The sequence below is a fragment of the Oncorhynchus nerka genome, linkage group LG20 (genome assembly GCF_034236695.1).
Source record: "Oncorhynchus nerka isolate Pitt River linkage group LG20, Oner_Uvic_2.0, whole genome shotgun sequence".
Taxonomy (NCBI): Eukaryota; Metazoa; Chordata; class Actinopteri; order Salmoniformes; family Salmonidae; genus Oncorhynchus; species Oncorhynchus nerka.
This window is the reverse complement of record NC_088415.1, coordinates 25,151,786-25,292,799: the sequence shown is the minus strand read 5'-3', so window position 1 is coordinate 25,292,799 and position 141,014 is coordinate 25,151,786. Positions and strand designations below refer to the sequence as shown.

At 43.3% G+C, this 141,014-nt stretch overlaps 5 protein-coding genes across 6 annotated transcripts; 3 read left to right on the top strand and 2 right to left on the bottom strand.

Annotated features, from left to right (window-relative positions):
* Positions 1–8,349: 8,349 nt before the first annotated feature.
* Positions 8,350–19,475, top strand: LOC115101868 (death-inducer obliterator 1-like). Its single transcript, XM_029621336.2, has 3 exons — positions 8,350–8,453; positions 18,655–18,716; positions 18,859–19,475. The coding sequence occupies exons 2-3, from the start codon at positions 18,662–18,664 to the stop codon at positions 19,473–19,475; spliced, it is 672 nt and encodes a 223-aa protein (XP_029477196.2). The 5' UTR covers positions 8,350–8,453; positions 18,655–18,661.
* Positions 19,476–19,501: 26 nt separating this feature from the next.
* Positions 19,502–49,092, top strand: LOC115102120 (death-inducer obliterator 1-like). The gene is given in 16 exon segments (XM_029621716.2): positions 19,502–19,877; positions 20,071–20,296; positions 20,470–20,709; positions 20,932–21,118; positions 36,320–36,543; positions 36,546–36,817; positions 37,127–37,286; positions 37,499–37,615; positions 37,848–37,952; positions 38,152–38,305; positions 38,549–38,779; positions 38,782–39,295; positions 40,076–40,229; positions 40,401–40,490; positions 40,595–40,790; positions 40,926–49,092. Coding segments are annotated over 16 exon segments (10,797 nt in total). The 5' UTR covers positions 19,502–19,680; the 3' UTR covers positions 48,656–49,092.
* A 4,027-nt stretch (positions 49,093–53,119) lies between these two features.
* Positions 53,120–56,955, top strand: LOC115102124 (transcription factor-like 5 protein). The gene is given in 7 exon segments (XM_029621723.2): positions 53,120–53,635; positions 53,637–53,999; positions 54,147–54,297; positions 54,406–54,568; positions 54,730–54,919; positions 55,628–55,769; positions 55,906–56,955. Coding segments are annotated over 7 exon segments (1,470 nt in total). The 5' UTR covers positions 53,120–53,300; the 3' UTR covers positions 56,032–56,955.
* A 171-nt stretch (positions 56,956–57,126) lies between these two features.
* On the bottom strand, positions 57,127–81,704 carry LOC115102121 (collagen alpha-3(IX) chain-like). Its single transcript, XM_029621720.2, has 32 exons — positions 81,399–81,704; positions 80,101–80,169; positions 78,568–78,603; positions 78,394–78,465; positions 77,913–77,966; positions 75,673–75,708; positions 75,308–75,331; positions 75,086–75,139; positions 74,391–74,444; positions 74,093–74,134; positions 73,888–73,944; positions 73,579–73,632; positions 73,422–73,475; positions 73,178–73,231; positions 72,982–73,035; positions 72,775–72,828; positions 72,519–72,572; positions 72,388–72,441; positions 71,535–71,588; positions 70,902–70,946; positions 67,474–67,527; positions 67,283–67,336; positions 66,412–66,465; positions 66,247–66,318; positions 63,420–63,455; positions 63,057–63,101; positions 62,906–62,938; positions 59,142–59,288; positions 58,969–59,023; positions 58,670–58,852; positions 58,358–58,435; positions 57,127–58,181 (listed from the first exon to the last, which is right to left on the bottom strand). Exons 1-32 carry the CDS (start codon positions 81,462–81,464, stop codon positions 57,997–57,999), a joined length of 2,037 nt encoding a protein of 678 aa, XP_029477580.1. The 5' UTR covers positions 81,465–81,704; the 3' UTR covers positions 57,127–57,996.
* Positions 81,705–84,162: 2,458 nt separating this feature from the next.
* Positions 84,163–124,222, bottom strand: LOC115102122 (opioid growth factor receptor-like). 2 transcript variants are annotated; one of them, XM_029621722.2, is made up of 7 exons: positions 123,871–123,952; positions 116,230–116,298; positions 115,940–116,018; positions 101,605–101,683; positions 85,907–85,973; positions 85,528–85,676; positions 84,163–85,326 (listed from the first exon to the last, which is right to left on the bottom strand). In XM_029621722.2, the coding sequence occupies exons 2-7, from the start codon at positions 116,254–116,256 to the stop codon at positions 84,216–84,218; spliced, it is 1,512 nt and encodes a 503-aa protein (XP_029477582.1). In that variant the 5' UTR covers positions 116,257–116,298; positions 123,871–123,952; the 3' UTR covers positions 84,163–84,215. The 2 variants fall into 2 exon arrangements, with proteins under 2 accessions (XP_029477582.1, XP_029477581.1); XM_029621721.2 differs by having other exon boundaries at positions 84,164–85,326; positions 123,866–124,222.
* Between the last annotated feature and the right edge of the window lie 16,792 nt (positions 124,223–141,014).

Below are 141,014 nucleotides of genomic sequence, written 5' to 3'. Positions count from 1 at the left end.
ATCATGCAGTCAGTTTAGCAGTTACACCGGCAGGCCCGGTAGCAATACATTTATAAAAGCTTACCTTGACTTGAAATAATTCCAGTGTTGGATAGCCATAGCCAGCTAGCTAACATAGCATCCCTCTGTTTGAGCCAGGTGTTTGAGTAGGCTAAACTAGCTAGCTGCATTTTTAAATAAAATAATTGGTTAAAAACTGTTAAACTATTGTCTTTCTCTTTGTCAACTACTCACCACATTGTATGCACTGCAGTGCTAGCTAGCTGTAGCTTCTGCTTTCAGTACTACATTCATTCTCTGATTCTTTGATTGCATGGACAATATGTCAGTACATGCTGCAAGAGCTCTGATTGGTTGGAGGACGTCCTCCGGAAGTTGTCATAATTACTGTTTAAGTCTATGGAAGGGTGTGAGAACCATGTGCGTCGTAGGTTTTGTATTGTCAATGTACCCAGAGGAGGACGGAAACTAGATGTCCTCTGGCTACACCATGGCCATTACCCTACAGGGTGCTGTTGAGGCTACTCTAGACAATATTTTTTCAACGGACTGTCTTATCTGTTGATTAAATTAAACTTGATTAATATAATGAGTAATCCAGGAATGTCACGAGTTAATTGACACATGAAAACTTTTGAAAATAGCAACTCTATAGAGCACAATGACTACAATGAATGGCTAAATTACTTCCGGACACGCAGAGCTCCTCCTCCTCCTCACTGCTCTATGGCGTTGACCATGGTATCACAGACCCTATAATGGCAGATACAAAGATGAGTCCTAGCTCTATGCCACAAATAGAACAATAAGACAGATATTTCACTGGATGTATAAATATGAAGCATCTGCTTGACGTTTCCATTCACTACCAAATATGGTAGTGAGAGTAAGCTCAGGGGCCTGCAGTGGGAGAAGATGGAAGGAGATCGATTTTCTTCTACATTCTGCACATTTTCTCATCGATGAAACATTTGATCTCAATACAGTTTTCTGATCCCAAAACTAGAATATGTTATGATCAGAGTGGACTAAGTTTTGTAGCCTTTAGCCTTTGCCAAATTTAAAAAAAATTGCGTTGTTTAGAAGGAGTGAAAAGGCGAATTGAGTTATTGCACACGCGCACTTCACAGAGTAGGCGTTCCCTAACGAAAATATGCGGATATATGCTAGCACGGGCCGATCTCGCTATCTCTTTGCTTGGTTCTTCCCACCTCCTTGCTTGTTCTGGCCACTATGACTCATCTGTTCCCATTGGAAACGACAGGCTATGGTCTATCTTGGTATAGTTTAAAAAGTCTTTGTCCATGCCTTTCACACACCATTGACCTCGCGAGCATTGTGCGTACTTCTCGCGCGACTTCTTTCCATCTCAAGAGCTGGGGCTTGATTGAGCGCTCATGAAGAGAGGAAGAGGCGAAACAAGAGGGATAACTGCCCAAAAGCTGTCTTCTCCAGCAGGTAGCGTTTTTTCCGCTCACCAAGCGAAGACTTTTTGTATGGAGGTCAATGAGACAGTGTCGAATTTGGTTAACAAAAAATGTAATGGCTTATTTGCTAGGTGTGGATTATTTGATCGAGTAGAAGTTTCGTAATGATTAGGTTGTTACGAGTGTACTGATAGGACACATGACATACCGGCAACTTTGAGAAAAAACACTTAATATCGGTGTTGTGCCTGGTCGTCACTAGTTACCACAGCCACAAAGTAACAAACCCTGTAGAAGTCTACAACGTATCTTCTTAAAATGTGATTTTAAACCTAACCCAAACCGTAACCACACTGCTAACCTTATTCCTAACCCAGACCTTAAATGAAACCAAAAGGCACATTTTTGTTATGATGAATGTTGATTTTTTTTCTCACTTTGTGGCTGTGGTAACTAGTGGAAACCATTATGCCTGTCTGTTCTCTCATTGGCTAGAATGGTCTGACAGACTTGCCTCTTCCCGTCTACCTTGTATTTTTGAATAAATGTATTTTCATTGATAATAACAACTCGTTCATAACCAAGTAGGAAGATGGTATTTACCACATATGACAGGAAACAATTCAGTTGTTCAACTGGTAAATTACTCATTTTTTGTGAGAAAATAAAATGATGCATAGCTCGAACATTGTACAAAACAATATACAAATATCAAACATAACAAAATACCCCCCAAAATACAATAAATCCAGAGAGACACAAAAAAATTACATTTGGATAAATTTTGACATTTTCAGATATAGTAAGTTCCTAATTTTGTCAGAAAGCCGTTTTCATTTCAAGTTAAAGCATACTGTTCGCTAGCTAGCTAACGTTAGCTGGCTGTCTCGCTAGTTAACGTTACGTGTATGATCTGTGTAGTAATATTATTTGTATCTCAGTCATTTGCATTGCTAGTTATAGCCTAATGTTAGCTAGCTTGCTAACATTGAACCTGGTTGGCTAGCTAACCTGAAGATTCATGCAGGGTAGTAACATTATGAGTTGGGATTAAATAAAATCACATTTTATTTGTCACATACACGTGTTTAGCAGATGATATTGCGGGTGTAGCGAAATGCTTGTGTGAAGTTGTGGCGGCAGGGTAGCCTAGTGGTTAGAGCATTGGACTAGTAACCGAAAGGTTGTCATTGAAAATAAGAATTTGTTCTTAACTGACTTGCCTAGTAAAATAAAGGTTAAACAAATAAAATAAAGTTCCTTGAGGGCCGTCATAGTATCGGCTTGAGGGGGGATATACACAGCTGTGACAATAACCGAAGAGAATTCTCTTGGGAGATAATACGGTCGGCATTTGATTGTAAGGTATTCTAGTTCGGGTGGAGTTGAGTTGAGGAGTTGAGTTTCTGTATGTTATTACAATTACACCATGAGTCGTTAATCATGAAACATACACCCCCCTCCGCCCTTCTTCTTCCCGGAGAGATGTTTATTCCTGTCGACACAAAAGACTGAGAATCCAGATGGCTGGTCCGACTCTGACAGTATATGCCGGGAGAGCCATGTTTCCATGAAACTGAGTATGTTTACAATCCCTGATGTCTCTCTGGTAATACTGGTGAGTTACCGCCGTTCTGATACCCAATAGTTCTTCCCGGCTGTATGTAATAACACATAACATTTTGTGGGCTAACAATGTGGTTCAAATTAGGTTATAACGTTAGGCCAACGAGACAGTGTCCAGGTTCTAAAATTCTCTGGTAGAATGCCTTGCTTTTATTTTGTCACAACAGTCACAACCGTAAGCTATTTTCTGTAATTGCCTCGCCATTAACTTGTAAATAATGATCTTGTTGTGAGTTTATTTTTCTGTAATAAAGAAGACAAATGAGCTGAAGTGAAGACGTTGTCAACTATATAATATTGTCATTATTTGAACTGGCTAGCCAGCTAACTTAACATTAGCTAGCTGGCTAACAAGCTAGAAACGAACTGAAACATTGTTTAGAAAGTTGCTTTTAGTTACCTGGTTTGCTAGATTGACATAAACTACAATAATTTTTAAATGGGTGAGTTTATTGGTGTTGAAATACACTAGTTATTGCTATTTTGGACCACCAGTGCTGCCGATGTCATGCTGGCAATAGTTTTTGTGATTATACTTTTTCATAACGACAACGACAACTTTGATGTCTGACGACAATAGAATGTTTATGATGTCACTGCGACAACTGTCGATAGACGTAGTATAAACCAGCCTTTAGACTTGAAAGCTTTGGTTGTTTAGTACATGTGAATCCTTAAAGAGATGGGTGGGGATAAGGCTTAAGAGGGTGTAAAAGATGCTGAATGGGTGTAGACAAAGAATAGCTCTTCAGTAGGTTTACCAAAACATTTAAGGGTCATTTTCTCAAAAGTTATTAAACTTTCAAAGCAGAATTACTTTCCCATTGTTGTGGTGTATGATATACCATTTTCTAGCTCTGTTGTGTCTCTAATTTTATCCAATGTAAAAAACACTGTTTCAAATGTTGCTGCATAAGACCAAATCGGTCGGTCACAAATACTATAGACACTTCTTTGATAATTAGCCTTTTCTTTATTTTAGAGATGTTATGTTATTGTATTGAAACATTTTTCCCCCCCCATGAAATTAATTTTATGGATGAAATTTTTTCCCAATAAAATAAACAAATTCACCATTTATTGGCAGCCACTACCAAAGATGTTATTGCTTATAGGTTTACCCATCTTATCACTAATATATATTTTCCTATCAGTCCAAAATATTTCACTATGCAAACAATCACAAAAGCTGCATTCATTTTCAACATTAATTACATATTTAGAAATAAGACTATTACAAGGATAACATCTGTGAAGGATCTTCAAAGAGACCTTTCTTACTTTATTAGTAAACAAATATTTATGTTAATTAGTCCACCCATGCTGTCATTTCACATAAAATGACGATGCCCATTGGAAACTTGCAGCAGGGGTAAACTTCCTGTTTGTAATGTCTCTGACTAAATTGTTCTTAAATTTCTAATATATTGATGCCATTCATTTCTACACAACTTAGTACATATAATGAAAAGCTTGATCGATCCTTCAGTAAAGTAAAGATTCCATTGGGAATCTAATAGCCAATAGCTTTCTTTAAAATGTCATATGCCTTACACAACATAACAAAGCTATATTTGGCTAATAATTCATTGTACATATTAAGATTACCATTATCATTTATAAGTTGACTAACCAAAGATGTAATTGGAAAACTAAAAATGGAAAAATAAGGTTTTATTTCTATATCACCGTTGTTCCAAATAAAACATTTATATGGAGAGAAGTTGTGCTTGTACAGTGCCTTGCGAAAGTATTCGCCCCCCTTGAACTTTGTGACCTTTTGCCACATTTCAGGCTTCAAACATAAAGATATAAAACTGTATTTTTTTGTGAAGAATCAACAACAAGTGGGACACAATCATGAAGTGGAACGACATTTATTGGATATTTCAAACTTTTTTAACAAATCAAAAACTGAAAAATTGGGCGTGCAAAATTATGGTACACGTAAACTTGGGAATCTCTAAAGATGTAAAAAGAGAAGAAGTTTGAATAAACCCTCTGCCTTTAACAGGAGAACTCTACCCTGAAGAGATACATCTCTTGCCAACCATGAATAAAATGTATTTTCTATATATTTAATTAAGGAATTGACATTAATATCTTTAATTTCATTTGTATTTCGGGTAATTTTGAGTAGGTTACAACATCGTTGACAGAAATTTCAGGACTCACTGTGTCTTTAAGTGCTAAAAGTGCTTTAAGTGGTAAAATTTCACATTTTGCAATATTCAAAACCAAACATGACACTTGAGAGAATTGCTCTACTGTATGTAGGGTTACTGGAACCTGATTTTCATTTCTCAAAAACAGGGCTGTATCGTCAGCTAACTGGGAAATCTTCACCTCCTTATCACATACAATTGAAGTCCGAAGTTTACATACACCTTAGCCAAATACTTTTAAACTCAGTTTTTCACAATTCCTGACATTTAATCCAAGTAAAAATTCCCTGTCTATGGGAAATTAAGGATCACTACTTTATTTTAAGAATGTGACATGTCAGAATAATAGTAGAGAGAATGATTTATTTCAGCTTTTATTTCTTTCATCACATTCCCACTGGGTCAGAAGTTTACATACACTCCATTAGTATTTGGTAGCATTGCCTTTAAATTGTTTAACTTTGGTCAAACGTTTTGGGTAGCCTTCCACAAGCTTCCCACAATAAGTTGGGTGAATGTTGGCCCATTCCTCCTGACAGAGCTGGTGTAACTGAGTCAGGTTTGTAGACCTCCTTGCTTGCACACACTTTTTCAGTTCTGCCCACACATTTTCTATAGGGTTGAGGTCAGGGCTTTGTGATGGCCACTCCAATACCTTGATTTTGTTGTCTTTAAGCCATTTTGCCACAACTTTGGAAGTATGCTTGGGGTCATTGTCCATTTGGAAGACCCATTTGCGACCAAGCGTTAACTTCCTGACTGATGTCTTGAGATGTTGCTTCAATATATCCACATCATTTTCCTGCCTCATGATGTCATTTATTTTGTGTAGTGCACCAGTCCTTCCTTCAGCAAAGCACCCCCACAACATGATGCTGCCACCCCCGTGCTTCACGGTTTGGATGGTGTTCTTCGGCTTGCAAGCCTCCCCCTTTTTCCTCCAAATGTAACGATGGTCATTATGGCCAAACAGTTCTAGTTTTGTTTCATCAGACCAGAGGACATTTCTCCGAAACGTATGATCTTTGTCCCCATATGCAGTTGCAAACCGTAGTCTGGCTTTTTTAATGACGGTTTTGGAGCAGTGGCTTCTTCCTTGCTGAGCGGCCATTCAGGTTATGTCGATACAGGACTCCCTTTACTGTGGATATAGATATATTTGTACCCGTTTCCTCCAGCATCTTCACAAGGTCCTATGCTGTTGTTCTGGGATTGATTTGCACTTTTCACCCCCACCTACATATACAAATTACCTCAACTAACCTGTACCCCCGCACACTGACTCGGTACCGGTGCCCCTTGTATATAGCCTCGTTATTATTGTTATTCTTATTGTGCTACTTAAAAATAAAAATAAATTAACTTTTTTTTGTCTACTTGGTAAATATTTTCTTATCTATTCTTGAACTACACTGTTGTTTTAAGGACTCGTAAGTAAACATTTCATGGTAAAGTCTACACTTGTTGTATTCGGGACATGTGACAATTAAAGTTTAATTTGATTTGATTTGAATTCACCCCCCCTGAGACAATACATGCTAGAAACACCTTTGGCAGCTATAAAAGCTTTGTCTTTTGGGGTAAGTCCAAGAGCTTTGCACATCTGGATTGTACAATATTTGACCATTATTCTTTTTTAAATTGTTCAAGCTCTGTCATGTTGTTTGTTGATCATTGCTAGAAAGCAATTTTCAAGTCTTGCTATAGATTTTCAAGCCGTGTCAAAACTGCAACTAGGCCACTAAAGAACATTCAAAGTCATCTTGTGATGTAGGTCATTGTCCTGCTGAAAGGTGAATTTGTCTCCCAGTGTCTGTTGGCAAGAAGATTAAAACAGTTTTTCCTGTAGTATTTTGTCTGTGCTGTCTGCTTCTTTTTATCCTAAAAAACTCCCTAGTCCTTGCCGATGACAAGCATACCCATAACATGATGCAGCCACTAGCATGCCTGAAAATATGAAGAGTGGTACTCAGTGATGTTGTCACACCTGCTTCCACTCCCCCTTTCTTGTGTTCGAGGCTGTCAGGCTGCCCTTTATTACGCATATTTGCACCAGGGACAAGGCTTTTAATCTTCTTCCCATTAAGCTTTTCCATTTTCAGAATCTTCTCTTGATGAGCCTGGCTACAAAGCAAAAAATATTAACAATCTACCATTTCCAATGAACCGAGCTAATTTGACTTCATCTACCTCTTTCTCTGCGGCATTAGTTGGTCAGATTTGGTGTAAATGAGGCCCTGTTGTCTCATCAAACACTATCACCACTTTCCACTGCAACACATTATTACTTTTGCTTCATTGGCCCTCTTTATGCTTTCTCTACTAGATGCTCTACGGCTTTCTGTATAATGATCTCTCTTCTTTCTATGTCTTTCCACAATCATTCCGGTCCTTGACCCTCATCCTCCCGCTCTATACCATCAGAACTAACATCCATATTGTTGGCATTCCAGCACAACTGTTGCTTCACCAACTGTTTCTCAATTTCCTCCACTTCGTCCGCACTACTCTCCCCCATTTCTGAAACATTAAATGTCTTCAATATGCAAAAATAGCACAAAAAATGCCTCAATCTCTTTTCCTCCAGGCCTTTCAGCCATAAGCCAAATCATCTTCCTTGCGGATCTTTCCTGACAGTTTACACATTCAGATCGAAATCATTGTTAATTAGTATCATTACCTTTTTCGAGTTCCTTTGTCCATGACAGAAAATGATTTCACCACCCCAGTCTTTTTTTCATGCAACTTCATCTTTAGATGTAGAGTGAGTTTCCTGTAACAGTAGATGTACATTCCTTCTCCACTTTAAACTGATTGCCTTTTCTTATAATCTGCTAAGAAATTACACTTATAATTGGCTATACTTATTTCACCCCTAGCTGTACTTTTAGTTTATGGTTGACACAGCGTATTTGCCATTAGCCAATCATGTTTCTCATGGATTTCAAAGCATGTGAATGCATTCAACTTGTATTTACAACTGGTTATTCATCACCTTCCCACTTGGTTATGAACGCAGCATAAATTTCGATTTGGATGACCGTTCAAAAAAAATTTACAAGTCGTTGCTCGTTTTTTTCCGGGGTCCCAGTTGTCTTGAACGCACTGAGGTCGTAGGTCGGAGATTTCGTAGTTCCAAGTTGTCGTGAACGCAACAACACAGTGGAGGAGAAGACAAAATGGAAGGCTGTGTAGACGTTTTCCTACGACAGAACACAACTGGATAACCAGTAAGGTAGCTAGCTATTGTTTAAAAAAAAATATCGTAAGATTTATTAATACAATTATATTTTACAACAACAGTTAGACGCAAGCTAGCCAAATTAAATTACATTAAAACATTGTCACGCGGTAAGGCTCCTTGACCCTGTAAATAGCATAGGCCAGTTAACTAGCTAACGCCAGGTAGGCTTGCTAGCTAGTATGTTATTTTAATTTAATTTTGTATCAATAATGTTTGGTAGTTATACTGCTAGATATAATACCACTACACACGCCGCTTGGCTAGCAAGCTAGGTTGCTAACGTTAGTGCAAACATTCCACGAGCTGAAGTTAACTAACGTTAGCTTGTTAGCTAGCTTGCTAGGTGGGGGGAGGGTGTCTAGTCTAGTTTTTTAAAACGGCATACTTGTGTTTTAGTCACTAGATAAAGCGTTAGCTAGCTACATGCCTACATTGATGGTTTCATTCAGTGGCAGTAATGTAATATTTCAGTGGTGGACTTCATTAATCTTCATTTTTGCGGTGTCAGTGTTACAACTCAACTAAAATTAACTGTATGTCTAATTTACAAGCCTCTGTAGTAAACAGCAAGTCCTGCTTGAAATTCACATTTTCTACGGGATGAATGAGGGAGGAATACTTGATCAGAAATGGTCGTTGTTTGATGTTATGGACATGGGGGGGATGCACGGTTTTTGAACACCCAAGTGATGTCTCTTTCTAGTCATGACATAATGCTCATAGTCTTGTCTACGAGCTAGATGCATCTTTTTTTATGCTTGTCTGATTCTGAATTCAAACTTGGCTTGTGTATAACTCTGGTACAGGGCGGGCGTTAGTGCGGCCCAGCCAGTGAACTAGAATGATTAATTATATTTCTATGGGCTCAGGTAGGCCCAGTGTTAGCAAGCGTCATGTAGTGAGCTACTGTCCGTTATTTACATCAGGTGATGTGATTTCACAGGCGGGTTATTTAAAGATGGTAGCTATTTATTTATTTTATTTTTTAATTTAAGGACCCCTTTAGATATATTCAGTAGCAGTCAAAAGTTTGGACACAGCTACTCAAATGTTTTACTTAATGGTTTACTGTTTCCTACATTGGTGAATAATAGTGAACACATCAAAACTATGAAATAACACAATGCAATGATGTAGTAATGAAAAAAGTAGCCACCCGTTGCCTTGATGCCAGCTTTGCGCAGTCTTGGCATTCTCTCAACCAGCTTCACCTGGAATGCGTTTCCAACAGTCTTAAAGGAGTTCCCATATATGCTGAGCACTTGTTGACTGCTTTTCTTTCACTCTGGTCCAAACCATCTCAATTGGTTTGAGGTCAGGTGGTTGAGGAGGCCAGGTCAACTCCATCACTCTCCTTGGTGAAATAGCCCTTAAACAGCCTGGAGGTGTGTTGGGTCATTGTCCTGTTGAAAAACAAATGACAGTCCCACTAAGTGCAAACCAGATGGGATGGTGTATTGCTGCAGAATGCTGTGGTAGCCATGCTGATTAAGTGTGCCATGAATTCTAAATAAATCACTGAGTGTCACCAGCAAAGCACCATCACACACCCCCCTCCATGCTTCACAGTGGAAACGACACAAGCAGAGATCATCCGTTCACCTATTCTGCATCCACCTATTCTGGAACCAAAAATCTCAAATTTGGACTCATAAGACCAAAGGACAGATTTCCACTTGGGATGCACAATATATCGGTGAACACATCAGAATCACACGATATTAGCTAAAAATGTCAACATCGGTATTGGCCGATGTGCAAAATCGATGTCAAGCTGACGTGCATACCTATATAACGAAGGTACATGACGTAATGACGCCAAGTAAAATTTTGCGCTGTAAGTGCAACACAGCATTCCTAAACTAGCCCACAATGTCTGCTGTGTGGATCGAGCAGTCAACAAGTCAAGCAGTCATTTGAGTAACAAGAGTAACAACATTTCAGCGAGACAACTCAAAGGCGAAATCCATTAAAGCCAAGATAATGGCATTCATTGCCCTTGAAAATCAACCGTTTTCTGTTGTGGGTGATGTTGGTTTTCGCAGACTGGTCGAGCACCGGTTAACACTACCAAGTGCGCTATTTTTCAGATGTTTCCCTACCGGAGTTACACAGTAATAGCGTCACTGCTATTAGCTTCATGACATACATACTATGGAACTCCGTATGGGTCTTTGCGTGTCAAAAAATATACAGTAGCACTGTCAAAAGTTGTACAACAAAGTCAGCAAACACCGGCCATGAACGATGTGTTTACAATACCGCATTGGTAATACAGCATCATTTGTTCGACCACGACTTCTGAGGTAGCTAGCTTTAGCTTGGTACCTAGCACCAATACAACCAGCCTGAAATCAATGACCAGTAGAAACTGCAGTCATTTTCATTATTCTTAGCAATGATTAAGGAATCCTTGTAAGTATTAGCTAGGTTGCCACTTGTTGTTTGCCTATTGAAATTGAACTTCAGTTCATAAAAATAAATAGCTAGCTGTTTACAGCTTACAGACGCTAGGCAATTAAGGTCACAGTAATGAAAACTTAGGACACTAAAGAGGCCTTTCTACTGACTCTGAAAAACACCAAAAGAAAGATGTTCAACTGTTCAACTGCGTGAACGTGCCTGAGGCATGAGAACTGCAGATGTGGCCAGGGCAATAAATTGCAATGTCCGTACTGTGAGACGCCTTAGATAGGGATACAGGGAGACAGGATGGACAGCTGATCGCCCTTGCAGTGGCAGACCACGTGTAACAACACCTGCAGAGGATTGGTACATCCGAACATCACACTTGCGGGACAGGTACAGGATGGCAACAACAACTGCCCGAGTTACACCAGATTAACTGTATGTCTAATTTACAAGCCTCTGTAGTAAACAGCAAGTCCTGCTTGAAATTCACATTTTCTACGGGATGAATGAGTGAGGAATACTTGATCAGAAATGGTCATTGTTTGATGTTATGGACATGGGGGGATGCACGTTTTTGAACACCCAAGTGATGTCTCTTTCTAGTCATGGCATGACATAATGCTCATAGTCTTGTCTACGAGCTAGATGCATATTTTTTTTAATGCTTGTCTGATTCTGAATTCAAACTTGGCTTGTGTATAACTGGTACAGGGCATTAGTGCGGCCCAGCCAGTGAACTAGAATGATTAATTATATTTCTATGGGCTCAGGTAGGCCCAGTGTTAGCAAGCGTCATGTAGTGAGCTACTGTCCGTTATTTACATCAGGTGATGTGATTTCACAGGCGGTTATTTAAAGATGGTAGCTATTTATTTATTTGATTTTTTAATTTAAAGACCCCTTTAGATATATTCAGTACCTGTCAAAAGTTTGGACACAGCTACTCAAAGGTTTTACTTAATGGTTTACTGTTTCCTACATTGGTGAATAATAGTGAACACATCAAAACTATGAAATAACACAATGCAATGATGTAGTAACGAAAAAAGTAGCCACCCTTTGCCTTGATGCCAGCTTTGCGCAGTCTTGGCATTCTCTCAACCAGCTTCACCTGGAATGCGTTTCCAACAGTCCGTATGGGTCTTTGTGTGTCAACAAATATACAGTAGCACTGTCAAAAGCTGTACAACAAAGTCAGCAAACACCGGCCATGAACGATGTGTTTACAATACCGCGTTGGTAATAAAGCATCATTTGTTCGACCGCGACTTCTGAGGTAGCTAGCTTTAGCTTGGTACCTAGCACCAATACAACCAGCCTGAAAACAATGACCAGTAGAAACTTCAGTCATTTTCATTATTCTTAGCAATGATTAAGGAATCCTTGTAAGTATTAGCTAGGTTGCCACTTGTTGTTTGCCTATTGAAATTGAACTTCAGTTCATAAAAATAAATAGCTAGCTGTTTACAGCTTACATATGGTAGGCAATTAAGGTCACAGTAATGAAAACTTAGGACACTAAAGAGGCCTTTCCACTGACTCTGAAAAACACCAAAAGAAAGATGTTCAACTGCGTGAACGTGCCTGAGGCATGAGAACTGCAGATGTGGCCAGGGCAATAAATTGCAATGTCCGTACTGTGAGACTCCTTAGATAGGGATACAGGGAGACAGGATGGACAGCTGATCGCCCTCGCAGTGGCAGACCACGTGTAACAACACCTGCAGAGGATCGGTACATCCGAACATCACACTTGCGGGACAGGTACAGGATGGCAACTGCCCGAGTTACATCAGGAACACACAATCCCTCTATTAGTGCTTAGACTGTCCGCTATAGGCCTAGAGAGGCTGGACTGAGGGCTTGTAGGCCTGTGGTAAGGCAGGTCCTCACCAGACATCACCAGAAACAACGTCGCCTATGGGCACAAACAAACCGTCGCTGGACCAGACAGGACTGGCAAAAAGTGCTCTTCATTGATGGGTAGCAGTTTTGTCTCACCCGGGGTGATGGTCGGATTCGTGTTTATCGTCGGAGGAATGAGCGTTACACCGAGGCCTGTACTCTGGAGCGGGATCGTTTTGGAGGTGGAGGGTCCGTCATGGTCTGGGGTGGTGTGTCACAGCATCATCGGACTGAGCTTGTAGTCATTGCAGGAAATCTCAACGCTGTGCGTTACAGGGAAGACCACCACCTCCCTCATGTGGTACCCTTCCTGCAGGCTATTTCCAGCAAGACAGGAATGCCAGTGTTCTGCCATGGCCAGCGAAGAGTCCGGATCTCAATACCATTGAGCACGTCTTTGACCTGTTGGATCGCAGGGTGAGGGCTAGGGCCATTCACCCCTGAAATGTCCGGGAGCTTGCAGGTACCTTGGTGGACGAGTGGGGTAACCTCTCACAACAAGAACTGGTAAATCTGGTACAGTCCATGAGGAGGAGATTCACTGCAGTACTTAATGCAGCTGGTGGCCACACCAGATACTGGCTTTGTTCAGGGACACATTGTTCCATTTCTGTTAGTCACATGTCTGTGAAACTTGTTCAGTTTATGTCTCCGATGTTTAATTTTATGTTCATACAAATATTTACACTTGATTTTTGCTGAAAATAAACACAGTTGACAGCGAGAGGACAATTTATTTTGGCTGAGTTTAGTAATCTAGCGAACTATAGCTACTGAAACAGATTGTCGTTTTGCTATGTTTTTGGGGAAGAACATTGATTGTGTCCATGGGCTAGCAATTTACAAAACAATCCACAAGGAGATTGCATGGCAGGCTGACCACCTGTTACGCGTGTGCAGCATCAGAAGGACCTTGTGGCTGCAAGGAGCCAAGGTAAGTTGCTAGCTAGCATTAAACTTAACTTATTGAAAACAATCAATCTTCACAGAATCACGAGTTAACTACACATGGTTGATATATTACTAGGTTAACTAGCTTGTCCTGCGTTGCATATAATCAAAGCAGTGCCTGTTAATTTACCATCGAATCACAGCCTACTTCAACTTCGCCTAACTGGTGATGATTTAACAAAAGCACATTCGCGAAAAAAGCACAATTGTTGCACAAATGTACCTAACCATGAACACCAATGCCCTTCTTAAAATCAATACACAGATTTATATATTTTTAAACCTGCATATTTAGTTAAAATAAATCCATGGTAGCAGGCAGTATTATCTAGGAAATTTGTGTCACTTCTCTTGCGTTCAGTGCAAGCAGAGTCAGGGTATATGCAGCAGTTTGGGCCGCCTGGCTCTTTGCAAACTGTGAAGACCATTTCTTCCTAACAAAGACCGTAATTAATTTGCCAGAATTTTACATAATTATGACATAACATTGAAGGTTGTGTAATGTAACAGCAATATCTAGACTTAGGGTTGCCACCCGTTCGATAAATTTCGAAACAGTTCCGTATTTCACTGAAAGAATAAACATTATTACTTTTTTAATTATAGTTTCCGGATTTTACCATATTAATGACCAAAGGCTCGAATTTCTGTTTATTTATTATATTATAATTAAGTCTATGATTTGATATTTGATAAAGCACTGAGCGGTGGTAGGCAGCAGGCTCGTAAGCATTCAAACTGCACTTTACCGCAGCTCTTAGCAATGCTTGAAGCACAGCACTGTTTATGACTTCAAGCCTATCAACTCCCGAGGCTGGCAATACTAAAGTGCCTAAAACAACATCCAATAGTCAAAGTTATAGGAAATAGAAATGGTGTAGAGAGAAATAGTCGACACGTCCTATATTAACTACAGCCTAAAACTTCTTGCTGGGAATATTGAAGATTCATGTTAAATTGAACCACCAGCTTCAATATATTCTCATGTTCTGAGCAAGAAACTTAAACGTTAGCTTTTTACATGGCACATATTGCACTTTTACTTTCTTCTCAACACTGTTTTTGCATTATTTAAACCAAATTGAACATGTTTCATTATTTATTTGAGACAATTGATTTTAGTTATGTATTATGTTAAGTTAAAATAAGTATTCATTCAGTATTGTTGTAATTGTCATTATTACAAATATATTTAAAAAAAGAAAAGAGCACTTTTTTGGTCCTCCAATTATCGGAATCGACGTTGAAAAATCATAATCGGTCGACCTCTAACTAGAATGCTTAACGTTTTTAAAATCGGTTATCTGTATTGTTTTTGTTTTTTTGGCAAGGGAAATATCAGGTATCAGACAAAATTGTCATATCGGTGCATCACTAATTTCCACAACTGATTGTCTCAAATGTATTAAGATGTAAAGAAATTCCACAAAGACATTTTCAACAAGGCACACCTGTTAATTGAAATGCATTCCAAGTGACTACCTCATGAAGGTGGTTGAGAGAATGCCAAGAGTGTACAAAGCTGGAATCAAGGCAAAGGTTGGCTACTTTGAAGAGTCTAAAATCAAAAATATATTTTTGATTTGTTTAACACATTTTTGGTTACTACATGATTCCATATGTGTTATTTCATAGTTTTGATGTCTTCACTATTATTCTACAATGTACAAAATAGTAAAAACTCCTGTGGTGGGCCGGGCGCAGTGCGCGCTAACCAAGGTTGCCAGGTGCACGATGTTTCCTCCGACACATTGGTGCAGCTGTCTTCCGGTTGGATGCGCGCTGTGTTAAGAAGCAGTGCGGCTTGTTTGGGTTGTGTATCGGAGGACGCATGACTTTCAACCTTCGTCTCTCCCGAGCCCGTACGGGAATTGTAGCGGTGAGACAAAATAGTAGCTACTAAAACAATTGGATACCACGAAAAAGGGGTCAAATTCAAAAAATCAAATAAAAAATATTGAGTTTGGCCTTTACTAATATAGCCCATAGAAAAGCATTGAATAACACATTCAGCAATGGCAAAACAGGCAGTCCTAAAAATAAATCGTAAGGCATTCGTGGTTTCTTTGCAGCAATTCGACCATGAAGGCCTGATTCACGCAGTCTCCTATGAACAGTTTATGTTGAGATGTGTCTGTTACTTTGCCATGGGTGGCTAATTCGGGGCTCCCGAGTGACGAAGCGGTCGAAGGCACTGCATCTCAGTCCAAGAGGCGTCACTACAGTCCCTTGTTCGAATCCAGGCTGTATCACATGCGGCCATGATTGGGAGTCCCATATGGCGGCACACAATTGGCCCAGTGTTGCCCAGGTTTTGCCAGGACGGGCCATCATTATAAATAAGAATTTGTTAACAGACTTGCCTAGTTAAATAAAAGTACAACACATTTTTTACATTAAAAAAAATGTCTTTCTTACAGTTGAAGTCAGAGGTTTACATACACCTTAGCCAAATACATTTAATTTTGACACCTATGTAGTAGGTTACAACATCGTTTACAGAAATTCCAGGACTCACTGTGTTTTTAAGTGCTAAATATTGGTAAAATTTCACATTTTGCAATATTCAAAACCAAACATGACACTTGAGAGAATTGCTCTACTGTATGTAGGGTTACTGGAACCTGATTTTAATTTCTCAAAAACAGGGTTGTATCGTCAGCTAACTGGGAAATCTTCACCTCCTTATCACATACAGTTGAAGTCGGAAGTTTACATACACCTTAGCCAAATACATTTAAACGCAGTTTTTCACAATTCCTGACATTTAATCCTAGTAAATATTCCCTGTCTTAGGTCAGTTAGGATCACGACTTAATTTTAAGAATGTGAAATGTCAAAATAATAGTAGAGTGATTTATTTCAGCTTTTATTTATTTCATCACATTCCCAGTGGGTCAGAAGTTTTCATACACTCAATTAGTATTTGGTAGCATTGCCTTTAAATTGTTTAACTTGGGTCAAATGTTGCGGGTAGCCTTCCACAGGCTTCCTACAATAAATTGGGTGAATTTTTGCCCATTCCTCCTGATAGAGCTGGTGCAACTGAGTCAGGTTTGTAGGCTTCCTTGCTTGCACACGCCTTTTCAGTTCTGCCCACACAAATGTTCTATAGGATTGGGGTCAGGGCTTTGTGATGGCCACTCCAATACCTTGACTTTGTTGTCCTTAAGCCAATTTGCCACAACTTTGGAAGTATGTTCATTTGGAAGACCCATTTGTGACCAAGCTTTAACTTCCTGACTGATGTCTTGAGATGTTGCTTCAAAATATCCACATACTTTTCCTGCCTCATGATGCTGCCACCCCTGTGCTTCACGGTTGGGATGGTGTTCTTCGGCTTGCAAGCATCCCCCCTTTTCCTCCAAATATATGGCCAAACAGTTCTATTTTTGTTTCATCAGACCAGAAGACATTTCTCCAAAAAGCATGATCTTTGTCCCCATGTGTAGTTGCAAACTGTATTCTGGCGGTTTTGGCTTCTTCCTTGCTTTCAGGTTATGTCGATGTAGGACTCGTTTTACTGTGGACATCGATACTTTTGTACCTGTTTCCTCCAGCATCTTCACAAGGTCCTTTGCTGCTGTTCTGGGATTGATTTGCACTTTTCGCACCAAAGTTCGTTCATCTTTAGGAGACAGAACGTGTCTCCTTCCTGAGCGTTATGACTGCTGCGTGGTCCCATGGTGTTTATACTTGCATACTACTGTTTGTACAGATGAACGTGGTACCTTCAGGCGTTTGGACATTGCGTTTGGAAATTGCTTATAACCAGACTTGGAGGTCTACAATTCTTTTTTCTGAGGTCTTGGCTGATTTCTTTTGATTTTCCCATGACGTTGAGCAGAGAGGCACTGAGTTTGAAGGTAGGCCTTGAAATACATCTACAGGTACACCTCCAATTGACACAAATTATTTCAATTAGGCTATTAGAACCTTCAAAAGCCATGACATAATTTTCTGGATTTGTCCAAGCTGTTTAAAGGCACAGTCAACTTAGTGTATGTACATTTCTGACCCACTGAAATTGTGATAACAGTTAATTATTTGTGAACTAATCTGTAAGCAATTGTTGGAAAAATTCCTTGTCATGCACAAAGTAGATGTCCTATCCGACTTGCCAAAACTATAGTTTGTTAACAAGAAATTTGTGCAGTGGTTGAAAATCGAGTTTTAATGACTCCAACCTAAGTGTATGTAAACTTCCGACTACAACTGTATATCTAGGAGATAGATATAAGAAAGCTAAGGAAAATATTTACTTTTTGTGGGTGGGGCACTCTAACTACCTTTTTATACTTCCATTAATTGTTTTAAAACTGGTACTGGTTACAGTCAGATGAGTCCTGTGACAATTGTAGGTGTTGTAAAGCAAAATGATGAACATCGTGTTCGTTGGAATCTCCCCTTTCCACAGTGGGATTCCGTTAGTTTGTATCCTATACGGTACGGACGCTACAAACATGTTGGCACATCAATTACTGACTTCAGATGAGTCCCGTGATGTTTATAGAGCAAAACGGAGAACACCATCGTGAGAATCTATTTTTCATATTAGTTTGTTGGCCAAACCGTTCTGACGCTACAGACGTTTTTGTGAGAAGACCTATTTTCAGGATGTCTCATGGTCTGACAAACACCACTGTAGCTTGCCCACCTTCCACCGCAGATGCGGAAGGGCGACATCGGTGGATGTGTTGGATTGAGACGCAGCCCATGCAAGACTGATATGTCTAGCTTAAACTGACAGATTTTGATTGGGATGTTTTGTTACCTATACTGACGCACCCATGTGTCAATGGACTTAACGATTAATGCAAAGTGATGGACTGCTCTTCAAGTCTCTCGAAGTGTAAATGTGCTTCATTTCAATCAACAGCATTTCTGGTAGATTGGTTAACATTTGTATTTATTAATTTGACAGGTCTACCATGGAGGGCTTTATGGATATCAATGAGATCCATGACATCACTGGCACTGATACAGGTATTACCTTAACTATTTTCCTTCCCCTTTTAGTCTTAATGTAATGGACTGTGCGTTAGCTGTCCAAATAATGTGATTGGATGGAGATGATGATACATTTTCTGTCATTGTTTTTCTATCCTTGCTGTTCTCCTTGGTGTAGAGGAGCACAGAATAGATGCAGAGCAGGTGGAGGGGGCCGAGAGGAGTGCTAGGCCGACCATCAGCGAGTTCAAAAAGACCTGGGGCTTCAGGCGGACCACGGTTGCCAGAAGAGAGTTTGTGGGATTGGATGAGATTGAAGATCCAGAATCTCCACCCCTACCCACACGTCGGGGCAGAGGCCGCCCAGCCAAGACCTATTCAAGACGTGGGCGAGGGGGGAGAAGAAGCGTCCCAGCCGACCTGGAGTACTCTGTAACGGCCTCCCCAATTCCAATGGACACAGAGCCTTCCTCAGATACCCAAGAGCCCTGCCCAGGTGGCAGCCTAGATCCCACCTCTTGGCAGGACTTTGGATCTGCATTTGGCACTGCTTTTTCTCTACTTGGGGAGAAGGAGGAGGACTACATGCCCATGACTGCTCCTGCCCAAACTATGGCTGCCCCTGCCCCTAGCTATGGGGCTAGTAGGGTCGTGGAAGTTGCCTCCAGTATTGAGGAGGACAGTGATGAGCTGACCCTGAAGCAGCTCCAGGAGCGGCTGAGCACTAGGGGGCGAGGGAGTCCAGGGGGAGGGGGTCAGAGGGAGGGGGAGGGGAAGAGGGAGAGGGAGAGGTAGAGGACGTGGTAGAGGTAGGGGGCGTGGGAGGGGGAGGGGTGTAGAGCCAGAGTCGAGCACTGCGGATGAAGAGGAGGTTATTTTTGTAAATGAGTTGGAACCGCAACAGGTGCATCAGCCTCAGGAGGAAAGGGAGAGGAGTCCTGAGAAGGTTGTGGTAGAGTCTCAAAGCCCTTCTCCTTCTCAACAGTCGAGCTCAGACTCTATGCCTCCTCTTGAGTCTGATCCAGAAACAACAGAAGAAAAGGCTAGCCAAAATGATAATGTAACAGAGGCAAAGGACGAGGTGGAAGAGGAGGAGAGGATCGAGGAAGAAAAGTCGGAGTATTCTAGCATATCGGATAGTGAGGGCTACAACCCCCATGCGCTTTACTGCATCTGTCGACAGAGGCACAACAAAAGGTATGTGTGTAGCATTGTCCTGGATGGTATTCATCTGTGAAAACAAGCAAGCCGTATGTTTTTGGTTTAGCAACTCTACGTCTCGGCTCTTTCCATCTGCCACACGTCTATTTCTAAATTGTCTGTGGTTGTTGATTTTAGTTGTTGTTCTTTAGCTGACATTTTCTTATTGCTCTTCTGATTCCTTATCCAGGTTCATGATCTCCTGCGACAATTGTCTGGAGTGGTTCCATGGCGACTGCGTTGGCGTCAGCGAGATTCAAGGCCGAAAGCTTGAGAGGAGTGGACGAGACTGGATCTGCGCCACCTGCACCAACAAGAGCCAGAGCCAGCCAGACCCCCAGCAGAGCTCCCCTGACTGCCTGACACTGCCCTACTCGGGGGAGGAGGAGATTGTACATGAGGAGCAGGCCAGCGAGGTGAGAACAATAACAAAAAAACATTAATTCCTTTGCTAGCAAGCAAGGAAATAAATTGTAGTTTGTGGTGTTATATGGCTTTCCTTGCTTTGTACGGCACAAACTTGACTACATTTTAACCATGGTGTTTATTTGCATGTTTGAGATGTGTGCTGACGTGAGTCTGGTCCTAGGAGGCTGTGGTGCAGGAGGTGACAGAGATGGTTGCTGAGGCTGAGATGGAGTTGGACGGTTCCCTACCCCAGTGCATCGGCTCAGGGTGCAGTAAGCACGCCCTGCCCGACTCCGTTTACTGCGGCACAGACTGCATCCTGCGGCACGCGGCTGCCACTATGAAGACGCTCTCCAACTCCAAAGAGACTAAAACCAAGCAACGCCCACAGAGGAGAGCAGCAGCCAAACTCGGCCCTAAGGTAACCCGTGGTTCAAAATAGGTTGTTTTGGTTAAGAGACTGCCTAAGATTTTTTTTCTTCTTCTGCATGTTGTCCTTGTTTTGTTTTGGTGAAGAATGTATGTTGAGATTGTTACCTTTTGAAATGGATAAAGCTGACACCTGACACAATCACTCACATAGTATGAGTACATTTAACCCCAAATAAGCTGATGTCGACCTCTCTGAATATTTTGACCTCAGGGTCAGAGGTCAGCTAGGATGCCCCAGGGGTTGTTGGCAGAGCGGCCCGAAGAGGAGGGTGAGGAAGAGGAGGCTGAAGAAGTTGAGGACAAGGAAGCTGACACATCTACATCTACCTTATCCTGTGACCCTAGTCTCACTGCAGTACAGGCCACATCCATAGAATCACCTATGTTTTACAAGTCGAGTATGTATCACTCACAGCACATGCATATCCAACACATACAGAATACTTTCACTCAGTTGGCATTCATCAGACACTAGCTATAATGTTACCTATACCATCCACAATCTGTAGGTGTAGGGAGACAAGGTTATTTGCAGGGGTCATCAGCAATGGGTAAGTGTACACATTTTGGCAACTTTATAAAATGTTTTCCTTCAACTAGTTGAACAGGAAACGTTGAAAAAGAATAGAAACCAAACCAATTAACAATCCAAATGAAATGTCCTCAGTTCCCAAATGGTAGAACGTTTATTATAGTCTGGTTGAGACGCTTCTACTTCAATACCACCATCTTTCTACAGTCAATATTTTAATAGTTGCCAATGTTTTGATTTGACAAATATTGAAACCGGTACGTTAGTTCACTGACAGCCTTACATGGCAACAACATAACTACAAGGTACAGGCTGAAATTAGGTGAGTCTGTCTTAAAAAAAATGTTTTCTTTGTTAGGAAATACAGTGGAAGTATGTTTTAAAAAAGAAAATAGGGTACACAAGTTGTTCAGATAAAAAAATCACTGTTTGATGGAAAGCGCAAAAAAAATTGGTTTTAGTTCTCAGAAGAAAAAAAACATGAAACAAAATGAATGCTCGGTCACTATGGTCCAAAAACAAGGTCTCTCCGGTCATCCAGTAGTGCCTGGTATAGGAAATAGTTTAGTTCAACAATGGATGAAAAACCGGTGACATAGCAATAGCACATTTTCTTCCTCTCAAAGATGGCAACCGAATGCAAGCTACAGACCAGTTGAGCTTTTGGAGGAACTGGTTTCAATTCTTTGCAATGGTGTTTGAACTGTGACTCGGGGTGGAAAACTGAAGAGAATCATCCAGTCTTATAAGATTTATAGAGCAATGTTCACCAGTTAATAGCAAAGGCCAAGGTTTGCTTTGGGTAGTGTAAACCCTTGGCTAAAGTTCAAGCTTCCACTTCTCAACAATCACTGATTTTGGCTAGACACATCTGTACCATTTGCACATTGCAATGGTCTCTGTTTTTCCTACTCTCTTCTTCTGCGCTGTTCACAATATTGCTTTCACGTAACATGTGTTTTGATATCAGTGCTCATGGAGGAGGGGACGAGCGCCACGTTGCCAACTTGAAACTTTTTTTATAATGAAGAATTTAGAATTTGTATCTTAAACAAGGTGCAGTGTCATACCATACTTGCACACACGGGACACCAAAACACACACATCCATATTGTACATTCAGACTTGGATCAGTGCTCATGGAGGAGAGGGGACTATTGAGATGCATCCCTTGTCCTTAGTCTTACTAGATTGCACTCATCCTCTTGAGCTCCATTGCTTTAGCTATAAACCACTTCTACAGGGCTGTGCTGTTTTAAAGGCCCAATGCAGCTGTTTTTATATCAATATCAAATCATTTCTGGTTAACAATTAAGTACCTTACTGTAATGGGTTCCCATTTAAAATGGTCGAAAATATAAACGCAACATGCGACAATTTACAGTTCATATAAGGAAATCAGTCAATTGAAATACATTAATCAGGTCCGAATCTGGATTTCACATGACTGGGAATATGCATATGTTGGTCAGAGATGACTTTTTTTTAAAAAGGTAGTGGCGTGCTTCAGAACCATTCGGTATCTGGTGTGACCCCCCATTTGCCTCCTGCAGCACGACACATCTCTTTCGCACAGAGTTAATCGGGCTGTTGATTGTGTCCTTTGGAATGTTGTCTCACTTCTGGATATTGGCAGGAACTGGAACACGCTGTCATACACGTCAATCCAGAGCATCCCAAGCATTATCAATGGGTGACATGTCTGGTGAGTATGCAGGCCATGGAAGAACTGGGACATTTTCAGCTCCCAGAAATTGTGTACAGAGCCTTACGTTATGGGGCCATGCATTATCATGCTGAAACATAAAGGTGATGACATCAATGGGCCCTCAGGATCTCGTCACGGTATCTCTGTGCATTCAAACTGCCATAGATAAAACGCAATTGTGTTCGTTGTACGTAGTTTCTGCCTGCCGCCCATACCATAACCCCACCGCCACCTTGGGGGACTCTGTTCACAACGTTGACATCAGCAAACCGCTCACCCACACGACGCCATACATGTAGTCTGCGGTTGTGAGGTCGGTTGGACGTACTGCCAAATTCTCTAAAACGACATTGGAGGCAGCTTATGGTAGACAAATGAATATTCAATTATCTTGCAACAGCTATGGTGGACGTTCCTGCAGTCCGCCTGCAAATTGCACACATGAGACCTCTTTGGTGTTGTGACTGCACATTTTAGAGTGGCCTTTTACTGTCCCCAGCAGGGTACACCTGTGTAATGATGTTTCATCAGCTTCTTGATATGCCACACCTGTCAGGTGGACGCACTATCTTGACAAAGGAGAAATGCTCACTAACAGGGATGTAAACAAATTAGTAAACAAACTTTGAGAGAAATAAGCATTTTCTGTGTATGGAAAATTTGTAGGATATTTTATTTCAGTTCATAAAACATGGGACCAACACTTTACATATTGTACTTACATTTTAGTTTAGTGTAGTTTTTTTACACAACTTTCTCCAGCAATAATTTTACTAGGACGGTCTGGGAGTGGTCTGAGTGAGGAAGAGGAAAATAGAAAACGAGCTGTAGAGGTTTAGAACTCTCTTTATTGGTCTATTAACTAATTAACTGCATGGCGATGTCACTTTGGAAAGCCGAAACTCCCACCCATCCAAATCTGCTGATTTAGAAGGTCCTGTGTAGATTGTATTTTCAAAAATTAACTATCACGAAATAACACTGATACATTTGTATCACACTTTCACAGTATTAGTGACGTGTCATCAGCTGTTATACAAAATAATACCAGACACAGGAAAACTTAATTTTGACTGCACTGGGCCTTTAAAACAATGCATCAGCTATTCATCAAAGGAAAGCAGGATCATATTCACCTGAGCCCCAGACACTGCACTATCTATCCAGACATGGGATTTGTTTTCAGAAGAATCTATTCATAAACACTACATTTGTATCTTCGGATTTATGCATGTTTTTTAAAGAAAGCTACCATAGTTGACAATATTTGCTACAAGTTGTCAAGAAGTGCTTGACAGTAACCTGGCCTAGACCCCAAAGTCTAAGCAGAACCCCAGTGGCAAGAAAAAGAAGCCTTGAGATGAACCAGACTGAGGGGAGGCCCATCCTCATCTGGCTGTACCAGGTAGAAGTTACATACAAATACAATGTATGTTCAAAGAATACGAGCAAAGACAGACCGTTTTCTGTATCTGCAAGGCACACACAGTTATTTCTGTTTTGGCCAGATAGTTGTCCATAAAATGGATATAGACTTTGACACAGCATGATGGGACAGACCAATATGTGGAGGCACCAACAGGTAGGGTGAAGCAGAAAGGGAGGGAATGTGGCAGTAGGGCAGCATCTGGACATGTTGGTGGAAAGCTGTCTATAATGGTAGTAATTGAGTACAGCAAAGGCAGTCCCAGCCAGTACCTTTTCCCATACCAGACCATCCACAACTGTTCACTGCTGTTTAATGTGAACCTGTGATTTCACTTGGATAAGTATAACAGGGTCTAGATTGATTCATACTTGAGCAAAGTTTTTCCCTCAAAGTGAGTTTGAACTTTCCAGTCTGCTAAAGAAATGTAGATTTTGGACATTGGTTATTGTCACTCGTGTCCAGAGGCAGGACTGGGTCCTCTGCCTTGCCCTCTAGTAATGCTGCCCCTTTATCCAAGCCACTTGGTATTCAAGAGTACCGATGTTCAGCAGTTAGGGTGCCAGTGTCAATCAGTCCTATTCTCCACTATTTTTTGACTTACCAGAGACCTTGCAGCAACTGACGGGTTACAGGTTGGTAGAGGGGAGAACAGGAGGAAAGTGGTGGTTGCAGTGGAATTTGATCCCATGCTGTTCTGGGGGACTGCTGTTCCATGCCACCAGCAGTTGGAACTTAAACTATTGTCAATTGCAGTGTCATACACATACACACACACACACACATAAGCAAATGATGCACTAGTCAATCTTTGGCTCACTTTTAGGCTTATGTCTGGCCACACAAATCCTTACTGGACTGATGCTGGCTATACACTACACCTCTGACATTTCTACAGCTCTCACACACAAACCCCAACATGCACACAGACACGGGATACCAACAAACACAGACATATTTTACACTCAGACCAGAGGGAGAGAGGATTCTATGCAAATAGGGACGGGGAGATTTGGAGAGCGGAGCAGTTTTTCAGCTGGAGCATGGAGCTGCTGAGAGGATGTTCAGATGCCATGCAGGATTTCTCCCAAGGATCCTGACAAACAATGAATGCCAGATTCATAGATCCATTTCAATGAAGAAGACTGAAGTACACCGCTGGCCAATGCCACTGACATAATCAATACTGCAATGCCTGGCAGATCAGCAGGAGTTGTGAAATTATCCTTCCAATAATTTGGAACATAACCTGAATTATCCTATTAGGATTTGAAATCACTCACAAAATGATACACTTGCTCCTTTGCTCTACAGTTGGGTTACAGTTTTTGTATTTTGAGTTTATTCAATAACCTGCATCAGTGAACACCTGTTTGAATCCTGCACGTGAATGGGATTCAGTGAAATGCCATAGAAGTGTGCAAGGAGTACAGCAGTTTATTTAGTTATTGCACACATGGAACAATGACTAAGGCTGTGTTATGTTCTTCAAACAACCTAATTCTTCTTCTTTTTCACTAATTGGTATTTTGGCCAATCAGATCAGCTCTGAAAGAATATCAGAATAGTTACACATTTTAGTATCCTGGTCAAATATACAAGCATTATTCTGTACCATAGAAGGATCTTCCACAAAACAGACATGCATTTTATGTACATCCTATTATTATTTCTGGTTCTGTTTTTATTTTTGACAATTAAAAATCCTGAACACATCTGACACTAGAGGATTGCAACCTCAACGCTAATACGTTTAGTGTGACCATGTGTCTTACATCAGTTCTCACCATTCACATGGAAACATTTGACGTAGATGACCAGCTGAATTTGTTTTATATCGATCTGATATGTTTCAGATTCACATACAAGTATTCACACCCTCTGGTATTTTGCAGAAAGTGGACTGGGTCTATCGCACTGCCCGAGATGAGTGACTATCACTACTATGGTCTGAGACACCTAGGCCAAATACTGTTTTTAGTCACAACCAAGATTTAGGCGGCAGTCAAATGACCTCTACCTCCAGTTTTTACAGATTTGAATTAACTATAGCAAGGCTAGGTGGAGACATCATCATTGCTTATTTTGCCCGTGTTACTCTACTTTCATGGGGGACATCCAGGTGGTGCATCTTTTCATTCCAGCCCAGCACTAACATACCTGTGCAGCATCATGGTCCCCATGATTAAGGAAAACTGTTATTCCTTTATTTTTGCAGATCTGAAGGAACTGGATAGGTGTAAGCAATATGTGTCTTCATCTCTGCTATCTGTTCAACAGTTATCTTCCGTTTTGGCTTTTCGTCTTGAGCCCCCAATTGTTAAACACAAGCACCCTCTACTGGCCAGATATTATAATAGTTTTTAAAAAGTGCAATTATTCAGTGTGACGTTCTCCTGAGAATGTATCATATTCCCGTACCCCTGAGAAAGTGTCATAATAAATCCCCAATAGTAATAGCACAGAGTGTCTAAACCCAGAAGTGAAAAATCGCGAGACTTCCGGGAACACTTGCGAAACAGACTAGTCCGGGGATTTAGAAGTCAATGAGAAACATTCTTCCTTTGTTGTTCATTTTCTCAATCTGAAGGCACAACCTAGATTAGAGCCAATGTCTTAAGTAGTTGAACATATTATTACTCCAACCTCGTGAAAGTGACACGTTTTCGTCAAAAACAACTTTATATTAAGGAGTGCCATTGATTTGACATCCTGCACATGTGCAGTTCAGCGCGAGACGAACGTTTGGCCCATGACGTGTTTATATGTATGAGCTGTGCTTGCCAACGTCGACATAACATCGCCTACAAGTGTGATCGGGGATTTCTATTTGGAGATGAAGTTTTAGCCGATCTTCATACTCTACTCTTTGATAATATTTTAACGATATATCATTTTACATTTGTTCATGTTTGGATAGCATTCTATTGTAGAAACGACTATATCAAAATACTGTAAGCATTCTGGGTAAGATGTTATACAGTTGTTCAACTACACACATTTAATGCCCTGATCATAATTTGTTTATTTGCTCATGATGTTCTTTATATCCAAGTCACTTGATTGCTGCAAGGGTGCCATTCCATTTACTTGCTAATGTGAATTGTTAAGACTCAAGCATAGAGCTTCATCTGATTGTTGCTTTTACAATGTAAAACAGATGCCTTACCGAAGGATGTACTACTCCAAAGTGCACACTAGACACACTTAAACCTCAATCTCACAAATGATCATATGACAGCAGTCCGATAAAGTACATAAATAGTCATCTGTAGTTTCTCCAATAGATCAACTTTTTGTATATAGTGTTGGTTGGGTTGGATGTGATCTTATAGTAGGATCAGAACAGGATCTGTGTAGAATCATTTAATCAAGCAAGTTTTGTAATATTGCTAGATGCAACCACTGAATGGAGATTCAGTAGGAAAGTGTGGATTTAGCCATATGTTCTGTGTTTATGGATCGAGTCCATTAACACCTTTGCCATAATGTTCCAGGACCTTGTTTCCCAGAGCATTCGTAGCATCAAGATCATATCTTTTAGTAGCCAAGGTCTTTCCCAGAGCCTTCATTAGTATTGTTGCTCTTAAAAACCTTTGCACATCTACGGAGTGATCCTGACCACTCATAGAGCAGCCAAAGTGCATCTTTAGGCTTCTTTTCTGCCTTACCTCACAAGATAATCCTTCTAAAACAATGTAAGTGTTTTTGTGTGAATGGGCATGATCGTACAACGTAAAAAAATTCAATTGGGTAATGTATAGGATATAATGTAATATTTGAAATATGTATTTAACATTTTGTCAGGTTTGGTTTTATTTGATACAAAGCTGAATCTTATCGGTACAAATTGGAAACACCTGGAAGTCTGTAAATGACAAGCCGTTGTCAGGTCATTGGAACAACAATAATACAGCATGGCTGCTATTCAGCGGATTGTTTATCCAACATAACCGGCGGCTCCGTCTGCGCAGTCGGTTGGTGTATATAAATCTGCATGTCCGTTGCAGCCCCATCATTGGGAGTCTATCAGGCTCCCACAAGAGGTACTCAGACTGCTCTACCTTGTGTATAAATCAGCTGACCAACCAGCTGAGGCATAGCAGGGGAAGTAGTAGGGATGCTAATGGTGCTGTCGTAGCCCCCCCCCCCCCCGGCGAAATAATAACAGCATCGCCACCCCCAAACGTCTTCCTGAGGTGCAGCTTCTAACAGCCTTGTGCTTTTACTCAGTGTGGTGTTTCCTCCAGGGCTTTGGGGATGGACACAGAATATATATTTTTATGAAAAAACAAAATGTGTGTAGTAGAGGGTTAGTCACTGTATAAATTTGTGTGTTAAAAGGAAACGATCTGATACAGATATATTGTGGTGTGCCGTGTCCTAAAGCACTATAGGAAAGAAGATGACCGTGGTTCAAATCTTTAAATGTATGAACATTACATGACAAATGGTTAGTTTATTTTCATACATAAAACCTAGTCTTCGAAATGTATAGGCCTTGCCTACTTTTCACATGAAATGTGGGCTATTAGTAGTGTTTGCTTATGATTCCAGCGCCATCGATTTCAGCACCAGGGAACTGGACAGCTCCCCCAACGGGATCATGTTGAAAAACTGAACCCGGCCCCAATGATTACAGGCTCTTACAGGTTCACACCACCTGCTTATTTACGGAAACACTCTTGAAACGTTGGCTCGTAAATAACGATGCATTTAGTATGATCATGTAATGCTTAAGTTACAACGCAACTGGGAAACGAGGCCCAGACCTCTTGGCAGATGTCATTGTGCGCTCACATACAGGGAGGCTCTCCCTCTCTCCAGGAGTGTCCTGCACACACACACCCCAATGCAAACGGGGAAACACTTCTTCAGAGGCCCAGAGTAACAAAGAACAAATGTAATTTCAATGCTTCCATCAATAGCGCTGGAAGCTGGAACAGCTAACGCAACACTTGAACCAGCAGAGGACAATTCAATTGCGCTACTGCCTGTGCCATAAAGTTCCAGACCTCATGGCAAGAGCCGTAGTATACTTTCCGAAGGCAGATCTCAATAAAATGGATGATATAGGGGGCTACGGAGCTGAAGAAAAGAGAAATGAAAGTACCGTATGTTCCTCCATGACAGGGATCTACCATGCCAGTCCTTCGAGGGCTGAAGTTCTACTAGTTTTCATGTCTCCCTGGCACTTCACTGATCAGTCTGAATCATTGATTACCCATTGACCACCTGATAATCCAGGTTTTTGGCTTGTTATGAAAACGCAAAGACAAACCAGCGTATACGGCATCCATCAATTATTAGTGTTGTGTACCTCTCCACTATAAGGAACAAATCTGCCATGCCCAGTGTCGGGTCTAATAGACTGGACATAACATAGTAAACGTAAATCCGGGACAGTTTGATATGTTACGTTTGGTATGGTTACATACAGTGCTCGACTTGGACAGAAATAAGTGCCTGTACTCATTTTGGGTGCTGGTACTGTTTTATATTTAGGAGCAGGAGCTCCACAGTACTTTTGAGCTAATATTCTACAAGCGGAACAGGAGCTCAATCAGTAGAACGTTTGAGGTGCCGGTACTTGTCTCATGTGAGCTCCTGCCCAAGTCAAGCACTGGTTACATAAGAGAGGAAGTCACTTAAGGCAAAAACTAAAGGAGAATGTCTGGAACTCTTGGAGGGATGCGAAACCATTCTGGGTTGAGATCTGGTGACAAACACACACACCCTTTAAACCCCCCTATGCTCTTTTGAGACCCCTCTTTCAAAGTCACTGAGATCTCTTCTAGCCATGGTATCCAATAATGGGCAACTGGGCATTTTTATACACGACCTAGGGTTTCCATTAGCCGGCTTTTGGTCAATATATATATTTTTTAAAGCGAATAAATTAAAATTTGCACCGGCCAATTGTCCAGGAGAAGAGAAAATCCCATTGCGAAATAATTAATCGATGTAAATACGTTTGACTGGTCATGGTTATCGGTCAATAGGTTAATTTCCATAGTTTAGTGGAATTAAATTGGTGCATGTATGTTTTATTAGTGATTTAGGCTCTTATTTATCACAGATACAGAGTCTTTGAGTATAAAATCTGTCAGACAGCGTGAGTTGCATCTCAAACAGCAAATTCATAGGCAATGGAAGGCAGGCTTCATCAGCGCATCACACACCACTTCGCAATGAGCTGGAGGCAGTATGCATTTTCAAAATAGATACGTCATTGTTTGAAATCTGAATGTTTTACTACATATTATGATGCGTGTCTTACATTGCTTCAAAGTAGGCCTTGCCAAAATCTTTCTTTCGTTGTCCACTAGCCAAAGGCCCAATCCTAGTCATATTAACCCATGGTAATTGTTGCATATTAGATCTCCCCACTTTCGAAATTTCAAATGGATATTTTAATCTCTGTCACATGAAACCACTCACATGTGCGGTGCACTTTTGACAACAGTGTTTTCTCGCTATTTGCAATATGGAAAATACATTCACACACAGCCTGCTGCATTGCTGCGCTCTAAACATTCTGATCTGTTACATCAGACTTATTGCTTTTTAACGTTTTGTTTATTTTACATAGCCTAGGCATACTGGTTGTATGAATTTGGGATCTGTCGTCCCACAACTGTCCCAGCGTCTGTTTGGAATAGGCTATTTCTTTCTCAACAAGCTGACCAATAGAAAAGGTAAACGTTTCTACTATGGGGGATAGTAGATTGCCATAGGCTAGTGATTTTGCTGTTCGTTACCTGTCTTGCTGGCTGAGGAAAAGTACATTTTGGACAGTTATTCTAACATCTTCAAAGTGTGCATCAGAATTTGGTAAGAAGAACCACACATCGTTGTATCCTCAACTTGCATGTTCTGTTAATATGAATGACCATAATCTAAATGTGATTACTGTCATTCTGAGCACCATGAGTAGACGCCCTAATCAGGTTACGCGCCCAATGCATATCCGGTAAATTTCCTAATGGAAACCCTTACATGACCCTAAGCATGATGGGATGTTAATTACTTAACTAACTCAGGAACCACACCTATAGAAGAACCTGGTTTCAATATAAACTATATATAAAAAAGTATGTGGACACCTCTTCAAATTAGTGGATTTTGCTATTTCAGCCACACCGTTGCTGGCAGGTATATAAAATTGAGCACACAGCCATGCAATCTCCATAGACAAACATTGTCAGTAGAATGGCCTTACTGAAGAGCTTAGTGACTTTCAACCTGGCACCGTTATAGGATGCCACCTTTCCAATAAGTCAGTTCGTCCTGCTAGAGCTTCCCCTGTCAACTGTAAGTGAAATTATTGTGAAGTGGAAATGTCTAGGAGCAGCAACAGTTCAGCCGTGAAGTGGTAGGCCACACACGCTTACAGAACAGGAGTGCTGAAGCGCATAGCAAGTAAAAGGTTGTCTGTCCTCCGTTGCAACACTCACTGCTGAGTTCCAAACTGTCTCTGGAAGCAACATCACCCCCACAACTGTTCGTTCGGAGTTTCTTGATATGGGTTTTCATGGCTGAGCAACAAGCCTAAGATCACCATGCGCAATGCCAAGCGTCGGCTGGAGTGGTGTAAAGCTCGCCGCAGTGGAAACACATTCTCTGGAGTGATGGATCAATCTTCACCATATGGCAGTCTGACGGACGAATCTGGGTTTGGCGGATGCCAGGAGAACGGTACCTGCCCGAATGCATAGTGCCAACTGTAAAGTTTGGTGGAGGAGGAATAATGGTCTTGGGCAGTTTGTCATGGTTTGGGCTAGGCCCCTTAGTTCCAGTGAAGGTAAATCTTAATGCTAAAGCATACAATGACATTCTAGATGATTCTGTGCTTCCAACCTTGCGGCAACCGTTTGGGTAAGGCCCTTTCCTGTTTCAGCATGACATTGCCCCCGTGCACAAAGCGAGGTTCATGCAGAAGTGGTTTGTCAAGATTGGTGTGGAAGAACATGACTGGCCTGCACAGAGGCCTGACCTCAACCCCATCGAACACCTTTGGGATGAATTGGAACGCTGACTGCGAGCCAGGTCTAATCGCCCAACATCAGTGCCCGACCTCACTAATGCTCTTGTGGTTGAATGGAACCAAGTCCCTGCAGCAATATTCTAACATCTAGTGGAAAGCCTTCCTCGAAGAGTAGAGGCTGTTATAGCAGCAAAGGGGAGACAAACTCCATATTAATGGCCATAATTTTGGAATGAGATGTTCGACGAGCAGGTGTCCACATACCTTTGGTCATGTAGTGTACTCTGTATTGTGTTTCCTTTATTTTGGCTTTATCCTTTATTTAATTTACTCAAGTGTAAACTTGAGTTTGACCTACTTCAGCTTCACAACATTACAGAGCATTAGATGTAAATGTGGACAACACATCTGACACCTTTGCATATCAACATACTGAGACATTACACACTTTTTATTATGCGTTAGCATATTTTACTATGGAGTGGAGACATTTTTTGTTTAGTTCAGAGCAGTGGAGCCTGGTGTCACTGGTTGATAGATGTTAAGCACTTTAAAGCGCGACTGTCTTTAAAAGGCAACAAGTCCCTTTGAAAACGGCCTATGTGGCATCGATTCGAGTTAAACATTTATTCTAGTGTCCAAATTGACTACAAAGTGTAAATTGGATAATTTTGGTCATAAAGTCAGACTCGTCTAAAACGGAGTTTGGAACAGCCGTGCTTCTCAATGGGTAAATGAAGGTTGGGTTTTGATGTCCGTTTGCCCACTAACATGGGGTGAACTGCTGCTGTGATTGCTCTCTATCCGATAGCACAGACAGTGAGACAGACCTGCCCAACAGCTCAGACTTTGTTAACATAAGGCAAGTCATCACGCATATTTGAACTTGAGAAATACTGCACCAAGCACCTTAGTGCAATTTTACATCTAACTATCTCAGATTCATTTTGGGGATTTTGAGGAAGTGAAATAAGCTTCTGCGTCTGCAGTGTCTCGTGGGGGACAAACATAATTTACCAAAAACGGAATCTGTCAGGAAACACACTTCCAAGACTGAAATCTAGTTTTTTTTCTAATGAGTAACCAAAAAACACACGTGCCAATCGGCGTGTTCATTGACTCTTTAATGATGAACAAGCTTTTTCATAAGCCAGTAGTCATTTCATATTTGCAAGGGCATCATTTGGAGGAATTTACTTTGCATGAAACATTAACTTATAGGTATGGGGAGGGGCATTTTAAAGGTCCTGGACTGGTTTTCCCAAAAGCATCGTAGCACTAAGATGATCTTAATTCCATTTAAACTATACTGAACAAAAGTATAAACACAATTTGTAAATTGTTGGAGTGGAAATAAAAGATCCCAGAAATGTTCCATACGCACAAAAAGCTTGTTTCTCAATTTTGTGCAGAAATATGTTTACATCCCTGTTAGTGATAATTTCTCCTTTGCCAAGATAATCCATCCGCCTGACAGGTGTGGCGTATCAAGAAGCTGATTAAACAGCATGATCATTACACAGGTGCATCTTGTGCTGGGGACAATTAAAGGCCACTCTAAAATTTGCAGTTGTGTCACACAAAACAATGCCACAGCTGTCTTGTTTTGAGGGAGCGTGCAATTAGCATGATGACTGCAGGAATGTCCACCAGAGCTGTTGCCAGAGAATTTAATGATCATTTCTCTAGAATAAGTTGCCTCCAAAATTGTTTTAGATAATTTGGCAGTGCATCCAACTGGCCTCACAACCGCAGACCACGTGTAACCACGCCAGCCCAGGACCTCCACATCCGGCTTCTTCACCTGCGGGTTCGTGCCATCCCAGGCCCACCCATGGCTGCGCCCCTGCCCAGTCATGTGAAATCCATAGATTGGGTCCTAATTTATTTATTTCAATTGACTGATTTCCTTCTATGAACTGTAACTCAGTAAAATCTTTGAAATTGTTCCATGTTGCGTTTGTTTGTTCAGTATAAATGGACAAAAGATGACAGTGCAACGATGCTTTTGGGAAACCCAGCCCTGGTTATGTATCCGTGTGGTTAAATGCTAAAATGAACATTAACCTTTTTATGATGGTATAAAGGTCAGCCATTTTGATCAGGGAGATGGTCATCCATGCTTTGCCAGTGCTGTGATTTGATATTGTGTAAAATAATGAATTTGAAGAATATATGTTTGTTAGCAAGCTAACCAGCTAGTTTTAAAGGAATGATTCCATTATGATTCCATTCAAATTAGCTGCCAATATGCCAACATTCCATTCAAACAATGCAACTCGGACAAGTTATAAATGCAACAAGTACTGATTGTATCATATCACTCAGCTTTCCAAGAACACAAAAATTGAGACATTTATGATCTGTTTACATATTTTTTAGAGGCTATTTATATGGAAAAAATGTGTATTAAACCTGTATAAACTGTAGGCCTATTTATAATTATATTATAGTATTTTAGGTTCAATTTTATTACACAATTTCTGATATCACATGCCTTACTTTAATTTTCCTGCATAAGTAAAATCAGGATTATGCCTCTACTGCCATTTGTTTTATTTAGACTGGTTTAGAATTCTCCCTGACCAATATGGCTGCCGTTTTGAACCTATTTTGGAACTTTGAGGGTTAATTAATTTAATTAAGGATATCTATGGGTTTCCTACTCTTTTTTTAAATGTGTATTTTTAGATAATTTGAGTCATAAATCACAGTACTACCCTGCTGTCATTGCACAGAAGAACAGAGGGGCCCTGGCTCCCCCAATATAGGTCTTCTTTACCACCTTTCTAGCGTGGAATGACATTGGTTCCATCTTGTCGGCCTCTTTTAGTCAGGTAGTTTTGACAGTTATTTTGATGTACTTCTATTACATTGCAGTACAAGTTAGATTTTCATTTATATGTTTAATGTTTTAGCACAGGAAATTTTAGTCCCACTACCAGTCAGTTTACATGACGTTTGATCTATCACTCAACTGCTTTAACACCTAGGGTCAAAAATGGATACATGAATACAAGTGTATTATTGATATATCTTTATTGTCCATTAAACAACAAAGATGATTATATTTTGCTGTCACAATACCAGCACCCAACTGCCTAAGACACACACACAGACGAGAGGCTGAACCCGTCACAGGGTCAGCTGCAGAGCATTGCCTGTGGAGAGGGTGTGATGCCAGCAACCCCCTAGTTATTTGATGAAAATGTATTTGCATTGTAGTTGTTTCAAATCGTATTTCAGTGGGCTATGAACAGTCCGTTCTTACTTTTTTTTTAGCATACATTTTTTCGTGGGAATATATCCTGCCCGTTGCCTTACTGTTCTCAATCAAAAAACTTCAATTTAGCTGACAAGGAAGAAGAAAATTCACAATTTTCCTACCTGGGATTTTAGTAGCTGTAAAAGTAATGGCACAACATCACAAAGGGGGACACTTGTATAGTAATGAATTGAGGAACAATTAAAGCCACACTGTACATACCATCAATGAGTGGGCCCCCAACAAAAACAAACAATAGTGCAAATACATCCCATCACATTTTCCAATGCAGATAAAGTTTTGTAGTGGTCAAGGAATAACATTCCATGAGCTCAACATGGCCTTTTATAACATTATTTGAAGCTGTACATCATTTGGCTACAGAGTCAAAGGTAATTGTTTTTGGTAATTATTAGGTCGAACAAAGCTAATCTCATCACACTGTACATCTCAGCCTAAGAAAGACCATTTTGAAGCTGATTCATTGGTAGTGGTTAATCACATGGGTGCACTGTTCATACTTAATTAACTGGTAATAACACACACATATGTTAACATATTGACCTCATGGCTTATTACACTGACTTCCTATAAGTTTTGTTGATTATATTCATAGCTACCAGATGCTATATTGATTTATCAGCACTGATTCAGTTCCCCTGTTATTCTATTTTTTAACAGCTGGAAAGGCCAGTGAGCAGGTAGAGCTTGAGATTGAGCCCATTTCTCCTCAGACACATTCTCCAGATAACTCTCCCTCAGACATCATCACTGAATCCTCCCCTCCTCTGGAAAGTGCTCCAGGTAAAACCAAGAGACCAGCAAACAGCTGCAGTGTCTCCAGGAAACCCTCTGTCGATACATCCCCTGTCAAACAACCCAATCCCCCAAATCCAGCCACTCTCCGACCCCTGAGGCCCCAAGCACCTCAGCCTCCAGACACCACGAAACAGGGGCCCTGAGGATCGGCAAGACGTCCTTCACCATCCCCAAGAAGCAGCCTCAACCCCTCGTGACTCCCACTCTACCCTCACCTCCACCCCCCACCCCAATGAATGAAACTAGGATCCTGCCCGTGTCCCCAGCCCCTATCGCCCCTTCCTCCAGACCCCCTCAGCCAGCCAACAACCAGGTCAGGCAGAGCATCCAACGCTCTCTCACCAACATCATGTTCAAGAGGTGAATATAAAGAAAGAGATGACAAAATATACATGGTGGTTAGAAAAGTACACTCACACTCTCACACACACACACACACACACACACTGGATCACATTGATTGACAAAGAAATGATGGCTTAGTCTGAGAAGACACCCTATTCCCTATATAGTGCACTAGGTTTGACCAGAGCCCATAGTTCTCATCAAAGGTAGTCCACTATATAGGGCTAGCGTGCCATTTCGGACACACACATTGATTGAGCTCTCTTTTGAATGTAGGGCAAAATTTTTATTAAAAGATGACTAATTGCATTTTGATTTTATAAGGGTGTGCGACTGTGACGATTTGGAGAGGTCTGAGAGTGAAGTGGCGAAGCTGGTCACCAGCATCGAGACGGAGATGTTTAACATATTTAACAATACAGATAGCAAGTACATGAACAAGTACCGAACCATCATGTTCAACCTTAAAGACCCCAAAAATAAGGTTGGTCTATAGACAGCAAAAAAAATCACATATGCCTTGTCATACAAAATAAATCCACATATATAATTCTCTGCTATACAGCATTTCATTCAAAAAGTTATGAAAACAAATATTCAATGTAACAAATGTGCCCCCGTCTGACAAACTAGACTTGTAGTTCACCATGTGGTAGTACGCTTCATTGATTGTCTCTTATTTGGGTGGGTCTCCAGGGTTTGTTCTACAGCGTCATCCGTGGTGAGGTCAGTCCCTTCAGACTGGCCAGGATGAGCCAGCGGGACATGCAGGCTACAAAGGTCTCAGAGCCGAACAAAAAAGACACTCCAGAGGTACAGTATAATATAGCCTATGCAGAAACTTAATCTAAGCCAAAAACCTATAATAATAATAATAATAATAATAAACTAAAGAAGACCATTCGAGTTTTAATGTTGTGCACGATACTAAAATACAAAAAATGACAAATAATAACATACAAAATTCACCATAATTCTTCACTGAGAACTATTTATTATCCAAAACTTTACCAGTTGATTGAGATGTTGTCTGTGTGTCTTGCAGGTCCGGGAGTCTGGTCCCAAAGCCACATGTGTGCTGCCAAATCCAGCGCCTGAGCCAGTGAAGGTTGATCTACCTAGTCTTCCTTTTAGGCCAAGTAGACACATGGTATGTACAACATGTATTATATAACACGTATTGTCTACTCATACTAATGCAGTAAAATATCTAGGAAATTATATCGCCCTCAATATGTGATCAGTTCATCTTCAAATATAGCATACCTTTTAGATGAGCATGTCAGTATCTGAGTGTGCATCTGTGTGTAACGTTTTAATAAATGTGTGACATGATCCTCTTTTCTCAGGAACAGAAGAGCACTCTCCCTGCTGCCCCTAAGGCCAGACCTAACCAGTCGAGCCAAAACAGCTCAGTCCCAGACATCCTCAGCTGCATGCTGAAAGACACAACTGCCGAGCACAGAGCTCACCTGTTTGACCTCAAGTGCAAGATCTGCACAGGTAAATAAAAAAATATGAAGTAAAATGACAGTGTACACACTACAACAACATCCAACGAACACCATAATATCATGTTGGCCTTCTGCACTGTATCAAACTATTTTAGTGAAGGGCAACAGTGTTGATATAAACCACAATCACTCCCAACGTCAAGTGAATGATTTCTGAACTTCTATGGTGTTGAGTGTACTGATGCTGCTAACCAGTGTTTTGTGTGGATTGGTATCTGTTTCTGCCCTTCAGGTCAGATAACAGTTGAGGGTGAGGAGGAGCCTGTACCCAAGAAGTCTAAACTCTCTGGGTCATCGTCATCCTCCACAAATCCAGACGAATGGAAAGACAGGCCGTCTCGGCCACCCTGGATGTATGCCAGAACAGATCCCAGAACAGAGGAGAGAGGATGGAGAACTCCAGCAGGAGATGAATCACCCTCCTTGCACCCCCCGACTCCCCCACCATGGGTTCCCCTGCCTCCCCCCTAATGGAGGATGACTCTGTCTTAACCATCATGGAATCCCCCGCTTCACCCACAATGGAATCTCCCGCTTCTCCACCAATGGAATCTCCTGCCTCCCCCATTTTGGAATCCCCTGCCTCCCCTGTCATGGATTCTCCCGCCTCCCCCATTCTGGAAACCCGCAAAGCCAAGACACCGTCCAGAATGTATACCCCAGTCATGATTCCGGCTGTTTCTACGGTAACCATTACAAGGCGTGATCCTCGCACTGCTGGCAACCGTTCTGCTGTTATGTCTGGTGACCCCCACACCGCTGGCAACCGCACTCCTGCCATGGCAACTGTCGCCATGTCTAAAGTCCCACAAGTCTCTTATGTCCCAGCGAAACAGAGTGTTACTCTGAGCAAGACATTCATGCCCTTGCCACCACCCCCATCCCTTCCACCAATGCCAGCATTACCCAAATCTATCCTGATGAAGCCATCCTCCTCATCGTTCTATGGTTCCTCAGGATCCTCTTCATCCTCTTCAAGGTATCTCCTTTCAGCTTGCCACCATCACTACAAGTGATCCTTGATAAGAATGTGTTTTATGATAATTAGTTGTGGTGGTTAATTTCTTTACTATCAAATTAGGTGAGACAAACTTATCACACAAGTCAGAGTTATACTTAAATTAAATCTTTATTCACTTATTAATAAGGGAGCAGGTCAATACAACACACACATATAAAGTGAATCGGTTGAGTGCTCTGCGATAATGATGGCTGGTCGATGAATCACCCTCAGATGATTAATTGAGAGTTCCGACACAAAGGATACAAATAACTTTTATAGCAAAGATCCACCCCTTTTAGTCCACATGACAAACAACAGATGTGTGGAATGGGTCACAAGGTTAAGATTTGTATGAAAGATCTGCTCATCTGATCTTCTCATTGTGTAGAAACCATGGTCTGGCCCCGAGCCATCTTTCCCTGGTACCAACAGAAACATTAACCCATGCTATGGAGTGTGGTCTTGTTAGGTTTATCACCCAAAGCATCGTAAATCTTCTGTCAGTATTAAGCCCCCCAGAGGCCCACTTTCAGTTCACACAGATGCAATAGTTATAAGAACCCTCTTCTGTTGCATAAAACAACCATTTGATGCAATGACAGTATTATAACATAATCTTGTAATTTCCCTCACATAGTGCATGTTCATTTCAGTCAGAATATAACTATTGTTTCTTCCTCTGTGCATGAGTTATATTTGATTTACAGCTGAGTGAATGGGCAGTAATGGACTCTAATTGTGATGATGTGTTTGCAGGGCTGTGAACTCCCACTCCCCTCAAGATGGGGAGACAACCCAGTTCCTGGCCAAGCAGGAAGTAGTGTGGAAGGGCTTCCTCAACATGATCAGCGTGGCCAAGTTCGTCACCAAGGGCTATCTGGTCTCCGGGCCTTCTGAATATCTCAAAGAGGTAATGAATATAACATATAACTTTGCTACCATGACCGCAAGAAAAAAAATAGGAGAGCATTGTCAGATGTCTTTAGATTTGTTTATTTGTGAACATTTAAGTCAATACCTTTCATAAACAACTTAGCAGTTTGGTCTATATGGATATTAACAAAACATTTATTTTGTTTAGGATCTGCCTGATACAATACAGCTTGGTGGAAGAATCATGCCTCAAACTGTGTGGGATTACATCGGGAGAGTGAAGACCTCCGTTACAAAGGCAAGCCCTCCCTATGTCATTATGAAAGAAACTATACAATTTAGATAGAAACACATACACAGACCCTGTCTCAATGATAAGAGATTATTATTATTGGTCCACAGGAGCTGTGTGTGATCCGGTTCCACCCAGCGACAGAGGAGGAGGAAGTGGCCTATGTGTCTCTGTTCTCCTACTTCAGCAGCAGACGGCGCTTCGGGGTGGTGGCCAACAACAGCCGCAGCATTAAAGACATCTACCTCATCCCACTCAGTGCGAAGGAGTCCATTCCTTCCAAACTCCAACCCTTCGAAGGATCAGGTAAGAAAAGGCCAACATGTATGTAGAAGGCTACACAGATGCCACACTGACATTTGAATGCTGGTATATATTTTTTGATGCTATTTTTTTTTTATCATTCAAAACTAATCTCCCTACTCCCTGTTTATTTAACAGGCTTTGAGAAGAATCGCCCCAATCTTCTTTTGGGGCTGGTTATTTGCCAGAAACCCAAACGTGCGGGAAGCTTGCCACAAGAGGTTGAAGAGAAGAGAGCCAAGATCCACATATCCAAAGACTCCAGAGATACTGGCCTCCCGAGACCCCCTACGCTGTATGGGTCTGACCCTAGGACGGAGGAATTCCTGCCCTACGACCCAGCGATGCCCATCATGTCCACCCCTCCTGGTTCCCCTCCTTCCACTGGATCCCCATCAGACTCCTCCTCCTCTGGCTCACTGACTATTCCATCACTTCTGTCCTCCATCAGAGCTGCTCTCCCTGCTTCTGCCCCACCCCCCATCACTAGCACATCCACCACTCCCCTGCAGACCATCCTGAAGTCACTGTTTGGGAAGGACTCTCATGCAGTCCCAGCAGTTGCAGCAGGGCCCATTCCAACCACTTTGCCCCCTCCCCCAATGGTAGATCCGATAGTACAGCAGTACGGACAGAAATCCAAAGTCAAAGAGATTGAGGAGGAGGAAAATGAATATGATCGACCATATGACCCGGAGGAGGAGTATGATCCAGCAATGGGCTATGGAAGGGTTGCCCCAATTAATATAGATAAAATGTTTGAGGCGAATGCTGCCACTCAGGCCACGTGTGCAGATGACGACGACGTGGCTTACGACCCTGAGGATGAGACTATCTTTGAGGATATGCACAATGATGGGGTCGGTGTAGGGAAAGTCCCAGCTCCAACTTCAGCTCCAGCTCCTACCCCAGTCCCAGCTCCAGTACAAGACCCATTCCCAGATCCCAGTCCAGCTCCAGCCCCTCTGAGCCGCCCCATTACTGGTGCTGTGATTGTGTCAGCCGCTACTCTGACTGAACAACAGCGAATGCTTGAGGATCTCAACAGGCAGATTGAGGAGCAGAAACGGCAGCTGAAGGAGCAGGAGGAGGCACTGCGTCAGCAGAGAGAGGCAGTGGGCATGTTCATGGCCCATTTCTCTGTTTCCGATGCCTTGATGTCTCCCCCTACTAAATCTGGGCTGTCTCACTTACAAACACAGCAGAGTGAAGGAGAGCAGTCTGAGGCAAATCCTTCAGTCAATCAAAGAGCTTTGAAAGGTATTTTGAAAACGGAGGAAACAGAAGTACCAATAAAACAGGAGATTAAGAGAGAGACCAAGACTGTACCTCTTTCAGTGTCAAGAAATGTGGAAATGCCCAATGCATCACCAAAGCGGGTTAAAGAGATTAAAAAGGAAAGTATTCAGGCAACAGACAATTCAGATCCTGAAGCTGGTGAGATCCAGGACTCTGATGTAGCTTACGACCCAGAGGATGACACTATCTTTGATGAGCTGAAAGACACAAATGGAGAAGAAAAGGCGAAAACCTCAACTCGATCAGATTCAGCAAGGCGTTCTGAGCGTTCTCGTGACTCCTCAGTGTCTAGCTCGTGTCGTGGTGCATCGCGCAATGACACTCCTGATAGGAGGCGTAAGCGTAGCAGCCAACCAGATACTCACTCACCGAAAAGACGGGACCGTAAAGTCAGGGACCGCCAAGAAAGCCCTCCTCGTAGATCTGGCCGCCGGTCCCCTGGACACTCTGATAGGCGAAGGGAAAGACACAGACGGGGTGAGAGGAGCCGACCATATCACAGAGGTCGTCACCACTCTGAGCGCCCAGGACGCCATATCCCTCATAAAGAGCGTATTTCTCGACGCAGCTCTGGTAGCCATAGAAGATCCCCATCTTCACCAAGACAAAAACAAGATTCTGGCTCTAGGGGACTCTCAAAGGGTCAAAGGGAGACTTCTCCTCCAGTGTGGGATGACTCAAAGGGCCCAGAGGCTCCTGAAGACATGGGTCCTACAAGTTCAACTCCAGCACTGGTCATGGAGGCTAATGACTCACCTCAGCCCCCTCTTGAAAGACAGGACATTGATGATCCACTGGGTGATCGTTGTGATTCTGGAGGTCCACCACACGGAGAGATTGAGGACACAGGACATCAAATGCCCCATGAGAATCCCACTCCCCAGAAGCCTGCGGATCAACAACCTTCTCAAAGCTTGCTGGGATCACCATCAAAAGGGCCCAACAACGAGCAAGGCCCCAACATCCAGCTTCAAGACAATAGGGATAGGCCCTCTCAACTGGAACTACTAGAGCAATGCAGTGTACAGAGCCCATCAGACATTATGAGAGAAAAACAGTTTTCCTCACAAGGTCCTCCCCACATGGCCTCTCCAAATAACCAGGGTGAGCGGTCCAGCAGTTTAGAAAGGAGAGATCCTGATATGAGGGAGGGAAGGAGAAACCAAGGGCCTGATATGATGGGACCTGGGCCAAACATGAGGGGTGAAAGGAGAGGGTCGCAAATGAGGCATCCAAGTCCAAATATCAGAGGTCCAGATCCAGACATGAGGGGTGAAAGGAGCGGGCCACAAATGATGCATCCAAGTCCAAATATCAGAGGTCCAGAACCAGATATGAGAAGTCCAGATATGAGAGAGGACCACTTCTCACCAACAACTTACTTTGGAGGAAAGAGATCACCATCGCCCCATTTTAATAGTCCAAGGATCCCCTCATCTGTTCCGAGAGGAAATTTAAAGGATCAACGGGGAGCACCTTGTCCTGGTTTCCGCCCCAGGGGTCCTCGTACCTCAAGGTGGATGCCACCACGGTCCCGGTTTGATGGTCCACATAATCCGCTAGTAGTAAGACCCCTAGAGCTGCTCGGAAAACAAAGAGGCACCAACCAGAATCATGACAATGGAGGTGAGCCTATTCAACCAGAAATAAAGGAGCAACACATTGCACAGAGCCCATCAGACATTATGAGAGAGAACCAGTTTTCCTCACAAGGTCGTCCCCACATGGCCTCTCCAAGCAACCACGGTGAGCGGTCCAGCAGTTTAGAGAGGAGAGATCCCGATATGAGGGAGGGACGAAGACACCAAGGCCCAGACATCAGAAGTCCAGATATGATAGAACCTGGGCCAGACATGAAGGGGCCAGTGCCAGACATGTGGGATGATAGAAGGGGTCCAGGGCCAGACATGAGGGGTGATAGGAGAGGGCCAGACATGTGGGATGCTAGAAGGGGTCCAGGGCCAGACATGAGGGCTGATAGGAGAGGGCCAGACATGTGGGATGATAGAAGGGGTCCAGGGCCAGACATGCAAGGTTCAGGGCCAGAGATGGGGGGTCCAGGGCCAATCATGCGAGGTCTAGGGCCAGACATGCAAGATCCAGGGCCAGACATGAGGGGTGATAGGAGAGGGCCAGAGCCCGACATGAGGGGTGATAGGAGAGGGCCAGAGCCCGACATGAGGGGTGATAGGAGAGGGCCAGAGCCCGACATGAGGGGTGGGCCAGACATATGGGATGATGGAAGAGGTCCAGGACCAGACATGACAGCTCCTGAAATGCCAGACCCAGATCCAGATATGAGAAGTCCAGACATGAGAATGGACCACTTCACACCAACAGCTAACTTTGGAGGAGAGAGACCAACATCGACTCATTTCAGCAGTCCAAGGATGATCTCACCTGTTCAAAGAGGATATTTTGAGGATCAAAGGGGAGTACATCGTCCTGGTTTCCGCCCCAGGGGTCCTCGTCCTTCGAGGTTCAACCAGCCCAGAGGCTCATATCCAGGGCACTTCCCAGGGGGGCAACCACGGTTCCGTTTCGATGGTCGACAGGGAGCGGTAAGACCTGCTCATGCCTCGCTGGTAACACCAAGGGAGCACAGTATACAGAGCCCATCAGAAATTCTGATAGAAACCCAGATACCCTCACAAGGTCCTCCCCACATGGCCTCTCCAAACAACAAGGGGGAGCGGTCCAGCAGTTTAGAGAGGAGAGATCCAGATATTGGGGAGGAAAGGAGAAACCCAGGGTCAGACAGCAGAGGTCCAGATATGATGGGACCAGGGCCTGACTTGAGGGCTGATAGGAGAGGACCAGGGCCAGACATGAGAGGTGATAGGAGAGGACCAGGGCCAGACATGAGGGGTGATAGGAGAGGGCCAGGGCCAGACATGAGGGATGATAGGAGAGGGTCAGAAATCAGAGGTCCAGAGATGATGGGACCAGGGCCAGACACGAGGGGTGATAGAAGGCCAGGGCCAGACATGAGGGGTGATAGGAGAGGGCCAGATATGAGAGATTCAGGGCCAAACATCAGAGGGCCAGGTCTAGTGCCAGACACAAGGGGTGATAGGAGAGGGCCAGGGCCAGACATGAGGGGTGAAAGGAGAGGTCCAGGGCCAGACATGAGGGGTGATGGGAGAGGTCCAGTGCCAGACATGAGGGGTGATGGGAGAGGTCCAGGGCCAGACATGAGGGGTGATGGGAGAGGGCCAGGGCCTGATATGAGGGGTGAAGGGAGAGGGTCAGGGCCAGACATGAGGGGTGATGGGAGAGGTCCAGGGCCGGACATGAGGGGTGATGGGAGAGGGCCAGGGCCAGACATGAGGGTTGATGGGAGAGGGCCAGGGCCAGACATGAGGGGTGATGGGAGAGGGCCAGGGCCAGACATGAGGGGTGATGGGATAGGGCCAGATATGAGGGGTCCAGGGCCAGACACAAGGGGTGATAGGAGAGGTCCAGGGCCAGACATGAGAGGTCCAGGGCCAGACATGAGGGTTCTAGGGCCAGACATGAGAGATCCAGGGCCAAACATCAGAGGGCCAGACACAAGGGGTGAGAGAAGAGGTCCAGGGCTAGACATGAGGGGTGATAGGGGAGGTCCAGGGCCAGACATGAGGGGTGATAGGAGAGGGCAAGGGTCAAACATGAGGGGTGATAGGAGAGGGCCAGACATGAGAGATCCAGGGCCAGACATGAGAGGGCCAGGTCTAGGGCGAGACACAAGGGGTGACAGGAGATGGCCAGGGCAGGACTTGAGGGGTCCTGGGCCAGAAATCAGAGGGCCAGGTCTAGGGCCAGACACAAGAGGTGATAGGAGAGGGCCAGACATCAGAGGCCCAAGGACAGATATGAGGGGTGATAGAAGAGATCCAGGGCCAGACATGAGAGATCCAGGGCCAGACATGAGAGATCCAGGGCCAGACATGAGAGATCCAGGGCCAGACCTGCAGGGTCCAGGGCCAGACCTGCAGGGTCCAGGGCCAGACATGAGAGATCCAGGACCAGACATGCAGGGTCCAGGGCCAGACATGCAGGGTCCAGGGCCAGACATGAGAGATCCAGGACCAGACATGCAGGGTCCAGGGCCAGACATGAGAGATCCAGGGCCAGACATGAGAACTCCAGAGCCAGACATGAGAGGGCCAGACTCAAGGGGTTATAGGAGAGGGCCAGGGCCAGACATGCGGGGTCCAGGGCCAGACATTTGGGGTGATAGGAGAGGGCCAGACATGAGGGTTGATAGGAGAGGACCAGGGCTAGGCATGAGGGGTCCAGAGCCAGATATCAAAGGACCAGGGCTAGGGCCAGACACAAGGGGTGACAGAAGAGGGCCAGGGATAGACATGAGGGGTAATCGGAGAGGGCCAGGGACAGACATGAGAGTGCCAGGGCCAGACACAAGGGGAGATAGGAGAGGGCCAGGTTCAGAGATGAGGGGTCCAGGACCAGACATGAGAGATCAAGAGCCAGACATCAGAGAGCCAGGTCTAGGGCCAGACACAAGGGGTGATAGGAGAGGGACAGGTCCAGACATGAGAGGGACATGGCCCGAAACAAGAGGTGATAGGAGAGGGCCAGGGAGAGACTTGAGGGGTCTAGGGCCAGACATGAGAAGGTCAGGGCCAGACACAAGGAGTGATAGGAGAGGGCCAGGGCCAGACATGAGGGGTCCAGGACCAGACACAATAGATCAAGAGCCAGACATCAGAGAACCAGGTCTAGGGCCAGACACAAGGGGTGATAGGAGAGGGCAAGGGACAGACTTGAGGAGTCTAGAGCCAGACATGAGAGGGCCAGGCACAAGGGGTGATAGGAGAGGGCCAGAGCCAGACATTTGGGGTCCAGGACCAGACACGAGAGATCAAGAGCCAGACACAAGGGGTGATAGGAGAGGGACAGGTCCAGACATGAGAGATACAGGGCCAGACATGGGATGGCCAGACACAAGGAGTGGTAGGAGAGGGCCAAACATGAGAGATCCAGGGCCAGACAAGAGGGTGGTAAGGAGAGGGTCAGGGCCAGAAATGGAAGTTCCAGGGCCTGAAACAAGGGGTGATAGGAGAGCACCAGGGACAGACATGAGGGGTCCAGGACCAGACACGAGAGAGCAAGAGCCCAACATCAGAGGGCAGGGTCTAGGGCCAGACACAAGGGGTGATAGGAGAGGGCCAGATATGAGGGGTGATAGGAGAGGGCCAGACATGTGGGATGATAGGAGAGGGTCTTCACCAAACATGAGGGGTCCAGGGCCAGACATGAGCGGTGCAGGACCAGACATGTGGGATGAGAGTAGAGGGCCAGATATGAGAGGTCCAGACAAGAGGGGTGATAGGAGAGGGCTGGGGTCAGACATGAGAGGGCCAGGGCCAGATATGAGGGGTGATAGGAGATGGTCAGGGCCAGACATGAGCGGTGCAGGATCAGACATGTGGGATGAGAGTACAGGGCCAGATATGAGAGGTCCAGGGCCAGACACAAGGGGTGATGGGAGATGGCCAGGGCCAGACTCAAGGGGTGATGGGAGATGGTCAGGGCCAGACATGAGAGGTCCAGGGCCAGACATTAGGGGGAATAGGAGAGGGTCAGATATTAGTCTTGATAGGAGAGGCCCAGGGCCAGACATGTTGGGTGAAAGGAGAGGGCCAAACATGAGAGATCCCGGGCCTGACACGGGTCCAGGGCTAGACATGGGTCAAGAAATGCGAGCCCCAGATCCAGACATGAGAAGTCCAGATATAAGAGGAGATCACTTCACAACAACAAATCATTTTGGAGGATCAAGGGGTGTACAAAGTCCTGGTTTCCATGGCCCCAGGGGTCCTCGTCCCTCGAGGTTCAACCAGCCCAGAGGCTCATCTCGAGGGTATTTCCCAGACAATGGGGGGCAGCCACGGTTTGACGGTCCACGGCTAGTGGTAAGACCGTTGAGGCCTAAAGGAGGTTTACTCCCCACTCCCCCGGAGGGTCTCATGAGTTTGCCGAACAACAGCCCAGATGCTTTTAGAGAAGACCAGTGGCGGAACAGTCACTCGCCTGATACGAGGAGAACAAGCCTACCCATAGAAGACTGTGAAATTAGAAACTATGGAGACAGAGAAAACAACTCTGAAGAACGTGGCCGTGGTGTTAACCCCCGAGATAGGGTTAACTTCCAGGGCACAGCGCCCTGCTTGTCCCAGGGGAGGCAGTTGCCTGAGGACAATGGGAGAGAGCGCGGTGGCAGTCATGGAAGACAGGGGGACAGGGGGACAGGTAGGCTTGTGAGTAGGGAGAGAGAAAGGGTTAGAGGGAGCGAAGTAGACCGGCCCAGAGAGGAGGTAGATGAAAAGCAAAAGACACCCACAGAAAAGGACAGAGACATTGGCAGAGCCACAAGCAGAGAAGGAGAGGCAAACAGAGGTGTTAGTCTGCACAACCGTTCACTCTCAAAAGACCATGACCGAGACATTTTAAAGGATGGAAGTGGAAAGAAAGAAGAACAAATGGAGGGAAAGGGTAAAACGGTTGAATTAACAGAAACGCCCCAGGTAGACACGCCCCAGGACAGCAAAGGGCCTGTTTGACTGGAGACTACTGTTAACAGAAATGCATGGACTAAGTTTGAAGTTGGTTCAGTTCATAATGTACTACGTAGTCATTTTCACTACATCATAAAACACCCTTAACTTTTTGAATGTCATGACTGAACGTACCTTGTTTCATTCAATTTAGTTTTAAAATTGTACAAATTATGTGCTTTTCAGAATTTCCAGATTACAACTAATGTCAAGTCAAACATAATAGATATGTACATTGTGTTTATGGATATTTTTTTGGTCTTTTTTTTTTTTTATAAGTCCAAACCTATTGAGCCATACTGCTGTCATCTATTCACTGATTAGAAAAAGCCTTCATGTTGGATCATCTCATGATAATTATGTTTTAGAATAAACCTTCTTTTTTTTTTTTACTCTGTTTTAATTTGTTGAACCGAGGCCAATAAAAACAGTAAAGGAATGATCATACTTGCATTTAATTTGAACCACAATCAATTATCAGCTTTGTCTGATAGACATTTTGCCTAATAATTTAAGTATGCATATGTTTGAGTTTTGCTTGCAATGCAAATTGATTGAATATTAGAATTATTGTGTAGCCTATGCATAATCAAAAGGTCCTGCCATATTATCTTTGGTCAAGCCTTGGGGCATTATTAACCTAAACTCAGGCCCACAGTGAAAGCATTTTCTCAGTTATGAGTTTATCCAACTCTTGCTCCTGTGGTTGATGCTTTGGAGTCTTTGCGCGTCATTTAAAAATGACATGAAATTACACATACATGATCCCCAATAACTACGGTAAACTAAACAATCAATCAAATGTATATTTATAAAGCCCTTTTTACATCAGCCGATGTCACAAAGTGCTGTACAAAAACCTAGCCTAAAACCCCAAACAGCAAGAAATGCAGGTGTTGAAGCACGGTGGCTAGGAAAAACTCCCTAGAATGGCCGGAACCTAGGAAGAAACCTAGAGAGGAACCAGACTGAGGGGTGGCCAGTCCTCTTCTGTGCCCGGTGGAGATTATAACAGAACATGGCCAAGATGTTCAAACATTCATAGATGACCAGCAGGGTCAAATAATAATCAGAGTGGTCATCACAAAGGAGTCATCAAGCCAGGTAGTCCTGAGGCATGGTCCTAGGGCTCAGGTCCTGAGAGAGAAAGAAGGAGGAGAAAGAGAGAATTAGAGGGAGCATACTTAAATTCACTCAGGACACAGGATAAGACAGGAGAAATACTCCAGATAAAACAGACTGACCCTAGCCCCCTGACACAAACTATTGCAGCATAAATACTGGAGGCTGAGACAGGAGGGGTCGGGAGACACTGTGGCCCTGACCGACAATACCACCGGACAGGGCCAAACAGGCAGGATATAACCCCACCCACTTTGCCAAAGCACAGCCCCCACACCACGAGAGGGATATCTTCAACCACCAACCTACTACCCTGAGACAAGGCCGAGTATAGCCCACGACTACATGGCTATCATCTGCTGCTACATACAGTGCCTTCGGAAAGTATTCAGACCCCTTGACTTTTTCCACATTTTGTTACGTTACAGCCATATTGTAAAATGCATTAAAAAAAAAAAATACTCAGCAATCTACACATAATACCCCATAATGACAAAGTGAAAAAAGTTTTTGCAGGAATGTATTAAAAAGAAAACAGATACCTTATTTACATAAGTATTCAGACACTTTGCTATGAGACTTGAAATTGAGCTCAGGTGCATCCTGTTTCCATTGATCATCCTTGAGATGTTTCTACAACTTGATTAGAGTCCACCTGTGGTAAATTCAACTGATTGGACATGATTTGGAAAGGCACACACCTGTCTATATAAGGTCCCACAGTTGACAGTGCATGTCAGAAAAAACCAAGCCATGATGCCGAAGAAATTGTCCGTAGAGTTCCGAGACAGGATTGTGTCGAGGCACAGATCTGGGGAAGGGTACCAAAAAATTCTGCAGCATTGAACGTCCCCAAGAACACAGTGGCCTCTATTACTAAATGGAAGAAGTTTGAAACCACCAAGACTTCCTAGAGCTGGCCAAACTGAGCAATTGAGAGTGAAGGGCCTTGGTCAGGGAGGTGATCAAGAACCTGATCACTCTGACAGAGCTCTAGTGTTCCTCTGTGGAGATGGGACAACCATCTCTGTCTGCAGCACTCCACTAATCAGGTCTTTATGGTAGAGTGGCCAGATGGAAGCCACTCCTTAGTAAAAGGAACATGACAGCCCGCTTGGAGTTCGCCAAAAATGTACTTAAAGACTCAGACCATGAGAAACAATCTCTGGTCTAATGAAACCAAGATTTAACTCTTTGGCCTAATGGCCAAGCGTTACGTCTGAAAGAAACCTGGCACCATCCCTAAGGTGAAGCATGGTGATGATGGCATCATGCTATGGGGATGTTTTTCAGCCACAGGGACTGGACGACTAGTCAAGATTGAGGCAAAGATGAACGAACAGAGATCATTGATGAAAACCTGCTCCAGAGCGCTCAGGACCTCAGACTGGGGTGAAAGTTCACCTCCCAACAGGACAACAACCCTAAGCACACAGCCAAGACAACGCAGGAGGGGCTTTGGGACAAGTCTCAGAATGTCCTTCAGTGGCCCAGCCAGAGCCTGTACTTAGACCCGATCGAATATCTCTAGAGACCTGAAAATAGCTGTGCAGCAATGCTCCTCATCCAACATGACAGCTTGAGGATCTGCAGAGAAGATTGGGAGAAACTCCTCAAGTAAAGATGTGCCAAGCTTGTAGCATCATACCCAAGAAGATGCAATGCTCTAATCACTGCCAAAGGTGCTTCAACACGGTACTGAGTAAAGGGTCTGAATACTTGTGTAAATGTGCTATTTCTGTTTTTAATTCATTAGCAAAAATGTCTTAACCTGTTTTTGCTTTGTCATTATGGGGTATTGTGTGTGGATTTATGAGGAAGGAAAAACATATCAATTTTAGAATAAGGATATAACATAACAAACTGTGGAAAAGGTCAAGGGGTCTGAACTATTTTTGAAGGCACTGTACAGGCACTGTACATGTATCACTCAGGGTCCATACAGGGTCCATCTATCTGCCCAACCAACAGGCGTACTACACGTGTTAAAAGTATACAGTCATAGAGCTCGCCAGCTTGTCGACCTAAAACCTGAAATTAGTTACCTTTTGTTCGTTCAGCCATTCCTATGGGGGAAATTAATGGAGAAATCTAATTGAGTTTTGGGATAAACGCTGAAAACAAGGTTCACACAGGCGTAGATCTTTTGCGTTTTGTTCTTTGGGATAATATCAGTCAGTTAACATGACCTTTATGAATTATGAATTCTATATACTTTTTTTGATTGCATAAATGTTCCAAAATCCATTGTTAGCTGATGAAGATTCTCATAGAACAAAACATATAAGATCTCCTACGCCTGTGTGAACCATGTTTTCAGAATTTTTTTTGCTTTATTTTGTTAATTTAACATTTATTTAACTAGGCAAGTCAGTTAAGAACAAACCAAACCCTTAACCGGATGACGCTGGGCCAATTGTGTGCCGCCCTGTGGGACCCCCAATCACGGCCGGTTGTGATATAGCCTGGAATCAAACCAGGGTCTGTAGTGACGCCTCTAGCACTGAAATGCAGTGTCTTATTAGACTGCTTCGCCACTTATTTTTGTTCAGTATAATTAACATCGTTGAATGTTTGATTTACTAGCATTTAATGATGGGAGCAGTCAAGCAAGTTACCAAATCTCAAAAAATATTTTAGAACAACTTTCATGGACACTGACAGCAGAGGCTGTTTTTGAGCCAATGAAAATGCCTGACGTCAGTTGCCACCCAAGTTATTTTCTAATCACGTTCGCTCTCTTGTCTGTCTGTCAAAGTCGGTTGGTAAAATTCTAAACACGAGCCTGTTTTTAGACGACGATTTTGATAAATGAATTAACTTATAATTGAAGACTATTTTAAATACAAATATATCCATCTATTCAGGTAGTTATCAAATGTTTAATTGAGACAATTGTAAGGGTGGTGACTTTTCAGTCAGTGAATTATTGGAAAAGTTTCTGGCTACAGTAACTAACTTTAACTAGCTAACATCTGCTAGCTAACATTACCGCATATTTGTACGTTTACTATTTTTAAGTTGACCAAATGGTACAATTTCAAAAAGCTATTTAGTTGGATAGCTAGCTATATTCCACATTTCAGTAAGAATAAGTGTAGCTCGTTAACTGTATTTTTATTTAACTAGCCAAGTCGGTTAATAAGAACAAATTCTTATTTACAAAGACGGCCTAGGAACAGTGGGTTAGGTTAATTGCCTTGTTCAACAGATTTTTTACTTGCCTAGCTCGGGGATTCGATCTAGCAGCCTTTCGGTTTCTGGCCCAACGCTCTAACCACTAGGCTGCCTGCAGTGTGAAGTGAGTTGGCATATAGTAGCTGGAGTGTAACGTTAGCGCAGTTTAGATTAAGACGCGCGAGCTGGATTGATCAGAGCGGGAAAAGTATCTTGCTAGTTAGCCAGAGATCAGCCCATTGATTTAGCTAAGGTTATAGACCCCGGTAACAGACAGATAGATATCTATGTTGAACATGAAAGTAGTGTTCTTGTTCTAAACTGACATTAAGCATATGTTTCTCTCAACAGGATGTCGATGTCTGTGGCATGTAAAACCATTAATGTGTCACCTGCTTGTAAAACCATTCATGTGTCACCTGCATTGGGGCAGTACAACCCAGATTCTGTCGAGGTGATCATGAGCCAAAACGGGTGTGTTCCAAATGATCAAAGCCAGATTTTGGGCACTGAGCTCAACCTGATGGAGATGACAGAAGTGGAGTACACCCACCTTCAACACATAATCCAGTCACACATGGAGGCACAAGCGGCTGGTCCAGAGGGATCAGGAGATGCCCGGTTCAACACTACCGTATTCACTGTGGAAAACTCTGCACCCCAACCTACATACCCAGCCAAGTCTCCCGAACACTCCACCTGATGCTATGTCAACTTCAACTGATGAGCAGCAGTACATTCTCGGCGGCTTGAACCAGGGTGGACAGGTTGACATCAAGGAAATTAAAATGGTATTGGTCAGTGACGGGAACGTTATACCTGGAGAACGGACCCCCACCACTTGCGGTGAAGTCCCCGGCTCCGTGTTGGCTAAAATCAGGAGTGCAGTGGATGCGACCCAAGAACGTGGCTTGGAAGCATACAACAACGGTAGCACACAGCTATTGTCTAGGCCCAACCCACCCGCCCGAGTTCGCTTGGAGAAGAGGTTCAACTGCACCCCCTGTGACATCCCCAGACAACAGGATGTGCAATCAGCAGCTCTTAGCAAGTACGTTTTATCCCTACATTTTGAGTGACGATAATGTAGGCCTATACTAGCCATACTTTGTTTTCAGCTGTAAATTCTCTACTACACTACTAAAAACACATTGTCATAGAAGTACTGAGTTACTCAACATTTGTCTTTCTTTTACAGTTTCTTGACAATGCTTCATCAATCTAATGAGGCGCAAGAAGCAGCAATGCATTCACAACCACAGAAGTGGGTGAGGTCAGATCGGGGCAACCCTATTGAGCTGTCATACCCATATGGAAGCATGTTCAACCCCATCGCCGGTGCCCGTCAAGTATGAGCAACATACTACTGATGTAACTAAATCATAAAAATGTAATTGTTTTATATTGTTACAAGGAAGGGATTCAGTGCTATGTTTTGACAAGTCTTCTATTCTTAGGGATTTGGGAATGTCCCTCATATGCTTGACCCCAATAAGCATCAAGGGTTGATCATTCCAAAGAACTTCACATTCAGCTATCGGCAAGACAAGATGCCTGACAAAGTTCCATGCGCCAACAGCCCCAACCCAACAGAGGAGAAAGTTTGGGTGAAGGTGGAAGGTATGTATGTTCACTGTTCAGCTTGATTTGGAGGGCACTCATAACAAAACTTAATGTACAGTCTTTCTCCAGCTTATTTTGTACATGTATTGTAGTATTGCTGAACATAACATCCAACTCTTTTTTTTTTTGTAACTCTTAACACCCTCTATCTCTTTCAGATGATGCTGTGGCGAAGCCTGCTAAACGCGGTAGGACCCGTGGAACGTGTGCTGTCAAGACCTCTGGCGTTGTCACAGACTCAGTGGAGGGAAGAGCAACTGGAGGAGCAGGCGCAAAAAAGAGAGGAGGGCCACCAGTGGAAAATAGCCAGCGCAGAGAGAGACACAACAGCAAGGAGCGGGACCGCAGGTAATCAGACCCACACTTGTGCTTACACTTGTTAGGTTTTAGTCATCAGAGTAAGAACTTTACGGACACTATGAAAGCTTAGACCAGGTTTATTCTTCCCAAAGAATCGAACAGCTGAATCGACAAAAAACATGTTTACAATAGTGGTGGTATATGTACCCCGCTTTGGGTGGAGTCTCCTCCTTCTCGCTAAACATAGTTTCCTGCCTAGCAATAAAGATACAAAGTGATACAGGCAATAAATGTTTCCTCTTCCCTTAATCTTACCTGACCTCGCCCTCTTATCCACAGCTCCTTCCCTTTATCAGTACTGCCACATGCGATTGTTTTCCCTGCACTCATCACATTCTAAGCTTAATTGCACCCACCATAACCCTTCCTCCTACAGATAACCATTAACTCCTGGGTTAGACCCTCGACTATGGCACCCCTCATGTCTCTAGCATAACTAATGATTAATAATATTCAACGTTTTTAGAAATCTGAACCCATCACACTTATACTCAGACACACAAACTGTTGCTTGTTTTACTCTCTTGGGCACGTTATTACTGTTGCTCATTAGCATTCACACTTTTACATGGTACATTTGTCAAAAAGGGCTTCACAGCACAGCAAACCATACCTAAACCATAAAAGAAAAAAACACACTGACACTTAGTACACACCTCAAACAGAAGCTCCTGTCAGTAACACCTTTTACTCTAGGAGGAGGATCCGCTTCTGCTGTGATGAGCTGAATGTGCTGGCGCCATTCTGTAACCACGAGACGGACAAAGCCACAACCCTGCAATGGACCACCGCCTTCCTCAAGTACGTCAGAGAGGTGTACGGGGACTCCATCAAACAGGTGAGTGCCTGATCTAAGTTGATCATCCCTACGTGGCTATGACCTCACCAACAGACATATTGCAATGTTGTGCTGTTGTAGTGTCCTGATGCACAGGTATTCCTAAAGTGGTGACTGACTCTGCCCTCTTCCTCAGGAGTTCCAGGGCACGTTCTGTGGCAAGACTGGTCAGCGGCTCAAGCCCAGCAGTGCCTCAGGCCAGGTCATGGTCCGCCAGGAGACAGCAGAGCCATCTAGCACCCTACAGGCATCGGAGCAGTAAATACACACACCTATTTAATAATTATTCTATTTATTAATTTATTTTACCCTCAAGAGTAGCTGTGATCCATCGGGTTTGGCTTTGGAATGTTAGGTGTCACAAAAGCATCAGGTATTGCCAGAGGGACAGACATCCATTTGATTTTTTTTCGGGGGAGAAAAGGGATTTTGGTGTTTATTGCTTTATTTCTCCTCTGTGATTATTATCCCCCTTGACAGAGCATGTACTCCAACATGTCATTTTCCATCTTGATCTATTTGGGCACAGTTTTTGTATCAAGAGATTTCATAAATGTTTATTTTTGCTTGAAAGTGTTCAAGTTCGACTAATATTTGAAACGAGCTTCCCTTCCAAACCTCATGATTGACAATAATTCAAATGGGTGAAGGTTTTAAGTTTGACCATGGAAGTACATTCCAACGTGGTTTTGAGGGTCTTGATTGTACAATGCAAGTTTAACTGCACTCCAGGACTCGTATGGATCAGGTTAGTGTGTATGATGAGGAAGGAGATGTTTTTTTATACAACTTTACATAATTGTGATTCTTTGAGCTAACAAACCTTTTTATTAAAAAAATGCTTTACTGAAATTCATGCACAGGAGGCACTGTTTCTCTAGGATAGGAGTTGAACATGATCTACTGACTAGATTTCAGTTTAGTTAACAGATGTAATATAGTTCCATTTTTAATCATACGTGCATCTTTATCTGCAATTGTAATTTATTTTGAATGTGTTTTATACAGGGTTTTTTGGTACTTGTGGCAACAGTAAACCACATTAACAACAAATGCAGCCTTCTAAATGTATATTGTTCAGTGTTGCTCCACTCTGTATATACAACTCTGGAAAAAGTTCAGTTTCTGTGACAGTTTTTCATATTACCTTAATATTAGATATTTAAAATAAATGTGACTTAATGTACTTGCCTTTGTGTTTATCTCCTGATTGTTTGATTGCATAAACATTCAGTTGGTTAACTTGATATGTAGAAAAGAGTAATGTTTTACTGAAAAGTGGCTTTATTTGTTATTTCTTACAACATGGTGCTGTAGCAACTTACTGTACATACAACAGTCACCCACAAATAATAAATAGTATTTAAAGTCATGTATATTTAATAGTTACAGCACCGGTACAAAGTGGATGTGGTCATTGCAAAAATAAAAAAGAAAGCACAAATCGTTAATGAGTTATTCTACAATTACAATTTCTGATGCATCCACATTTCTTTATTTTCAAAACTTAATGGAAGAGATTTTTAAATCAAACATGTAATCGTGAAAAAAGGAAAGGACAACAAATAAACTTGACAACATAAAAAAAACTAGTCTAGCAAGAGTTGGAAAATAACGTGGTTGCATCAATATACAAAATCGGGGCACATAGGTTTCTTCATTGCCTGTTAGTCCACCCAAAGCTCCTTGGCACATCTTCTTATTTTACATTTTGTAAGCTTGTCCTGTGAGGGAACACTCGGGTCTAAGCAGAAAGGACCTTGACACATTCACTGCAAGGACAATCACAGTTTTAGTGTTGGAGAGTTATCTTCCAGACAGGGGGTGAAACAACTAAAGTACATATTTTTACACAAATGTTTTTGAAAATAATGGCCTATAAGCACTTTTCCAGTAAAGTTATTTTTCAGTTTTTTTGTTAAATTGTCATTTACTTTCAATGGTATTTGACACGATTGCATGTGTGCTCTTGTGAAACGTTTAATCAGCTTTGTCCACTTCATAGATGGATGGATTCTAGATTTTGTCTTTGTTTCTTCTCTGTTTTCCCAAACTGCTCTTTTCCTCTTGGGATGTCCTCTTCCTCTCAAAATAAATCTCACATCTGTTGTTACTGTTCCCGTCTTGTTTTAAATACATTCAAGAGGAAAATGACTTGTCTTCTCTCCTCCTCTTCCTCTTTTTCACCACCCGGGGGGGGCTAGTTCCGGGATGAGGGAAGTAATGTTTAATGGTTCTTTGGATTGGAGGTTTTCCCATGGACATTTGCCCCCTGGCAGGCGGTAGTGTCACAGATTCCTGGGGAGCCCGAGTGCCCAGTCCTTCCTGTCCTACCTGCCTCTCCAGGCTCACCTGGATCTCCTGGGGATCCGTCACGCCCGTCTTTGACGATTCCAAGCACTCCTGGGATACCTACAGGCACAATGTAGGGAATGAGCCAAGTTTACCAACAGGGATACATTGATTTAAACAGGGAAACCGGCACTACTCTCTCCAATATAGGTTCAGGTGTCCCACAAAAGGGACAGTATACTGATGCAACTTCCCAAACCACTCACTGTGAATGCACAGTGTATAAACTGTCATACCTTGGTATCCTTGGTCTCCAATGGGCCCTTCGATGGCCTTTCCGATGGGTCCCTTGTCACCCTGTTCACCAAGATCACCTGTTGAAGAGACAGAAAACAAATGTTACTAAAAGAAGGTAATCTATTGGCGCTACAAATTGCAATAGGCCCAACATAGAGATGGTCACACTTGTCTGTACACTTCTTATGAGATATACAGTATGTTCTATGCTGCAAAGTTACTCTCTGTAAGTCCATTGTGCTGTGCTGATCAGAAAGGCAGACATTTTGAGTATGTTCTTGACATGGACCTGTGTATCTCCTGTTACTTACCTCTGGGACCGGGATCTCCCAGGTCTCCAGGCAGTCCTCTGTAGCCAGGAGGTCCACGGGAGCCGGGGTGACCGATAGACCCAGTCTCTCCTACTTTCCCTGGAAGTCCGGCAGCACCGGGGCGACCCACTTGGCCAGGGGACAGGGGCCTTCTGAGGTTGGCAGCCAGCTGTGCAATCTGATCTGAGGAAGGACAGAGGATACATTTGCAAACACATTCCTGTAAAAAATAAGCTAATGTCCTTTTTTGGTCATTTAAACAAGGACACTACAGCCCTTTTGATCTCCAAAATCCTCACCATCAATCATAGATCCACACAATTCTCTAATGTGCTGTTCACTTGCCAGTTTACCCTGAAAACAGATGCAGAAAAGACAGACATTTCATTCAGCAGGTGTCATCAATCCGGGGCATTCTTGGCGCAGGGACACCAAGTTTACAGGGATCGAGGTATTATCCCTGGTTACTCACGGGAACACCAATCTTGCCAGCGATTCCAGGCAGACCCTGTTCACCCTGGAAGCCCATTAGGCCTGGTTTCCCAGGAACCCCTCTGGCTCCGAGCTCTCCCTGTGGTCCCACAACACCTTTAGGTCCCAGCTCGCCACGCTTCCCAGACTGTAAACACAAACCAACAAAAATCGAATCTACAGCTCTTGCGTTCACTCAGTAAATGTCAAACAGATGTTCAGTTGTGAGGAATGAAAGTGTTGGTCTATTGCACTCTGTGGAAGAATTAACTTCTCCGACATCTTGATCTGAGGGAATCAGACAGCTCAATTGTTCCCTTCGCCTCAGAGCTGGTTCAGCAGTTAATTTTAGGTGACCCTGGAAAAATAAACTACCTGACTTGTCAAAAGTTTTCTATGAAGTAAAAACTGTAGGCCTGGCCATTTCCCCCCAAAATAATAAATAAAGTTGTGCAGTCCCTTGAGAACATCAGTGTGGGAGTGTATATGGTGTTGTATCACTTGATAATTAATCTAATGAACACAACAATAGCTCATAAGTGTCAGAGTTACTGTAGCTAGCTAGCACCATGGAGAGTTGTTGAGCCACATCAGCGCCTTGGCTGTAATTACATTAATTGTAAGGCAAACTGCTGCAGATTATCGTAGCTTCCTTCTCTTCTGTGGGGATGGCAGAGAGTGAGCTAATAACACTAAAGCAACCGTACAGCAAGCCAATTAATCCAGCTAATCCTAGAATGGGAGGATCCCGTGCAATGAGTTTGTGCGTTGCAGTCTGGCCTGGGCACCAGCGCTTAGTAGCAACACCACATCTCTGGCAACACATCAGACATGGCGCAGCAGGCAGAGATGGTCACCTTGCTTTGCGTTCTTAGGAAACTGCAGTGTTTTATTTTTTAAATTTATTATTCCTTACACTGTTACCCCAGGAAATCTGAAGTTTTATTACATACAGCCGGGAAGAGCTATTGGATATACGGGCAACGTCAACTTAACAACATTACGACCAGGAATACGAGTTTCCCGAAGCGGTTCCTCTGTTTGGACCACCACACAGGATAATGGATCGGATCCCAGTAGGCAACCCAAAACAACGGCACCGCAGAAGGGGCAGACGGAGCGGTCTTCTGGTCAGGCTCCTTAGACGGGCACATCGCTCACCGCTCCTGAGTATACTACTCGCCAATGTCCAGTCTCTTGACAACAAAGTTAGACGAAATTCGAGCAAGGGTTGCCTTCCAGAGAGACAGAGATTGTAACATTCTCTGTTTCACAGAATCATGGCTCACTTGGGATACGTTATCAGAGTCGGTACAGCCATCCGGTTTCTTCCGGTCTGTTCAACGCTGGTCCAACCAATCTGATTCCACGCTTCAAGATTGCTTCGATCACGTAGACTGGGATATGTTCCAGATAGCCTCAGACAACAACATACACTGATTCGGTGAGCGAGTTTATTAGCAAGTGCATCGATGATGTACCCACAGTGACTATTAAAACCTTCCACAACCAGAAACCGTGGATTGATGGCAGCAATCACGCAAAACTAAAAGCGTGAACTACTGCTTTTAATCATGGCAAGGCGACCAGAAACATGACCGAATACAAACAATGCAGCTATTCCCTCTGCAAGACAATCAAACAAACTAAGCATCAGTATAGAGACAAAGTAGAGTCGCAATTCAACGGCTCTGACACGAGACGTATGTGGCAGAGTCTACAGTCAATCACGGATTACAAAAAGAAAACCAGCCCCATTGCGGACACTGACCCCTTGCTCCCAGACAAACTAAACAACTTCTTTGCTCGCTTTGAGGACAATACAGTGCCATTAACACGGCCCGCTATCAAAACCTGCGGGCTCTCCTTCACCGCAGCCAACGTGAGGAAAACATTTAAACGTGTTAACCTCGCAAAGCTGCCGGCCCAGACAGCATTCCCTAGAAGCGTCCTCAGAGCATGCGCAGACCAGCTGGCTGGCTGGTGTTTACAGACATATTCAATCAATCCCTATCCCAGTCTTCTGTTCCCACATGCTTCAAGAGGGCCACCATTGTTCCTGTTCCCAAGAAAGCTAAGGTAACTGAGCTAAACGACTATCGCCCCGTAGCACTCACTTCCGTCATCATGAAGTGCTTTGAGAGACTAGTCAAGGCTCATATCACCCTACATGACACCCTAGACCCACTCCAATTTGCTTACCGCCCCAATAGGTCCACAGAGGACGCAATCACACTGCCCTAACCCATCTGGACAAGAGGAATACCTATGTAAGAATGCTGTTAATCGATTACAGCTCAGCATTTAACACCATTGTACCCTCCAAACTCATCACTAAGCTCGAGACACTGGGTCACAACCCCACCCTGTGCAACTGGGTCCTGGACTTTCTGACGGGCCACTCCCAGGTGATGTGTAGGAAACAACATCTCCATCCCGTTGATCCTCAACACTGGGGCCCCACAAGGGTGCATTCTCAGCCCTCTCCTGTTCACCCATGACTGCGTGGCCATGCACGCCTCCAACTCAATCATCAAGGTTGCAGACGACACTACAGTGGTAGGTTTGATTACCAACAACGATGAGATGGCCTAAAGGGAGGAGGTGAGGGCCCTCGAAGTGTGGTGTCTGGAAAATAACTTCACACTCAACGTCAACATAACAAAGGAGATGATCGTGGACTTCAGGAAACAGCAGAGAGAGCACCCCCTATCCTCATCGATGGAACAGTAGTGGAGAATGTGGATTGTTCCTCGGCGTACACTTTGCAGACAAACTGAAATGGTCCACCCACACAGACAGCGTGGTGAAGAAGGCACAACAGGCTTGTCACTGAAAACACTCAAGCTTTTACAGATGCACAATCGAGAGCATCCTGTCGGGCTGTGTCACCGCAACTGCTCCGCCCACAACCGTAAGGCTCTCCAGAGGGTAGTGAGGTCTGCACAACGCATCAACGGGAGCAAACTACCCTCCAGGACACCTACAACACCCGATGTCACAGGAAGGCCAAAAAAATCATCAAGGACAACAACCACCCGAGCCACTGCCTGTTCACCCCGTTATCATCCAGAAGGCGAGGTCAGTACAGGTGCATCAAAGCTGGGACCGAGAGACTGAAAAACAGCTTCTATCTCAAGGCCATCAGACTGTTAAACAGCCATCACTAACATTGAGTGGCTGCTGCCAACATACTGATTCAAATCTCTAGCCACCTTAATAATAAAAAATTGGATGTAATAAAATGTATCACTAGTCACTTTAAACAATGCCACTTTATATAATGTTTACATACCCTACATTACTCATCTCATATGTATGTCACACGGCCATCGCTCATCCATATATTTATATGTACATATTCTTATTCTTTCCCGCACCGTCGGAACTAGAAGCACAAGCATTTCGCTACACTCGCATTAACATCTGCTAACCATGTGTATGTGACCAATAAAATTTGATTTGAGAGGGAAAAGATAGATGGGAGAGAGGCAATAATAATGGAAAGTGCAAAAGATGTTATGTAAGATAGTGAGAAAGGGACAATGATAGACTGGTCTAGTAAGCCCAACTAAGTAGGGGTTTGGCTGTACTCCTAATAAATGAATGTGATTGCAATGTTTTTGGTCGTTATCTACTGTATTAGAGATACAAAGTTGTCAGTAAAATGTGTCTCAATGTAGAGAGTTGGGAACTAGGACCTATACTTTTTACACTGGCAAGGATATACTCCACAGTTTGGATAAAGATGAAAAGATAACTCACCTCTCCTTTTTGGCCAACTGGACCAAATGGACCCTGAGAATGACCAAAAGATTGTTGACAAATAAGACAAAGGAAATTGGATGACATACATGTTTTCATTGATTGAATGTATATTCATTTGACGGAATTTAAAATATGAAGGATAACTTACAGGTTCTCCATTCTCCCCGGGCAAACCATCAGCTCCTGCCATGCCCTGAACAGAAAACACAAGTGAATATTTGAATAACAACAATTGGGTGTGCATGGGAGCTTCCATAGAAAATATAATGTATCGTTATGTGCCTACAAAAGTCAAATATACCCTCACATTATCTTCCATAATGAGCCCATAAATCCATATCCCCAACTCCATAACCTTTCCCATTATCTTTTTGACAATATTCTCTCTGAACCCCTTAAGAGACAGAAAATCCCCAATATCAAACTGAATGAAGACAGTGGGAAGAGGGTTACTATGGTATTATCATTCTTAGCTTAATTTGACCCCAAATGTAAGGAGCTACAAGTGTACCATGTCTCCTTTAGGGCCCGATGCTCCAACTGGACCCTGTGAGAGAAACAGAACGAGAGAGTGAGGAGAGAGAGAAATGGCTATGAGTCCGTGGTTGTGAAGTCCAGTAGCAGAGCGCATGGCTTGATAGATGGCAGGCTGTGTGTGCGGAGTGAGATGGAGAGAGGGATGGAGGTGTGGTGGGTTGTGGAGTGGAGTGGAGTGGGGCAGCCTAGGAGCTGGATAAAGCCAGGCTTTGTTCTGCCCTCGGCTCCTGAACAGGAGGCTGGCTATGTTACCTTTCGTTACAGTATGAATACACACTGCCAAGGCTCCACCCTATAATAATGTTCTGATTCTGAGTGAGCCCACACTGCACCAGGTTATAAGCACATAATGCTCTGCTCTTCATGGGCCTGGCAGGAGGAACTATGTGTGTGTGTGTGTGTGTGTGTACGCACGCACGCTGCAGTGTATGTTTCTGTGTAAAAAACAGTTGAAGTCAGAAGTTTACATACACTTAGGTTAGAGTCATTAAAACTCCTTTTTCAACCACTCCACAAATATATTGTTAACAAACTATAGTTTTGGTAAGTCGGTTAGGACATCTACTTTGTGCATGACACAAGTAATTCAACCGTATATGTACAGTTGAAGTCAGAAGTTTACATCCACTTTAGCCAAATATATTTAAACTCAGTTTTCACAATTTCTGACATTTAATCCTAGTAAAAATTCCCTGTTTTAGGTCAGTTAGGATCACCACTTTATTTTAAGAATGTGAAATGTCAGAATAATAGTAGAGAGAATGATTTATTTATTTTATCACATTCCCAGTAGGTCAGAAGTGTACATACACTCAATTTGTATTTGGTAGCATTTCCTTTAAATGGTTTAACTTGGGTCAAATGTTTCGGGTAGCCTTCCACAAGCTTCCCACAATAAGTTGGGTGAATTTTGGCCCATTCCTTCTGAGAGCTGGTGTAACCGAGTCAGGTTTGTAGACCTTCTTGCTCGCACACGCTTTTTCAGTTCTGCCCACACATTTTCTATAGGATTGAGGTCAGGGCTTTGTGATGGCCACTCCAATACCTTGACTTTGTTGTCCTTAAGCCATTTTGCCACAACTTTGGAAGTATGCTTGGGGTCATTGTCCATTTGGAAGACCCATTTGCGAACAAGCTTTAACTTCCTGGCTGATGTTGCTTCAATACATCCACATAATTTTCCTGCCTCATGAAGCCATCTATTTTGTGAAGTGCACCAGTCCCTTCTGCAGCAAAGCACCCCCACAACATGATGCTGCCACCCCCGTGCTTCACGGTTGGGATGGTGTTCTTCGGCTTGCAAGCCTCCCCCTTTTTCCTCCAAACATAACGATGGTCATTATGGCCAAACAGTTCTATTTTTGTTTCATCAGACCAGAGGACATTTCTCCAAAAAGTACGATCTTTGTCCCCATGTGCAGTTGCAAACCGTAGTCAGGCTTTTTTATGGCTGTTATGGAGCAGTGGCTTCTTCCTTGCCAAGTGGCCTTTCAGGTTATGTCGGTATAGGACTCGTTTTACTGAGGATATAGATACTTGTGTACCTGTTTCCGCCAGCATCTTCACAAGGTCCTTTGCTGCTGTTTTGGGATTGATTTGCACTTTTTGCACCAAAGTATGTTCATCTCTAGGAGACAGAACGCGTCTCCATCCTGAGCGGTATGATGGCTGCATGGTCCCATCGTGTTTATACTTGCGTACTATTGTTTGTACAGATGAACGTGATACCTTCAGGCGTTTGAAAATTGCCTTCTTTTGATTCCCCATGATGTCAAGCAAAGAGGCACTGAGTTTGAAGGTAGGCCTTGAAATACATCAACTGGTACACCTCCAATTGACTCAAATGATTTCAAGTAGCCTATCAGAAGCTTCTAAAGCCATTACATAATTTTCTGGTATTTTCCAAGCTGTTTAAAGGCACAGTCAACTTAGTGTATGTAAACTTCTGACCCACTGGAATTGTGTAAACAATTGTTGGGAAAATTACTTGTGTCATGCACAAAGTAAATGTCCTAACCGACTTCCCAAAACTATAGTTTGTTAACAAGAAAGTTGTGGAGTGGTTGAAAATCGAGTTAATGACTCCAACCTAAGTGTATGTAAACTTCCGACTTCAAATGTAGGTATTGGACTAGGAGTGGTGGGGGGATGCCTTCTAGGGGACATTTTTGTCTTTCAAAGTCCAGTTGGTGTTTGTGTGTAAATGCAGCCTTAACAATCATGCCCTAACATGTTCTGTGTGTGTGTGTGTGTGTGTGTGTGTGTGTGTTGGTTAGGTTGTGTGTTAAAGGCTCTCTAGTTAAGGGATTTTCATTGACAGAAATGTCTCCAGTGGATGGACTCATTAACTCAAGACAATATTGGGTCAGTTGGTCAAGAGTTCTAATCAGTTTTAAAAGGCATAGCTACAAGTAATTTTTTTAATTTTTAAAAATGTTACCTTTATTTAACCAGGCAAGTCAGTTAAGAACAAATTCTTATTTTCAATGACGGCCTAGGAACAGCGGGTTAACTAACTGCCTGTTCAGGGGCAGAACGACAGATTTGTACCTGGTCAGCTCGGGGGTTTGAACTTGCAACCTTCCGGTTACTAGTCCAACGCTCTAACCACTAGGCTACCCTGCCGCCCCGCTACAAGTAAAAGGCCTTGTTTATTCACACAAGGACATCAGTGTAGTTGATAGGGATGTTTGGGCTTGGAACCACATGGTGAGCGGTTCAAATCCCTGGGGTGGACACCACTTTTGGTCACTTCAGAGAGGTCTTTGGCCAGTAAGCATTCTGTTCGGAGTCACACTCACCCTCTCACCAAATCCGCCGCGAATCCCGGTTGGTCCGGGAAGGCCAGGGTCACCAAGAGCCCCCTTTATTCCCTGTTGAATATGACATAGACACCATAAGAACACTCCAACATTCAATTGATATTTGGTGGGACACCTCATTCCGTATCCTATCATGCTACTGACCTGGAAGCCTTTGCTGCCCTGAACCCCGATGTTGCCCACTGGTCCGACACCCCCCTAGGAAACGCACATCATGTTAGCACAATAGGAAGTACACGAGGGCCTAAAGACAATGGAAGTAAATCTTAGCCTGACCTGTGACACAGACCTGCATTCCCTCATCCAATATTACCAAACCTTGCCTTTATGAGACTACAATAAAGCAGGACATGATTGTGTTTATAACTTTGAAAGAGGAGGATATTGCAGTTGTGTGTGATGAGAGGCACAAGAGTCATAATTTGTGTAGAAGTTGATAAAATCACTTGTTTGAATATGTCTTATCTGAGGAATGCTTTGAAAGTGACACTGCACCCAGCTGTGATGGGGAAGTGCCACCTGGCTTTAGACCCAAGGCTGTATCCTGCATTCCCTCCCTCTGGGGTTCTGATGGGGAACCAAAGACAAAGACCCCTCTGTCTCTGACCCTCTTTCCTCCATCCCTATTTCATACATTCCCGTCTTCCCTACGGCCTCCATCTCACTGGAGGAGAATAGCTGTATATGGAGTGGTATGGGACTATATTTTCCCATGTGTGTAAGAACATGTTGTACGTTACTATGCAACAGTCTCCTAGTTAATCACAAACTATTGTGTTTTATCATTTAACTAATAAGTGGAAGTTTTCATCTTTATCCTCTCTCAATCATCATATATAGCCCCATGAAGATATGAAACAGATTTTTCCTACCAGGAGTCTGTTTTAACCATGCGTTCTAATGCTATGTTGACTACTATTCTGATTGGTGTATGGCTCCACTCTACCCACTGGCATCTTAACAGGTGGATGCTGCCATGTTTCCATAGTATTGTACTTTGACCTAGACTACTTACAGCCACTCCTCTGGGTCCCGCCTCGCCCCTCTCTCCTGGAATACCAATGTCGCCCTGTGGGAGGAGTCAGATGATAGTGCAGGCAGTTGAGAGGAGCTGATACACCATGACTGCATTGTAACAAAATTACCCACAATACAGAAACCCCTGAAATACCCCACAAGTGCCCCAGAAGCCCATCAGATACATACAGGAATACCTGGCTCTCCAGATGGCCCTGCCTCTCCCATCTCTCCTGGGTCACCCTGGGAAGGAAAGGGGAATGGTTATGTGGTGGCTTATGGTCTTTACTGACTACGACTAGAACAGGGCTCCGGGCAGCCGAGCGGAAATGGAGGAAAACTCGCCTCCCTGCGGACCTGACATCCTTTCACTCCCTCCTCTCTACATTTTCCTCTTCTCTCTCTGCTGCTAAAGCCACTTTCTACCACTCTAAATTCCAAGCATCTGCCTCTAACCCTAGGAAGCTCTTTGCAACCTTCTCCTCCCTCCTGAATCCTCCTCCCCCTCCCCCCCTCCTCCCTCTCTGCAGATGACTTCGTCAACCATTTTGAAAAGAAGGTCGACGACATCCGATCCTCGTTTGCTAAGTCAAACGACACCGCTGGTTCTGCTCACACTGCCCTACCCTGTGCTCTGACCTCTTTCTCCCTCTCTCTCCAGATGAAATCTCGCGTCTTGTGACGGCCGGCCGCCCTACAACCTGCCCGCTTGACCCTATCCCCTCCTCTCTTCTCCAGACCATTTCCGGAGACCTCCTCCCTTACCTCACCTCGCTCATCAACTCATCCCTGACCGCTGGCTACGTCCCTTCCGTCTTCAAGAGAGCGAGAGTTGCACCCCTTCTGAAAAAACCTACACTCGATCCCTCCGATGTCAACAACTACAGACCAGTATCCCTTCTTTCTTTTCTCTCCAAAACTCTTGAACGTGCCGTCCTTGGCCAGCTCTCCCGCTATCTCTCTCAGAATGACCTTCTTGATCCAAATCAGTCAGGTTTCAAGACTAGTCATTCAACTGAGACTGCTCTTCTCTGTATCACGGAGGCGCTCCGCACTGCTAAAGCTAACTCTCTCTCCTCTGCTCTCATCCTTCTAGACCTATCGGCTGCCTTCGATACTGTGAACCATCAGATCCTCCTCTCCACCCTCTCCGAGTTGGGCATCTCCGGCGCGGCCCACGCTTGGATTGCGTCCTACCTGACAGGTCGCTCCTACCAGGTGGCGTGGCGAGAATCCGTCTCCACACCACGTGCTCTCACCACTGGTGTCCCCCAGGGCTCTGTTCTAGGCCCTCTCCTATTCTCGCTATACACCAAGTCACTTGGCTCTGTCATAACCTCACATGGTCTCTCCTATCATTGCTATGCAGACGACACACAATTAATCTTCTCCTTTCCCCCTTCTGATGACCAGGTGGCGAATCGCATCTCTGCATGTCTGGCAGACATATCCGTGTGGATGACGGATCACCACCTCAAGCTGAACCTCGGCAAGACGGAGCTGCTCTTCCTCCCGGGGAAGGACTGCCCGTTCCATGATCTCGCCATCACGGTTGACAACTCCATTGTGTCCTCCTCCCAGAGCGCTAAGAACCTTGGCGTGATCCTGGACAACACCCTGTCGTTCTCAACTAACATCAAGGCGGTGGCCCGTTCCTGTAGGTTCATGCTCTACAACATCCGCAGAGTACGACCCTGCCTCACACAGGAAGCGGCGCAGGTCCTAATCCAGGCACTTGTCATCTCCCGTCTGGATTACTGCAACTCGCTGTTGGCTGGGCTCCCTGCCTGTGCCATTAAACCCCTACAACTCATCCAGAACGCCGCAGCCCGTCTGGTGTTCAACCTTCCCAAGTTCTCTCACGTCACCCCGCTCCTCCGCTCCCTCCACTGGCTTCCAGTTGAAGCTCGCATCCGCTACAAGACCATGGTGCTTGCCTACGGAGCTGTGAGGGGAACGGCACCTCAGTACCTCCAGGCTCTGATCAGGCCCTACACCCAAACAAGGGCACTGCGTTCATCCACCTCTGGCCTGCTCGCCTCCCTACCACTGAGGAAGTACAGTTCCCGCTCAGCCCAGTCAAAACTGTTCGCTGCTCTGGCCCCCCAATGGTGGAACAAACTCCCTCACGACGCCAGAACAGCGGAGTCAATCACCACCTTCCGGAGACACCTGAAACCCCACCTCTTTAAGGAATACCTAGGATAGGATAAAGTAATCCCTCTCACCCCCCCCTCCCCCTGAAAAGATTTAGATGCACTACTGTTCCACTGGAGGTCATAAGGTGAATGCACCAATTTGTAAGTCGCTCTGGATAAGAGCGTCTGCTAAATTACTTAAATGTAAATGTAAATGTACTGCAATTGGCTAAATGATTCATCTGATTGTATGATATAATTTATGACATCACTGTCTATATATTTTTCCTGAAAGTGTGATGTAATTTGTGACATCACTGTCTGTATGGTTTCTCTTATTGTATGATACAATTTGTGACATCACTGGCTGTATGACATCCCTGTACATATTTATGAGATCACTGATTATGACATCACTGGCTGTTTCTCTGATCCTATGATATCAGTTGTGACATCATTAGCTGTATGTGTTAAAACATCCAGCTTCTGTCAGCTGATTCTAGCCATCTTTTATGGTTAGTTCTAGTCGGGCAGCTTAGTCTCCCATTCAGAGGACCCCCACTTTTGTTAGTGCCTTACTGGTCAAGGTCACACCAAATAATTATCACCACATCTCCTTCAGCTTATCAGTGGCCTTGATTCCCGGGACTTCAGTTTCAGTTAGTCTATGACCCCAGCACGCTGTGTGGTCAGAAACGTGCTTTCCCCATCCTGATGAGCACTTCCAAAGTTTTCCCTCGGGCTGAACTTTTTCTCCTTTAGACTGAATCCCTGATGTTTAATTATGTGTGCATCTAAACGACCACATAGTCAGTTCTCACTGGACATGATTCTCAGTTATCTGAACCATGAGTGGTCAGATGTGTGTAAATGTGGACATCTTCTTCCATTAAACTCCCATTAACCTGGACATCCGTCTCATCCTTGTTCTGACCAGAAATTCTAAAGTGGTTGCTACCGGCCTTAAGCCAGCACCTAAGGTTTCTTATTACATTCATGGTCCTTTGATTCACTACAATCGTAACCCTACCCCTATTTTTCAGTATGATTCCATTCTTTCATTACACAATATCAATGTGACATCACTGGCTTTATGACATCACAAAACATTTCTGACATCACAAAACATTTCTGACATGACCAATGATGTGGCACACCTGTATGACATTATTGATATGAGTCTTTATGACATTCCTATCTGAATTATGTGCATATGACATCATTGGACATATGACATCACTGTGTATGCTGTGCCACAATCTTTTTAACGTCACTGTTTATTCATAGCTGTCACAGTGTGGACTAATGGACATTATTAGGTCCTTCTAGGCATTTATGTTGTGTGTTTGACACCCACTGATTGTGACATTGCTCTTATAACTATGATATCATTCTATTTATGGCCTCATTGACATCATATCCCTGTCTTCATGAAATCACTATCTTCATGACTTAGTTATGCATTGTTGCCATACTCACAACTCCTCCTTTGGCGCCCTTTGCGCCAGCCTTCCCTTGTAAACCCTGAAATACAGACATAGAAACATGACTCTGGAGTAGTGTCCACAGTAGTAATATGATGCCATGGGACTCGGGACTGGTTAACACAAGGTGGGAGACAGAGTTAAGGGCTAGTTAGTATATATTTCTTGAGTCTACTCTGTCCTGTGTTCTTTACTGCAGAGCATAGAGGCACTAACTGTTGTCTATTTGAGATGTGAGAATGTCTATATTAATTTAACTAGGCAAGTCAGTTAAGAACAAATTCTTATTTTCAATGGAACAGTGGGTTAACTGCCTGTTCAGGGGCAGAACGACAGATTTGTACCTTGTCAGCTCGGGGATTTGAACTTGCAACCTTTCGGTTACTAGTCCAACTCTCTAACCACTAGGCTAACCATCCTGCCGCCCTATTGGAATTGAAAATCCATACAGAGTACAGAGGTACTAACCAAATGGAAAGCATCTCTGTCTGTGTAGTCATTAGAGTGTGTAAGAGAATCAGAGTGTGTAAGGGCATCTCCCAGTAGGAGGTACAGTGGGACACTAACCGATAATGGCCAACTAACCCTACACAGTGGGACGCTAGATAATGTAATGCTCGATACTCACAGGAAGGCCGTTGGGTCCTTTCTCACCGGGTACCCCATTCCGTCCAGCGTCTCCCTGGCAACGCAGAGAAACACTGTCACTATGTCATAAAAAAATTGAGATTGCTGGACAATGTGGAGCTGACAAATGAAAACTATCGCCTGTGTCCACATGACTGTTTTGTTGATTGTTCTTAAGGCTCGTACAGAACTAAGGAAAAAAAGCTTTCCAGTTGTCTGCCCCTTCCACTTGGAACAAGCTTCAAAAGGTCCTGAAATTACAGGAGCTCGTCCCTTTTAATGAGTTTAATGCTACAATAGGATAAACATTATGATAGAAAATGAAGTGGGGGGCTGTCAATGTTTTGACCCATACATATGTAGGATCTTAATTTGTTAACTTTTCTGTTGCTGAGATTTTTAGTGTATTCGAAGTTTAAAAAAGCTTCTAAAAAGTTCATTTAAACTTGAAAAATGTCTGACTTGATTTACCATAATGAACATGGGTCAACCCCTACAAAAATGTCCATTAATTATAATCCACATAATAATTCACATTTCCTGTTGCTGCAGGAGGATTATCTTCCTGATGTAGCAAACTGGCTCAAATAAAAATCCTACATCTGTAGTTGCACCACACTTTCCCAAACCATCTTGCTGTGTACATTTATGTTTTTAAAACTATAGTGCTTTGTGTTTTATGTTATAAGTGTGTTTGCAACTTTGTGTGCTGCTATTTTGGCCATGTCTCCATTGTAAAATAGATTGATCATCTCAATGAGACTAACCTGGTAAAATATATCAGCCACACCCTCACTGTGGACTCATGGGAAAGAGAGCAGAGAGCATGCTGGGAGAAAAGGGTGCCACTTTACCTTCTCGCCGTCCAGTCCCTGGGTGCCATCTTTCCCGTCTCTGCCTGGGATGCCCTGCAGGAGAGAGAAACACTGTTGGTCAGGGGTCCAAGATATCTGTTATCAATAGAGATTTGTATTTTATGGCTTACAGGCTCCCCTTTGGGTCCTGCTCCGCCAGAAACTCCCTTTGGACCAATTTTGCCCTGTTGAGAAATGATGAAAAACAATGTTACAGTACCTGCAATGAACTGTTTGTAGCACAACATTAGATCCTTTAAAATCCCCTGTACTCACACCATTTACCATCATATGACTGTTTAGTCTGCTGTTGGATTAGAAATGACAGTTATCAGACATGCAAATATAAATACAAAAATGTATACTGTATGTGTATTATTTACTCACAATCTCTCCCTTTGGCCCTCTAAATCCCTCTGGTCCTCTCTCTCCAGCATCACCCTGGAATTATCAAATGACACACAGAGCTTTTTATTGATGGGACCAATGGCAGACATCTAACACAATGACATAAAGATCAGCACCGAAGTGTATGCCTTGTGCAGTACGAGTTATACACTCCTCAACAGACAGTACAAACAAGGAGAGACTCACTGTCTTGCCGATGATGCCAGCAGTACCAGGTTTGCCTCGGAAACCTGGTAAACCCTAAAAAGAGAGAGACAAAGAGATTTAATGCATTTTAATCAGTAAAACTGAGAGCACATCAAGTTTCCACTGCAGCCCATTGAAGTGCTGGTCTGTAAATTACAGAGATCTTGACAAATACCTTCAGAGGCGTGGTACTCACCCTGTCTCCTACTGCCCCCATTGGGCCCTGAAGTCCCCTCAAACCACGAGGACCCTGGGAAACAACAGCACAGGATGGTTAGTGACCAGCAGAATCAATCATAACCATCGGAACCAATTAGAACATTTAACAGTGCATAGCATTCACACATCAGGGCTCAGGCAGAAAGGAATCGACATTGTAAACGGACAGCCAACAGATAGAAATGTCCGTGTTTTGAACCACATTAGGTGACAAAACTCACCTGCAGGCCGACAGTGCCGGGAATCCCTGGAGGACCAGGTGGGCCAGCAATACCCTGGGAGAGAGGACACGCAGTTAACAACACATAGTTAACATCTGGATAAAGACTTCAGACTAGTCAAATACTCTGATTTTCACTCTTTCAACTCTGATCTCACCTTCTCTCCATCTTTCCCGAGCTCTCCCTTATCTCCTTTGTGCCCTGTGTGACCCTAAATAAAGATAGAGAGAGGGAATGATGAAAGGAAAGAGACAGAAGAAGCAAGGCATACATATTTAGAGATGGATGGTGAGATATAGAGAAAGACAGAGGGGTAGATGATGGGAGAGGGAGAGATACAACAGTTAGTTTTGCTGACACGTTTGGTAGTGAGTGGTGGAAACGCCAACCGGATGCTTCACATTTATACACCCGGTGAAATATCTGGCTCATTGTTTTATCTGCGGCGACAATGTCCTGTACCCACCTTGAATCCAGGCATTCCTGGAGGGCCAGAGGGGCCAGGAGGACAGATGGCAGGACACTATAAAGGGGACAGACAACACTGCATTAGGTAGTTATGTAGTAAAAATAATGTCACACTGCTGTTCAATGTTGTGCATAGCAGTCAGTACAGTACAGGGTTCATGTCCTTAAATGAGTTGGGTCTAAAAAAACATTCTGACACTTACCAACAGATCTCCACTGCCATCAGGGAGAGCCCCAGGAAGACCCTTAGAAAGGTAGAGAATGACATTTAGATTAATATATAAATGAATGAGTAACATTTCCACCTTTCTTTCTTTAAGCATTTCTTCACCCCACATCTGAGGCCATTCATCTCCATTCCTTGTGAAAACTGCAATTATGCTCTAGAAATCCACTAGGTGGTAGTACATGGATGCACTGACTGATGGCAGTTAAACAATGACAATGGGGGATTTCACTAATGTGAAAAATCAGCAGATAATGTGGATGTTCTGTTCTTACTGGTGGTCCATCAGGGCCGGGAGGCCCGGATAATCCTGGAAGACCCTCAGGGCCCTGGGAGAGAGAGAGAACACACAGGTCAATCAACAGGATTAATTTGCATATAAACTGCACAAAATCAGTGCATAGAGTCACATTTCCCCTACCCTCATCATGTTAAACTAAATCAAAGCTGACTCTTCCTTGCTGCACCCCTGGTCAGCGACTCTGATAAGAAACTCAACTGAAATCATGATCACTCCAATCAGTCCTAGTTCTCAGTCCAGGGACCTCTCCCCACAGAGATGAGACCTTATGCTGGGGTAGCCCACTAACAGGACCCCCTCCACTCATGGGCATTCTGATTCTCCCACTTGACTACTGTAAACGGTCATTGTTGGTTGATTCAAGCAGAGGTTTATTTAAAAAGGATTGGACTGAAGAGACATGCCTGTCTGTCAGAGGTCTCTAGCCTTGGTCCTGGAGTGATCATGCTTCTGGTACTGCAGACTTTGTTTGTTTGTCATTCAGTGGTTAAACAGTTAACCTGCCAACTTGATTACTTAATCATGAATTAGCAGTCAGTCCACTAGATATCCAGTAGCGGCAGTCAAAGAGCATATTACACAGCTGGTTAAGTGTATATTTCCCTGTTTTCTGTCTGTTTGACATCTTTCTTAAAATCGGGATTGATTAATTAATTGGTCTTCACTCACCGCTGGTCCCTGTGGCCCGATTCCGCCCTCAAGCCCATTGGCTCCAGGTGGCCCCTGGAAACAATAGAAATGGGTTAGGTGAGAGCACACACACACACGCAAGCATTCATGCACGCAAACACATGCATAAATGTATAATAAGACACACATATACATGCAAAAAGATCCACACACACACAAAGTGACAACATAAGAAAACTGTTTATAATCATCTGTACTCACTGGAGCTCCTGGTCTCCCTCTGCCCTATGGAAGACAGGGAAAGGCATATTAAGACATACATACACATCAGTTTGTGTACACTCCCACATCGGTGTGTCTCTTGTAGGTAGAGCCCAGCATGTTTCTTGGCCATGTGACCTGACCAGGAAACACTCTTGGCCCTAGTTATGGGTTTAGCTGTAGACAGGTGAGGGGGTGTAATGGAGGTTATGAATGTGGACAGGTGAGGGGGTGTAATGGAGGTTATGAATGTGGACAGGTGAGGGGGTGTAATGGAGGTTATGAATATGGACAGGTGAGGGGGTGTTCTGATATAGGTGACGTTGATGGCATGTAACAGTGGTGGAAGATTTAACAGTACTTACAGGAGGTCCACCTGGCCCAGAAGGTCCAGCGTCGCCCTGTAGAAACACAGAGACAACCCCTCAGACGACTTCAACAGATCAAATGAAACATGAGACTAGGTGAGAACTAGGTTAAAAACCTAAAACATTAGTTCCATGTTCTTGTGCCAAAATTGTTTCGAGAACTTTGGGAGGGGATGACATGTGTCAGCATTGAGTCATGTATCAGTGAGCCAAAACTAGACCAACTGACTTAGTCCACATAGGTGAGAAACAATTGCAATTATTACATTATTATAAACAACAGACCCTGTGCTGCAGTGACACTCATATGACCCACAGCAAGAGCCTAATAAAGATGTACCACCCCCCACTCCATCCGATGCTTTCCTTATTTTATTTTGCTTTTCCTGTCCACACTTTCATTCCCCCTCACATCCCCTCCTTTGCCCTCCAACCCCTCCTCTGTCCTCCTCAATCCCACTCGATCTCAGCTGTGTTTGGAGTGTCTGTGTGGTGTGAGGGAGAAAAAGACGTACAATCAGACTTAACACAGTGGTGTCACAGCAACCCACACTGCATTCCACCCTGTGTCCGCTGACTTTTCATTTGATGAGTGTAGACCGGTGTACAACTGCACATACTAACACATACACAGCAACCCACACTGCATTCCACCCTGTGTCCGCTGACTTTTCATTTGATGAGTGTAGACCGGTGTACAACTGCACATACTAACACATACACAGCAACCCACACTGCATTCCACCCTGTGTCCGCTGACTTTTCATTTGATGAGTGTAGACCGGTGTACAACTGCACATACTAACACATACACAGTAAGACACTTGCACACACTCACTCACACATGTATAGTCACATCACTCATGCACCTGTACACATACGCACGGATATGCACACACATACAGCTACACGCCTGTATGTCTCCTGTGATGTATGGAATGTAATGTATGGCGGTTAGTTTTCCCTTTTCCTCTCTTTACTGTTATTCTCAGTATCTCTAATGTTATCTGCTTGATTTGAACTAAGGTCCATGAAACGACACTAACCTTTGTGCAAAGTGAGGCTGAAGTCTTCACTGCCACAACAAAGCACACATGAATTACTGGGATTTAACAGTAAAAATATACAGTATCCTTCCCTACTCTAAGCAGTAAAGACGCTGCATATGGGTGTCAAAGAGCATCGGTGCATCTCATTATCGACTGAATGTTTTGGGGAGGTGGTCGATATGTCTTGACAGAGAAAGGGAGTTCTTCTCTGAAAACAGTTTCAGTCCATATTCCTCAGGGGGAGGGAGAGAACGCCCAAGCTTGTCAACCTTCACCCCATTAGTACATGGATGTTAGCCAGGAAATATCAGACAGGGTTTAAACCAATTGCAGCACGGCACATTTAATCCAGGTAATTAGGCAGTCAGTTAACACTCACATCCTGATTAATGGGACTAATTAGTTGAATTGCAGAGGGCTGCCTCCACCTTGACAGTGGAGCCATTTACACCCTTCAAGTTGTAATCACAGAACCTTTTTAACACCCTTTAACCTACTATTTAATGCATAACTCCCAACACTTAACCATAACCAGTCCTGTGGTGCTAGATAACAGTGTAGTACTTTCATGCCTTCCTCTGGGGATAACGGGATTTATTTTTTCCAATAGCAACCAAGCTGCAGATCCCTCTATTTCCTACAGTCTGGGCCGGTTTGGTGGGAAGCTGTGCGCATTCCGGGTGGGATTAGGGAAGCAGCGGCCAGCGGCAGATAAATCTGACTCAGAATCACCCGATCTCTCATTAAAAACATTCCCACAAAGGGTCAGAGCCTGTTCGACAAATCCGTCCCGACAGGGAGAAAACAGAGGCCTGAGTAGGTACCAGCTTTAGCCCACCAAGGTCTCTCCAAGAAGCACACTGTAACTAAACCCCTCTCTCTCTATTCTGGAGGGTCATACAGTAATGATGCATAGAGGAAAGAGTGGTACCTTCCTCAGCCTAAGGTCATAATGTGACCAGCTCTCTGTATGTGTTTTGATAAACTGAGCAAACTGAAGAACCTCGAATGGTTATTGACTTTGTCACTCTGTATCTCTGTGCGTTTTTTTTTTCTTTAGTGGGTGATTGAAATATACACTTAACTGCCCAGAGGGGCAGTCTTCAGTTGAAGAGGTCATTAAAGTCAATGGGGCACATCCAGGGGTAAACAGCCAGGAACCCGGAGAGGGAGAGGCACTTCACTTACCACCTCCCCCGGAGGACCGTCTTTCCCAGCAGGCCCATCAGCACCTGTCAATCCCTGAGGAAGAATGACAACATCATGGAAACATTATATTGTGCTATTTCTGTAAATTGCTCAATTCAACTGTTTAGATAGATGGCAGACATATAATGTTCTTATCAAGTTCTCTAACAAGAGGAAGCTATGAGCCAATTGCTCACACTTGTTCTAGAGGACAGGTTACTCGCTCTGTATGCATGAATGCAGGTAATATCGGTTCAGTCAAAATCAGTCGACTCCAGGTAATTAATTATACAATGGGATACACTGAATACTGGGAAGCAGTCTAAGCAACTGTCAAAGACTACAGCTTGAGATACATAGCCTCAAACTACTGTTTATCTAATAGGTTCTACAGCAACTGAGTTCTACAGCAATTCAGCCAATCTTTTACGCATCTATAACAGGACCAGTTTGTGTGTGTGAGTTTCTACAGGTCACTTACATCCACCCCAGGGAGGCCAGGCAGGCCTGGGTTCCCTGGTCCTCCTGCTCCCCCTGCTTTCCCCTTGGGTCCCTAAAACATTGGGACAGCTCAGTGTTATAATAATCACACACCCTACACAATTGGGTTGTTGATCTGTTGTTGTAAAAGGGTCTGTTCTGTTGTTATACTCACAGCTTTTCCTGAAAGTCCAGCCGGGCCATCTTTGCCCTGTTAATCAAAAGAAACAACATAAAATTCCAAAAGGACACGTTTAAGAGGCATCTGCCTTTGATTTCAGTCTGGAAAATTGGACAGATTTTGAACATACCATACTCTTAAATAAGTTGTCTGTGAATACAAATCTAGTTACAAATGTTACTCAATTACTCTGTGTGTGTGTGTGTGTGTGTGTGTGTGTTTAAAGACTAACACCATTTCAGCAGAAAGTTGTGAAATATGGACATCCTTCTGGCCATTTTTTTTCCTCATAAAAGTTCAATCGAAACACAACTGAAACGAAACCCACCCTAGAGCTATAAATGGAATGGCTAACAGTGATAGACCGACTGGTAGCCATTGTGCACAGGCCACTGGTCTCCAGGTTCTGCATTCCTCAACCTCAAGGAAAACATAACCCCGACTCCAGAAACGTGCAAGTAAATGAAAAAGAATTGCTGCAAAGACAGTCCTTCTGCCCTAAATCTCCCAATGGGCAGTGGAGAGAAATAAACAGTGCTAAAATTGACCTGACGGAGCAGAGTGGTCACATGATGAAAGCCTCCAGTTGGTTTGGACAGGGGGTAGGGAAGGGGAGGAGGTGAGAGGGGTAACTTTAGATGCTCTCGTAGAGTATGAATGAATGGGTCCTCTGTATGGCTGGCTGGTCTTCCAAGCTGTGGTGAATTGACTTTACTCCACCAAAGCAACACAAGTATTCAAGACATAAAATATAATACACACAAAATTGATAGACATAAAGATACAGAATGTATATCAAATTTATGGAATTTCTGTTATGATCAGTAAAGTTGTTAACAAATGACATTTTTGTAGAAGTTATTTTTGTTTTTAAGCACATAATCCAATTTCCCCTCTATCATATAGTATAAATATGGACTTGATGTCTGGTTTAAGTTGCGATTTATGGCTTTTCCCATATCTGTCTGTCTGGCCAATAGGAGGCCTGTGTGCAGAGTGTTTAATGATTACCAAATAAATACCTGTGGCACAGGGATTTGACTCTCAGTGGGAGGAGTCAATATGTTATAAACTGGATTACTAGAGAGCATTTGACCACAATTGTACTGCAAGGGCCATATTGAAACACCGCTTATCAATGATGGGAAATTTAATAAACTTGATTAGAAAAATAATATCAGTCATACTTGGATTTTCAGTCCATTTGATTTAGATATTTTTCTCTAATAAATTGTAGAAACTTAAACTACTTTCATTATTATTAGGATCAAAAGACAACACCTTCCCTATAAACAATTGGCATAAAGCTTAATGTACTGTAGATCCACGTAGGTAACTGTTCAAATTCGTTGTGAAATGAAAGTGCTAAAGTGACAAGTTTCTTGATTGCCTCAGCCATGACGACAATTTAAATCAGTAATTGGATGGCAAATCTCTGCTCTACTACAACACTCCACTACCTTACAGTGGTAGTGGTCTCAAAACCAATAAGAGAACCCCACATGTATCGGTGTCTGGCTAACTCACATCAGTGCCATCCTTTCCATCGGGTCCCGGGGGTCCTGACGGCCCGACTGCTCCTCGTGGGCCGGGTCTCTGCAACACAAAACCATGACCTCAATAATCAATACAACAAAAATTCCCGGAAAACAGTGATCATCATGCTATAAATGGCCTAAAATCAAACTGCTTATGTCTAGGCTACTGTTAAAATGGACATGGAAGGAATGTGCGCATTAAGGATGAAAACAGACAGGATACAATTACACCACCAACAACAAAAAAGCCTAAAATACTTTGAAAGTGGTCGAATAAGTGTGAATTGATCGTACATCATTATTCAGAACACAAATAAGTGGTCACATTTTGCAGGTTGCAGTAGGCAAGGTTATAATGCATCTCTTCATCTCCTAAACAATAAAATACAACAAAGTAAACATACATTTCCCTGATTCCGTTGTAAGAATGTGAAAAATATTAATATGTACTACAAAATATGATGCCAAGGCTATGCGAATCAAATAACCGTTAAACAACCATGCGCACTGACGCAGAAATGCCCCAAATAACGCATAGACAGTGTGAATAAATCATGGGGTCACAAACTCATAATTTAAGTGTAATAAAAGGATGAACATATCACAAATAATTCATACAAAGAGTGTATTTGAAATAAGACTGCAAAAAATAAGCTTTCGTTCTTCCTAGAGCTTCCCAGGACCACGGCTGAATGAACAAAGGTGTCATTGTGCACAGGCCACTGGTCTCCAGGTTCTGCATTCCTCAACCTCAAGGAAAACATAACCCCGACTCCAGAAACGTGCAAGTAAATGAAAAAGAATTAATGCAAAGACAGTCCTTCACGGACACCTGTGTACGATTAAATAAACAAATGGATAGTGAGTTTGCTTAATCTGTACAATTTGACCGCATTGCTTCAATCGACACCTTATATATCCTACAACCTTATAAAACAAATACAAACGCAGGAACATAAACGAAATCGTCTATACATCACCGCTGTCTAAAACTGGGTCACATGTTCATGTCAAAATCGATGGTAAATAGCCTAACAAACGTGCAGGTAGCTGCCTTACAGGTAGCCTAATTACTATGGAAGGATTAGACTGTCACATTTACACCCACAGGGTAGCCTAAAGCAGAAACTAGGAACTGAATGAGAATAACCTCATGCTAGTTTTCAAATGCCTCTAAATACATCAGGCAGTTTACAAAGTAGCTACTTCCCGCAACTTCGAACACAGGGTAGCGGATGAAAACAGCAGGCATGGATTGATAACGGGCGCCCCAAAGTCACCACTTACCTGGGCTGTGGATGATGTCAAAAGCTGGCACAGCAAGAGCAGCCCGAGAGCTGAAAACATAGCCATGGCTCCCCGCTTGCCCCTCAAATCCGAGTTTACACGGAAAAAGTAAAGCTCAGTTCCCAGTCCTTATCGCTCGCTCTCCCCCAGGTTTCGTGACAGACCGCTTCTTCACTTTACAGCGCGCGGCTCCTGAATGGCTTTGACGTTGATTCCAGATAAACCCGAGCCTCCAGCCGAAGGGGCTGAGCTCAGTCGTACTGTAGAGAGGGATGAGGGAGGGGTGGGGACGATTGATGGAAGAGCGGGGTAGAGGGGCACGACTTCTGAGCCAGAAAAAGCGCAAAAACTTTCTTGCAAATCCATGGGGGCCAATGACTACTGCCCAATCCGAAACCGACCTCTACAATCTTATCTCAAAGTTGTGCAGATCTAAAATGTTTGGGTAGGTGAAAGCAACATGGTGGAAACTTCACCCGCCTAGAGAGGCTACACCATATCCAAACCATTGAGAGCAACATGAAGTACCCACCCATAGGGCAGAAGCTACACTAGGTTTTGGAATGTATTGGACCTGAAATCAGAGACTCCTGGGAGGACTGACCCTTCCTTGATCCACAACTAAGCTTCCCTTCCACCAACATGCAACTTCAGTTTGTAAAGCTTACAGACTGGCTCATCATACCAGGTAGCACATTGGATAAGCAAGCTACTCTGAATACATTCACCATTTTGACAGTATCCATGCCACTGCACTACACTGCTCCTCAGCGGTTAGCATAGTACAGTATTCAGACAAAACCAAGGTTGGAATATGAAGAAATGTATCATTCTAGAAAGAAAACAATTAAAACAAATTCAAAGAAGTTGCACAATCTTTATTTTGTTATTTAACAGGAAAAGGGTAGTTGAGGTTGTATGGACAAAGGAATCTGAAATTCCATCCCTCCCCACCCAAGTGGAGTATAGTTCATTAACAACCCTTTCGATACACAATTTCAATACATGTACAATTAATAGGTTCATTCATTTGCCTAATATTTTAAAATGGAATTCATGACAAAATCTTCACCAGGCTGAAAAACAAAGATGACCCAAACAATCTCAGAGATGGAAGAAATGCCATCCAATTGGTGACAGATTTTCATGCGAATATTAAAAAAATCTACATAAAGAAACTTTCAAAAAACACTATGATGCATTTTGCACCGAATGCTGCAAAACCCAGCACCATACGATGCAAAATGAGTCATGCTGACATGCAAAACATTTTGGGACTATATCAACAATGGAGTTTTCCTTTTGGTGAAAGTACATTTTGTGTGCAATGTCATGACGCACTGATTTTAATGCACAACAATTCAGTTTGGAGGAAACACCAAACTGAAGTCAAGTGTCGATCATCACGTCACCAGAGTAAGACCCTCTATCTATTGGAAATTAGCATCAAGCTCATCAACGTGCACTTTCACCAGCCTGTGAAGTTCATCAAATTATTTCACAAACTGCATGGTTTCCTGAGTCATTATGGGAGGACCACACAGCATATTATCGTGTGACTCCTAGTTTACTTCGATATGATGGTTTCCGGCCGCCATATCGCGCATAATTAATTTTAGAAAACAAAAGATCCCACCATGTCGAACAAACTTGCACCGAAAGTTCCTGTTTCCATCAAAGCGGTCTTGATTTTTCTTTTTACTAGCATGCAAACAGGATGGAAACGTGGTTGTCCCCCAAACATAACCTCGGTGATGTTGTGTACCATCTCCCACAGGGTTTTCCTGAGTAAAAAGGCATCTGGCAAATCATATAATACATTAGAAAAAGAAACGATTAAACAATCAATAAATACAAATATGTTCCAGAACATAAGGAAAGTACACCCACATCCTATTGATGACATCATCCAACAAAGCAAAAGTTGTTTTACCAAATAGCTACGTCTCATTATTCCAATACTGCCATTTTTTTGGCAGTCATCTATAGATCATACCTCTCATACTCAAAATAATAATTGTGCAACATTCTTGAAATAAACAAATTATATTACAATCCTGTTCCCATTTCACAGTATGGGCTTCAGTAAAAAAATAAAACAATGTCGTCTGACATGATACATCATACTAGATACAAAGTATATTTCCAAAATGTATTTTTCCCACCTGTGCAAAACTGTAAAGTTGTAACAAGCAAGCAACATTTCACTGTATGATATGGAATTAATCATTTCTATAAATGTAAATGTAAATGTAAATTTCAATGTTAGACTTTCCTTATCAATCTCCTCAGTACAAAGCTCCTAACTACTTGCAGTATCAACCATGGAGAACTGATTTTGCAGTCATTACCATAATCCCCTCCCCAACACAAATTCAGACATGTGAACAAATAAATTCAGTAATCCATACCAACAAAAATAGCATACCCACTCGAATGTGAACACTGAGGACAGTAGATGTGAATATAATACAGCATGAAAAATGTACTGTTAAAATCAGTGGAAACCACCCAGACCCAACATCCTAGGAATCTCTGTAGAAGTCAGAACGTATGCCATTCTGAGAGGATTGGAAAAGTGTAAGCAATATGCAGAGAATTTAATTTGGCGTATAGTAATAGACAGCAATATGAAGTTAACGTATGGCTTATACCTATGTTATCTGATGGAGTCAATTTTGGGATTGGCCATAAATGTACACATTTATGGCCTTTAGTCTGCCTTGGATTCTTCCCTCCCTCCCTCCCTCCCTTCCTTCCTTCCTTCCTTCCTTCCTTCCTTCCTTCCTTCCTTCCTTCCTTCCTTCCTTCCTTCCTTCAGGAAGATCCCATGTCTTGGTCTGAACTTGGCTGGTAGATGGATTCCACATCCATCACCTCCACTTCATTTTTCACTTCTTTTACATTTGTCTGTCCCTTTAAAGCTTTCTCTGTGTTCTCCCCATCCACTGGCACTGCTTTGTTATCAGTCACATCACTAAAGTCAGTCCTTGGGTGTTTTTCACCTCGTTCTGAGGAGTCCGATGGCAAGTGCTTTTTGGGGGAATCCTTTTTGGTCAAATTCTTCTTGGGCGAATCCTTTTTGGGATCATCAGTCTTGACTTTGTGGGATGATGTCACGGACAGGCTCACCTGATTGGAGTGGTGGTGGTTGTTGTTGTTGTTGGGGACAACCGTGCCTTCCTCCCGCCTGTTGCTAGGCACTCCCTTGTGACCTTCCCTTTTCTTCCTGGTCGGTTGCTCCAACTTCTCAGACTCCATTTCAGATGCAGCTGGCTTGACATTGACTGAGTTCTGGACGCTGTCCTTGGCTTGACTGTTCTCTTTGAGTCCTTCCTCCATACTGTGGTCTCCTTTAACAGACTCTGGGCTGCCTGAATGGTCCATGTCAACATTGTCAGTATTATTACAATTCCTGTTTCCCAGTGGTTCAGAGTCCTCTGAGGAGACCGCTAGCCCAGGAGGATCAACAGAAGACCCCTCGGCCTGCTTATCTCGGTCACTACTCACTGCTTCATCAGTGAACTTGGCAGTCTCTGTCACCTCCTCCGTGACATCCTTCTCTTCCTTCTGGGCTCCCCCTGCCTCTCCTCCTCTAGCCTTGGCTCGTGTGCAGCCCTCCTCCGTTCCCTCAACGTTTCCCTTCTCTGCCTCCTTCAGCTGTTTCTGGATCTTTCGGGGGCACCACACAAACTTGTCCTTGGGCTCGAAGTGCTGGAAGGCGTAGCGCAGCAGCTCTTTGCGCTTCTGCTTGTCGCGCACTGCAAACAGGAAGTAGTCAAACACGCTGCGCTTGATGCTACTCAGGTTCTTTTTGACCAGCGTCTCCTCCAGGAAAAAGCGCACCAGTGGACTCTGGTAATGCTCAAAGCCTAGCTCCCCCAGGCTCTTCAGGATGCGCGTGATGCGGAGGTTATTGTGCATGTTCCTGAGGGGGCAAAACAAGAGAAGACACAACCAATATTTAGATGGAGGACCCCTGTTTACAGTGAACACCACCTACTACTAAGACAAATAAATTAGTGTTTCTCATTTAGAAATTGGACCAAGAATGGTCATAAGTGGTTCAACATGGCCCCAAGAAACCACACCCTGTAAAGTTGGCCAAGACATGACTTCAGCAACTCACCGTTCAAGGTTGGCGAAGCGTTCCTTCCAGTTGTCGGCACGTTTGACCTCGCCTGTGTCTTTATTGACCAGCTGGATGCCATAGAAACGCAACATGAGCTCGTAGGACTCTACCAGCCTCTTCTTGGCCTCCTCACTCTCCCGGAAGGCCTGATTACACAGTGGGACAAGAGCACAGAGATCAGATTATAATCATCGCTTTGATGGAGGAGAAGCTCCATTCATATCAAAGTTGTGTCTGCTTACTGGGCCCAAGGGAGTCCTTCGACAAGTCACCCTATGCTTACGATTTCATTAAACAACTCATTTTGAGAAAGGAGCATTGATGTGCCCCTAATACACCACAAAGATCAAGCAAAACATTATGGTGAAGCACTCACCAGGATCTCCGTCTTGGTGAGCTCAGAGGCCATGTAGTTCACTCCAGGCTCCCGCAGTGGAAACAACCTGAGAGCAACAGTGAATTATAACTTGAGATGGCTACATATCAAAATTGTATTTGTCACATGTGCCGAATAAAACAGGTGTAGGCAGACCTTACCGTTAAACGCTTACTTACAAGCCCTTAACCAACAATGCAGTTAAAAAAATATTTACTAAATAAACAGAGTAACACAAAATAACATATATACACATACACACTACCTTTCAAAAGTTTGGGGTCACCTAGAAATGTCATTTTTTGAAAGGCCAGTTGTATTGCTTTTTAAATCAGAACACAGTTTTCAGCTGTGCTAACAATTGCAAAATAGTTTTCTAAATTGATAAACATGGATTAGCTAACACAACGTGCCATTGGAACACAGGAGTGATGGTTGCTGCTAATGGGCTTCTGTACGCCTATGTACATATTCCATAAAAAATCTGCCATTTCCAGCTACAATAGTAATTTACAACATTAACAATGTCTACACTGTATTTCTGATGAATTTGATGTAATTTTAAATGAAAAAAAAAAGAGCTTTCTTTCAAAAACAAGGACATTTCTAAGTGACCCCAAACTTTTGAACGGTAGTGTACACACACACACACACACACACACACACACACACGAGATGGTTTGGGATTAATTGGATGGCAGGGTGAAGGAAAAGCAGCCAACAAGTGCTCAGCATGTGGGAGCTCTTTCAAGACTGTTGGAAAATAATTCCTCATAAAGCTAGTTGAGACAATGCCAAGAGGGTTAAAAGTTGTCATCTACGCAAAAGTGTGGCTACTTTGAAGAATCTAAAAATATATTTTGTTTTGTTTAACACTTTTTTGGTTACTACATGATTCCATATGCATTATTGCATAGTTTTGATGTCTTCACCGTTATTCAACAATGTAGAAAATAGTTTAAAAAATTAATGAAATGGGTAGGCATCCAAACTTTTGACAACAGTCTTGAAGGCGTTCCCATATATGCTGAGCACTTGTTGGCTGTTTTCCCTTCACTCTACCATCCCAAACTATCTCAATTGGGTTGAGGTCAGGTGATTGTGAAGAACAGGTCATCTGATGCATCACTCTCCTTCTTGGGTCAAATAGCCCTTACACAGCCTGGGAGGTGTGTTGGGTCACTGTCCTCTTGAAAAACGAATGATAGTGGGACTAAGTGCAAACCAGATGGGATGAATTATCACTACAGAATGCGGTGTTAGCCATGCTGGTTAAGTGTGCCTTGAATTCTAAATAAATCAGACAGTGTCACCAGCAAAGCACCCCCACACCATAACACCTCCTCCTCCATGCTTTACAGTGGGAAATACACATGCTGAGATCATCTGTTTACCCACACCACAAAGACACGGCGGTTGGAAACAAAAACATCCAATTTAGACTCCAGACCAAAGGACACATTTCCACCAGTCTATTTTTTAAATGTAACCTTTATTTAACTAAGCAAGTCAGTTAAGAACAAATTCTTATTTACAATAACAGCCTACTGGGGAACAGTGGGTTAACTGGACTTGTTCAGGGGCAGAACGACAGATTTTTTACCTTGTCAGCGCAGGGATTTGATCCAGCAACCTTTCGGTTACTGGCCCAACGATCTAACCACTAGGCTTCCTGCCACTCTAATGTCCATTGCTTGTGTTTCTTGGCCCAAGCAAGTCTCTTCTTATTAGTGTCCTTTAGTAGTGGTTTCTTCGCAGCAATTCAACCATGGAGGCATGAGATGAGATGTGTCCGTTACTTGAACTCTGAAGCATTTATTTGGGATGCAATTTGAGGTGCAGTTAACTCTAATGAATTTTATCTTCTGCAGCAGAGTTAACTCTTCCTTTCCTGTGGCTTGGTTTTTGCGGCTGCACTTGAAGAAACTTTCAAAGTCATTGAAATGTTCCGCATTGACTGACCTTCATGTCTTAAAGCAATGTGATCTGCCTGTCTGGGTTGGCACCCCCCCTTGGGTTGTGCCATGGCGGAGATCTTTGTGGGCTATACTCGGCCTTGTCTCAGGATGGTAAGTTGGTGGTTGAAGATATCCCCCTAGTGGTGTGGGGGCTGTGCTTTGACAAAGTGGGTGGGGTTATATCCTTCCTGTTTGGCCCTGTCCGGGGGTATTATCGGATTGGGCCACAGTGTCTCCTGACCCCTCCTGTCTCAGCCTCCAGTATTTATGCTGCAGTAGTTTGTGGCGGGGGGCTAGGGTCAGTTTGTTATATCTGGAGTACTTCTCTCTTATCCGGTGTCCTGTGTGAATTTAAGTATGCTCTCTCTAATTCTCTCTTTCTCTCTCTCGGAGGACCTGAGCCCTAGGACCATGCCTCAGGACTACCTGGCATGATGACTCCTTGCTGTCCCCAGTCCACCTGGCCGTGCTGCTGCTCCAGTTTCAACTGTTCTGCCTGTTCACCGGACATGCTACCTGTCCCAGACCTATTATTTGACCATGCTGGTCATTTATGAACATTTGAACATCTTTGCCATGTTCTGTTATAATCTCCACCAGGCACAGCCAGAAGAGGACAGGCCACCCCTCATAGCCTAGTTCCTCTCTAGGTTTCGGCCTTTCTAGGGAGTTTTTCAGAGCCAACGTGCTTAAACACCTGCATTGTCTGCTGTTTGGGGTTTTAGGCTGAGTTTCTGTACAGCACTTTGAGATATCAGCTGATGTACGAAGGGCTATATACAGTGGGGCAAAAAGTATTTAGTCAGCCACCAATTGTGCAAGTTCTCCCACTTAAAAAGATGAGAGGCCTGTAATTTTCATAGGTACACTTCAACTATTACAGACAAAATGCGGGGAAAAAATCCAGAAAATCACATTGTAGGATTTTTAATGAATTTATTTGCAAATTAATTTAACTTCTTGGTGACAGGGGGCAATATTTTCACATCCGGATGAAATGCATGCCCGAATTCAACTGCCTGCTACTCATCCCCAGAAGATAAAATATGCATATTATTAGTAGATTTGGATAGAAAACACCCTGAAGTTTCTAAAACTGTTTGAATCATGTCTGAGTATAACAGAACTTATTTGGCAGGAGAAACCCAGAGGACAAACCATTCAGATTTATTTTATTTTTTAGGTCACTCTTTTCAATGGGTTTTCATTGAGAATCCAGATTTCTAAGGGACCTTGTTGCAGTTCCTATCGCTTCCACTGGATGTCAACAGTCTTTAGAAATTGGTTGAGGTTTTCCTTTGTGTAATGGCCATCTTGAATGAGGGTAACTTGAAGTGTACTGTTAGATAGAGGCGCGTGACCAGAAAGCATGCTACAGATCATCCAGTCTTCAATTTTATCAATCATTTACGTAAAAAAATACCTCAAGTTGTATTACAAAAGTAGTTTGAAATGTTTTGGCAAAGTTTACAGGTAACTTTTGAGATATTTTGTAGTCACGTTGCGCAAGTTGGAACCAGTGTTTTTCTGGATCAAACGCACCAAATAAATTTACATTTTGGATATATAGACGGAATTAATCGAACAAAAGGACCATTTGTGATGTTTATGGGACATATTGGAGTGCCAACAAAAGAAGCTCAAAGGTAAGGCATGAATTATATTTTTATTTCTGTGTTTAGCGCCTGCAGGGTTGAAATATGCTTTTCTTTCTTTGTTTGCTATGGTACTATCCTCAGATAATAGAATTGTTTGCTTTTTGAAATCTGACATGTTGGCTGGATTCACAACACGTGTAGCTTTAATTTGCTATCTTGCATGTGTGATTTCATGAAAGTTTGATTTTCATAGTAATTTATTTGAATTTGGCGCTCTGCATTTTCTCTGGCTTTTGGCCAGGTTGGACGCTACCGTCCCACATATCCCAGAGACGTTAAACCTTGGAGTACTTCCGGGTTGGAGCGAGCGGTCGCATCTGCACTCGGTCCGCAGGTAGTATTACATTGACCAAAGTACAACGGTTTGATTTGTCTAATCTTATCAATTTCTTCTTAGCTAGCTACACAGCCGTCTTTGTATCATAGATAATTGCGTAATTATCGTATTTCGTCGTCCTAACGCAGTCTACACTGCCCTGCAGCTAGCCAGCTAGCTAACGTCCACCGTTAGCTAGTCCACCGTCTACCGATTAGCAGCACAACTATTACACTCAACTGAACGACTTGATTAGTGTAGTGTTAGCTAGCTACATAGTTGTCTTTGCTGTCTTCGTACCTAAGATAATTGTGTAGTTTAGAGTGTGTAGTTTTATGTCGTCCTTAACATAGGAGACTCTGCTAGCTAGCCAACAGCTAGCCAACGTCTACCGAACAGAACTTCTGCACTCAACAATCCGGTCGCATTTCGCTTCGCTCCACAGGTAGTATCACATTTTTCATTTCATTTCATTACAGTACAACGGCTTGATTTGTTTGATCGTAGCTAGCTACATAGCTAGCTACATAGCCGTCTTTGTATCAAAGATAATTGTGTAGTCTAGAGCGATTTCCTAGGTTAGTTAGCCAGCTATTGTCGTTCTTTTAACGCAGCGTAACGTAATCAACACTGCTAGCTAGCCAGCTAGCCCCGAATAGCAGCACAGTAGAAACTATTACACTCAACGGAACGACTTGATTAGTGTAGTGTCAACAACGCAGCCAATGCCAACTAGCCTACTTAGTCAACAACGCAGCCTCTGCCAGCTAGCCTACTTCAGCAGTACTGTATCATTTTAATCATTTTAGTCAATAAGATTCTTGCTACGTAAGCTTAACTCTCTGAACACTCGTGACGTGTAGTCCACTTGTCATTCCAATCTCCTTTGCATTAGCGTAGCCTCTTGTGTAGCCTGTCAACTATGTGTCTGTCTATCCCTGTTCTCTCCTCTCTGCACAGACCATACAAACGCTCCACACCGCGTGGCCGCGGCCACCTAATCTGGTGGTCCCAGCGCGCACGACCCACGTGGAGTTCCAGGTCTCCGGTAGCCTCTGGAACTGCCGATCTGCGGCCAACAAGGCAGAGTTCATCTCCGCCTATGTCTCCCTCCAGTCCCTCGACTTCTTGGCACTGACGGAAACATGGATCACCACAGACAACACTGCTACTCCTACTGCTCTCTCTTCGTCTGCCCACGTGTTCTCGCACACCCGAGAGCTTCTGGTCAGCGGGGTGGTGGCACCGGGATCCTCATCTCTCCCAAGTGGTCATTCTCTCTTTCTCCCCTTACCCATCTGTCTATCGCCTCCTTTGAATTCCATGCTGTCACAGTTACCAGCCCTTTCAAGCTTAACATCCTTATCATTTATCGCCCTCCAGGTTCCCTCGGAGAGTTCATCAATGAGCTTGATGCCTTGATCAGCTCCTTTCCTGAGGACGGCTCACCTCTCACAGTTCTGGGCGACTTTAACCTCCCCACGCCTACCTTTGACTCATTCCTCTCTGCCTCCTTCTTTCCACTCCTCTCCTCTTTTGACCTCACCCTCTCACCTTCCCCCCTACTCACAAGGCAGGAAATACGCTCGACCTCATCTTTACTAGATGCTGTTCTTCCACTAACCTCGTTGCAACTCCCCTCCAAGTCTCCGACCACTACCTTGTATCCTTTTCCCTCTCGCTCTCATCCAACACTTCCCACACTGCCCCTACTCGGATGGTATCGCGCCGTCCCAACCTTCGCTCTCTCTCCCCGCTACTCTCTCCTCTTCCATCCTATCATCTCTTCCCTCTGCTCAAACCTTCTCCAACCTATCTCCTGATTCTGCCTCCTCAACCCTCCTCTCCTCCCTTTCTGCATCCTTTGACTCTCTATGTCCCCTATCCTCCAGGCCGGCTCGGTCCTCCCCTCCCGCTCCGTGGCTCGACGACTCATTGCGAGCTCACAGAACAGGGCTCCGGGCAGCCGAGCGGAAATGGAGGAAAACTCGCCTCCCTGCGGACCTGACATCCTTTCACTCCCTCCTCTCTACATTTTCCTCTTCTCTCTCTGCTGCTAAAGCCACTTTCTACCACTCTAAATTCCAAGCATCTGCCTCTAACCCTAGGAAGCTCTTTGCAACCTTCTCCTCCCTCCTGAATCCTCCTCCCCCTCCCCCCTCCTCCCTCTCTGCAGATGACTTCGTCAACCATTTTGAAAAGAAGGTCGACGACATCCGATCCTCGTTTGCTAAGTCAAACGACACCGCTGGTTCTGCTCACACTGCCCTACCCTGTGCTCTGACCTCTTTCTCCCCCTCTCTCCAGATGAAATCTCGCGTCTTGTGACGGCCGGCCGCCCTACAACCTGCCCGCTTGACCCTATCCCCTCCTCTCTTCTCCAGACCATTTCCGGAGACCTCCTCCCTTACCTCACCTCGCTCATCAACTCATCCCTGACCGCTGGCTACGTCCCTTCCGTCTTCAAGAGAGCGAGAGTTGCACCCCTTCTGAAAAAACCTACACTCGATCCCTCCGATGTCAACAACTACAGACCAGTATCCCTTCTTTCTTTTCTCTCCAAAACTCTTGAACGTGCCGTCCTTGGCCAGCTCTCCCGCTATCTCTCTCAGAATGACCTTCTTGATCCAAATCAGTCAGGTTTCAAGACTAGTCATTCAACTGAGACTGCTCTTCTCTGTATCACGGAGCGCTCCGCACTGCTAAAGCTAACTCTCTCTCCTCTGCTCTCATCCTTCTAGACCTATCGGCTGCCTTCGATACTGTGAACCATCAGATCCTCCTCTCCACCCTCTCCGAGTTGGGCATCTCCGGCGCGGCCCACGCTTGGATTGCGTCCTACCTGACAGGTCGCTCCTACCAGGTGGCGTGGCGAGAATCCGTCTCCACACCACGTGCTCTCACCACTGGTGTCCCCAGGGCTCTGTTCTAGGCCCTCTCCTATTCTCGCTATACACCAAGTCACTTGGCTCTGTCATAACCTCACATGGTCTCTCCTATCATTGCTATGCAGACGACACACAATTAATCTTCTCCTTTCCCCCTTCTGATGACCAGGTGGCGAATCGCATCTCTGCATGTCTGGCAGACATATCCGTGTGGATGACGGATCACCACCTCAAGCTGAACCTCGGCAAGACGGAGCTGCTCTTCCTCCCGGGAAGGACTGCCCGTTCCATGATCTCGCCATCACGGTTGACAACTCCATTGTGTCCTCCTCCCAGAGCGCTAAGAACCTTGGCGTGATCCTGGACAACACCCTGTCGTTCTCAACTAACATCAAGGCGGTGGCCCGTTCCTGTAGGTTCATGCTCTACAACATCCGCAGAGTACGACCCTGCCTCACACAGGAAGCGGCGCAGGTCCTAATCCAGGCACTTGTCATCTCCCGTCTGGATTACTGCAACTCGCTGTTGGCTGGGCTCCCTGCCTGTGCCATTAAACCCCTACAACTCATCCAGAACGCCGCAGCCCGTCTGGTGTTCAACCTTCCCAAGTTCTCTCACGTCACCCCGCTCCTCCGCTCCCTCCACTGGCTTCCAGTTGAAGCTCGCATCCGCTACAAGACCATGGTGCTTGCCTACGGAGCTGTGAGGGGAACGGCACCTCAGTACCTCCAGGCTCTGATCAGGCCCTACACCCAAACAAGGGCACTGCGTTCATCCACCTCTGGCCTGCTCGCCTCCCTACCACTGAGGAAGTACAGTTCCCGCTCAGCCCAGTCAAAACTGTTCGCTGCTCTGGCCCCCCAATGGTGGAACAAACTCCCTCACGACGCCAGGACAGCGGAGTCAATCACCACCTTCCGGAGACACCTGAAACCCCACCTCTTTAAGGAATACCTAGGATAGGATAAAGTAATCCCTCTCACCCCCCCTCCCCCTGAAAAGATTTAGATGCACTACTGTTCCACTGGAGGTCATAAGGTGAATGCACCAATTTGTAAGTCGCTCTGGATAAGTGCGTCTGCTAAATGACTTAAATGTAAATGTAAATGCAAATGGGTCTTCCAAATGGACAATGATCCAAAGCATACTTCCAAAGTTCTGGCAAAATGGCTTAAGGACAACAAAGTCAAGGTATTGGAGTGACCATCACAAAGCCATGACCTCAATCCTATAGAACATTTGTGGGCAGAACTAAAAAAGCGTGTGCGAGCCCGGAGGCCTACAAACCTGACTCAGTTACACCAGCTCTGTCAGGAGGAATGGGCCAAAATTCACCCAACTTATTGTGGGAAGCTTGTGGAAGGCTACCCGAAACGTTTGACCCAAGTTAAACAATTTAAAGGCAATGCTACCAAATACTAATTGAGTGTATGAAAACTTCTGACCCACTGGGAATGTGATGAAAGAAATAAAAGCTGAAATAAATCACTCTACTATTATTCTGACATTTCACATTCTTTAAATAAAGTGGTGATCCTAACTGACCTAAAACAGGGAATCTTTACAAGGATTAAATGTCAGGAATTGTGAAAAACTGAGTTTAAATCTATTTGGCTAAGGTGTATGTAAACTTCCAACTTCAACTGTATGTGTAGGTGTTGCTTCACAGACCCCAGTGCACCATAAAGGTCTATTTTTGTCTGATTCTACTGCTTGCATCAGTTACTTGATGTGGAATAGAGTTCCATGTAGGCATGGCTCTATGTAGTACTGTGCGCCTCCCATAGTCTGTTCTCGACTTGGGGACTGTGAAGAGACCTCTGGTGGCATGTCTTGTGGTGTATGCATGGTGTCCGAGCTGTGTGCCAATCGTTTAAAACAGACCGCTTGGTGCTTTCAATGTCAATACCTCTCACAAATAAAAGTAGTGATGAAGTCAATCTCTCCTCCACTTTCAGCCAGTGCATATTATTAATGTTTGCCCTCTGTGTACATCCAAGGACCAGTTGTGCTGCCCTGTTCTGAGCTAAATGCAATTTTCCTAAATCCCTTTGTGGCCACAAGACTGAACAGTAGTCAAGGTGCGACAACTAGGGTCTGTAGGACCTGCCTTGTTGATAGTGCTGTTAGGGTAGAGTAGCACTTTATTATGGACAGACTTTATTCGCTACTGTTGAATCAATATGTTTAAACCATGACAGTATACAATCCAGGATTACCTTAACCTGCTCAATTTCCACATTATTTATTACAATATTTAGTTGAGGTTTAGTGAATGATTTGTCCCAAATACAATGCTTTTTTAAATTTTTTATATTTAGGACTAACTTATTCCTTGCCACCCATTCTGAAACTAACTGCAGCTCTTTGTTAAGTGTTGCAGTCATTTCAGTTTTTGTAGTAGCTGACGTAGTAGCTGACGTGTATAGCGTTGAGTCATCCGCATACATAAACACACTGCCATTACTCCAGCGGCATGTCATTCTTGTTAATCCAGCTGCTGTCAGATTTCAAAAAGGCTTTACGGCGAAAGCAGACCATGCAAAATGTCAATTTATTTGGCACGTTTGATTCAGAAATACACTGGTTTCAACTCGCCTAACATGCCTACAAAGTATCTAATAAGTTACCTGTAAACTTGGTCCAAACATTTCAAACAACGTTCCTAATCCAACCTTAGGTACCCTAAAACGTAAATAATCGATAAAATTTAAGACGGGATATACTGTTTTTCAATAACGGATAAAAACAACATAAAGTGCGTTCCAGGTCAAGCGCACCAAAATACTTGGATGGACCAAGAGTTCATCTGAGTGACACATGGAAAGAACAGGACTACTTCTTCATTTCTCAAAAGAAAAACCAATTTCTAAAGACTGACATCTAGTGAAAGCCATAGGAACTGCAACCAGGTTCCTCAAAAATAGGGTTTCCCATAGAAAACTAATTGAAAACAGTGACCTAAAGGTTTTTATTTTTCCTGGATGGTTAGACCTAGGGGTTTCGCCTGCCAAATCAGTTCTGTTATACACAGACATTATTTTAACAGTTTTGGAAACTTTAGAGTGTTTTCTATCCAAATCTACCAATTATATGCATATCCTAGCTTCTGGGCCTGAGTAACAGGCAGTTTACTTTGGGCACGCTTTTCATCCGGAGGTGAAAATAGTGCCCCCTAACCCAAAGAGGTTTTAATCAGTTTGGTCACGACTTCTCAATTTGCAGAACATTTGCCAATCATTTGTGCAGCCAGACTTATTTGCCATTACTTTTGCCTCATCCCTCTCAACCATACACATTTTAAATTCCTCATCAATCCATGGGGATGTAACAGTTTTTACAGTCATTCTCTTAATGGGTGCATGCTTATTAGTAACTGGGATAAGCAATTTCATAGATGTAGCACTTGACACATTTTGTTTGCTCGTCATTACACACCACGGACCAACAAATATTATTTACATTAACATAGGAATCACGACGCAACTTATTGCATGACCTCTTATACACTATATTAGGCCCAGCCTTTGGAACTTTGGCTTTCCTAGATTTGGCTACTATATTTTGATCACGACATCCGATGTACCTGAATATTGCCTTCAAGTACATTTCTGCAGCATTAGTAAAGATGTGATCAATATATGATCATTTCATTCCTATGCTGTTTGTAACTAAACTGGTAGGTTGACTGAACCTGAACCATGTTGCAGGCACTGGTTACAGTTTGAAGCCTTTTCTTGAGTGGGCAGCTTGATGAAAGCCAGTCAATACTTAAATAACCCAGAAAATATACCTCTTGATATCACATACTTTATCAAGCATTTCACACCTTATCCAGATACTGACTTGTTAGCACTTGGCCTATAAAGCTTCCCACAAGAATGAGCTTTAGGTGAGGCAGATGAACCTGTAGCCATATTACTTCAACAGTATTTAACGCGAGATCCTCTAATCTTTACAGAAATGTGGTTCCGAATATAAAACAGCAACACCTCCACTGGCATTTGTATTTTCTGTAAATGTTTTAAACTTCTATTGTCTCCACTGTAAAGGTATTGTCTGAGATTGAGATATTTATATTCTGACTCATGTCAAATTATTAATTTCATTAACCTTGTTTAACTTTTTATGGCTGCAGGGGCAGTATTGAGTAGCTTGGATGAAAAGGTGCCCATTGTAAATGGCCAGCTCCTCAGTCTCAGTTGCTAATATATGCATATTATTATTAGTATTGGATAGAAAACACTGAAGTTTCTAAAACGGTTTGAATTATGTCTGAGTATAACAAATCAAATCAAATTTATTTATATAGCCCTTCGTACATCAGCTGATATCTCAAAGTGCTGTACAGAAACCCAGCCTAAAACCCCAAACAGCAAACAATGCAGGTGTAACAGAACTCATATAGCAGGCAAAAACCTGAGAAATTACACTTCCTGTTTTTTTTCTGGGGGTAGCAGATCTTCAATCAAGCTCTCATTGAAATTACAGCAAGATGTGGATGAGTTTTCACTTCCTACGCCTTCCACTAGATGTCAACAGTCAATATAACTTTGTCTGATGACTAATGTGAAGGGGGTCGAATGACACAGGAAATAGTCACCACTGTCACGGGTTGACCATGCATTCACTATGCGCATTCACAGGGGAAGCACCTGCATTCCACCGCTCATTTGAAGTCATTCTAATTCTCCGGTTGGAACGTTATTCAAGATATATGTAAACATTCTAAAGATTGATTCAGTACATCGTTTGACATGTTTCTACTGACTGTTACGGAACTTTTGGACATTTCGTCACATTATAGTGGACACGCTTTGTGACTTTGGAATTGTTACCAAACGCGCTAACCAAAGTAGCTAATTGGACATAAATAACGGACATTTTCGAACAAATGAAGCATTTATTGTGGACCTGGGATTCCTAGGACTGCATTCTGATGAAGTAAGGAAACATTTATCATGTATTTTCTGGTTTCTGTTGACTCCAACATGGCGGCTAATTTGGCTTCTGTTCTGAGCGCTGTCTCAGATTATTGCATGTGTTGCTTTTCCGTAAACTTTTTTTGAAATCTGACACAGCGGTTGCATTAAGGAGAGGTATATCTATAATTCCATGTGTATAACTTGTATTATCTACATTTATGATGAGTATTTCTGTTAAACCGATGTGGGTATGCAAAATCACTTGATGTTTTTGGAACTAGTGAATCTAAATAGCCAATGTAAACTCAGATTTTTTTTATATAAATATGAACTTTATCAAAAAACATGCATGTATTGTGTAACATGAAGTCCTATGAGTGTCATCTGATGAAGATAAATTAAGGTTAGTGATTCATTTTCTCTTTATTTCTGCTTTTTGTGAATGCTATATTTCGCTGGAAAATGGCTGTGCTTATTGTGGTTTGGTGGAGACCTAACAATCGTTTGTAGTGCTTTCACTGAAAAGCCTATTTGAAATCAGACACTTTGGTGGGATTACCTTTAAAATGATATAAGACACGTGTATGTTTTAGGAATTGTAATTATGAGATTTCTGTGGTTTGAATTTGGCGCCCTCTATTTTCACTGGTAGTTGTCATATCGATCCCGGTATTGGGATTGCAGCCATAACAAGCTAACCTCTTGAAGCTAGGGGGCACTATTTTTATGTTTGGAAAAATAACGTTCCCAAAGTAAACGGCCTATTTCTCAGGACCAGATGTTAGAACATGCATATACTTGACAGATTAGGATAGAAAACTCTAAACTTTCCAAAACTGTCAAAATATTGTCTGAGTATAACATAACTGATATTGCAGGCGAAACCCTGAGAAAAATCAAACCAGGAAGTGGCTTCTATTTTGAAAACTCCATGTTCCATAGCCTCCCATTGCTCCATTTAAAGGGATATCAACCAGATTCCTTTTCCTATCACTTCCTCAAGGTGTCAGTCTTCAGACATAGTTTCAGGCTTTTATTTTGAAGAATGAGCGTGAACGACCACATTGCGTAAATGGATAGGTGGGGGCTCAGAGTGAATTGTGCGCAAAAAGAGAAAGGCGGCCATTGTTACTCCCGGTCCTAGTGAAAAGCCAACTGTCCCGGTTGATATATTAATCGAATAGATATTTGAAAAACACCCTGAGGATTGATTATAAAAAACGTCTGACATGTTTCTGTGGACATTATGGATATAATTTGGAATTTTTTGTCTGCGTTGTCGTGACCGCTCTTTCCGGTGGATTCCTTGGCATAACGCACCAAACTAACGGAGGTATTTGGATATAAAAAATATCTTTATGGAACAGAAGGAACATTTGTTGTGTAACTGGGAGTATTGTGAGTGAAAACATCCGAAGATCAAAGGTAATAGATTAATTTGATTGCTTTTCGTGACCAAGTTACCTGATGCTAAGTGTACTTATTGTTTTGTCGAGCGATCGATAAACGCTGTAAAGCATAACTTCAAAATCTGAGACAACAGGTGGATTAACAAAAGGCTAAACTGTGTTTTGTAATATTGCACTTGTGATTTCATGAATATGAATATTTTATAGTAATATTATTTGACTGTGCTATTCAGCGTTGCTGATGACAATTATCCCGGATCCGGTATGGGTGGTTCAGAACTTCTTATGGCTTGGGGGCAGTATTTCGACATCTGGATTAGAAGCATGCCCAAATTAAACTGCTTGTTACTCAAGCCCAGAAGCTAGGATATGCATAAAATTGGTAGATTTGGATAGAAAACTATAAAGTTTCCAGAACTGTTAAAATAATGTATAACATTATGAGTATAACAGAACGGATATGGCAGACAAAAACCTGAGGAAAATCCATCCAGGAAGTGGGATTTTTTTGATGTGGGTATTTTCAATTGAATGCCTCGAGTATCTAATGGGTTAGGACCCATATTGTAGTTCCTATCGCTTCCACTAGATGTCAGTCTTTAGACATTGTTTCAGGCTTGTTTTCTGAAAAATCAAGAAGAATAAAACCCTTTTTGTCAGTGGGACTGAGAAAGAATGCAGAGCTAGTTTGCACGCGTGGCCGAGTGAGCGCCATTCGTTGTTTTTCCTTTCTATTGAATACGCTATTATCCGGTTGAAATATTATCGATTGACAACCTGAGGATTAATTATAAACATCGTTTGACATGTTTCAACGAACCTTACCAGTACTATTAGGATGTATTCGTCTGCATGTTTTGACCGCCTTTGAACCAGTGGATTACTGAACAAAACTGAGTTTTTGGGATATAAAGAGGGACTTTATCAAACAAAACAAACATTTGTGTAGCTGGGACTCTAACCATATGAAGATCTTCAAAGGTAAGTGATTAATTTTAAAATCACTATTTCTGTCTTTTGTAATTCCTTTACATGGTTGTAAAATGTTTGTATGCTTTTGGTAAGCGGGGCGCTGTCCTCAGATAATCGCATGGTATGCTTTCAATATAAAGCCTCTTTGAAATCTGACAAAGCGGCTGGATTAACAAGAAGTTAATCTTTAAACCGATGTATAACACTTGTATTTTTTATGAATGTTTATTATGACTATTTCTGTATTTTGAATTTGGCGCTCTGCAATTTCACCGGATGTTGTTGAGGTGGGTCGCTAGCGGAACACCTGCGCCAGAAAGGTTCAAAGCTAACTGCGTCGATTATATGCCCCCTTTGTTTATCCTACAGTTCTGATTTGGTGTACATGGAGAATACTGTAAGTAACGACCCATGTTCTGAATTCTGTCGAAGTACATTTCAAAAGTGCTGAACAAATAGTTATATTGATTACGTCCGTCCTAGCTCGCTCGTTAACGTCTTAATCCAAATTACGGACTGCCTCTTATCTGCTCGTCGTTGCTATAGGCCATAGTTTGTACATATCAATTGTCAGTAGAAACCACATTTGTTTAAGCAAGTCAGACATCAGCTACAGTGCCTTCGGAAAGAAAGTATTCTGAACTCAACCTTTTCCACATTTTGTTGCGTTAACAGCCTTATTCTAAAATTGATATTTAAAAAATCCTACGCAATCTACACACAATACCCCATAAAGACAATGGGAAAACTGTTTTCTAAAAATGTTTGCAAATGTATGAAAAATAAAACAGGAAAACGTATTTATATAAGTATTCAGACCCTTGGCTATGAGACTCGAAATTGAGCTCAGGTGCATCCTGTTTCCATTGATTATCCTTGAAATGTTTATACAACTTGGGAGTCCAACCGGTGGTAAATTCAATTGATAGGGTCATGATTTGGAAAGGCACATACCGGTCTATATAAGCTCCCACAGTTGACAGTGCATGTCAGAGCAAAAACCATGCCATGAGGTCAAAGGAATTGTCCTTAGAGCCCTGAGACAGGATCGTGTCGAGGAACAGATCTGGGGATGGGTACCAAAACATTTCTGCAGCATTGAAGGTCCAAGAACACAGTGGCCTTAAATCATTATTCAATGGAAGAAATTTGGAACCACCAAGACTCTTCCTACAGCTGGCCACCTGGCCAAACTGAGCAATCGGGGGAGAAGGGCCTTGGTCAGGGAGGTGACCAAGAAACCGATGGTCACTAACAGAGCTCTGGCGTTCCTCTGTGGAGATGGGAGAACCTTCCAAAAGGACAACCATCTCTGCAGCACTCCATCAGTCAGGCCTTTATGGTAGAGCGGCCAGACGGAAGCCACTCCTCAGTAAAAGGCACATGACAGCCTGCTTGTAGTTTGCCAAAAAGGCACCTAAAGACCCTTAGACTATGACCAACAAGATTCTTTGGGTCTGATGAAACCAAGATTGGACTCCGTTTTAAAATGTGGCCTTTTAAGATGTACAGATACATTAGAAATAAATACAACTAGCCCAACAGAAGCAAAGCATTTAGGACCACACTTACCACTGAATGTAGGAGTGAACTCTCTCCAGCCTCTTATAGTCAGTCCTCCATTCTTTATGAAATGACTCGATTAAAATGTCTAAACAAAAATACAAAAGGTAATTACATACAGTACTTTACAAAAGTACCTTGGATTTCTTCACATTTTGTGTTACAATGTGTGATTGAAATTGATTTGGTTGTAATCATGTCAACAATCTACACAAAATATTCTGTGATGTCAAAGTGTAAGATTTTTTTTATTTTTAAGATTCATATAAATTAAAATCTAAAATAGTCTTTGCATAAGTATTCAGCTCCCTGAGTCAATCAATACATGTTAGAAACACCTTTGGGAGCAAATACAGCGGAGTGTTCTTGGGTAAGTCTAAGGGCCCGATCCTGATTTAGGAATTTATACCTTTCCTACGCTCTTCTCAGTATTTGGTATTCAGACTTACCTTTTCAGTTGTGTAACGCAATCTGCAGGTGTGGCTAACTTGTGCGCCACGAATAAATGTAATGCAACCACTGAAAACACTCCCACTTGCTGGCCAAAACATTTTCTTGGAGTTTTCATTCAATGGAGTTTTCAGTACAATTATCTTAAAGCGGAACTGAAATCGTATTAAAATCTGCTCATATACACCCCCATGAAGAATGACACTTAAAAAAATATGACAAGCGAGTAATTAGATAGGGTCATTTTCACGTTTTCATGATTAGAATGTTTGGGAATTACATATACTAAGGCATTTGGGAAAACTCTATAGTAATATAGAGTGGGAAAGCGGCTGTGCATTAGGACAATCCAGAACCGGAGTCTACGCAGACCAGTGCGCCATAGCTAACGGTACAGGAAGACTATACGCAAACACGCCATTTGCCACAAGGGCTTGTCATCATTCACTTTGAACTGGACTGTGTGTTAACAAGCAGTTGCAACAGCGCGACTTTAGATTAGAACGCGTTCAACAAAAGCCACAAAATATACTTGAATGGATTCCTGCAAATACGTAGCTAAATACCACAGGAATCCTTTTACATTTGGAAACTTTGATCAAACCATAAAAAAATGTGTGTGTGTGTATAGGGAGAGCATATCAACAAGTAATGCTAGCCAGCGCAAGATGAGCTCAAATCTAAACGAAGGGACATTAGATAAACCCTCTAACCTTCAGCTAGCTGGTCTTTAAAATTGCACTGATAAACGATAGGGAATAGCCTGCTCATGCTTCTGCAGCTTGCCTGCATGCGTTGTACCAACCAAGCTTACTGGCTAAAGTTGGCTACCTTGCTAGCTAACTACTTCCAGACACAAATGAGAGAACATCTCACTGACTATTTTACTCACACTAGCAGAGCTGGTTAGGCTGTTTAACATGTTAGAGTGTTCATTACTTTTTAGTTTAATGACACCGGTCATAGTCGGCGCAGAGCGTATTGTACGTTCATTAATTCAGTTATTCTGCACTCCGGCACACCCAGACAAGAGCGCTCTGAAATCGAAGTAGATATGCTAACTGGATAACCGCCGTTCAGAATAGATAGCTAGTGAAGCGATTCACATTTCTTGCTAGCTAACCAAATGACACGTGCATCTGTTTTTAGCTTGTGTAAAGAATTGCTATTTCTTATGCAGGTGACTAACCTACTGCTAAAAACATGGCTACAACTCACAGTAAAGCCTGTGGGGTCCCCTACAGGATAGCTCCCACATTACACACATAATCTCCCTTTTAACCGAACACTGTGCCCGAAGAAGATTATACGATGACGGACAGACAACTGAGCCAATGGCGGAAGACTACAGACTACAACCAGCTGAACCAATCCGGAGATCCGATCTTCCTAGAATCAACCTTCTTTCTGTTCCGTATATTAGTGGTGTACTGAAAACTAACGGTCTCTCTGCCTGCTGTTCCACACGAACTAACGGAAGAGCCGTAATTACGCTGTACTAGATATTTTCACTCTGAATAAACTGTTACTTGTCATAAAATTTACCACTTAGTCTGAATCGATCCTTGACCGGCTCACCCATCTACACATTTAATTACTAACAGAACTTGGTACGCAGAGGATTGTTAACTAACGGTCCAGTCGAAGCGAGCAGATTGGGTGTGAGAGAGGGGGTGAGCGCGTGGAAAGGACGATTCAAGGAGGACGAGTGATGATTTTCGCTGGGTGGACAACAATTCTGCTCAACTCGGGAAACTGATCTAAAGGTGCACCATAAATAAGGTAAGCAAAACCTGTTAAATCAAACTTTGCATATTGTCGTATAGTCTGCCTAAATTTTGATCAGTATTTCCGAGTAAGTATGAATTCTTGTGTAAATTTATAATTTGCTGACGAGTCGAAAAGAACAGTGTAGTGAAGATATGTAGAAACAAGCCAGCGACGGCTGGTGTGATATAAATCATTGATGAGATATCAGTAGGGGATAGTTAATTACTATTCATTAAACCTGGCACCGAGGGGGTAAATGGTAATTTTGTCCCGCGACCCGGTCAGCACAGTCCGATAGCTTTCAATTGATGAGAGATCACTTAAAGGCCTAGATAGCTCCAATAGGGGTCGGACATATATAAACTCAGTTCCGATAGGGGTTGGACATGTGTATTAATTCTGATAGGGGTTAGTTCGATAGGGATCAGGAATAGAGATCGGTAAGGGGATAGTTAATTACTATTCATTAAATCTGGCACCGAGGGGGGAAATGGTAATTTTGTCCCGCGACCCGGCACGGCTCAGTCCGATAGAAATTCACTGATAAGGATCGGCTTTCAGGGGTCAGAGAGATAACGTGTATTCATTCTGATAGGGGTTAATTCGATAGGGATCAGTAGGGGATAAGAATTGGATTCTAGAGTTGAATTCTATCCAGTAAATCCGCTTAGTCCGGTCTGATAGGGGTCGATTAATAGAGGTCAGAAATATAACCTGTAATTGTATGTTTTGTCTTGTTTTGTCTATTTGTAACTGTTTATATGAAAATGCAATGTGGTTGTAATTGTTTCCATTAAGATTGTTGGTGGTTACATAGAGAGAGAGAATTATATAATAAGGGTTATTGGATAAATCCGAAACTTCTATATTGTATGTACCTATGACTTCTGTGTTAGATGTATAATCAGGAACGAAATGACTGATGTATAATTGAAATAATATCTGAACATAATATTTGAATGTTGAGACTAATTAGTCGAATAGATCCCTTGGTTGTGCGCTCCACAAATCCCATACCGACCCATGCGTTTTTCTCGAACTAAAACATACAAAGGAGAAGCTCAGAGATAAGACAGAGCACGTGCAGCAGTGTCTCTTCGAGTACCTCGTGGGTATTAATCAACGTCGGGCGAAGTATATGCTAACTATATTCAGATAGAAGGAGAGAATTCCGATTAAAACTACGATTAAATTCCGATTGAATTAAATAAAATTACGATTAAAGCAAATTCACAATGGCGACCCCCAATACTCCAAAGCTGAGGTTTAATGAGTTCCTAGAACAAAAAATAGAATATAGATCAGGGGAAAGGAACAATGGAAGCACATGAAGAAAGTTTGGGAGGGATTAAAGCTAAAATGGACACAGGAAGGTCATTTAGGAGGGGGACCGCCATCCGCAGTTCAGCTGAAAACAATGGAATGTGGGTTAAAAGAGACGTTGCAGGAAGCTAGAGAGAAAGAGACAGAAAAGAACAAAAATCACGTATTTAAGAATAAAGGGACTAAACAGAGAGAAAGGGCAGAAGTGGAACTGAAGATAGGAACTTGGGCCATCGAAGAGGCGCTAAGAGCACAACTGAATAAAAAAACGGAAATGATGGGGGTGGCCACGCCCTCACAAGGGGAAGATGAGCAGACGGACCACCACCAGGAGATGGCGCCAAATCCATTTCCCTCTGCCCCGCCAACACAAGTGCCCTCAACGACCCGACCCCTTTACCCGGTCCTATCAAATCTGCCTCCACCTTATACTGATAAGGGGAAAAGGGCCGGGCCTGCGTCAACACAGGCCCCTGTGTTCCTTGTAAAAGAAGGAGTACTTAGAGGGGATACGTTGATAACAGGGGGCCACCTGGAGTGTGAAGAATTAAAGCCTGGCCCACAGGATTACTCCACACCAGTGGGTGCACAAAGGTGTACACCAGGGCCATCTGACATGCATGCCCCTAGATCTATGCGAGAACAGCTCCACCCCAGTGGCCACACGAGGAATCCATTCATAGATGGAGCAGGGGGCAACGGGAGCAGCTTGAAGTCAGAGGGGAGGGGAACCCCCACCTCCTGCACATCCAGAGTGTACAGAGAACATAGAATTTCACAAGTGGCCGCCGACAAGAAGAAAATTTAATGACTTTTAGCGAACCGGAAGAACAGGAAGGAGATGATATGGAATCACAAGAGGAGACAGAGGAAGACGTTCCCCTCACGGCTGCAGGTGTATGGGAGGCAGAAAGCCAACTGAAACTCATGGAAGAAGTCGCAGGAGAAACGGGTGAAATGGTCCTGATACAAGGAGTTTTTAAGGGAAAATCAACCCCCGTTGAAACGGCAGTAAGACGGTCGAGGCGCCTCATAGCCAGAAAAAGGAGAGGAGAAGAAGAAGAAGATCAAAGACGACATGGGTCGCATCAAATGCCACTCAGGATGGACGACACAACGCACCGAGAGGAATACGTTGCCTGGAAGATGCAAGATTTAACAGCCTTGATGGAACAGCTCCCGAGCTTACATGGGGGTGCCTCAGCCTGGCTGCTTCAGCTTCAGTCCCTAACTTCCGGGGTCCGGCTTGCCTTGGGGGACATGAAGGCCTTATTGGCTAGGTCAACCGACTACACAACCATGAATGCCCTAATAAACACAGCAGGACTGGAAAAATTGGGGTCAGCAACAGAACCTGAGAAATACAGAGTATCACTGTGGAATGAGCTCAGAAGGGCATATCCCACCGAGAAAAATTATGCAACCCTTACCTCTTTTGCCATGGAAGACGGGGAGCAGGCAGCTCAATACCTAGATAGGGCCAAGACCACCTGGAGGTCAGTCCACATTGAACCCCATGACCAAAGCGGAACCACTCTCAGCATGTGGAAGGAGATGGTGGTGAATGGGACACCCACAGAAGTGAAAACCAAGTTTAGGGCCACAGTGGGGCTGATGGCCTTGCCCACTGCCCAATTCAACTCCCATGTCCACCATCACATCTCTCAATACAACAAAGACAAGGGCACGGCTGATTCACAAGTTCAGTCGCTGCAACTCCAGTTGCTCAAATTACAATTGAATGAGGCCCAAAAGACCGCAAAGCCTAAAAAGCAAATGGTGGCGGAGGAACCCACTCATATAGCCAAGATTTTGACTCAGACCATGAACCAGATGTTGGTGGCCGCTCCAGCACCACCGACCCCCGCACAGGCACCGGTCGTATACGCCGCCCCTCCAAATCCAGGAGCCAGCTACGGATATGGAGGTTATGCCCAGCCGAGTTTCTCCAACCCCCCAGCACAAGCATGGGGGGGCACCACAAACAGGGGGGGGGACCGCCACAAGCAAGACCCATTCACTGCTACAACTGTAACCACGAAGGCCATTACGCCAGAGACTGCCCCGCTCCCCTCTCTCCGCAGCGCCAGTCATACTTGGCCTACAGGGGGAGGAGAGGTGGACAACGGGGAAGAGGGCCCCCAAGGTACCCAGCCCCTGCCCAGGGATATCCACCAGCCCCTGCCCAGGGATATCCACCAGCCCCTGCCCAGGAATATCCACCAGCCTACAACCCAGCGCCCCCTACCGGTCCCACCTTCCAGGGGATGTCCGAGGGATACCCCCCATGGGAATGAGGCTGCCCACCACCACCAGTCGGGTTAGATGGCCAACAATTCTCTGTCCACACGGAACCCACTATTACATGTGTAGTACAAGGGGTCACCCACAGGTTCCTTGTGGACACTGGATGTACATATTCCGCCATCAATTCTAATCAAACCCTCTCTTCAGACAAGGTAAAGGTGGTGGGGGTTTCAGGAAATCCTGAAGATCAATACAAAACTACTCCCCTATTGTTCCAGTGGGGCCCTTCCAGTTTGAAACACCAATTCCTATATTGTCCAAATTGCCCAATCAACCTACTAGGTCGAGACCTACTCTGTAAGTTAGGATGCGCAATCTACCTAACTGAGTCAGGTGTGGAGGTCGCGCTCGATCCACCGCCAAGGGCCCGAATCCTGATGCTCCCAATTCTGCCCGCACCTGCTCTATCCACCACACAGGAGGTTTACTGGCTCAAGTGCCTACCATCTGGACCTGGAACTCCTGCCATCCAATTTCAATTCAACCAATGGAGGAAGCTAATATACACCTTTCATCCCTATAAGACACCACTGGCAGAGTTGCACTGCACTCTCAACGTCACTGACGACGAAGACACGCCTTACACACAAGACTGGGATGAAAACATGATGCATCTTACCCCAAACATACGCTGCCTTACCATCGTGTGCGGCCCTGAGGGGGTGGCAGCCCTAGTCATACTCCCACACCATACTAAACCTTGGTATCAACTGGGACCCGACTCTGCTCCACACGTGACCCTCGCAGTAGGGAATGGACACGAGGCCCGAAGCCTGGGTCCAATGATAAAAAGGGCCTCGAAACTCACTTGGGAAGCGACTAGTACACCAGGCCTGTTGAAGGCAACCACCGAAGAGATGTGGCGTCTGACCATGGTGGACACTGAAGAACAGTGCCAGCCTGAGCGCCTCACTCTCCCCAGGCATCACGGGAAACCATATTCTGATCACCCTTCCTCTCCTGCTGTCTTGGAGTCCATAGACAAGGCAATATGGACAACCACACCATTTGACGTGGGAAAGTTACAGGTCCAACCAGTGTGCATTACCCTAACCAATCCGGCACAGGTACCAATATTTCGAACCCAATATCGATTGAAGCAAGAACAGACAGAGGGGATCAGACCCACTATCGAAGGCCTCCTTGGAGCTGGGTGCATATACAGGACTCGGTCACCCTGGAACACCCCCATACTTCCTGTTCTGAAGGCAGGAGGAGAAACATACCGGATGGTGCAGGATTTCCGGGCTGTAAATGAAGTTACCACACCCATCGATCTCCCTGTTCCAGACCCACACATCATACTGAGCAACCTGTCACCCAAACATCGGTATTTCACCGTAGTGGACTTGGCCAATGCCTTTTTCAGCATCCCATTGGATGAGGCTTCCCAGCCACTTTTTGCCTTTACCTACGAGAATCAGCAATTTACCTATTCCGTACTTCCCCAAGGTTACACTTCTTCCCCGGGAATCTTCAATTATATTCTGAAGACTCACCTGGCAGAACTAAAAATCCCAGAAGGAGTGATACTCATACAATACGTAGACGACCTGTTGTTGGGGGCTCCCACCTCAGACCTCTGTCTAGAAATGACTAAAACCCTGTTAGACTTTCTGGCAGTCAAAGGCTACAAAGTCAAGATGTCAAAAGTCCAATCATGCAGACGAACCGTTCTGTTCCTGGGAAGGGAAATCTCAAGCGAGGGGGCCGGCCTCTCAAAATCACACCGAAACTCAATCCTACATCATCCCAGGCCCATTACTGTTTCAGGAATGCTCTCTTTCCTGGGGTTGACGGGATACAGTCGTACTCACATCCCAGACTATACTGAAAGAACTGAACCTCTGAGAGAAATTGTTCGAGAAGCTGGCCCAAGAAACCTACAGGCCCCACTTACATGGACTCCTGAAGTTTCAACGGCGTTTGGGCACCTGAAGACTGACCTGTCTGTGGCTGCTGCTCTCACGGCACCAGACTACGGTAAAACATTTCACCTGGATGTTTCTGAAAAGGAAGGTTTTGCATCCGCCGTCCTTTTTCAGAAACATGAGGGGGAGAGAAGAGTACTCATGTACCACTCTTCAAAACTTGACCACATTGAAACTGGCCAGACCGCCTGCTCCAGGTACGTTGCGGCGGTAGCCAAGGCGATTGAGAAGACAGCCCATCTGGTAATGTGCCACAAGATGCAAATACACACCCACCACGGGGTGGCAGCATACCTCATCAGCAAAGAATTTACCTTCAGTGCGGACAGAAAAAACAAAATCCAGAACAAATGCACCCAGTCACACATCACCTTTGTGAACACCGACAAGAACATGGCAGATGCACTTACCGCAGAAGATGGCCTAGCACACTCCTGCCAAGAGAGGGCAGCACAAGAGCTCAAACTGAGACCAGACCTGGAAAATGAACCACTGACATCTCCAGACCTATGGCTGTACACAGACGGATGTTGCTACAAGGGAGACACAGGAAACGTAGCTGCCTATGCGGTCGTACAGCAGCTGCATGACAAAACACATGTCACGTTGGAATCAGGAATTATCCCCAGCCAGCATCGGCACAACTTGCGGAAATTGTGGCCTTGACTCAAGCTCTAGAGAAAGCCGAAGGAAAAACTGTAAACATTTACACGGACTCGGCATACGCACACGGAGCTGTGCACATAGATGGACCACAATGGGTTAGGCGCAACTTTACCACTACAGGTAACCTACCCATCAAGCACCGAGCCCAAATGGAACGTTTGATGCATGCCGTGTCCTTACCAAAGACAGTGGCCATAATGAAATGCCGAGGCCACCAAAGACTGACCAGCAAAACCAATCAAGGAAATGATGCCGCAGACCTGGCAGCCAAGGCCGCAGGAGGATACAGCCCCCGACAGATGGTGCTCGGGATAGAACCGGCAAGGACTGAATTGACAAGCCAACACACACTAGAACTACAGGAAGAGGCGGGCCCTTACGAACATTCGGTTTGGACACAGAAGGGAGGCTCCAAGGGACCAGATGGAATATGGAGATGCCATGACGGCCGACTGGTGGCTCCGGCTAATCTCTGTCCAGAACTGATAAGGGAAGCCCATGGACCCACTCATGAAGGGAAACTCAGAACTTTACAGAAGGTTTCATACATATGGTGGCACCCCCACATGAAGGACATGACAGATTTATTCTGTGACGAATGCAACATATGTGGGAGCCACAATCCAAAGAAGCCCTACCAAACCCCGATGGGGGCCTACCCGGTGCCAAACGCATGTTTCCCAAGACATCAGTATAGACTATACAGACATGGGAGAAGACAATGTAAAGAACGGGAAGAGATATTTGCTAGTAATGGTAGATAGATTCTCTAGATGGGTAGAAGCAATTCCAACAGCTAAGGAGGATGGGAAAACGGTCATTAAGTGGCTACAAACAGAACTCATACCTAGATATGGGGTCCCTAGACATATCCGAAGCGACAATGGGTCCCACTTCGCAAACAAACACCTGAGACAGGTGGAGGAGAGGTTCGGCATTATACACAAGTTTGGTTCCGTGTATAAGCCGCAGGCCCAAGGCCTTGTGGAGCGCTGCAACCAATCTCTTAAGTGTAAGATAGCCAAAGTGTGTGCTGGTACAAAACTGACATGGGTGGAGGCCCTGCCACTGGCGTTGATGGCCATGAGGTCATCACCTGGGGCAGGGACTCATCTCTCACCCAACGAAATAATGACAGGGAGAGTAATGCCAGGTCCACCAAGAGAGGGAGGTCATATGCCCCCTCTTGATGTACACCAGATAGGTATGACTGACTATGTAAGAAAATTGACGGAACTGTCCGCAGCTCTTTCCAAACAGATACACAAAGTCCATGAGGGGGAGCTGACGGGAGATCCGGAGCAACTGAGGGTAAAGGTCGGCGATTGGGTAAGGATCAAGGTCCACAAAAGAAAGTGGGCGGATCCCAGGTGGACTGGACCGTACGAAGTGAAGGAGGTTACTTCACACTCAGTCCAGGTCAAAGGTAAATCGGGCGCACCTTGGCACCACTTGACTCATTGTACACCAGCACCGACTCTTTCCAGAACTCTGACTGAAGTCAGAGTCGATTTGAGCGACCTAAATTTGATTACAACCACAGAACCCTTAGTTGGTGAGGATGTGGGAGCAACTCCCCAGCACACCAACTAACAGGTCGTCCAGAGATAGGGGCTATCCCTGGACGAGATTGGGGATATCAGGCCCCGTGTTTGTTATTTTCATTGTAGTCACAGGAGTTTCCATGGGGATTCTCCTGTGTGTATTAGAACATCATACACCCACATTACAAGCAGATATAGGACCCTCTAATGGGTCATCCAACCTGACCACACCCATGGCACATATAGAACTGACCAATCATTTGCATAAGAGGCATTCCACCACCCCTGACACTGATTGTAAGGCCAACGACATACGGAGCACGGCCGTTTGCGTCCCCGCACACGCAACTAATATCATTAACATCCCTTGGGGGACTTTAGGGTACTCTAGGCTAAAGGGGAGGGAACAGGTGGGGGCCAGTGCACTCCGGTTTGCCGGACATGTCTGGTATATGACATTAGGGAAGGTTGGAGATTGGTCTTGGAGGAATTTGGTGGGGGAGACAGGTAATGGGTGGGAAGACTGGACAACAGACGAGGGGGCAGTGAAATGGCGGAAGCGACTGACTCTAACTAAGACAAATACGGGACTGAAACTTACTGTCAGGCCAGGGGCCAGCCCTTAGGGTGTTATGATTTCATACTGGCCCCAGGGAATTCCGGGGTCAGTTATTGGTTGTGGCGAATTTGCGTGACTAGTAATCCTAAACCGACTTCGGTTACAGTAAGGAATGACATGACCGCACCCGTAAAAGGGTCCCCGTCATCCCCACTGTTTGGCCCGGTGGAGGCAGTATCCAGGCTTAAAAGTCCGGATGATGTCATTTTAACAGCCACAGGAGTCTCAGGTTTTTCCAATAATTGGCTATTGTTGACCGAGGAAGCTGCAAATACCACCAGGCAGAGTTGTGTGGTGTGCATGGGAGCTCGTCCATTGCTCCGCATTGTCCCAGCAGTAGTGACTCTAGCATGTCTAATCCCTCTTATGACTACAGATAACCCCAGGGATAATTGTACTGCCTGGGATGAGGTCTATCCAGTTACTAAATTCACCACTAGGAACCCAGTGTTTTCCAACCAGGTTGCAAGGGCAAATTTTACTTGTGTCAATATGACGGGAGGAGGAACCGAGGTGGGAGGGATTCCGGCGGATTGGTGTCTGGATACAATTAATATTAAGGGGAGCCTCAGGCCAATATCCAGAGCAGATGTGTGGTGGTGGTGTGGTAGTACGGTCCTGTTTGATAAGTTACCCTCCAACAGTACTGGACGCTGTGCACTTGTTACTCTCTTGTTGCCTGTTTCTATCTACCCTATAGGAGCCGAGGACCTTGTTCTGCGGATCCAGGGAGTGAATGCCTGATGAGTATAAGTTAATAGATCAGGTAGCTGCAGGGTTTGAATCATCCATCTGTTGGTGGTGCACAATTAACAAGAATGTTGATCGTATTAACTATATTCATTACAACGTCCAAAGACTAGGCAACTGGACTCAGCAGGGTTTTGAAGCAGTACATGGTCAACTGGCTGCAACCAGCCTGATGGCTTTCCAAAATTGTATTGCCATTGATATGTTACTCTCTGAGAAGGGCGGAGTTTGCTCTATGTTTGGTGACCAGTGTTGTACTTTCATCCCTAATAACACAGCCTCAGATGGTAGTTTGACGGTCGCTCTGGAAGGTCTGCGGACGCTTAATGGTAAAATGAAATCTCATTCTGGGATAGATACCTCGATGTGGGACTCCTGGATGAGTGCGTTTGGTAAATATAAAACCCTGGTGTCCTCCATTTTGGTATCCATTTCGGTGTTCGCGGCCATTTTAGTTCTCTGTGGATGCTGTTGCATTCCATGTATCCGTTCCCTTACCACTAGGGTTATCTCTAGAGCTATTGACCCTTCCTCCCCTTCCCAGATGTTTCCTCTGCTGGATAAAGACCTACTTGAATTCGAGGATGAGGAGGAGAGTGCCTATTAGGTTTACATTATATCTGCTGTTGCCTTATGGGGATGTATGCATGTGTTATGCAAGTGGATCATTCCGCCTGACTTGCCTAGTTTAAGTCACATCTCTTTGGAGATGTGAAGAGAGGGAATCACAACTTTTTCCTGCGGGAAAAAGTTGGCTTATGTAGACAAGCATTTTTACTTTTATTTTGAGCTGTTGTTCTCTGCTCTGTTAAATGAGGGTTGTAAGTTCCTAGGTGGCTGGTAGCCAACTTAGTACATAGTGGGATTGAATGGAGAACATGATGGTAATACATATATATCTATTTCTGTTTAATACCGTGCCTTATTTCATAGTCCCTTATGGGAGAAGTTTCTCTTTGTGTCTGGATCCAGTTAGGTTGTGTCACGTCTCTGGTGAGACGTGAAGAGAGGGTTTTGTAAAGAATTGCTATTTCTTATGCAGGTGACTAACCTACTGCTAAAAACATGGCTACAACTCACAGTAAAGCCTGTGGGGTCCCCTACAGGATAGCTCCCACATTACACACATAATCTCCCTTTTAACCGAACACTGTGCCCGAAGAAGATTCTACGATGACGGACAGACAACTGAGCCAATGGCGGAAGACTACAGACTACAACCAGCTGAACCAATCCGGAGATCCGATCTTCCTAGAATCAACCTTTCTGTTCCGTATATTAGTGGGGTACTGAAAACTAACGGTCTCTCTGCCTGCTGTTCCACACGAACTAACGGAAGAGCCGTAATTACGCTGTACTAGATATTTTCACTCTGAATAAACTGTTACTTGTCATAAAATGTACCACTTAGTCTGAATCGATCCTTGACCGGCTCACCCATCTACACATTTAATTACTAACACTTGCTACATAGATACGCTAGCATATTATCCACATTATGACTGACTTGTGATCATTGTCCTTGCAGGTTTGATTGTATTGCCATCCCAGCCTTCCTTACATTCGTCCGTTTGTACAACATATTGAGTCATTGAAACTGAAACAGTGCATCCCGAATGGAGGCAGCAAACAATGTACCAGGCTAGCTGTGATTTACAACCTGATAGTCCAAAAAATGTTGCTACCAAGAAATCGATTGGTGAATTATATTAATCATGCATTGAACTGCATCCATTCTGCCAACAATGCCGTATTGTACGTAATAGAATGTTGAGTGAAATATATTTTTATTTTTAAAACCCTCTTATAAAAAGTTGGTTTTGTAGCATACATTTTATATTTGACTGATATGATTGCAGATAAAGAAAGTAATTGAAACGATGTCAGTTCCACTTTTAAAGTATGGTGTACCTTTAATTGAATTTTGTCAACAGACTCAATGGAATACATCAAGAGTACGGGTTCAGAATATAGGGATCAATGAAAATAATTCCATTATGCATATTCATCTCCGTTTCAACATTGACTGGTGAATACTCTGATCTTTTAATTATTTAGGTACATTTTAAGGTTAGGAAAGTATGTATGAATAAAAAAACAGTTTGGAAAGTCTTTGCACAAAATACATTGATGAATAAAAATAGTGTTTGATTCATCATGCAAGTTGACATTTGAGTTCAATCCATAAAATATTGAAAAGGTGGAAAAAGTGTACAATTAGGGGTTGAACAATCCTATAAATCTACCCAAATCATGGAACAGGATGACAACGGTCCAGTCATCCTGAACCGTGCGCCAGGCTCCTGGTTAAACCTGCTATGTGTGGTCAGAGTTCTATAATGATTCAAATAGGCTACATGTCCCAAATGATTGCACACCGTTACCCTAATATGATCCACTAATGCTAGTGACCCTCAGAAACAATTTACAAGGATGTGACAGAGGAAAGAAACGTAAACAGAATGGAATGATGCAAAAATAAAATGTATGTGGTATTACTGACAGTGGCTCCCAATAGTGGCTAACATTTAACATGATACAAATTGTCAAATAAAAACAGAAAAGCACAAACATATGATCAAAACATTCTAAAGGTCATACATCAACCCAGCAGGTTCAGCCCTTCAGAAGCCTAAGAGTCTCTGAATATCGTCCACGCAAATTATGAGGGCACACAATTAAATTGAGAACAGCGGCACATTTCATTGTGGAAAAGGGGCCTCAATATATAATATGAGTTTGTTTGCTTCCATATGGCTGGTTATACCCTAGTCTCCAAAGAAAATCTAATTGTATTAGTCCCATGAGCTGAATACAACAGATGTAGACATTACAGTGAAATGCTTACTTATGACAATACATTTCAATCGCACTTATGACACATTCCAAGGGTTATGAATAATTTTGCAATGCATTGTATATGCTTTTACTCATTACACACATTTTATAGCCATTGAAAACTGATTAAATAGCAAGTGACCTACCATCAGGGGAGGCGGGGTATTCATTGAGATAGAATTTTAAATTAAACATTCTTTCTCCTGAGCATTCATCTGTTAGATTCTGCAGAGAGAGAAATAGCACAGTCAGATGTCTAGATGACATCTTTAAGACTAACAAGATATAAGCAGATGTGTAGGGCATGGAGTTCTGGTCAGGAAAAACATTGGGTCTTGGTAAGCCCAGTTTATCCTAGCTTTTCCTGTCAAGTTCACATGGACAACAAAAACTCCAGACCCTATTCCTGTGTAATAACAAGGGCCCTTATACTTACAGGATACCCTCGTCTGTAGTTCTGCATGTCCTTCGCAGCCCTCGTGTTTCTGGAGGACGTGTTTGACCACTGGAAGACATGGTACATCAGAGATACCGGATGTTACATTTGGCAGAAATCTATTGGCATTATTTGTCCCTTTGTGTACCTAAAAAGACTGACCTGGGTGTCAAGTCAATGGAACCGAAGAGGAGACAATAATCATCCCATAGTTTCCCTGTTTTACCAGTTGCAGAGAACGATGACAGTGTAGGGGCAACCTGAACCAGCTCCAAACAGCAGCAGAGTTTGTGCATTCTACACATTCCACTGTCTACCTGTTAAATTTCTGCATGGCGCCCTGGTTGGTGGTCACCACTGAGAGACTGGGGGATAATCTCAATTGCATACTCACAACCTTCTCAAAAACCCATTGGATGAGAAAGCCAGAGGACCCTCCCCTCTGATCTTCTCCAATGGGTTTTGAGAAGGAGGCAAGGAGAAAACACGAGGAGTATGCAATTGAGACTCTCCCTGGGAGTTCACATATTCACTTCTGATTAGCTAGCTACCTGTGCTAGCAAGCCTTTTAGAGACGTAGTTTAATCTACAGTACAAATCAAGTACACACTACTTCAGGTCACTGGTAGAAAGTGTTTGATATAAACCCATCTTCCCAATAGGTAATGTTAAAGGAGAATTTAACCCCAAATTGTTACCCATCTCCACTGCTGTGGCAGTCGGCTACATAAAATGATACAAAATAATCTCATATTTTAGGTAGGAAAGTACATTTTCAATAAAACAATGAATTTGTCCACAGGTCACAAATTTGTGAATCATGCATCCACTGACAATGGAGCAGTGTGAGGCAGGCCTGCAATCAAGCAACATCACAAGTCACATGACCTGTTTTTGCAGTTCTCAAAGCTGCTATCAAGGGAGAGGGGGCAAACTCCACTGAACTAGTATCAATATGGAACCACTTAGGAGTTTAGATTTTGGGTCAACTTTTCCTTTAACATTATACAGTGCAGTCTGAAAGTAATCAGACATTACTTTTTCCATATTTTGTTACTTACGGCATTATTCTAAAATTGATTAAATGGTTCACTATCTACACACAATACCCCATAATGACAAAACGAAAACAAGTTTAGAAATGTTCACAAGATTTATTAAAATTAAAATAAAAAATATATATATATCTTATTTACATAAATATGCAGACTATTGAAGGTCCAAGACCTCAGCGGCCTCCAATCATTCTTAAATGGAGACGTTTGGAATCATCAAGACTCTTCCTAGAGCTGGCCGCCCAGCCAAACTGAGCAATCCGGGGAGAAGGGCCTTGGTCAGGGAGGTGACCAAGAACCCGATGGTCACTCTGACAGAGCTCCAGAGGTCCTCTGTGGAGATGGGAGAACCTTCCAGGAGGACAACCATCTCTGCAGCACGCCACCAATCAGGCCTTTATGGTAGAGTGGCCAGATGGAATCCACTCCTCAGTAAAAGGAACATGACAGCCCGCTTGGAGTTTGCCAAAAGGAACCTAAAGGACGATGACCATGAGAAACTAGATTGAACTCTTTGGCTTAATGTTTCCAGAGGAAACCTGACACCATCCCTACAGTGAAGAATGGCGGTGGCAGCGTCATGCTGTGGGGATGTTTTTCAGTGGCAGGGAGACTAGTCAGAAGAGAGGGAAATAGGAATGGAGCAAACTACAGAAATCCTTGATGAAAACCTGCTCCAGTGCTCAGGGTCGCAGACTGGGGGCGAAGGTTCACCTTACAACAGGACAACGACCCTAAACACACAGCCAAGACAACGCAGGAGTAGCTTCGGGACAAGTTTCTGAATGTCCTTGAGTGGCCCAGCCAGAACCTGGACTTGAACCCGCTCTAACTTCTCTGGAGTAGAGGTCGATCGATTAGTCGGAATGGCCAATTAATTAGGGCCAATTTCAAGTTTTCATAATCTGTAATCTGCCTTTTTGGACGACGATTAGACTGCAATCCACGAGGAAACTGCGTAACCGGTGGTAAGCCTGCCACGCGAGTGCAGCGTTAAAAAGGACCCTGTGGCTGCAAGGAGCCAAGGTAAGTTGCTAGCTAGCATTAAACTTAATTTATAAAAAACAATCCATCTTCACCTAATCACTAGTTAACCTAGTAATATCAACCATGTGTGGTTAACTAGCTCGTCATGCGTTGCATATAATCAATGCTGTGCCTGTTAATTTATCACAGCCTACTTCAACTTCGCCAAACGGGTGATGATTGAACAAAAGTGCATTTGCGAAACAAGCACAATCGTTGCACAAATGTACCTAACCATGAACATCAATGCCTTAAAATCAATACACCGAAGTATATATTTTTTTAAACCTGCATATTTAGTTTAGAAATTAATGTCAGCAGGCAATATTAACTAGGGAAAGTGTGTCACTTCTCTTGCATTCAGTGCAAGCAGAGTAAGGGTATATGCAACAGTTTGGGTTGCCTGACTCATTGCAAACTGTGTGACCGTAATTAATTTGCCAAAATTGTACATAATTATGACATAACATTGAAGGTTATGCAATGTAACAGCAATATTTAGACTTGGGATTGCCACCCGTTCGATAAAATACAGAACGGTTCAGTATTTCACTGAAAGAATAAAAGTTTTGCTTTCGAAATTATAGTTTCCGGATGGTTCACCAACTACATCTCAGATAGAGTTCAGTGTGTCAAATCGGAGGGCTTGTTGTCTGGACCTCTGGCAGTCTCTGGGGGGTGCCACAGGATTCAATTCTCAGGCAGACTCTTTCTCTGTATATATCAATGATGTCACTCTTGCTGCTGGTGATTCTCTGACCCACCTCTACGCAGACCACATCATTCTGTATACTTCTGGCCCTTCTTTGGACACTTAACTAACCTCCAGAAGAGCTTCAATGCCATACAACAATGCCAACTGCTCTTAAATGCAAGTAAAACTAAATGCATGCTCTTCAACCGATCGCTGCCCACACCTGCCCGCCCGCCCAGGATCACTACTCTGGATGGTTCTGACCTAGAATATGTGGACAACTACAAACACCTAGGTGTCTGGGTTAGACTGTAAACTCTCCTTCCAGACTCACATTAAACATCTCCAATCCAAAATGAAATCTAGGATTGGCATCCTATTTCACAATAAAGCATCCTTCTCTCATGCTGCCAAACATAGTCAGTTTTACGAGGGTATCCTACCGATCCTCGACTTCGGCAATGTCATTTACAAAATAGCCACCAACACTCTACTCAGCAAACTGGATGTAGTCTATCACAGTGCCATCCGTTTTGTCACCAAAGCCCTATATACACTACCCACCACTGCGACCTGTATGCTCTTGTTGGCTGGCCCTCACTACATATTTGTCACCAAATCCACTGGCTCCAGGTCATCTACAAGTCTTTGCTAAGTAAAGCCCCGCCTTATCTCAGCTCACTGGTCACCCTAGCAGCACCCACCCGTAGCACACGCTCCAGCAGGTATATTTCACTGGTCAATTCCTCCTTTGGCAGCCTTCCCTACCAGTTCTCTGCTGCCAATGACTGGAACAAATTGGAAAAGTTTAGTATTATTATTTTTATTTATTTTTTATCACTGAAGCCTCATATCTCCCTCACTTTAAGCATCAGCTGTCAGAGCGGTTCACAGATCATTGCACCTGTACATAGGCCATCTGTAAATAGCCCACCCAACTACCTCATCCCCATATTGTTTTTTTGCCTCTTTGCACCCCAGTAGCTCTACTTGCACGTTCATCTTCTGCACATCTGTCACTCGTGTTTAATTGCTAAATTGTAATTCTTTCGACACTATGGCCTATTTATTACCTTACCTCATTTGCACACACTGTACATAGATTTTTTTCTATTGTGTTATTGACTGTATGTTTGTTTATTCCATGTCTAACTGTTGTGTCGCACTGCTTTGCTTTATCTTGGCACGGTCGCAGTTGTAAATGAGAACTTGTTCTCAACTGGCCTATCTGGTTAAATAAAAGTGACACATTTTTTACAAATATTGTTTAAAAAAAAATCAGCATTCGCTTTTTTTGGACCTCCAATAAATCGGTATTGGCGTTGAAAAAAAATCATAATCGGTCAACCTCTACTCTGGAGAGCTGAAAATAGCTGTGCAGCAACACTCCCCATCCAACATGACAGAGCTTGAGAGGATCTGCAGAGAAGAATGGGAGAAACTCCAAATACAGGTGTGCCAAGCATATAGCGTCATATCTAAGAAGACTTGAGGCTGTAATTGCTGCCAAAGGTGCTTCAACAAAAGTACTGAGCAATGGGTCTGAAAACTTATGTAAATGTGATATTTCAGTTAATTTTCAATAGAATTGCAAAATGTTTAAAAACGTTCTGCTTTGTCAATATGCAGTATTGTGTGTAGTTTGAGCAACAAAAAAAAAAATTGAATCAATTTTAGAATAAGGCTGTAACATGAAAAAATGTGGATAAAGTCAGGTCTGAATACTTTCCAAACACACTGTAGCTAACTTAGCCATCTAATCAACAGGGCAACAACGGCAAATCTAGCCAGTGTGAGGATTTATACTTATGCTCTATAACCCGCTACCATATTACATAAGATTGAATTGTTTGAACAACAGCTGCTTTGTCTGTGTCTGTGTGTGTGACAAGAACTAAGCAACATGGTGTGACTTGCATGTTGCAAAGCGGTGTACTGTTTGCTACATTTGCCTTGCCTGTCTGTGTGTGTGACAATATTGAGCACATGGTGTGACTTGCTGCATGTTACAAAGTTGTAGTTAATCAGGTATAGGGAGGGGTGGTCATCGCAAAGGTTTAGCTGAGATGGAAAAATACTGAACACAATAGCAGGAACTGAGCAACTGTAATAACTAGGGTGTGATACCAGAACAGTAAGAATCTATACATCGACAGAGGGTGGACTCCAATAAGCACCAAGAGGCGGGGACTAGCCTGAGCAAGTCTAAACCACGCTCAGCCTCTACTGTGATAGACATAGTTCCAACCCGTCTGTTGGCCTATCACAGTATAAGAACAGCTGTTTACTTACATCCTGTCAGTTCTCTGTTCTACCCTGCGTGGTGTTACAGTGAACCCGTATATACAAAAAATTGCATTTGCCATTTATTGCTTGAATTTAATTAAAGATAATTAACGACAGATCCTGACTTATTTTTCCTGATACCGGATTTGAAAGACGCAGCCTCTAACGCCAGCTAGCCAATTAGCTACTGCTAGCTATCAACAATTTCTTCCCGCCAGACTTTGTCAATGCTAGTTAGCGTTAATATTGCCATAAATAATGTGCGTGTTAGCTAACATACTTTATCTTTCTAACCCTTGTTAGCCAAGCGTAATGACTAGTTCAGTTCAAAGGGATGAAAAGCTACTTCCAGTCAGTAATGTTAGCTAGCTAACAGGCTAAAGGCTAGATAGAGTGCTAGCTAGTTGGCATAGTAGCTTTGTAACAAACAAAGATTAGAGCCATTTTAATGAAACAATATTCAAAATCTTTGGAGGTAGCTAGCTAATGTTAGTTGAATTGGCTAGCTAGGCGTCCATTAGCCCTCGATCATGAGTCTGTTCCATTACATTACAAATTAGAGTTATTGGACGAAGGGGGTCTTCTGTACAGTTTTGTTAAGCGGTCTTAATATTAACACACATCACTTGCAGTACAGTTTTGGAAGAAATATATATTTTAAAGTTGGTACACACCTTTATAGGTTTTGGTTTCCTACACTGCCATATTACTGCCCTTCACCGAAAACAGTACTACACAAGACTAACGTTACCTGTGCTAATTAGACATCTGTTCTTGTGCTGCTGTTGCTTCCAGAGGCAGTTTGGAACAAACTAGTGAGTGTTGCAAGTTAATTTTTAAGCGCTTCAGCTGTCCCGTTCTGTCAATTTTATACACCTGTCAGCAATGGGTGTGGCTGAAATAGCTGAATCAACTAAGTTTAAAGGGTGTCCACATATACTTTTGTATAAAGTGTATGCTATATAAATTAATAAGGCTGATGGAACAGATCAGAATATTTAGCTAAAAATTTATAAATTATTATTTCTTCCCATTTTAGGTGCAGCAATACACACACACGACGGTAGGTCTGTGTGAACGTTCCAAAATGCGCGCCGCACATGCGAGCGGTTTCATGGACAGAGATGGAAGTATCCATTAGAAACATAGAACAAGGGGGGATTTGAAGCTGCAACAACCATCATGGGTTGATAATATGACTAGGATAATGCCTTTCAAATCAAATTTTAAATTAGTCACATACACATGGTTAGCAGATGTTAATGCGAGTGTAGCGAAATGCTTGTGCTTCTAGTTCTGACCATGCAGTAATATCTTACAAGTAATCTAACAATTTCACAACTACCTTATATACACACACACGTGCAAAGGAATGAATAAGATTTTTTACTTATAAATATATGGATGAGTGATGGCTGTGCGGCTGAGGCAAGATGCAATAGATGGTATAGAGTACAGTATATACACATGAGAAGAGTAATGTAAGGTAACATATACATTGGCATTGTTTCAAATGACTAGTGATGCTTTTAATAATAAAAAATTGGATGTAATAAATGTAACTAGAGATTGAGTCAGTATGTTGGCAGCAGCCACTCAATGTTAGTGATGGCTGTTTAACAGTCTGATGGCCTTGAGATTGGCTGCTAAACAATGAAAGAAAGTTTTGAAAAAAACAAAAGCAGCATGAGTAAATCTTTCCCTCCGTGTTTCTATGGTGGGATTTTGGCTATAGGGTACCTTGAAGCAAGGTAAGGCATGCCTCATAATAGGAAGTAAAACATCCAAGTGTCAAATAATTAAGGAATTTTGTTAACTCCATCTAATGTACAATAGAAACACTGCTAACCACAGTGCTAAGTGCCTGCACGCTTGAATTAAAAGGAAACTGCACTCAAATTTCCCTGATGTAGTTCAAACATTGCTATGGTATTAGAACATACAATTGTATTTCTGTAAAAAAAAAAATTAAAAAATAACAGCCTCATTTATCCGTTTCAATAGTAAGCCTACTATTGGCCTACTTGCACAGTATTGCTTGGGTTGGCCTGACTGAAAGACCAATATAAGATAAATTATTTTAGGTCATTCAGAGTGCATGTCACTGCTTTTTTTTTATACCTAAATCGCATTTCCATCGCTGCGCGGGCCATTTGGAAATGTTTTGGAAAAAATTGAGTATGTCCACTTGTCCAGGCACCACTACATCACTGGGGTACAGTAACTGTATTTGAAAAATGTGATATGAAAGTGAAGGAATTTATATTTATAGAACTGTACTGCAATTGAGAATCGATTCACGTTTAGATTGAGTATTTGGCTACCAGAGCCAAATTGCCCTTTGAAAAATGATCATGTAACGCTATAAAGCCCTTGGACTGAGGAGTAACGTTAGGCTATTTTAGTCCCAATATTGAGCTTCCATTAGCTAATTTAACATACTGTCAATTTAGCTAATGTTTGCGGCCTGGTGCTAGATTTTGCATACTCGTTTGCCTTGTTAACGCACACATTTTTATAACTGACGGTAACTAGTTACACAAGATTAAGAAAAAAAAATAGAAATGCAACGTACTAAACCTGATTTCCAATACGATTTAGTTTTGTCCTGGTTTAAAAGACGCATTTGGTTCTCTCCTGGGTCGTCTCCATCATCACTCTCTGTGTCCCAGGTTGAATCATACTCGCACACTAAATCGTCGTCCTCCATCATTGAAAAAAACAATGTGGGCTTGAGAAAGACTAAAAGCGAAATCTGTTTAGATACGACAATTAGACATGAGTTGAGCTTCTAGCTCCAAGTTCGACTATTTACGGCGACCAACCATCCCTCCTCTCGGTCATGCAAATCCATCGTGTTTCGCTAATGTGACCACCAGATGAAATGGCCCGTGCAGTTTGTGCCTGTAGGCTCGTTCGACAAAGAGCTCGCCAATTTGTATTCCCAAACCGGAAATGAGTTCTCTCTTGTTTCGTTCATCCATTCCTAACGGAAAATGAATGGGGAAATAATAAGGTTTTGGGATTTAAAAAAATAAAGTCTGAGGTTAACACAGGTTTATGAGATAATAGCAGTCAGTTAAACATGACGTTTATGAATTATGAAGCCTTTTATGTGCTTTGCGTAACGGATTTGATGCTTTCGAAAACGGCCAATGCACGTCTACAGGCTGAGCAGCTGTTGAGAATAATGCGTTTTTGGAGGATAGAATGACTTTTTTAATGGGGCTATATCGTGTATATTTCAATAGCCTTGCTGGGCTTTTTGAGAAATGTCAAAGTCCTCATCAACACCGCCATCCTCATCACCACTAATGGCATGTCTTTTCTCAGTGATATTATATTGTACTGAGTTAGAATAGGCTTATGCTTTCTCATTAATCAAAATGCTATTTGGAAAGTTATTTTCAGACTGTCCTGATATCTGTTGTTGATGTAGGCCTATGTTAATTTGTTTTTATTGTATCCCGAACAAAAATGAATGACAAAAAAATGTAAAATTAAGAAAAGTTCTAATTTTCATTGTCTGTGGCGAGATAATAATTCCTGTATCACTGTATATATCATCCTCAAAACACACTTCTGCAGTCAAGCTTGCACACATTCAGTACCAGTCAAAAGTTTGGACACAACCCTACTAATTCCAGGGTTTTTCTTTATTATTTTCTGTATTTTCTTTAAGACATCAAAACTATGAAATAACACAAATGGAATCATGTAGTAACCAAAAAAGTATTAAACAAATCAAAATATATTTGATATATTTCAAAGTAGCCAACCTTTGACTTGATGACAGCTTTGCACACTATTGGCATTCTCTCAACCAACTTCATGAGGTACTCACGTGGAATGCATTTCAATTAACAGGTGTGCCTTGTTAAAAGTTAATTTGTGGAATTTATTTCCTTCTTAATGCGTTTGAGCCAATCAGTTGTGTTGTGACAAGGTAGGGGTGGTGTACAGAAGATAGCCCTATTTGGTAAAAGTCCATATTATGACAAGAACAGCTCAAATAAGCAAAGAGAAACAACAGTCCATCTTTACTTTAAAACATGACGGTCAGTCAATCTGGAAAATTTTAAGAACTTTGAATTTTTTCCAGTGCAGTTGCAAAAACCACCAAGCACTATGATGAAACTGGCTCTCATGAGGACCGCCACAGGATAGATAGGAAGACCCAGAGTTACCTCTGCTGCAGAGGATAAAATAATTAGTTATCAGCCTCAGAAATTGCAGCCTAAATAAATGGTTCACAGAGTTCAAGTAACAGACACATCTCAACGTCAACACTTCAGAGGAGACAGCGTGAATCAGGCCTTCATGGTCGAATTGCTGCAAAGAAACCTCTACTAAAGGACATCAATAAGAAGAAAAGACTTGCTTATGCCAAGAAACACGAGCAATGGACATTAGAATGATGGAAATCTGTCCTTTGGTATGATGAGTCCAAATTTGAGATTTTTGGTTCCAACCGCCATGTCTTTGTGAGACAAAGAGTAGGTGAATGGATGATCTCTGCATGTGTGGTTCCCACTGTGAAGCATGGAGGAGGAGGAGGTGTGATGGTGCTTTGCTGGTGACACAGTCAGTGATTTATTTAGAATTCAAGGCACACTTAACCAGTATGGTTACCACAGCATTCTGCAGCGATACGCCATCCCATCTAGTTTGCACTTAGTGGGACTATCATTAGTTTTCAACAGGACAATGACCAACACACCTCCAGGCTGTGTAAGGGCTATTTGACCAATAAGGAGAGTGATTGAGTGCTGCATCAGATGACCTGGCCTCCACAATCACCCGACTTCAACCAAATTGAGATGGTTTGGGATGAGTTGGACTGCAGAGTGAAGGAAAAGCAGCCAACAGGTGCTCAGCATATGTGGGAACTCCTTCAAGGCTGTTGGAAAAGCATTCCAAGTGAAGCTAGTTGAGAGAATGCAAAGAGTGTGCAAAGCTGTCAAAGGCAAAGGGTGGCTACGTTTTTGGTTATTACATGATTTGGTTGCAAGTTCAAATCCCCGAGCTGACAAGGTACAAATCTGTCGTTCTGCCCCTGAACAGGCAGTTAACCCATTGTTCCTAGGCTGTCATTGAAAATAAGAATTGCTTCTTAACTGACTTACCTAGTTAAATTAAGGTAAAATAAAATAAATGATTCCATTTGTGTTATTTCATAGTTTTGATGTCTTAAAAATAAAGAAAAACCCTTGAATGAGTAGGTGTGTCCAACTTGTGACCGGTACTCTACGCACACACACACACACACACACACACACACACACACACACACACACACACACACACACACACACACACACACACACACACACACACACACACACACTTCTGACATATCTCCTTCCCACAACAGAAGATGAATGTTATCACTGTTCTGAGTTACAAAGTATGTCCATGTTTAGTATGCTAGTTAAATTGGGATCTATCCTTGACATTCTGGGATGTGCTCTTCCAAACACAAGGATTGATTGCTCAAAGAGGTGACATTAATGTGAACATGTAATTGGATTTACAAAGACTGTGTTCTGCTCATCTTTTTGGCAGTAATTGTAAGTTAGCCGAGGAACGTGTCTGCCTTTCTCACGTGATACCACACCATTAGAGGATATAAATAGTATCCTGTGCTATCAAGTGGGTATTCTGTGTGTAATGGCCGCTGGTTTGGGTTGCTATTTTTGGTCCCAGTTACTGTGGAAACTGCAGGGCTGTGCCAGCATCCAGCATTTTGAGTTAATTTCACAGATGCTGCTATAGCTGGGTCATATTGGATGGATTCAGGAATGATTTAGTTACAAACATACAGTGTACTGTATGTCTCCACCATTTAGCTGCTTGAGTTAAACACTGGAGTTACAGAGAGTTTCAATAGAAAAAACACATTGATAGTAGTCAGTTAGTTGACTGGTTTGTGTCAAGGGGAAGATGTCACAGGGTTGGCCTGATAAACAGAAAAAAATGTTATGTAAATGGCTTTAAAAAGGAAATGGGTTTATGAAGTTTGCTTCAGAATTTAAGTTGATTATTTCTGAGTACAAGCATATGTCATCAAACTACTGGCTCCACAAATGTAGCTGAGGGCTGTAACAGAGATCAGGGGCAGCAGGGGAGTGTGTTGAGGGCACTGGCAGACTTACCATTAGGCAGAAGAGGCAATTGCCTAATTTGAAGGGGTGTCCTTTTCTTTTTTTGCAATGGCTGCATCTCAATACAAAAGCCAATGTTGGCCTTCCACATCGGCGGTGGAAGGTGGCTGAGCTACAGCAGTGTTTGTCAGACCAGTAGACATCCCGAAAATTGTTCTTCTCACAAAAATGCTTCACACTAATATGACCCATCTATGGAATGATGAGACTCTCACAAATCCGATATTTGTTTAATCAAATATATGTATATTTTTTATACCTACAAGGATTCTAATATTCTAAATCAAATCGCTAAAAGATCAATGGTATGACCTATGACCTTCTTAAAACACTTCCATATGTTAGTTTAGTAGAAACACACTGGCCCTTAAGCCAGGTTTAAGTGACTCAAATCCATTTTATTTAGCATATTCTGTTATTTTTCCTACAGTCTGAACTGCCAAAAAGCACATGAATCATATATTTCAAGCCACATTTCAGGTACAAATCTGATTCCTGCCCATACGACTGAATGGTCAAATCTGATTTATTTGCCCTCAAGTGGTTGACTGTTTGGAATAACTTGTTGCTTGCTGGCTATTCTGTTGACAGTTTGACAAGAACATCTGGTAGCTAACTAGCATGTTAATTGTTTACAAATAAATTAGTGAATGTGCTAGAAAGCTAAACAGCTACCTAGCTACGTAGATTACTTATGTGGCTAGACAAAAATGACTGTTTTTGAAAGTTGGATCATGCTTTGAGGCTTTAAAAGTGTTCTTACTCTAGAATTTTTAACATTCAAAGCAATTTTGGAAATGTCCATGGCAGGGATTTAGCTTGCTACGTAACTTCTGAGTGATAGGAAGCAAGAGCACCACCACCACCAATCAGCCTACACCACTGCGCACACAACCGTCATTGCTATGACAACGAGAGTAGCCATGTCAGCAAATGACTGTTGTCCGAACACACGAAATCCAATTTGGTCACTTGTAACATGGACAGTCAGTATCCCAAAACGGATTTGAAAAATAAAACTGATTTGACCATTAAAAACCACTTAAGGATCGGTGTCCTGCTAACGTAAACTCACCCCATTCCGTACAAATGTGCGTAACCGCAACATTCAAACGAGGCTACAAAGAAAACTAATGGGACTGTAGCGACTGTATTGACTTCAAAATTGGGGGTGTGAACTAGGTTTCTATTCAAGCGTAATGACTCTATATTATTGGGGAAAAGTTGAAAAAACGGACCCTCCAATACATCTAGACGTGTCATGTCGTAACGTACAGCACGCATAAAGCAACTATTTCTGTCTTACAATCTCTCTCCACCAGGTGTAGCACTTCTCTCATCCTTTAAAAACAAGAAATGGACAGTGACGGGGGTAAGGGGGCGATCATCATTCTCAAAGCCGCTGTTTACTTCTAAGATCACTTTAGCACCGCCCTAAAAACCCGATTCAAATTCGATACAAACCTTCAAATAGGTATGTAATGACACATTAAATAAACTCTTTATCGTGTTTTATATACATTTTAGAGGCGATAAGGTGATAAGTTGGACAGATCGAGTGAAAAAAAGCAATTTTCCCACACATCTCTCCTTCTCACTATCACGTATTAGTTTCGCTTCCCCACCCGCCTTTTTTTAAAAGACCCGACGGGGCTCATTGCCTGCTTGAATTATGCAGAAACGGACAGCGTTTAGATCATGTAATTAATTTTGTTGGAAAGGGGAGAAATTGTGCTTTACAATGGTATTGACATTACAGTTGATCTGGAAGGATTACGTTTTGGGGCGCTAAAATAAGGGCAATTGTACGGACTAAGGCGATGTACGAGTTTACATGAGTTTACGTTAGCAGGACAACTTCCGGTGAAACTGGAGGGCACGCAATTCAAATAAATAATCATACAAATTATGGATTTTAAACAGGTTTCATACATTCACATATAAAGATGAAATATTCACTTACTTTTTGAAAATCTTCTTCTGATTTATCATCCAAAGGGTCCCAGCTATAACATGTAGTGTCGCTTTGTTAGATAAAATCCTTCTTTTTATCCCAAAAAGTCTGTTTAGTTGGCACCATCGATTTGAGTAATCCACTAGTTCAACTTGCAAAGAAAGAATCCGAAAATCTACCCCTAAACTTTGTTTCAACAGGTCAAAATATGTTTCTATTTTCTCCTCAGAAACCCTAAAATGTAATCAAACTATAATATTTCTTTCTGAAAGAAGTATGTTCAATAGGAAACCAATTTTTAGCAGGTGCGTAATTCGCGTAAACACGGATTTCCAAAACTGTTTCCTTCTGCTAAAACTGATATTTCTTATTAGTTTTTGAAGTTACAAGCCTGAAACCTTTAACATAGACTGCTGACACTCTGTGGAAGCCATATGAATTGCATCCAGGGAGCTCATTTTCAATATGACCTTTCTCTTGTATTTCTAAGAGGATGGTCTCCTAAAATAAAAGTATGTTTGGTTTTTCTTTGGAATTTCTCCAACCATATATATTGTGTTATATTTTCCTGCATTATTTTTAACATTTCTACAAACTTCAAAGTGTTTTCTTTCCAATGGTACCAATTATATGCATTTCCTTGCTTCAGGGCCTGAGCTAAATGCAGTTTACTTTGGGCACGTCATTCAGACAGGAAGTGGAGAAAAAAGGTTAAGGCCTGCAGTGTGAACAAGGTTTTAGACTCCAGGAGGCTCCGACTGGCCTCTGTTTGGGGCCTCTAAAATCCTTGGGTCCTCTAAAGTCCTAAAAACTAAGTTTAGCACTACTGTACCGGTCAGAACGGATGTGCCAATGTCTTTCTGCAATACATAATTCTAAGTGACCCCAAACTTTTGAACGGTAGTGTATATCACAGAAGACTGAAATATAACACAACTGTTTGACATAGAAACACTGGATTTGAGCTGTTAATTTTTTGTTGTTGAATTAATTAGGAAATTAGGAAAAATATTAATAACATTCCACCCATGCCACTAGAGGGTGATTTGGTCATTTAACTGCAGGAAAGGGCTGACATCACTGATGTGTCAGGTTTTAAAATATCAAATCAAATTTTATTGGTCACATACACATGTTTAGCAGATGTTAATGCAAGTGTAACGACATGCTTGTGCTTCTAGTTCTGACAGTACAGTAATATCTAACAAGTAATCTAACAATTTCACAACAACTACTGTACCTAATACACACAAATCTAAAGGGATGGAATAAGAACATGTACATGTAAATATATGGATGAGCGATGACCGAGCGGCATAGGCAAGATACAGTATATTCATATGAGATGAGTAATGTAAGATATGTAAACATTATGAAAGTGGCAATATTTAAATATTTAAAGATCCATATATTAAAGTGGCCAATGATTTGAGTCTGTACATTCATTATGGATATGAAAGGAGAAGACAATCCAAGCCACCCTGACTCAGGCCAGGCCTTGGTCTGGGGTTCTGGGGTTCTGGGAACCCGGGACACCTGTGATCGCCTCATAGATGACAGAAAACACACACTCTCTCTCTTTCTCTCATACACAGACACATACAGTACATTCACAAAGTATTTAGACCCCTTTTCCACATTTTGTTACATTACAGCCTTATTCTAAAATGGATTAAATAAAACATTTTCCTCATCAATTTACACACAATACCCCATAATGACAAAGCGAAAAAGTGTTTTGAGAATTGCTAATTTCTTAAAAATACATAACAGAAATACCTTATTTACATAAGTATTCAGACCCTTTGCTAATGAGACTCGAAATTGAGCTCAGGCGCATCCTGTTTCCATTGATCATCCTTGAGATGTTTCTACAACTTGATTGGTAAATTCAATTGATTGGACATAATTTGGAAAGGCACACACCTGCCAATAGTTGACAGTGCATGTCAGAGCAAAAACCAAGCCATGAGGTCAAAGGAATTGTCTGTAGAGCTCCGAGACAGGATTGTGTCAAGGCACAGATCTGGGGAAGGGTACCAAAAAATTTCTGCAGCATTGAAGGTCCCCAAGAACACATTGACCTCCATCATTCTTAAATGGAAGAAGATTGGAACCACCAGGACTCTTCCTAGAGCTGGCCGCCTGGCCAAACTGAACAATTTGGGGAGAAGGGCCTTGGTCAAGGAGGTGACCAAGAACCTGATGGTCACTCTGACAGAGCTCCAGAGTTCCTCTGTGTAGATGGGAAAACCTTCCAGAAGGACAACCATCTCTCCAGCACTCCACCAATTAGGCCTTTATGGTAGAATACTTATCTAATCAAGACATATTTGTGTTTTATTATTATTATTATTTTTTAAATAAATGTTAAAAGTTGAAAACAGCAGGTCTGGGACAGGTAGCACGTCCGGTGAACAGGTCAGGGTTCTATAGCCGCAGGCAGTTGAAACTGGAGCAGCAGCACGGCCAGGTGGACTGGGGACAGCAAGGAGTCATCATGCCAGGTAGTCCTGAGGCATGGTCCTAGGGCTCAGGTCCTCAGAGAGAGAGAAAGAGAGAATTAGAGAGAGCATACTTAAATTCACACAGGACACCGGATAAGACAGGAGAAGTACTCCAGATAGAACAAACTAACCCTAGTCCCCCGACACATAAACTACTGCAGCTTAAATACAGGTGTGCCAAGCTTGTAGCATCATACCCAAGAAGACTCAAGGTTGTAATCGCTGCCAAAGGTGCTTCAAGAAAGTACTGAGTAAAGGGTCTGAATACTTATGTAACATTGTTGTTTTTTATTTTTAATAAATTAGCCACAAAAAAAAATCGAAATCAGTTTTTGCTTTGTCATTATGGGGTATTGTGTCGAGATTGATGAGGGGGAAAAATCTATTTAATCAATTTTAGAGTAAAGCTTTCACCTAACAACATGCACTGTATGCACGCACGCACACACACTCTTACTCTTATTGAAATTATCCCAGTACAATAGTCTCTGGATCATTTCTAAGAGGCTTTGCCTGAGTTCCATTAGAGACTAGTTAACACAGGGACATGGAGAGTAATAGGGTTAGTTTCTTTCAAGATCTTAGTGCAAGTGTTTCAGGACTCGGGAGAAGTGTCTAACGTTCCCATAAAAATGCACTCTGCTGAAAGGCAAACTCAACTCAGTGCTTTTAACTGAGTTTTGAAAAAGGATCATTAGCAAAGAACATTTGCAGTCTATGGACTAAGCCAGGGATTGAACTCCCAACCTTTCAATTTCAAGGCAGACACTCTTACTACAAGGCCACTGAGTTTGTTAGCAAAAGGAAGAAGCAAGCAACAAAATCTGATGACAGCAATTACTTTCAAATGTAATTTGATTGTAAACCTTATTGTAAACAGAGAAAAAAAGTGTGGATTAAGTTTCAGATTGAAGCAGACCATATTAACAGGGTATCAATCTCCGTTCTAACGCTGTCCTCACCTCATCTGCCATTCTGTCTTGCTCTCTCTCATGATGAGGGAAGTTGTCTTTATAGGCAAAGTAACCTGGTGACGGTTGGTTTACGCCTCTAGAGGGCGTTCTTGTCACAGTGAATCTCCCTCACTGTGTATCTCTCCACTTATCATCAGTACCAGGGAGAGACTTGAGGGCCCCACTACCTCTCCAGTCTTCCTCATCGTCTCCTGGTCTCCTGTAGCGACATGGCCTCTCTGCGCCAACCAGAAGGATCCTAGTGCATAGAGATTTATGGCAGCACGTTCTGACTCACTGCTTGGTACTCCCTCGCTCCTCTCAAGACATTCGAAAGGGGACACTTGTCCCCTGCCCCACCCCCTCTCCAACAATACCCCATCTGCTTAGGTGACATGTGTGCGCAAGCCACATGGAATGCTCATCACTCTCTCCATCATCACGATGTAGCATTTATAAGTCATGAGTCAAGGGAGACATATGCTAAAGGAGCTTGGTTTACAAGCTCTCACAGTCTCCCTTTTGCCATTTTTATCTGTCTGGGTGTCGGTAGGTAGATCCTCTTGTCTGATCCCTCTCTCTCTCCTTTGGGCTTGTCTCATTATATTATTACTTTTATTCAAACACCTCTCTTATTCCTGTGGTGCCCCCGTCTCTCTCTGTTCCCCTCATCTCCCTACATGGCACCTCTCTCTCTACTCCTCTCTCCCTCACCTTAGACGTTTATTTATTTCCTAACATTTGACTTATTCTAAGGTGATTCATTTTCTAAGCTCTCCGCCGCCGTGCCACATTTACATTTCTCTCCAGGAATTGATGCTGGGTATACAAGGATCATTCCAGGTTCACAGCCTTCTTTTCACTGCCTGATATGTGGGAGAATAAAACATTGACAAAGGTTGACACGTTCTCTATGCATTCACCAACGCTGGGATTCTAGGTTCCAGATGTCTGGTGTAAAAGAGATTCAACAGAGGGGGTAAAGTGCGGACTGGGTGGAAGGATGAAACAACCAGGACTTCAATGAGCTGTATTAGCCACTTAACACAGAGTTCTGAGAGGAGGATTCTGCTGGGACCAGAGAGACTAGCAACACAATATAGAACAAACAATCCAGCTGCAATAGTCTGATATGGCTGTTGGCCATTTCAGTAGACAATGTTTTAACTTTCACTTTCCATTCACTCCCTTTTCCTATCAAAATATGTAATACTTTGCGGAGGGGGAGAATTTGGGTACATCTCAAGTAGCTCTGTTGTTCAGTGGGATGGATGACATCATTGTGGTGTTGATAAATGAAGGACAAGATCATTGCACTTAATTTGGCAGCTTCAACCTTGGTGAAGGTCCAAGCCTGTGGTGCTGGTCTGAGTTACTATGGTAATCACTATCACCTGTAGATTTCCGTTTTGTCACCAAAGCCCCATATACTACCCACCATTGCGACCTTTACGCTCTCGTTGGCTGGCCCTCGCTTCATACTCGTCGCCAAACCCACTGGCTCCATGTCATCTACAAGACCCTGCTAGGTAAAGTCCCCCCTTATCTCAGCTCGCTGGTCACCATAGCATCTCCCACCTGTAGCACACGCTCCAGCAGGTATATCTCTCTAGTCACCCCCAAAACCAATTCTTTCTTTGGCCGCCTCTCCTTCCAGTTCTCTGCTGCCAATGACTGGAACGAACTACAAAAATCTCTTAAATTGGAAACACTTATCTCCCTCACTAGCTTTAAGCACCAACTGTCAGAGCATCTTACAGATTACTGCACCTGTACATAGCCCACCTATAATTTAGCCCAAACAACTACCTCTTTCCCAACTGTATTTAATTTATTTATTTATTTTGCTCCTTTGCACCCCATTATTTTTATTTCTACTTTGCACATTCTTCCATTGCAAAACTACCATTCCAGTGTTTTACTTGCTATATTGTATTTACTTTGCCACCATGGCCTTTTTTGCCTTTACCTCCCTTCTCACCTAATTTGCTCACATTGTATATAGACTTGTTTTTTTTTACTGTATTATTGACTGTATGTTTGTTTTACTCCATGTGTAACTCTGTGTCGTTGTATGTGTCGAACTGCTTTGCTTTATCTTGGCCAGGTCGCAATTGTAAATGAGAACTTGTTCTCAACTTGCTTACCTGGTTAAATAAAGGTGAAAAAAAAAAAAAAAAAAAAAAAAAAAAACATTCACCCAGCACACACACACATGCACACACACGCACACACACATGATTAATTAAGCAATAAGGCCCGAGGGGATGTGGTATATGGCCAATATACCACGGCTAAGGGCTGTTCTAATGCACGACACAACGCAGAGTGCCTGGATACAGCCCTCAGCCATGGCATATTGGCCATATACCACAAACCCTAGAGGCGCCTTATTGCTATTATAAACTGGTTACAAACGTAATTAGAACAGTAAAAATAAATGTCTTGTCATACCCGTGGTATACGGTCTCATATACCACCCATGGCTTTCAGACAATCAGCAGTCAGGGCTCGAACCACCCAGTTTATAATAATGAGTATAGCCTATTTAAAATATTAATGAATAAGATTTTGGTACAGTAGCCATTATGTATCAAAATGTATTGCAGGGACATCCCATCAGCATGTAACTCCCATACACCACAGCCATTAGGCTATGCATAAGAATGTTGACCAAATTCACTGTTGGAGAAGAGAGGAGTCACTGATGCAGTTTGATACTGGGGAGGATTGTGTGGCTGTGTAGGGATTTCAGGGGTGATGGTGTAGAATGGAAATGGTCTCAGATAGGCTTGGCATAGCTCTTTGATAGTCTCTAAACTGTCATTTCTTCTGGGCTTGAGCCAAACAAGTCCTTTATCCAACTGAACACACAAAGTCCAACCTGTTTATCTTTAGGCTAAATAACATGTGTGCTCATTTAATGAAATAAGCCTATTACATAGTCATCTCATGAAATCAAACCTATTGGCACATAAACGCTGCAAGTTCTGGAATGACTGCACTAAAAGACCCAGCATGTTGCCTGTAACGAAATGATAGAGCATCTGCCTTCTTGAACATTTTTTTCTGGGAACAAACACAGTGTGTTTTAATTTGTCTCTTATTGAGCTGAGCGTGTGGGTGGGAAGGGATCACATGGCTATAAAATATATAAAAATGGCACAGGGATATTAATTCTGCTTCCCTGGTGACTGCTGCCTTAACTGAATAGTCAATATTTGGTTATTAGTACACTATATAGCAAAGCTATAGAAAGCAATGAGAAAAGTAACACAATGTTGCTAGTAAACCTTAAAAGCTGGTTCTCCTACTTCAATAACCAATGTACTGTTTTCTTACCCTGATCACAGCTGACCCATAGTCTATAGATGCGGGCATCACATCGATCCACCAGGTAGGCTACAAAGTGCGCCTCATAAAGAGTCATCTGTGCCAGTGGGGCCGCTCATCACTTGGAATAATGGGCCTACATTATCAGAGTGTCAGTCTTTCCCGCGCACACGCTTCACAAAGCAAGGCAATCAAAGCAGTGCAAGCGGAAAAGCCACCTGTTTTCTCACCAGCGCCTCTACCAGGGATGGGAGTTGAAGACTAGATGAATAGGTAGTTTTGCTAACACCAGCCTCTCTACGTCCATGTTCTCCATGTAGTCAAGTGGGTCGCAAATTACAAAATGGGGTTATGAAATGTGTTCTTTTAGGAGTTTATCAACACTGAATTTGGTTTAGACTAGTTTAGACAGCCGGGAAGAACTATTGGATATAAGAGAGACGTCAACTTACCAACATTACGACTTTCCCGAAGAGGATCCTCTGTTTGGACCACCACCTAGGACAATGGATCTAATCCCAGAAGCCGACCCAAAACAACGGCACCGCAGAGGGGCAGACGGAGCGGCCTCCTGGTCAGGCCCCGAAGACGTGCACATCGCCCACCGCTCCAGAGTATACTACATGCCAATGCCCAGTCTCTTGACAACAAGGTAGACGAAATTCGAGCAAGAGTGGCCTTCCAGAGAGACAGAGATTGTAACATCCTCTGTTTCACCGAAACATGGCTCTCTCGGGATATGTTGTCTGAATCAGTTAAGCCACCGGGTTTCTCCATGCATCGCGCCGACAGAACTAAGCACCTCTCTGGGAAGAGGAAGGGCGGGGGTGTATGCTTCATGATTAATGACTCATGGTGTAATCATATACAGGAACTCAAGTCCTTCTGCTCACCCGACCTAGAATTCCTTACAATCAAATGCAGGCCATATTACTTCCCAAGGGAATTCTCATCAGTTATCATCACAGCTGTGTACATTCCCACTCAAGCAGACACCAAAACGGCCCTCAAGGAACTTCACTCTATATAAACTGGAAACAATATATCCTGAGGGTGCATTTATTGTAGCTGGGGATTTTAACAAAGCAAATTTGAGAACAAGGATACCAAGGTAATACACTCAATCACTGCTACTCTAACTTCCGCAATGTGTACAAAGCCCTCCCCAGTCTTCCCTTCGACAAATCTGACCAATACGCCATCTTGCTCCTACCGTCTTATGGGCAGAAACACAAACAGGATGTACCAGTGACTAGAACCATTCAACGCTGGTCTGTCCAATCGGAATCCACGCTTCATGATAGTTTTGATCACGCGGACTGGGATATGTTCCGGTCAGCCTCAGAGAACATCATCGGTCTATACGCTGACTCGGTGAGTGAGTTTATAAGGAGGTGCATTGGAGATGTTGAAACCTACCCTAACCATGAACCGTGGATGGATGGATGGATGGCGGCATTCGCGCAAAACTGAAAGAGCGAACCACCGCATTTAACCATGGAAAGAGGTCTGGGAATATGGTTGAATATAAACAGGGTAGTTATTCCCTCCGCAAGGCAATCAATCAAGTGAAATGCCAGTACAGGGACAAAATGGAGTCGCAATTCAATGGCTCAGACGAGATGTATGTTGCAGGGTGTACAGGAAATCACAGACTACAAAAAGAAAACCAGCCACATCACGGACACCGATGTCACGCTTCCAGACAAACTAAACACAGCTCAGCATTCAACACCATAGTACCCTCCAAGCTCATCATCAAGCTGGAGGCCCTGGGTCTCAACCCCTCCCTGTGCAATTGGGTCCTGGACTTTGACGGGCCTCCAGTGTTGTGGGGCCCCCAGTGTTGAGGGTCAGTGAAGTGGAGATGTTGTTTCCTACCTTCACCACCTGGGGGAGGCCCGTCAAAGTTGAGGGTCAGCGAAGTGGAGATGTTGTTTCCTACCTTCACCACATGGGGGAGGCTAGTCTGAGCCTGTACTCCCATCTTCACCCACGACTGCGTGGCCATGCACGCCTCCAACTCAATCATCAAGTTTGCAGACGACACAACAGTAGTGGGCTTGATTACCAACAACGACGAGACAGCCTATAGGGAGGAGGTGAGGGCACTCAGGTTGTTTTCCTGACACCACACTCTCTCACTCAACATCAACAAAACAAAGGAGATGATCGTGGACTTCAGGAAAGCAGAGGGAGAGGGAGTACCCCCCTATCCACATCGAAGGGACAGCAGTGGAGAAGCTGGAAAGTTTTAAGTTCCTAAGCGTACACATCACAGACAAACTGAAATGGTCCAGCCACACAGACAGTGTTCAGGGTGCCACAGGGTTCAATTCTTGGACCGACTCTCTTCTCTGTATACATCAATGAGGTCGCTCTTGCTGCTGGTGAGTCTCTGATCCACCTCTACGCAGACGACACCATTCTGTATACTTCCGGCCCTTCTTTGGACACTGTGTTAACAACCCTCCAGGCAAGCTTCAATGCCATACAACTCTCCTTCCGTGGCCTCCAATTGCTCTTAAATACAAGTAAAACTAAATGCATGCTCTTCAACCGATCGCTACCTGCACCTACCCGCCTGTCCAACATCACTACTCTGGACGGCTCTGACTTAGAATACGTGGACAACTACAAATACTTAGGTGTCTGGTTAGACTGTAAACTCTCCTTCCAGACCCATATCAAACATCTCCAATTCAAAGTTACATCTAGAATTTGCTTCCTATTTCGCAACAAAGCATCCTTCACTCATGCTGCCAAACATACCCTTGTAAAACTGACCATCCTACCAATCCTCGACTTTGGCGATGTCATTTACAAAATAGCCTCCAATACCCTACTCAACAAATTGGATGCAGTCTATCACAGTGCAATCCGTTTTGTCACCAAAGCCCCATATACTACCCACCATTGCGACCTGTACGCTCTCGTTGGCTGGCCCTCGCTTCATACTCGTCGCCAAACCCACTGGCTCCATGTCATCTACAAGACCCTGCTAGGTAAAGTCCCCCCTTATCTCAGCTCGCTGGTCACCATAGCATCTCCCACCTGTAGCACACGCTCCAGCAGGTATATCTCTCTAGTCACCCCCAAAACCAATTCTTTCTTTGGCCGCCTCTCCTTCCAGTTCTCTGCTGCCAATGATGGAACGAACTACAAAAATCTCTGAAACTGGAAACACTTATCTCCCTCACTAGCTTTAAGCACCAACTGTCAGAGCATCTTACAGATTACTGCACCTGTACATAGCCCACCTATAATTTAGCCCAAACAACTACCTCTTTCCCAACTGTATTTAATTAATTAATTTATTTTGCTCCTTTGCACCCCATTATTTTTATTTCTACTTTGCACATTCTTCCATTGCAAAACTACCATTCCAGTGTTTTACTTGCTATATTGTATTTACTTTGCCACCATGGCCTTTTTTGCCTTTACCTCCCTTCTCACCTCATTTGCTCACATTGTATATAGACTTGTTTATACTGTATTATTGACTGTATGTTTGTTTTACTCCATGTGTAACTCTGTGTCGTTGTATCTGTCGAACTGCTTTGCTTTATCTTGGCCAGGTCGCAATTGTAAATGAGAACTTGTTCTCAACTTGCCTACCTGGTTAAATAAAGGTGAAATAAATCAAATAAAAAAACAGTATGGTGAAGAAGGCGCAACAATGCCTCTTCAACCTCAGGAGGCTGAAGACATTTGTCTTGTCACTCAAAACCCTGACAAACTTTTACAGACAAACATTTTTGAATCCCACCGTATCTTCTCCACTCTGCAATCTGTTTTTTGATCTGGTCACTGGTGCACCTCAGCCAAGCTCAAGGTACTAAACGATATCATAACCGCCATCGATAAAAGACAGTACTGTGCAGCCGTCTTCATCGACCTGGCCAAGGCTTTCGACTCTGTCAATTACCGTATTCTTATTAGCAGACTCAACAGCCTTGGTTTCTCAAATGACTGCCTCGCGTGGTTCACCAAATACTTCTCAGACAGAGTTCAGTGTGTCAAATCGGAGGGCCTGTTGTCCAGACCTCTAGCAGTCTCTATGGGGGTGCCACAGGGTTCAATTCTTGGGCAGACTCTTTTCTCTGTACATATCAACGATGTCGCTTTTGAGGCGGGTGATTCCCTGACCCACCTCTACGCAGACGACACCATTCTGTATACATCTGGCTCTTCTTTGTACACTGTGTTAACTAACATCCAAATGAGCTTCAATGCCATACAACACTCCTTCCGTGGCCTCAAACTGCTCTTAAACGCTAGTAAAACCAAATGCATGCTTTTCAACCATTCGCTGCTGGCAACTGCCTGACTAGCATCACTACTCTGGACGGTGTAGTGGACAACTACAAACACCTAGGTGTCTGGCTAGACTGTAAACTCTCCTTCCACACTCATATTAAACATCTCCAATCCAAAATTAAATCTAGAATCTGCTTCCTATTTTGCAACAAAGCCTCCTTCACTCACGCCGCCAAACATACCCTCGTAAAACTGACTATCCTACTGATCCTCAACTTCGGTGATGTCATTTACAAAATAGCTTCCAATACTCTACTCAGCAAACTGGATGTAGTCTAACACAGTGTCATCTGTTTTGTCACCAAAGCCCCTTATAACACCCACACAGGTGAAAACGATGCCACTCAAACCAATGCCCCAAAACACAGGGGAACTAAACAGTCCCGAATAACTCACATTAAACAAACAACCGTAACTTACAGGCGTGTACACGAGTACACATAAAACAATCCCGCACACCCAGCAGGCGGGCCGGCTGGATAATAAAGCCCAA

What these genes read in the sequence shown, in the direction of transcription:
- LOC115101868 (XM_029621336.2), top strand. Translation starts at nt 18,662, where the DNA reads ATGGAGGGCTTTATGGATATCAATGAGATCCATGACATCACTGGCACT. An exon ending in CATCACTGGCACTGATACAG is followed by an intron (nt 18,717 to 18,858) that starts GTATTACCTTAA and finishes TCCTTGGTGTAG; the next exon opens with AGGAGCACAGAATAGATGCA.
- LOC115102121 (XM_029621720.2), bottom strand. Translation starts at nt 81,464, where the DNA reads ATGGCTATGTTTTCAGCTCTCGGGCTGCTCTTGCTGTGCCAGCTTTTG. An exon ending in ACGGTCCTCCGGGGGAGGTG is followed by an intron (nt 75,709 to 77,912) that starts GTAAGTGAAGTG and finishes GTGTTTCTACAG; the next exon opens with GGCGACGCTGGACCTTCTGG. An exon ending in TGGAGACCAAGGATACCAAG is followed by an intron (nt 58,182 to 58,357) that starts GTATGACAGTTT and finishes TTGTGCCTGTAG; the next exon opens with GTATCCCAGGAGTGCTTGGA.
- LOC115102122 (XM_029621721.2), bottom strand. Translation starts at nt 124,003, where the DNA reads ATGATGGAGGACGACGATTTAGTGTGCGAGTATGATTCAACCTGGGAC. An exon ending in ATACCCCGCCTCCCCTGATG is followed by an intron (nt 101,684 to 115,939) that starts GTAGGTCACTTG and finishes ATTTTTGTTTAG; the next exon opens with ACATTTTAATCGAGTCATTT. An exon ending in GTTCACTCCTACATTCAGTG is followed by an intron (nt 85,974 to 101,604) that starts GTAAGTGTGGTC and finishes TGTTGCTCTCAG; the next exon opens with GTTGTTTCCACTGCGGGAGC.